This window comes from Jatropha curcas, chromosome 6, assembly GCF_041381405.1.
Source record: "Jatropha curcas cultivar XTBG-Jc1 chromosome 6, XTBG_Jcur_1.0, whole genome shotgun sequence".
NCBI classification, from domain to species: domain Eukaryota; kingdom Viridiplantae; phylum Streptophyta; class Magnoliopsida; order Malpighiales; family Euphorbiaceae; genus Jatropha; species Jatropha curcas.
The window spans coordinates 8,558,840-8,669,179 of NC_143156.1; the positions used below are offsets into that span (position 1 = coordinate 8,558,840).

General features: G+C 31.6%; 7 protein-coding genes, 1 long non-coding RNA gene, 1 other non-coding gene and 1 pseudogene across 22 annotated transcripts; 3 read left to right on the forward strand and 7 right to left on the reverse strand.

The window, feature by feature from the left end:
- Nucleotides 1-1,579: 1,579 nt before the first annotated feature.
- On the forward strand, nucleotides 1,580-3,213 carry LOC105646289 (uncharacterized protein At4g06744). The gene has a single exon (XR_016321344.1). It is a non-coding gene; the product is annotated as an uncharacterized protein At4g06744 (transcript).
- An 890-nt stretch (nucleotides 3,214-4,103) lies between these two features.
- LOC149495500 (uncharacterized) lies at nucleotides 4,104-6,268 on the reverse strand. Its single transcript, XR_016321345.1, has 3 exons — nucleotides 5,794-6,268; nucleotides 5,069-5,134; nucleotides 4,104-4,356 (listed from the first exon to the last, which is right to left on the reverse strand). It is a non-coding gene; the product is annotated as an uncharacterized LOC149495500 (long non-coding RNA).
- Nucleotides 6,269-14,960: 8,692 nt separating this feature from the next.
- LOC149495501 (diacylglycerol kinase 1-like) lies at nucleotides 14,961-41,038 on the forward strand. 8 transcript variants are annotated; one of them, XM_089723077.1, is made up of 14 exons: nucleotides 14,965-16,219; nucleotides 16,614-16,788; nucleotides 16,893-17,015; nucleotides 18,348-18,476; nucleotides 20,122-20,207; nucleotides 21,416-21,521; nucleotides 22,048-22,096; nucleotides 22,550-22,593; nucleotides 24,645-24,694; nucleotides 26,560-26,628; nucleotides 27,631-27,705; nucleotides 38,387-38,474; nucleotides 38,592-38,708; nucleotides 40,428-41,038. In XM_089723077.1, the coding sequence occupies exons 1-14, from the start codon at nucleotides 15,126-15,128 to the stop codon at nucleotides 40,746-40,748; spliced, it is 2,526 nt and encodes an 841-aa protein (XP_089579203.1). In that variant the 5' UTR covers nucleotides 14,965-15,125; the 3' UTR covers nucleotides 40,749-41,038. The 8 variants fall into 8 exon arrangements, 7 of the variants coding, with proteins under 7 accessions (XP_089579208.1, XP_089579209.1, XP_089579206.1 ...); XR_016321343.1 differs by lacking the exons at nucleotides 38,592-38,708; nucleotides 40,428-41,038 and adding an exon at nucleotides 29,951-30,038 and having other exon boundaries at nucleotides 14,961-16,219; nucleotides 38,387-38,471; XM_089723080.1 differs by lacking the exon at nucleotides 18,348-18,476 and having other exon boundaries at nucleotides 14,963-16,219.
- Nucleotides 30,046-34,749, forward strand: LOC149495502 (uncharacterized; the record flags this gene model as incomplete). The annotated part of the gene is made up of 1 exon (XM_089722557.1): nucleotides 30,046-34,749. A coding segment is annotated over exon 1 (1,269 nt), but the record flags the coding sequence as incomplete, so codon positions are not given.
- Nucleotides 41,039-41,090: 52 nt separating the features above from the next.
- Nucleotides 41,091-45,756, reverse strand: LOC110008605 (disease resistance protein RPV1). 3 transcript variants are annotated; one of them, XM_089723076.1, is made up of 5 exons: nucleotides 45,123-45,756; nucleotides 43,408-44,500; nucleotides 42,991-43,299; nucleotides 41,525-41,618; nucleotides 41,091-41,419 (listed from the first exon to the last, which is right to left on the reverse strand). In XM_089723076.1, exons 1-5 carry the CDS (start codon nucleotides 45,590-45,592, stop codon nucleotides 41,292-41,294), a joined length of 2,094 nt encoding a protein of 697 aa, XP_089579202.1. In that variant the 5' UTR covers nucleotides 45,593-45,756; the 3' UTR covers nucleotides 41,091-41,291. The 3 variants fall into 3 exon arrangements, with proteins under 3 accessions (XP_089579202.1, XP_089579201.1, XP_089579200.1); XM_089723075.1 differs by lacking the exon at nucleotides 41,091-41,419 and adding an exon at nucleotides 41,896-42,874 and having other exon boundaries at nucleotides 45,123-45,754; XM_089723074.1 differs by lacking the exons at nucleotides 41,091-41,419; nucleotides 41,525-41,618 and adding an exon at nucleotides 41,854-42,874 and having other exon boundaries at nucleotides 45,123-45,754.
- Nucleotides 45,757-57,381: 11,625 nt separating this feature from the next.
- Nucleotides 57,382-58,582, reverse strand: LOC105646269 (protein IRX15-LIKE). Its single transcript, XM_012232092.4, has one exon. The coding sequence runs from the start codon at nucleotides 58,501-58,503 to the stop codon at nucleotides 57,547-57,549; it is 957 nt and encodes a 318-aa protein (XP_012087482.1). The 5' UTR covers nucleotides 58,504-58,582; the 3' UTR covers nucleotides 57,382-57,546.
- An 11,464-nt stretch (nucleotides 58,583-70,046) lies between these two features.
- Nucleotides 70,047-76,952, reverse strand: EMB3006 (embryo defective 3006). 5 transcript variants are annotated; one of them, XM_020684161.3, is made up of 9 exons: nucleotides 76,804-76,935; nucleotides 76,479-76,587; nucleotides 76,072-76,140; nucleotides 75,197-75,226; nucleotides 73,214-73,246; nucleotides 72,249-72,319; nucleotides 71,763-71,844; nucleotides 70,899-70,988; nucleotides 70,047-70,239 (listed from the first exon to the last, which is right to left on the reverse strand). In XM_020684161.3, the coding sequence occupies exons 2-9, from the start codon at nucleotides 76,566-76,568 to the stop codon at nucleotides 70,213-70,215; spliced, it is 492 nt and encodes a 163-aa protein (XP_020539820.1). In that variant the 5' UTR covers nucleotides 76,569-76,587; nucleotides 76,804-76,935; the 3' UTR covers nucleotides 70,047-70,212. The 5 variants fall into 5 exon arrangements, with proteins under 5 accessions (XP_020539820.1, XP_089579584.1, XP_012087483.1 ...); XM_089723458.1 differs by lacking the exon at nucleotides 70,047-70,239 and adding an exon at nucleotides 70,263-70,602 and having other exon boundaries at nucleotides 76,844-76,952; XM_012232093.4 differs by lacking the exon at nucleotides 70,047-70,239 and adding an exon at nucleotides 70,263-70,602.
- Nucleotides 76,953-80,792: 3,840 nt separating this feature from the next.
- Nucleotides 80,793-82,246, reverse strand: LOC105646294 (scopoletin glucosyltransferase-like; annotated as a pseudogene).
- Nucleotides 82,247-86,051: 3,805 nt separating this feature from the next.
- LOC149495503 (uncharacterized) lies at nucleotides 86,052-86,929 on the reverse strand. The gene is made up of 2 exons (XM_089722434.1): nucleotides 86,419-86,929; nucleotides 86,052-86,310 (listed from the first exon to the last, which is right to left on the reverse strand). Exons 1-2 carry the CDS (start codon nucleotides 86,882-86,884, stop codon nucleotides 86,282-86,284), a joined length of 495 nt encoding a protein of 164 aa, XP_089578560.1. The 5' UTR covers nucleotides 86,885-86,929; the 3' UTR covers nucleotides 86,052-86,281.
- A 14,486-nt stretch (nucleotides 86,930-101,415) lies between these two features.
- On the reverse strand, nucleotides 101,416-103,211 carry LOC149495504 (putative UDP-glucosyl transferase 73B6). Its single transcript, XM_089722183.1, has one exon. It carries the CDS (start codon nucleotides 103,000-103,002, stop codon nucleotides 101,551-101,553), a length of 1,452 nt encoding a protein of 483 aa, XP_089578309.1. The 5' UTR covers nucleotides 103,003-103,211; the 3' UTR covers nucleotides 101,416-101,550.
- Between the last annotated feature and the right edge of the window lie 7,129 nt (nucleotides 103,212-110,340).

Consider the following 110,340-nt stretch of genomic DNA (forward strand, 5'->3'; position numbering starts at 1 on the left):
AAATATCTTTTAAGTCAATTGGACAAACATTTTAGGACATCTAAAAATGGAAACATGGACAAATATTTTGGAACGGATGGAATATCATTTATGTTAGTCTTATTATTGAAAAGAATTTAAATAATTCTTTTCATTTGCCAAAAAGTTACAAACTCTATTAACTATGGTACTGAATTTTATATTTAACATATATAAACGAAATTCTGTTCTTTTTTTAAATTATTTATAATATTTGATTTTAATATTATTAACAATTTTACATTTTTAAAAACAAAAACAAACCAAAAAGTCATAATAATAGTTCGGTGTGGTGTATGGAAGTGCCAAAGTGGGGATCGAGGAGGAAGGAGATGGGGTTTTAGTTATATATGCCTATAGAAAAAATGATCACCATGGAAATTCCACAATGACAAGTCACTATAGCATCCAAAGAGACGCCTTCCCACTGCTTATTGGAGCACTAATTTCCCTTTAATGTTTTGATCATTGCGAACACTCTTTAACTATGGCAATATGGCTGAATTGGAGAACATAGTGATTCGCTTTAGGAACCGTTTGATCTATAAATAAGAACCAAACCCATTACAACATTATATATATTTCTCTGAGTTCATGGTGTTCATTATCAATTCAACAATTCACTTCATTTCCTTTATGAAGTTTTTCGTGCAGAAAAAATTAGTGGATCCTTTCAAGATATTTACATCTTTCTACAAGACACATTATACTTTGCGCCAAAGCATAAAAATTATATATATTTTGAAGGATATTTGTGAAAGATCAAATAGATCGAACGCACATGATTGGCAAAATTTTAAACTATTTCTTTAAATTTTTGGCAATAAAAATAAATTGTTACATTATGGCTATTGAAAAAATTCTGATTTACATTTGCAGGCCCTCTGAAAGAGAGGCAAAAATTTTTCATATTGCTATTCTATATTAATTTAGCAGTAATTTTTTTTAAAAAAAAAAAACTCGGGAATGAGCGCTTTTTTCCCTTTATGGCTCTATCTAGTACAAATCTGGATAGTTGGGCAGTGGAATTTGAACACGGAATAATTAAAAAGTATCAATTTTTTCTGAAAGCAAATTGAATTTCAGTGTCATATTTTTCTCTTCAAAATTAATTTTCCCAGACATTGAGAAAATAAGTGAGACAACTTAATATTAGAAAACACATCCATATTCTAAAGTTGTGTTCCAAAGCAGCTTTTAAGCAGTTTTAGCATTTCGACCAGCTGTGTTTTACAGTATTCCATAATATAGTGTTTGCACTAATTTTTAGAGGTTAATGTAATGTTTTATAAAAGTTTAACCTATGTATCATTTAATTTTTAGCAGTTCATGAAAAACTATTCAAACAATTAAATGATATTAAAATAATTAACAATTACTAAAAAACTAATTTTGCAAACATACCCTACATATCAACGCCAAGTCAACAAATGACCTACCAAAAGGTGTGAGACTGATCACAACCAATATGTCCAATCCACTAACATATGTAACACATATGCCAAATTTAAAAACATATAAAACAAAGTTCTTAGCTTGAAAATGAAGCTTTCTTTCACCTACCATACACACGAAACTACTATATATAAAACACCTCTAACTTCTTTGGTCTTCATCTTCTTCAATCTCTTTATATATATAGATGTCAGAATGACAATCATTTCTTTATACACCAAAACCCTAATCCACATCTGTATACTTACCCTTCTATTTTTGCTTTGTGCAATTTGCCAAGATTCTCCAAGTCCATCACCATTACCTTCAACTCCTTTAATACCAAAAATTCTAAATTTCTCAGATCAAAGACTTGCTGTAGTATACCCTATTATCCAAACATTCAAAAAAGCTATCACTTCAGATCCTCTTAATATCACTCAAACATGGGTAGGCCCAGATATATGTAACTACAAAGGCTTCTACTGTGATCACCCACCTGATAATATCTCTGCTACTGCGCTTGCTGCCATTGATTTTAATGGATTCCGGCTATCTGCCCCTAGTCTTGATGGATTCATTGATCAACTTCCTGATCTTGCAATTTTCCATGCAAATTCCAACAATTTTTCTGGTACCATATCGCCAAAACTAGCAGATTTACCATTTCTTTATGAACTTGACTTGAGCAACAATTTTTTCTTTGGAAATTTTCCTATGGCAATTCTTAGCATCACCGGTTTGTCATTTTTAGACATAAGATTCAATTTCTTTACTGGGTCAGTTCCTCCTCAAATTTTCACTCAACGACTTGACGTGTTGTTCCTTAACAATAACAATTTCATGCTAAAACTACCTGAAACTCTAGGCGCAACTCCAGTTCTTTACCTCACCTTAGCTAATAACAAATTCACAGGGCCAATCCCAAGAAGCATTTTGAACGTTTCGTCAACGTTAACCGAAGTTTTACTCTTAAACAACCTGTTGACAGGTTGCATTCCATATGAATTAGGGTTCTTGAAAGAGCTAGTTCTATTTGATGCTAGTAATAACTTGTTGACAGGTCCTTTACCTTGCTCTTTAGGTTGCTTAACCAAGATTGAACAGTTGAACCTCACCGGAAATTTGTTGTACGGCCAAGTGCCGGAGGTGGTGTGTGCATTAGAGAATTTGGCAAATTTGTCACTTTCAAATAATTATTTTACGAAGTTAGGGCCATTGTGTTGGAAGCTAGTGAAAAGTGGAGTTCTTGATATTAGACAAAATTGCATTCTTGGTCTTCCTAATCAGAGGTCATTTCATGAGTGTTTTATCTTCTTCTTGCACCCTAGGTATTGTCCATACCACCCTACTTTGTTGAATTTCATTCCTTGCAAAGTTCATCAGCCAATTCATCCATATATGGGTCCAAAGAGAAATTTTACTAGTTATAAAGCTCTTTTGAGACACAGATTGTGAAGAATACACACATATATATATTGGAAATTTTCAGGTGGAAGTTTGTGATTTTTTTTTGTTTTTTTTTACTCAGGTGAAATGTTTAAAAGAATGAGGGGTTCTTACACTACTGACCGAACCATATTTTGGTAAATTATATGGTAATATATGCTGGTCTTTGTAATTGTATACATATACGAATTACTATAAGTGGTTGAGTGGAGGTTTTATGTGGATATATATGAGTTATATTAAACGGGAATTTCCCCATATGTATAAAGAAAAATCACAATTACAAATTATTCAAATATTTGATTTGAATTTTGATACTATCTTATATGTTGTACCAATTTCTACCTGCAATTAGACCCGGCCATATTACGGTTTTCGAAACTGAAACCGTCAGTTTCGAACTGGTGGGAACTGAAACTGGTCCGAATCAGAATCAGAACCGGTGCCCTACAATTCGATTCTAGTTTCACTATTTTTGGAACCGTGAACCGACGGTTCCTAGAATTGGGCGAAACCGTTAGGAACCGATGGTTTGTCCAGCCGGTTAGAACCAACGATTCAAAACTGATAGTTCCAAGCAGATTTTGAATTTAATGATAAACGGCTAGAACCGGCGGTTCTACCAGTTCAAACTAGCGGTTCCAGTCGGTTCCAGCAGATTTTTTTTTTCCAATAGTTTTGTGAAATCCCCAAATTACCCTTCATAACAACTATAAACGGCTACATAACGGCTAGTTTCAAAGGTAATTGTAGAAAATTGATTTTTTGAATTTATTATAAATACCTCATTCCATATACAATCCCCTCACACAAAATAATCTCTACTCTCTCTATTCTATATTATTCTCTACTCTACAATTTCTCTAATTTTCATTCATAAATTATTGTCCAAAATATTGGAAAATAATTTTTTCAAAGTCCAATCTCCAATTATTTGTCCAAATTATTGAGAATTAATTTCTTCAAATTCCAATCTCTAATTATTCTCTCTAATTTGTTTTATTCAATTTTTCAAGTTACATATTTGTCACGACCCGTTTCCGTGGGCCGGACCGGCACTAGGGCCCAGGTAAGCTTAAGGCCCCCGAGGCCCGTAGTAAGCCTAAATTATTCAATCTGTCTCAATTTCATCAAAACAGTAAGCCTCTATACAAACATATGGCCCAATCTCGATTAACACATAATATATAACCTGGGGCCTATTCACAATAAATTATAATCACATTATGGGCTTACTGGTTCACCTACAGCTAATTACATAATATTTAATTAGCAATGTAGTGCTAACAATAAGTCCAATATTAATACACAACCCTATAACTGCGGAGTTCAATAATAATCTGATAATAGAGTAATTTATACATTCAAAATTAAATAACAGAAATATAAAGTTTACATTTATAACTCTGCGGAGAAGATTGCAGAGCTTCAGTCAAATCAGCTGCTTCCTAGTACCTGGGAGGTTTGTTGGGGGGGTGAGTTTTGCAACTCAGTGAATAATAATAAATAATACACACCACATACAGTCAAGCAAAATGTACCCTAGTATACTAAATGAACACACAACAGTCAATCATATGACATTACATCAGCACCCACAAACAATATCACCTTCAAGTAATCACATCACGTGGAAATTAGTCAGTGGAGTCACCTAAACCCCCGACGAGCCGTCCTCTCAAACAGCCCATCCTCTCAAACATGTGCACCCAGGGAGCCAATCCCCCATATCTGGCCGACCGGTCTAATCCTCACTTGACCAGTCCTCTCAATATTTTATTTTACATTCTCTCTTTTCTTTTCCATATCATCAACATCATTTCATCAATTCATCAGGTGCACACGGGGGCGCCGATCTCCCATTTACCCGGCCGACGGTCCAATTTCATCAGTTCATCAGGATCCATATTTATCGACCGTCCTCACAAACCCAGGGTGACCCACTTCATCCCAACTCCACACAAACAGAGCACAGTATATACACAGCACAAATAATCAAACAATTCATTTATCATAATACATCAATTTCATCCAAATGCACAATTATGCATAAGTATAATTATAATGATCATAACATAATATATATGAGAAAATACAATATGTAAATATATATAAATGTAATGTTATGCAAATGCAGTGTTGACATGCATTATTTATTATTACTCACAGTAGTGGAGAACGAATCCCTAACTTTGATTTTGGTCGGAAGGAGCACTAGACGGACCCGGGCGATCTATGAAATTTAAGAATGACACAAAACAAAAGTAACTATATCAGATAACATATTTCTTTACTACTCTAAGAATTTTATTTTTGTATTCTTAATTTTTCTACGTCATCTAATCTCGATATTAAGTTCTTTTCTGTAATAAACTTTTATTTTTCTACCGAACTCTATTTTATTTTCTACCGAAATTTCGGCAGCATCTCCCCTAAAAATTTAACTATCCACCTGTTAAAATATCAATAATATATCAATAATTCCAAACCACACAGCCCATCCATCGGGCAATCAATCAATTTAATTTCCTCATCCTCCATCCGAATAACAATATCAACATTACCTTCAATTCTCATTCCATTCATAATATTATTATCAAAATTCCTCAATAAATTATTTCATACTGAATTTAATTTAACTCACTATTGTTGTTATTAATCAATAATTACTTCATATTAATTAATCAATAACTATTTTGAATTAATTTTAACTAACTAAATAACTACAATTACTAACTAAATATTTTATTAATCAATAAATTAAACCTATTTAAATTAATTTCACTACATAATATGAATTAACTACGCAAAATAACTAAAATTAAATGAACTAAATTAACTACAATAATAAAATTAATTCAAGTAACTAAAATTATTAAAATTAATTTTTACCCCAAAATATAATTTTTGTCGAATTTTGCTAGATCGGGAGTTTTTATGCGTGCCAGATTGAAAAGCAGTGACTGCTGGTGGTCGGATCCAACTAACAGTGGCGAAGAGAGGCAGAGAGAGGCGGAGGAGCGGCTGGCAGCGAGGCTTGAAGCTGGTGCTGCTGCTGTAGGCGCGACAGACCTGGCAGAGGGCCTGACTGTGTGATCTGGTGGCGCTGCGTGAGCTAGGACGAGGTGGGACGAGCGACAGAGCTGCTCCGGTGACGAGCAGCAGTGAGAACGGCGGTGGCGCTCGACTGGAGCTGCTGGACAGTGATGCGATCGCAGGTGCAGGGAAGAAAAAGGAAGAGAAAGAAAGAAAAAAGGAAAGAAAGAAGAAGAAGAAGAAGAAGAAGAAGAAGAGAGCAGAGGTGGCGGCGCGGTGGTGGCAGTGACAGTGGTGGACTGGAGGTGGCGCAGAAAATGGCGAGGAGAGGGTGAAGTTTGCGCTGGATATAGAGGGGAGAGGCTTCTAGAAGTGGTTTGGGCTGATTCGGTTCGATTTGGCCCAAATCTTGATTTTTGTTTGATTTTTCGATTTTTAATTGGTTTTTGATTCGGTTTATCACTGTACAAATTATTAATTCACATTTGAATATTTAGATACATTTTCCACACTGTCAGTTTATTAAATTTAAATGAAAAATCTTTGAAAATAAAAAATCGGGTTATTTCAATATTATTTTCCTATAATGGCAAGTAGAGGAAACTCAAGTTCCGCTAAGGGCAAGGAAAAGATTAGAGAAACACAATATTTATCTATCCCTACAAACGACATATTCGATTTTACTCTCAATCAATATAATTTTGAGGGATATCCAAATGAAAATATGGAAATTCCAACTCAAGAATCTAAATTTAATGATAAGAATTTACAACAAGATAAAGAGCAAGGTACATAAATTTTTCGAAGAGCAAGAGAAAGTAACAACTTTTTCGCCATTCATTTCACGAAAAAATTTAAAGTCGACAAAATGTTCGATGTAATTTGCAATTATCGTGGAACTCTTATAAATATAAACAAGTGGGCGGTTATGGATCATTTTAGAAGCATTTAAAGGCAAAATATCCAACAAAAATAGTAGTTGATCGATCTCAAACTTAAATTTCTGAATACGTATCTTCTAACATTTTTTTTTATTTCAATATTCCCAAAAACAACAAAAAGAATAATTAGCTAAAATGATTTCTATGGAACATTTACCTTTTAGTTTTTGTGAAAAAGTAGATTTTAATCAATATTGTCAAAAAGTTTTAAATCATTCTGTGAAAAGAGTGCCAAGAAATATTGTAAAATCAACTATTATTTCTTTATATAAAAAAGGAAAAAAAGAGTTAGAACTTTTATTTTCTGAAATAAAAATTCATGTTTCAATTTGTTGTGATATTTGGAGTGATCATTGGCAAATACATTCTTATATAGGCATTACATGTCATTGGATTGATGATGATTAGAAAATTCAAAAAAGAATTATTGCATTTCGTGTTTTCGATGATAAACATATTGCAAATAATATTTATAGAATGATTGTTTCAATTTTAGATGAATATAAATTCACCAAAAAAATTTTTTCAATTTTATTTGATAATGCTTCTGCCAACACTAAATCAATTATTGAACTTAAATCAATTTGTAAACCAAAAATTAGTGGAAAATTTTTCATATTAAATGTGCATGTCATGTTTTAAATTTATATGTACAAGATGATTTAAAAGTTCTTGAATGTTTTATTTCTCCAATTAGAAAAGTTATTTCATATTTATGGTAACATCCCCAAATGATGAAAAGTTGGGTTAAATTTTGTAAAGAAAATAAAAAAAAAAGATCAAAACATTTTTCAAGAGACATCCCAACTCGTTGGAATTCAACGTATGAATTATTAAATGAGTCTTTTTCATATAAAGAATTATTGTTCATTTTTACTACTAGCAATATTGAAGAAATTAATTTATATCCACAAATTGGGAGATTTGTGCAAAAATGTTGCATATTTTAAAAATTTTTAATGATGCTATATATAACTTTAGTGTGTTTATTATCCCACATCTCATTTGTTTTTACCTATATGCATTAATATTGTTAGTGCACTTCAACAATTTGAAAATGATGATTTATTACAAAATTGTGTTTTATCAATGAAAAAAATGGTTATCTTATTTCAAAAATAAACTACCCTTTTTCTTGTTTCTTGTGTATTTGATCCTAGATATAAATTTGAAATTTTATCTGAATATTTGACTCTTTATTATGAATATTAAATCTTGATATAGAAGATAGCTAGTGTTAATATAAATGTAGTATTGCATGGAGTTAGAAAAAATATTATAGAATTATATAATGAATTTTTTGAATATTCTAGTTCATCTACTTCTTCTAATTCTTCTCAATTTAATTCCCGATCATTCCCAACTGAAAAGATAAGTGTTGGTGTTGCTGAACGTATATTACTACAAAGATAAAAAAGACCTAGGGGATTCGGTTCTTTTCTTGAACTTGATAATTATCTTACTACTTCTTTTAAGTTTGGTGATAATTTTGCAGATAATAATTTTCCAGTTCTAGATTGGTGGAGTCGTTACCCCAATACATTCTCAACCCTTTCACTAATTGCAAAACAAAATTTAACAGCTCCGGTCTCCACTGTTACGGTTGAACAAACTTTTAGTCAAGGAGGAAACGTACTTGATGAAACACGCTATAGTATGACACCCGATTCATTAGAAGACAATCATGCGTGAATGATTATAGTAAGGTCGAACTAAGAGCACAAGAGAATATCAAATAAAATGAAGATTTATATAATCTTTACGATGGGTCCTCAAAGGGAACATCATCCGGTGGTGGAAATAGAGACTAAAATAAAATGGGTAAAATCGGTACAAGATAAGTAGGAATTACATGAGCTTTGATTCCTCTAAACCCAAAGAGGATACGTGGGCAACTTAATTTTTGAAAAAAAAAGTACAAGTCCTTTTAAAAAAAAAAAAGTTTCAACTTTTTTAAACAAAAAATAAATTAACTTGAAGACTTTTTTTAAAAAAAGATAAATTAAGTTCAAGTCTTTTTTAAAAATAAATTAAGTTCAAGCTTTTTTTAATTTTTTAAAGGTATTTTTTTTAGAAATTATTTCACAAATTTTTAAATTTTAAATTTTGAAGAAAAATGTTCTCTACTTTTTTATTTTACAATTATGCGATTCGCTAGAAAATCGTTCAGAAAACTAGCCGGAATCGTCAATTTTGGAATCGTTAAGGAACCGAAACCAGAACCGTAATTGTTCGGTTCCACCGTAATTGGAACCGTCAATTTTAGGTTCGGTTTTGGAACCGATACCAGCGGTTCCGGAACCGTGGCCACCTCTACCTGCAATGAAGTTATCTTACTCAGTTCCACTTGTACAAATTACATTGTATTGAATATTAACATTAGTTTTTTCAAATATATTTTTTGCGTTTCTCATGCTATTAGATTAATCTTGTTTAAATATTGATAATAAAATAAAATATCTGATGTTAACCAGGTGGTGGTCTGATTGGTCTTCTCATTTATGTAAGGAGTGGAGGTATTGAGTTTGAGTCTTCTCAACTACAGTTTATTTCACCAGTTTGGTGAGCCAAGGGGAGGGCTACCCCCTTTTGATATATGTAAAAAATAAAATAATATATCTGGTTAAACTGATATATAAATATATCTAATAAAATCATATCTTATCCCATATCCCTGAAAATCCTTAACTAAATATTTTGGTGGGTAGTAATGGAGAGAATCTCTCCACTAACCATACGAGAAGCAAAGGACAATTCTTCTCACATTTTTACATACTTTCATCTCAAAAGGTTCTCATTAAACAAACCAGAGAATATAAATTTTTTTTTTTTTATTAAATGGTGCGGTGAGCGTGGAACACACCTCACGATTCTTTCAAACCTGAAATAAAACCCCTTCTTTATCATGTCTAACAATTCAATTATAAACCCAAGCTTACAGGAAGTGGTAGGAGAGCAAGAGATGCCCAATAATCAAGTGTCAATGCCACCTTCTCTAGTGATCGATCCTCAAGTGGCAACCGCCCTAACTCAAGCTTATGAGCAGTCCACCATTGTACTTGAGCGCCTGCTAGCCAAACCTCAACAAGAGGACAAGCTTCCAATCCCGAATGGCAAAAGTAGGCATGTTAATGGCGATCAGGAGCACCCAAGTCTCTCTAATAGATCTGGGAGAGAAAAGAACCATCAGCCTTTCCAGGATGAACCTCCAACCCAGCTACCAGAGGGTGAGTTTGAAGCTTACCAGAGCTCTTATATGCATGACAGTAGGGAGTTTGCTCCACCTGTAGCAAACAACGCCGATCTTTGCAATACTGTCAAGGAAATTTTCAGAGAATGTAAAGAGCATGGAGAGACCAAAAATTTCAAACTCAGAGATGATTCACCCCTGTCTCCGGACATTTTGAGCTCGACTTTCCTATCGAAGTTCAAGATGCCAATTTTCCAAACTAATGACGGCAGTACCGATCCTTGTAGTCACCTAACAGCATTCAGAGCAGTTATGTACTTGCAGACCAATTTGAAAGACTTCATGTGCAAAGTATTCCTTGTCATGCTCAAAGGCAATGCCCAAGAGTGGTATCATACACTAAAAACTGGCTCTATCCAATCTTTTGCTTAGCTATCAACACTATTTAAAGCTCGATTCATCATCAGCATCCCTTTTAAGAAAATTTCCTCTAGCCTCATTGATCTGAAGTGAGAAGAAGGAGAGTCATTAAGACAATATGTAGCAAAATTTGAAGGATTAGCAATGCAAGTGGAGAACTTAAATGACAAAGTCACCATCAGCGCCATGGCAAAGAACTGTAAGTATAATAAACTTTTTGAAAGTATAAGCGTTGAACATCCTCTATCTTTTGCAGAACTAATGGCAAGAGCTCATAAGTACACAAAACTTGATGACGCCTACCTCCACGATAAAAAAGCTCACCCCGACATGATAGACATAGTGGAAGGAGATACTCATCTTCAACAAGGGGAAGGTCACCCATCAGACACCCAAAAACAAGCTACCCACTCAAAGCCCTTTATCACCGAGAAATCAAGTTCACTAAAGAAAGGGAGTTCACCCCCCTCAATAAATCATGCGCCGAGATACTAGCATGAATATTGGAGCAAGGTAATAAAGTACAAATAAGCTTCCTCAAAAGATTGAAAGAGGATACCACCGGATATAGAGACAGGAGCTGATACTGTGAGTTCCATAGAGACAGTGGGCATGACACTGAAGCTTGCTGGCAATTCAAAAGAGAGTTGGAACGTCTTGCACAGAAAGACAAACTAAAGGAGTATCAGGGGAGATCGGAAGGGTCTACCAATCTAGGATGTAGAAATGACTATATATGTTAGGTTTTTCTTGAGGTTTTTCATAAAAGAAAAATCCTTTGCCTTACTTTGATCATCAAACTTAAATAGTCCTGGCGAGCTCCAAAAGCTCATTGACATATGGACTTAAGCAATCCTGGCCGAGCTCCAAAAGCTCTTTAACATACGGACTTAAGCAGTCCTGATGAGCTCTAAAAGCTTATTGACACATGGACTTAAGCAGTCTTGACTGAGCTCCAAAAGCTCATTGACATACGGACTTAAGTAGTCCTTGCCGAGCTTTAAAAAGCTCCTAAACATACAAGCTTAAGCAGTCCTAATCGAGCTTCAAAAGCAGCTCCCTGATGTAAGGACTTAAGCAGTCTTGATCGAGCTTCAAAATAAGCTCCCTGACTTATGGACTTAAGCAGTCCTTGTCGAGCTTCAAAAGAAACTCTCTAATGTAAGGACTTAAGCAGTCTTGGTCGAGCTTCAAAACAAGCTTCATGACGTAAGGACTTAAGCAGTCCTGCCAAGTTTCAAAACGAGCTCCCTGACTTACGGACTTAAGCAGTCCTGGCCGATCTTCAAAACAAGCTCCCTAACTTACGGACTCAAGTAGTCTTGGACGAGCTTCAAAATAAGCTCCCTGACTTACGGACTCAAGTAGTCCTGGCGAGCTTCAAAACAAGCTGCCTGACATAAGGACTTAAGTAGTCTTGGCCGAGCTTCAAAACAAGCTTCCTATCTTGTAGACTTAAGCAATCTTGGCCAAGCTCCAAAAAGCTCATTGACAGACAGACTTAAACAAATACACACGCATAAACAGTTTGCAATAGACAGACACATTTGGACATAAATGACCAAACTCTTTTGGGAGGACTCTTGATAATAAAATTAAATATCTGATTAAATTGATATATAAATATATTTAATAAAATCATATCTTATCCAACATCCCTGAAAATCCTTAACTAAACATTATGGCGTGGAGAGAATCTCTCCATTAACCCACCTCTCTTTCCTCTATATAAAGAACTACATACGAGAAGCAAAGGACAATTCTTCTCACATTTTTACATATTTTCATCTCAAAAACCTCTCATTCAAGAAACCAGAGAATATAAATTCTTTTTTGTTATGAAATATATAATTATCCTAAATTATTTTTGTTATAGTTATAGTTAGCATCTTTAGGGGATAGACTTACCTAAATTAGGTCCATGGCTCTATGATCAAACCAATGAAAATATGAATTTTTGTTAAAACGGGATAATTCTAATAATACATGAGGAAACAAAGAATAAAGTAAAAATAATTTTTTTTTAAAAAAATCTTAATTTCATTACTTTGGTTCATATGTGGGGTGATAGACTCGGCATAGATAAATATTTTCCTTAATTCTATTATGCATATGTGAGTGATTTATTAAGTAAGATAAAAAACTTTTCTACAATTGGTGTATGAGCTATTTTATACACCAAATTAATTAAATTTTTTTTTTTGTTCAAATGAAGATATTTTGTCGGAAAAAAAAGACAAAACAATAATTATTTTTTTAAAGAACCCCTTTCTATTGGCTTGATATATGGATGGTATCATATAGCGGATGTAGACAAGTTTTATCCATTAATTAAACCATTTAGAGCACGTAAATTTATCATATTTTATTTATATCAATGGCAAAGCTTACTTACAAATAGAGATTTATATAGTTCAATTCGTTTTATAAATTTTATCCAAATCAAATTTATAATGATTTTCTATAAAATATTTTAAATCGAATCAAATCATGAAAGATAATCATATCAAACGAATATATAAATTTGATTCGGTTTAGTTCGGCAGTTTAAAAGAAGAACAATTAACAAATATAAGAACTAAAAATTTCAAACATATTTAAAAAGAAGAACAATTAAACTTCAAAAATAAAAAATAAATTTCAAACATACTATTATTACCAACAATACTAAAAAGTCGAAACTAAGCAATTGTAGCTTGAGCCACCAGAGAAGTCCATAAATTCAAATACAGACTTTTAAACGCTCCAAAATACCTTTTCGATTCACTACAACAAAAATAACGAAATAAATCGAATTTAGCGACCAAATGCTTGGTTGCTATTAGCGACCGACCAACTATTGATTGCGATCGAAAAAATTGATAATAAAATTTAATTAAGTGAAAAAAGTTGTGATGAATTAAAGACCAATTATACTGATTTAGTTACCGAGACCAAAAATAATCCTTCACTAAAATGCCGGTCAATATTAGGACCCCTTTTAGTGATCGATTTGGAATCTGATTAGCGACTGACCTGAAAAAGTTAAAATTTATATCTCCTAATGTTTTTTTTTAAATCTCATTTATTGAATCCACTAATTTGTACTTCTTAAAAAAATTCATAATAAATAAAAGATCCAAAATTAGAAATAAATAGTCTAAATTTTCTTGAAAGTGCAAATTTAAAACGTATCTAATTTTAAAAATTCTTATTTTATAACTAATAATCAATTATTTATTTATTTAATAAAATAATAAAAAATATAATTTAATCAGTACGTTTTTATATTTTGTGTGATTTATGAATGATTTAACATTATTATAACAGTTAAATTATTTTAACTTATATTTTGGTCTGTTTATTATTATGTTGAATATATAGTATTTGATTTGGATGATGAATGGCATAAAAATTAATAGTTATACATTAATAATAGATGATGAAAATAATTATATATTCATAATTATATTATTAATTTTTCATTATAAAATGATTATGATTGTATTTTGTTAATTATTTTATAAATAATTATAAAAAAGTTTAATATTTTCTGATCCTTAAATTATGACCAAATTAACATTTAGATCTTTTAATCTTTGAATAATTATTTTGAAAGACCTAAATAATGATGCCATTACACTATGAGGCTCTTCCCTCTAAATTCTTATCTTTTTTTTCCATTTATATGGCCTGAAAAACGAATAATTACTCAAATGTGAGAGATCTAAATATTAATTTGGTCATAATTTAGAGACCTGAAAAATATTTAATCCACCACTTAATATTCACCTTTCAGCCTATATAAATGAAAAAAAGGTAGGAACTTAGATGGAAGGGCCTCAAGTGTAAGGACATCGTTGATTAGGTCATTCAAAATAATTATTCAAATATCGAGGGATTTAAATATTAATTTAATCATAATTTAGAAATCAAAAAATATTTAACCCTTATAAAATTAAAAATAAAAATTAAATCGAATCGAGTTGCTCTAGTCCAATCGCAATCCATTCATCAAGCCAATTCAGGTTTAAAAAACACGGGTTTATAGGTAAGCACCTAGACCTGCACATTTTTTTGGATAGATTTTATTGGATTATTTGATACTTTTTTTTTCACACTTAAATTTTAGCGAAAAGTATTATTTAGTCTCTTTAATTTTGTCAAATTAACTATTTCATTCTTTTAATTTTTAAACATAAATTAAAAGATCCCTTAATTTAGTTCCGTCCAATCAGACGATCCCATCATCCAAAATGAGTCTTTTTTTTTTTTTTTATCATTAATCTCATGTGAAAAGTTAATTCAAAGGGCGAATAAGAAAATTAATACCCACGATACCTTTATTGACTAATGCACGGGAGGAGGATAAGAAAGACGATGGAGTAGTTAGTTTGATAAATAGTACTTTCATAAAATTAAATTGGTTCTCTTAAATATATGATCGGAGAAGATAATTTGATATAATTAAAGGACTAAATAGTACTTTTCCCCCAAAGTTAAAGCAGCGGCGTTGGAAGGACAGTAGAGTCATCGCGCTTGCTAACAGCTTTCAAATTTTAGCAGTCAATTCTCGTCAACCGCACCTCACTCTGTTTCCAATTACAGGAAAAAAAAAAAAAAAAAATCAACAAACAGTCGGCTAGAGCAACTGATAAATGGCATCGGACCTGGCGGAGTTCCTGTGGAACAAGTTCTTGAAAGCTTTGGAAGAAGCAGAGCCTGAATTACATTTAGGAATCGTCTCTCATTTTAAAGATATCAAAAGAGACATGAAAATTCAAAGTTTTCAGTGCAATACTTACCGGTCCACTATGCTTTGCCGATTGCTTTACGATCTCAATGACGCAATTTCTGAGTGCAGAGTCTTCGCGCAACAAAGGAGGTTAATAAGTAGGAATTCAGTTCGTTTCAATCCGCTTACGGAGTTCTATTTTGTGCAGACGATGAAGAGACGGACGGCCAGACTCAAAATCCGACTTATAGAACTGGCTCATTTGGCAGAAATAATACGAGAAGGAGAAGAGCAAGTCTCTGAGTCCTTTCCGATTACGTTTCCAGGAGGCGAAGCGTCTGATGTTATCGGTTTCCATATTTACAAGGCCAAGTACGAGGAGAAACTACTGCAAAATAATGGTGGATTGAAGGCAATTGGGATAGTTGGGATGGGCGGCTCAGGAAAGACGACGCTTGCCCTAGAGATTTGCAATGCTGAAAGAGTGAGAATGGAGTTCTCAACAAGAATTTGTGTGCGGTTATCGGATATTACTAGGAGTAATGAACCAGAAATTGGGCGTAAGGTCGTGAAGCTTGTTCTGGAAGCGTTAGGCTATGATATTTCTCGGTTGAGAGATACTAATATGGATGGTCTTTTGTCAATTCTTTCTTCTCTTTTATTTCACGGGAGGTATTTGATTGTGTTCGATGATGTGTGGATTATTCATGAGTTTTGGGATTCTTTTTTAAAGGCATTGCCGGTGCAACCTGGTGGAGCTGTCATTGTAACAAGCAGATTGAAGGAAGTGGCTAAAAAGATTGTGGGTGAGGAAAACTTGTTTGACATTCCAGCACTTGATAATGAAGATTGTTGGCAGATCTTTGTGAATATGGTTCATCAGGAGAGATTAATTTCAGTGGATCATCATATTTTGGCAAAGATTAAGGAAGAAATTAAGGACCAATTTCATGGTCTCCCTTTAGCTGCTAAGACACTTGCGAAGATCATTCCCAAAAGAATCTTGGAGATTTTTGAGTACTTTTCTTTGCTTATTCCCTTTTACTTTATTTTATTCTGTTAATATTGTCGTTATTGGTTTTATCTTGAGTTTGTTGGACTTACTTAGATTGCAGTTTATTTTCTGATCAAGTAGTTGTTTTTATTCAGATGTTTTATGGTTCTCTCTCTCTGTTTTTTCCCCTTGCTGAGCTATTTTATGTTGTATTTGTATTATATGTCAAACTAACTACAGAACTCAGCTCAGTACATTTGGTCTTTGTGGGAACTTATTTGATCCCATCCATTATTTAAATGAGAAAGGAAAATGGAATGATATTTTACTTTGAAAAATGTAGTTTGAAAAAATGATGTAGTGATGTTTAAATAACATAGTTGACTGTCATATATAATGTAAAACAAAAATTTTTAGGCCCAACTTACTGAAGGAGTACTGCATCCCTGTTTACATGCTCCGAGAGGATTCAAATGTCATAATTGATACTCATATGCCTGAGTGTCCTGTCTTGGTGTTCATTTATACAAAAGAGAAACAACTTGAAAAGGAACTGTTTGACACATTTCGAAGTCTGCTGAATAGAAATCAGGTGATTTGAGTTTTTCCTTAAAAAATGTTGCTGCAAATGGAAGCTCTTTTTTGTTATATGCCAGAAATGATTTAAGTTTTGTAAATACACCCTCCTTGTTACAGGTTTTCAATTTGCTGGAAGTGAATCCTGGTGAAGAGCTAAGTAAGGTCTATTCCAATTTAGAAAGGCTCAAACTTAGCGGTCTTCCTCTTGCCAATGAAATTCAGAATAGACTAAGAACAATAGTGAGTTCAAGAGTTCTTTGTATTTTTCTCTATGAATTCTCTTTCACAAATAGTTTGTTTGTAGCTCTTTGTGAACGTAGAATTTTCGGAATGTATTTTGCATTGTGAAATGAGAACATTATAATTAGGCCTCAGGGTGCTTTTGGATATACAGAGAATGAACTTTTAAAAATAATGTTGGTAAGCTTTTAGATTGTTTATTTGGCATGAAAAATTTTGATTCTATGTCATATTAACTAAATATAACTTAGAAAGTAAACACTTATGATATTTTATTTAGTATTGTATGATATATTCTTTTGAATTATTTATAAGTTCAATGTATGTTAAGCAATAGGTTCTTATCGATTTATATGGTGCATTATGTAGGCAATATATATTGTGACCTTGTTTGGTTTTTGCAAGCTGACCTTTTTGGGAAGTCATTTTATTTTGGGGGAATTGTTTGTTTGATGATTAAGATTCTGAGTTCTTGGGAAGTGTTGAAATCTCGGGCCCATGAGTGCTGAAAACAAAAGTTAAGCCATTGCAATTGGGTTTCAATATAGCTCACCTCCACCAAAATGGCTTAGGCCATTTTGGTTTGGTGGCTTTAACATTATTAGCCCTTTTTTTTTTTTGTCTTTTACTTGCCTGATGTGGGATTCTTTTCCACACTCATATTCCAACACTCCCCCTCAAGTGCAACTGGGTTGGACCTTGTTAAGGCCCAGTTACCACTTGGCACTACATGGGGTGGTCCATCTAACTTGGGTCTGGCTCCTTTTTGGCTCAACCTTCAGGGTGTAGCTCTCCTTGACTAGCCCACGGGTCCACCTGAATCTGGCTCCATGGTTTCCTGTCACGGGTCTGGCTAGTCTCAGTCCATGCTTGAACGGGTTTCGGATTTGCGGCCATTGGGGCTCACCGCTCTGATACCATGTTGAGGTTTTAGAAATACAGAGAAACAATTCTTCTCCATAATCTCTAAAGTCATTTTATTTTGGGGGAATTGTTTGCTTTATAATTAAGACACTGACTTCTTGGGAAGTCATTGTTTTTCAGGGAATTGTTTGCTTGATGATTAATATTGACTTCCTCAAGCCAATCAATTTAAGTTTTGGACAGAATTGCAACAACAAAGTTTAAGAGTTTTAATCATTAGACCTATTTTTTAGTTTTAAAAAAAGTAAAATACAAATGATGAAATGAATGATGGAGATATGCACATTTGCTTGTATGATATGTCAATATGTATTTTTTTAAAAATGTTTACATATAATATGTTGATATATTTGCTTGGCTAACATTTGGCATATTTTGACTGGCACATTAATAGGCATGATTTCTTAGGTTGTAGGTGGAGATGTTGCAGTCAATATGCTTCTAGAAACTATCGGTGATCTCAGATTGGAAAGACCACCCTCAATTGCTCCAATGCCTTTGGGATCTGAAAATGACCTAGCATTTTCATTTGGTTGGGTATGCATTTCTGATTTATTAAATGATTTAACTATTAACAGTTAGATGATATTCATTTTGGGATTATAGCTGTTGGGTTTTGCTGCTGGCTTTATCAAATTAACTTTCTTTAGGCTATGCTGCGGCTGGAGTGGAGGTTGCTAGGATGATGAACATTCCTTGTCTTAACTTGTGTATGATTTTGCTGAGCTAGAGAGAGGCTTGATGAGGAACAGGTGTAACTGCATTTATAGTAAAGTAAACAAACATAGAAGGTCTTTGGAGATCGCTTGTAGAATGAATATATTCTTCTGGGAGCAAACACATTGAAAATTGAAATTACAATGCCATCCTTATCACTCAGTAAAGTAAAATATATTTTGGAGCAAAAGTGTAATTACATGTAGCCAAAAAAAAAAACAAGAACAAAAAATTGTTCCCCCATTTTGGGTTGATTGAGTGTTGGTGGTCCAAGGTTAAGTTTTCACTCTTCCCATCGTCCTCATTTCCTCAAGAAGGGAAAGAATGCTTCCCCTCTCCAATGATACTTTTTCTCTAGCTCCCAAATAGACGGTAAGGTGGAAGGATTTACAATCAAAGAAAGTTGATAAAAGTCAAAGGGAATTTGGTTTCTAAGTTTAGTCAAGAGAGAAAGTGATTAAGAGAAAGAGAGCAGAGGCTGGGGAGAGAGATAGACAATCGTGCATGATTTTTATCACTAATTGAAATAGTTTTGCATGTCTGCTATTATGGCAGTTAAAGCCCAATTTTATTTGCACCATCTTGGAACTTTCAATCATCAAAAAATAGAAAAGACACTTGATTGTAAATGATTTCTTTGACTAGAAGCAATCACACTAAAAAGTTGAGTGAAGTAGAACCAGAAAGAAAAAAGTCAAACAAGGAATAAATCCTTGGAGAAGAGAGAAATTAATTCTCAGTTGTAATAAGTTATACGATTGAGAATTAGTTTCTCTCTTCTCTAAGGGATTGTTCCTTGTTTGCTTTTGTTCTTTCTGGTTCTACATTATTGAGACACTCAAATAGTGGCAAAAACTTTTGACACTGAAAATGTCATTATCCCCTTGTTTGTGTGAGATAGGCTTTAGAAACCTTTGCCTTTAAATAAAGTGACAAAATGGAGAAAAAGGGACATGGAATGGAGGATGAGGACCTATGTAGGTATTTAACTTGTTTATATTGAGGTTTAAATGAGTTTGATAATTTTCATTTTGAATCAAGTTATTAATCTTTAATTTTATATTTATAATTTTCTAATAAACCTTGTAAACAAAATTTAAAATGTTTTTCGTACTTGGTTCTTAATTTCTCCATCTACCTTCTGGTTCTATGAAAGTTTGAATTCCTCGATAGCATACGCATTTTGATATTCCACAGAAGCATTTCCTTAACTTTGCCTGATACTCTTTAAATTGGACTAGTGCCACTTTTTGTTGTGAATGGAGGGAAAATCCATCTTGAAATAATTTAGTAAATGTTTTAAATTTACATGATTATATAATTGTACTAGTATTATATTAGGACAGTTTCTTCAATTCTTGTTTATGACAAGTGATATCAAAGTTTTTTCAAAGCATTATTGGTTAAGCAATGCAATTATTTACAAGGGAAGTGAGGTGAAACATGAAGTTAGCTAAATGTGCAGGGAAAGAAGGATTCTGGGTCAGATCGTCCTTCTGTGGTGTCTTTTCTGAAATCCGTAGAGCACGCCAGGAAAATGAAAATAGACAGGTAATTTTGAATGATATTGCTTCCTCTTTCTTTCTTTCTCTTTTCATCAATATGTATGTGCAGGTTATATTTAGTTCATCTATCAAATTTAAGCTGTATAACTTATATGAGATCTAGTAACTTTTTACATGATTCACTGTCATAAATAAATTGTTAGGTTCCTGTTTATTCATGTATATCTTGCTCACCAAATTGAAAATCCATGAGTTCAACAATTTTATTTGTAATTATGTTTGGGTGGTGAAGTACAAATTATTGGGGCAGAACTAGGTATTTTATTAAGTTCTGGCAAAAAAATAAAATTATTGTTGTAATTAATGCTTGACAATAGGCCTGTTATATTGTGAGAAACCCACTAACTAATAATATTCTTCCCTTTGTATGTCAATTAACTTTCAGTTTTGACATTTTTTTGAAGGAAAGAAAATTAGTGAATTTTTACAACTGATACCATATTTATGATCTAGTTCTTTAGCTTGTTTTATGCTATCAATTAATTGATAAAAAATTTTAAGAAATCCTAAGAGCATTGACACTTTTGAAGTCCTTAAAAAACAAATAGAAAGGAGTAGCATTAAAATATATTTTTCCTCCTTTTTTTTAGGGATTTATTTTAAAATATGTTTTTATTGAATTTACTCTTCAATTTACCTTGGCTGTATGCGTTTCAACTGTCATGAGCATTCCAGTTTTGTTTTTAGTTGATTCCTTGAGAAGGTCTTCTAAGCACTGTGATCTTCGTTCATAATGATGAGAATCATAATTGTTTGGATTGGTAGCTTACGTATAGTGGAGACGTTAGTCCATATATATCAGATTCCATATCTTTCATTCTGATGGGGATGCTTCCAGCTTCGAAATTCATTGCTCCTAATTGCTATGTAGGTTGGTACAAATCCTACTAATTGTTTGGCAATAATGGTATTCATATTTCTCAATCTCAATTCACATTTTATTATTAATTATCAATCTCTATATCTTTTTTCTTGTTCTTGGGCTACATAATATGACTCTGGTTTTGTCCAAAGTATGGGCTACATAATATGCAAGGAAAAAAATAAGTCTTCTTTTGAGCATATATTTAGCGAGTACTTTGGATATTCAATAAATTGTGTAAGCTGTCTAAGTTTTGTATATGTCACTATTGTTTTCTTTCTTTATTTTTGCTTTCCCACATTTTGTTTTTGATGTTCCCCTTTGAAGTACAGCTGGCATATTCTCATTAGAATGAGGGCTCCTGTGGAAGGTCCCTGTGACCCTGCACCAATTATGCTTCCAGGGTCATTGCACGCGTTTCAACACGAATGCAACATGGTAATTCAATTGTTATTTTCCTTTTCCTTTTGCACACTCGCTTTGTTTCTGGACCCTGGTTGGCTATTAAATAAAGAAAGTGTTTCTCCTAAACATATGAATATCTAACAAAAACCTGTCCTTTTTTATCCTGAGAACAGGTTAAGCTTTAAATTGGTAGAATGAAAATTTATCAAGTTTAAGTGTAAGGATTGTGTCTTTACCATGCTGATTGCCTTCCATATATTCCATTATTGATTAATCAAAGGCAAGCTTCCCCTGTTGAACCAGAAGTGTTATGTCTGATTTATATGTGGTAATTGTTCAGTAATATTATTTGCCAATTTTTCATTAAGCAAAGAGGACAAAATTTTATTAATTTTAAGAGCATAATATCTGAGTTAAAGAGCCAAAAATTGGAAAAACATCCCAACTACTTAAAAACTTTGTCTAGCATGATTTTTTTTCATAATGAATGCTGTATTTCCCAATATATGCACAGTGTGCTATATGTAAACTTACCAACAATATTTTGGCTGCCTCATAGGAAGGGTATCATACATTTCGTGGAGGATTCTGGACCTATTTCAGCATAGGTAAAAGTTCTTTCCCGGCTAAGCATTTAACTTTTATCCTTATGATACTGATAACTTATGGTGAATGTTTTGTTATCAGGAAAATGCAAAATATGCTTTCAGTTGCAAGATGACCTCTTTTTTCCCCAAATTAAATAATGCTCTAGAACCTCAGAGTTATTTTTTTTTTTCTATATTTAAGTCAGAATGGCTGATAAATAAACATTTGTAAATTTGCTAGGTATTCTGATATACAAATTCCGGTATGAGAATTACTTAGAATTTTATTAACAAGGCTTATGTGTCCTTTGACCTTGTCACAGAATTTTACAGAGTAAGGAAGTGCTGTCTTCCTTATTATTAAATGATTAGATCTTCCATCTTGAAGAATGCAGTAGATTTTAAATCTTCTGATACTTGATTTAAATCATTATGGCTTGGAATATAAAAACCACTTCCATTTGTTGTCTACAGGAATACATGCTCAACTCGAAGAATCGAAAAAATTAGTTTATCAGGTACAGGAGCGCATTGAGATTATATTTAATAATGCATGGGGATAAAATTTAGCTACAAGTTTTCTTTGGTAGTGAGGTAGGTCAACTTTGGGATTTACAAGTGTTTATAAATTCAGTTAATAGATAAAATTTTTTGTTCTGATTACCATCCTCCATTCAGATGTTATATGGAGACAAGTCTTGCTTTCTTAATTTTTTAAATATACACAGTTGTCTTTAGGTTTCTTGGCAAAGTTTGTGTATTTAGTGTCTAAAGCCATTTCACCTTGTGTAAGGTGAGGCATGGGCCCTAAGTTTTATCTTGTCATCCATAGCAAAGTCCAGCAGGATGTCCCTACTGTGAATTAACCATAGGTAGTTTATCTATGTTGCTCCAAACATTCATCATGCTGGTAATTGTCTCTTCATTTGTACTTTTAATCAAATTTACATATTAGTGAAACTCCTGTTCCCTACACCCACTCAGTACTATACTTGCTACTTGGTCATTTGATTTCTCTGAATCAGTAAATACTAACACAGATCTTTTGTTATTCTCCAGAATTATCTTGTCAATTGTGCAAATTGGTTTTAAGATACTCTAGTGTTACACCTTAATTTTTTCAATCTCTCACTTCCAAATCTTGGTAGCAGGGTTATGGTCACTAAATTGTACCAGAGTAAATATGGACTAGATTCTACTATAGTAAAAACAAAAAATTAATTTGTTACAGTTAAGCCACTTAAAGTTTAATTTTGCTCCAATAAAGTTTAATCAAGTTAATTTGATGCTCAGGCGATTGGGAATGCAGATGTGGTATACTAATAACTTGAATATTTTTTAGCTTATATTGAATTATTTGAGACCCACACGATCGAATTAGTTGACTAGGAGGGATAAATTGAGGTAATTAGGAGAGAAATTTAAATAAAGTTTGGTGTATGGGTCCCAAACGGTCTAGTTTGAGCTTAAAAAAATTGGTTTAATTTGACATGGCAGCATTGATTCGCTTGATTGCACAAAACTATTTTGATTGAACTTGATTGAAGCAAAAATTAAATCTTGAGTGTCTTAATTGTAGTAAATCAATCTTTTGTACCATGATGGAATCTAATTATTATTACAATTTACCCCGGATAATAGAATCAGTAAGTTTACATTTGTGTAGTTTCTACAACTTTGGATGTCACACTTGTTTATGGGAACTAAGGTGTTAGTTCTCCAGTCATTTGGCATCTTTGTTTTCATTTCTTAGTGAATACTTTCCCTAACCATGTAGCACTGAGCTTCACCATACATGGCAATATCTGATTGAAATAATGTTACAGGTGCATGGTTTTCCTGCTTTGATATTTCTTATGCCCTCCTTTATTACCTCTGGGGTCCTGATTTGATGTGTATAATTGATCTTCCTTATTCAAGAGATTATCAAAAATAACTTTTGTTGTTTCCTTCAGACTGTCATCCCTCACCTGGGCATTGCAGTCTTGGCAAATCTTGCACTTAATTTGATATCCTTTTCTGTCTAGTAAGCTAAGGTTTTTAAACATCTTTTTTAAGGATATAGCAATAAAGAATGAAGGTTAATGAATAGAAATAGCATTTGAGGGAAAAAAAATTTGCAATAATCATCTAAACAGCAATGGTGTTACAACTTGATAAAAGAATGTCTTTTTGTGGTGGACATGTTAATGAAGGTAATGTATTGACCAAGGAGGAGTGACATATCTAATGCATCATGATGTTACTTGCTAATTGTTTCCGTTTACATGATTTCTTGCCTAGGTTTTTAGAGTCTTAATGGGCTTGAGTTTGTAAGTTAATCTTGCTTTTGCATATCTTGAATTATTTTCTGAAGGTAAATTACTAATACCCTCCTAAGGTTTTACCCTAATATACCTTTTACTCCCTGAGATTTACTCTAATATACACCATTTTGAATTTGAAACAATAAGGATGAAAGTGTATATTAGGGGAAACCTTAGGGGTAATAGTAATTTACCCTTTTCTGAAAGAGTAAATGCTGCTTATGGCCTTTGTAATCGTTTTTGTTTTTTTTTTTTTCTTCTAGAACCAGAGTGCTTCTGCAAGGCCTGGTTGTATGCGAGGATTGTTTTCAAAGTGAGTGTATACATATTCTCATTTATTGAGAAGATATCATCTTTATTGCTATCCTAATAGTTCTAAATTGCTAAAAACTTCAAGTTCAAGATTCTAATTTGATGAAAAGAAATTATTGCTTGGAGCATAAGATATCCTCCTCCTAATGTAAAGAAAACACAAAAAACAAGAAACATCACCCACCAAAAGACAATGGCCTCAATACTTGAATCATACTAAATGACACCAACAGAGAAAAATCCACCATAATCTTGAACACACCATCTAAGAATTTTGTGAATCACATTCTCCCGCTGAGGTTTTCCACTGTTTCAAACCAAGACATCATTTTCTCAAAATTAAAACCCTCACAGACTTTTTCATTAAATAATAAAATTAAGTTCCAGTTGATAAAATACAAAGAAAATTGATAATTTAACAAGATGTCCCTAGGACATATAATATTGTGGCTCAAAGCTAGCTTATACATTCAAATATACACAAATAAAAATATGATACACAAAGTGTTTTCACAATTTTTTTTGAATTGGTTTTACTCATGCACACACCCACGCTCTTTATTTTCTATAATATATGTATCATAAATTTGGCCTTTTGACAAGTATTTTTTCACCTTTAATTTACCCTAGTCGGTTTCATGCGTGGCATATTATATCTAATGATTATTTAATGCATGAATAAATTATATCTATATAACCTGTTGTCATATAAAATTGATGTTTGAGCAATATTAACATATCCTATACCTTTGGTTTTACTTACTATTGTTGAACTGTTCAAATAAATGTCAAAAGTAACTTCCCAAATTTTCCAATCATTTTAGATTCAAACTTGGCATGCATATTGTAGAAAAATCTACCTTAGTGTCCCTAAACTTGTCACATTATGTTTATTAAGTCTCTAAACATTGATTTCTCTATAGTCTACTTTAAGCCCTAAAACTTTTATCTTTTTTTTCACACTTGATGGAAAAAGTAAAATTCATGAGAATTCTTTAACCATACTTTGTAAATTACTTAAAGATTGCACTACAATTCAAAAAATTGCACTTCTTTTCAAAATATTGCATTTCTTGATAAATAGAACGTTTTAAAAAAAAAAAAAAAAAATTTAGGGGCACAAAAATGAGTTTTTACTTTTATATAACCTCAGTAAACTCCAACATTGAAAGTATTGTGCCATTTTTGAATGTTTCTAAATCATCATTAATAATTTTCTCATGGATTTCACTTTTCCAATAAAATATCCTAATATTAAAAAGAATTAACGGTCAAAATTTCCCCCAACATTTTCACATTTTTGCAATTACATTTTCTTTTTTCTGTGAGTGTGTTAATATAACATTTGAAAATTAGTTAAAAATTATTAAAATCTTAATTTGTAAGAGTAAAAAATACTTAGAATTATAGAAATATTTTACTTTAAACTTTATTTTTAAATATGAGAAAGAAATGCATAAAAATGATAAATTTTTGGTAGTTCCTGGTAAGAAGTGGTGGTGGGCATTGATTGACGGTGATCAACGGTGATCGATAATGGTGACTATAAGTGATTAGTGATTAATTAATGTATGCTTATAAGATTATAGTAAGTTTGTCGATATTTGAAAAATGTTTTCCCTTTTTGAAAAAGAAAAATTATTTTCCTTTAAAATACATTAGTTTTCCCTTTGACCAAAAAAATATTTTTTCATTGACTAATTTTCATGAACACCCCAAACATCAGAGAATTAGGAAAATGTTTTTTGGTTAAGTTATTTTTGAAAACAAATGGAGCAGCTATTGTTAATTCTGATATCTTACTGGGTTGTTTAGCTATGATAGATTGTCTGATTATTTGTTTTATGTTTATGTCATTTTTTTCAGATTTTCGAAGTCTTTTGATTCTTTGAATTTAAATTTTAGTACAAGATGGATTCAGCATTTTGTGAACAGGTTTGTTATAAATTTATAATCAACACGTATTGTTAAGCCATGCGTTCATCAGTAATCAAGCTTCCTTAACAGGTTAAGGTGGATCATATTTGTTCCTTCATTTCTATTATGGTCACACAACTAGGATCTCGTCACGGGCCTGTCAACGATAAAATCTAATTCAAAAGCAAAGCTTTTGTTTTAGCTTGATTCTTTCCTCGACCTATTGTTGCTCAAGATTGCGAGCTCATTGAAAGGGACCTCTAACCTTAGGCTCGTTAGAAAGGAGCTCTAACCTTAGACTCGTTAGCGAGAGTCTATATCTCAATTTAGTTGAAAATAATTCTGCTTGTTTTATTTTATGATTAAAGCCTCCAATTTATAGAGGGATACAAGTACTAATTAAAGAAATTCTACTAGAATGAGGTCTCCTATCATACATAAAATAGGAAATTACTAAATAGAAAGACTACTAACTCGTTGATCCCCTATCAAAAATAAAATAGGGAACTACTAAATAGGAAGACTAAACTGCAAATTGTTGTAATTGCATCTCTAACAATTTCCTTCCATTTTTGTAATTATTGGATGAAGCAAGAAACAAGGATCCATGTTGGATATGATTGTGCAACCAATATGGTTTTCAATGGAATATAATTCATAATGTAGTTGGGGATATTATGTCTTGGGAACTAATAAACAATATCATATATTTGAACAGTCCTCTTGTGTTGGTGCCGTCATATCAACAAGTACTTTCTTTTTCTTTTCGAAAAAATTTCCATTCTACCTACACTCTGTTTATATAATATAGATAGTAGTTTGAATATCTCAACTCTATACACACACACACACACACACATACATATATATGAGTTTGAGATAAACAACACTAAAATATAGAGGACTGAGCTTCATTGTTCCAAAGGTTACAAATTTGATGAAACTCTATGACAAACATTTTACTAGAAGCCTGTAGCAGTGTCTCTGAGTGAATTGTAACAATACGGCCTTATATTACAGGGGCATAGCTTCTTATGCAAAGATAAAGATCATGAAAGGGCAAGGTCTATGGGAAGATGTCTATCTCCCTTATAGGTAATTTAATTTTCATGGATTAGCCTTAGAAGCCACAATTGATTTGTGCAGCTAATCAAATTTTGTTTAATTCATTGAGTGTTGTTTATCTCTTGTTATATATTTATATGCTTTTATAGTATTTTTTTCACATTGCATCTCAACATTTGTTTAATTTCAGCACTGCAAAATTTTATGCATAATGCTTTTCAAATAAATTGTTGAAAAATAATTATAACAAACTAAAACAAAAAAATCAAATAAAATAACATATTTCTATAAATCATCCTTATCTAGGATGATGTCCATGGGGGCAAAGGTTATTAACAAATCACTGCTGATTGAGATTTCTTGAAATCTTGTAATTAAAGTAAATATTGTCTTTCCTAATTTAGGTTTATTCCTATTTAGATTACTTCCTATATTGGAATAATTTTTTGTATATATATATATATATTGTAGAGTAGAGATTGGATAATAACAACACAATATAGAGAAATAAAACTCTCTTTTCAAAAACTACATGGTATCAGAGCCTTGCCGTGATTTTTCGGCATGGGTTTTTGTCCGCAAACAGGTTTGAGTTCCAAGTAGTGCCGCTAGGAGAGGAAGTTGGTCATCACTGCCCACTTCAGAAGGAGCAACCGCCGATTAGCCTTTCGGTCAAATCCCATCGTCGTCCGATGACAAGTGTGTGCGCACGCGCCGCTAGAAGTTTCTGGCCTTTCTTCACGCGCTGCGCGTGCGGTGTTTTCTGGTGACCTTTGCCGATGATTCTTGGTCCGGTGGTCTTGTTTTGGTGCCACGACTCAGACTCACTGGTCAATTAGTCCCAGTTTTGACTTTGTGTTGGCTCCTTTTTTTTATTTCATCTCATGTATTGCTGCCTGTGTGATTTTCGGTTCCAGTTTTTGAATTAGCTATCAAATTTTTTAGAATGACAGTATGGCTGACGGAAAAAAGGTAGACGTAGTTTTTCACTCAGAGAATCCTTCACTCCAGATTAGTCCAGTGAAGTTAGATGATACAAATTATTTAGCTTGGTCTCGGTCCTGTTTGCTATTCATTGAGGCTGGAGGTTTGCGGGGGTATCTTGACAGTGGAGCACCAACACCAGTTTCGACATATCCGAGTTGTAACAAATAGAAATCAGGGAACTCCCTTATTATGTCTTGGTTAATCAATTTTGTGCAGCCAACCATTTCACAAGGATATTTACTTCTTGATACAATTAAGAAGATATGGGATGCTGCTTCACAGACTTACTTGCAAATTGGAAACTATGCTTAGAGGTATGAATTGCGACAGAAAGTTCATGAAACTAAGCAAGGAGATCTGACTATCGCTCAGTATTTTACTGAACTTAGTGGGTTATGACAGGAATTAGATTATTACCAAGACTTTAAAACAAAATGTACTAATGAGGCAATTCAAGTTCAGAAGTTGATTGAAGTAGAAAGTGTATGATTTTTTGGCTGGCCTAAATAACAAGTATGATCAGATTCGAGTCCAAGTCTTGGACGAGATCCTTTTCCATCCTTGCGACAAGCATACTCATTTGTACAGCAAGAGTAGACTAGGAGGAGTGCTATGGTTCACAGATCTACAATTGATAAAGCAGGGTTGATTGCTAATTCTGTAAGAGAACAGATACAGGCTGCAAAGAGCTGTTCTTTAGATGAAGATCAAATATTTTGTGACTATTGCGATGAGAACAGGCACACTAAGGAGTTCTGTTGGAAATTACATGGACGCGCAACTAAAGGGCATGGAGGGAAGCGGGTCAGTTCTTCTGGACCACAGGCGCACATATCTGATAGTGGAGCTTTATTTGAGGAACCATCTACTGCTGGTAGCTTTTCTAAAAGGAAATTCAATCCCAGAAACGATTGTTGTCAAGCTTGATTCTTCCTCAACTCAGACTGCAGCCTCTAACATTGTTGATTTAGGTGATGCTTTTCTTACCTTTCTTGCAAAAATCGCAAAACCCTCTTGGGTTATAGATTCAGGAGCAAATAAACATACAACAGGCTTTATAAAATATTTCCTCACATATTCTAAGTATCAAGGCACAGAAAAAATTCGCATTGCAGATGGCTCCTTCGTAACAATTGCTTGTACAAGTCCTATTGACTGTACTTCCAATACTAAACTCTCCTCTGTTCTTCATGTTCCTAGATTCCATATTAATCCGTTATCTGTTAGCTTAATTACAAAAGCGCTTAATTGCAAAGTAACTTTTTACCCTCCTCATTGTATATTTCAGGAACTGAACACGGGGAGAACGATTGGCAGTGGTAGCTTGCACGATGGACTATATCTGTTGGATGACATTTGTCGTTTTTCAAATCCGGGTACCAGTCAAGCTTTGTTAGGAACTTCTAGAAATCCTTCCCATGAAGTTATTCAATGGCATAGGAGATTAAGACATCTCTCTTTTTCTATTTTAGGACGTTTATTTCCCACTTTGTTTGCTAAGTTTGATTTTGATTCATCAGTATGTGATACTTGTGAACTTGCCAAACACACCATGCATTCTTATTCTCCAATTAATAATAAAAGTTTGATTCATTTTGCTACTATTTATTCCGATGTATGGGGTCCTACTAAAACTGTCTCTCTTTCTGTTATAGATGGTTTGTAACATTTATTGATTGTTGCACTAGATTGACTTGGGTTTATTTGATGAAAATAAAAAATGAAGTTTTTTCGTGTTTTCAGAACTTCCATAAAATGATTTGTACTCAATTTGATGCGCATGTTAAAATCCTAAGAACTGATAATGGTACTGAATAAATGAATGCAGATTTTCGTACCTATTTAGATTCTAATGGTGTTATACATCAAACTAGTTGTGTCAATACTAGTGCTCAAAATGGAGTAACTGAAAGGAAAAATAGGCATTTACTGGAAGTAGCTAGGTCTCTTATGTTCACTATGAATCTTCTCAAAACATATTGGGTGGATGCTATTTTGACTACTGCTTACCTTATCAATCGTATGCGTCTTCATACTTTAAATTTTAAAACTCCATTAGAGGTTCTTCATGGAAAAAATTCTTATATTGTACCTTCTAAAGTCTTTGGCTGTGTTTGTTTTGTTCATCAGAATTGTCTAAGCAAATTAGATTCTAGAGCCTTGAAGTATGTTTGTTGGTTACTCTACTACTCAAAAAGGATACAAGTGTTATTATCCTCCTTCTAGGAAATACATTAGGAGTATGGATGTTCGGGAATTTGAGTCTTATTTTCCTTCCCAGTCACCTCTTCAGGGTGAGAAATATTAGATGGAAGAGGTGATGGATGACATTCCTTTCTTGGGGGAGATTTCTGTAGACAGATAATAAGAGAGACCAACCACCCAAACCTGTAGGAAGATTGGATAGACCTGATTCGAAAACCTACATACAGCGGACTAATACAGATACAACCATGGAGCATGATACCTATGATCAACCATCCTCTCCAATTTCAAGCCCTGAAAATACAGAAGAACAAGAACTTGGTGAGCCTTCTTTAATCCCTGTTGATTCTGATCCTAATCTTGATTCTAGCCCTTTTGACAATGACCTTGATATTCCTATTGCTCTTAGAAAAGGAGTTAGAACATGCACTAAACATCCCATCTCCCATTTTATCTCCTATAACGCTCTGTCCCCTTTTTATAGAGCCTTCGTTTTGTCTGTTTCTATTGTTCCTATATCGCAGGATTGGTAAGATGCATTACAGGACTCAAGATGGAAGACTGCAATGGTTGAGGAGATGAGAGCTTTGGCAAAAAACGAGACATGAGATGTTGTAATTCTTTCATCAGGAAAGAAGCCAATTGGATGTAAATGGGTGTTCACAGTTTAACATAAGGCAGATGATTCAATTGAGAGGTACAAGGCTAGATTGGTAGCCAGAGGGTTTAGTCCGACCTATGGAGTCGATTACAAGGAAATGCCCCTTTAGCCAAGATGAACACAATCAGAATTTTGTTGTTTTGTGCAGCCAATCTTGACTGGGAGTTATATCAATTTGATGTTAAAAACGCTTTTCTAAATGGAGATTTGCAAGAAGAGGTGTATATGGAGATTCCTCATGGATTTGATGATGACAAGACTGGAGGAAAAGTTTGCAAGCGGAAGAAGTCATTACATGGGTTGAAGCAATCACCAAGAGCATGGTTTGAAAGGTTTAGTAAAGCTATGCTTTCTTTCGGGTACATTCAGAGTGATGCTGATCATACTTTGTTCATTAAACATCATGAAGGTAAGAGCCATTGCTTATTGTTTATGTTGATGATATAGTGATGACTGGAAGTAATGAAGAAGAAATGACTCACTTGAGAAGTTTGTTAGCTAGGGAGTTTAAGATTAAAAATTTGGGAAAGTTAAGATATTTCCTTGGGATAGAAGTTGTTAGATCAGAAAAAGGGATTTTTATTTTTTCAAAGAAAGTACATCCCTGATCTCTTTAAAGAAACTGGTTTGTTGGGATGTAAACCTGGAGAATCACCTATTGAAGCAAATCGTAAGCTTCAAGCTAGAGTGGGAAGTCCAGTTGATGTTGGCAGGTATCAGAGATTGGTTGGGAGGTTGATTTATCTTGCCATACTAGACCAGATATTGCCTATGCTATAAGTTTAGTGAGTCAGTACATGCATGACCCTTGGGAGTCTCACTTAGAAGCTGTGCATCAGATAAGATATTTAAATCAGCTCCAGGTAGAGGATTTTTATTTTCTAAACATGGCCATTTGACAATAACAAGCTATACAGATGCAGATTGGGCTGGTTCCCTTAATGACAGGAGATCAACTTCAAGTTATTGTGTTTGGAAATCTGGTCACATGGAGAAGCAAGAAGCAAATTGTAATTGCAAAGTCCACTGTAGAAGCTGAATATAGAGCTATGGTACAGAGAATCTGTGAATTCCGATGGTTAGGCAAATTAATGGAAGATTTAAAGTTGGTTGAAACAACAAATACATTCTTGTTTTGTGATAGTAAAGTAGCCATCAATATTATGAATAATCTAGTCTAGCATGATCGAACTAAGCACATAGAAATTGATCGTCACTTTATAAAAGAAAAGTTAATTGAATATTTCATAAGTGTCTCCTACATAGCTTCAAAAGAGCAATTAGCTTATGTTTTTACAAAGGGTTTGAATAGTGTTAAGGATTAGTTGTAAATAGAACTCTATTAGGAGTTGTAAATAGAACTCTATTAGGAGTTAGATTCTTAATAGGTTTATAGTATCTTGTATGTGTATATATATGTGTCCCTATTGATGAATCAAACACAGAAAAATATTTTCCCACATTAAATCTGCATGGTATCAGAGCCTTTGGCTCGTTAAACCTTTTTTTTTCCGTTTGCGTTGAAATTCCAGCGGCTGTCCAGCGGCTGTCGGTCTTGGTGACAGTTCTAGGGTCACCGTTTTGTCTCACCACCTACCTCAGAAGGTTCCCCAGCTGCCGATCGGCGTTCCCTCCAAATTCGGTCACCGGATTCGCTGCGCGTGGGCCCCACGCGCCGCTTTTGTGTTTCTGCTACAGTACCACGCGCCGGCGCGTGGCGGCGCGTCCGGCTATTTCCGGCGATCGGAAATAGTTCTCTGGCTTCGTTTCAACTTCAGCAATCTACTCAGGTGGTTGTTTTTCCGATCCGGCGAAGTTTTGGTAGGAGCGTTCTCAGTTTTTGTCAATTTGGCGTTTTCAGGTTACTGTTTGCTCCTGTTTGCTTTTGAAAGGCTATTTTTTTTTGGTATCTCTTTCTGGATTGCTGGTAGGGTGTTTAGTTTTTGTTAATAATGGATCCTCCAACTACAGATTCTAAAACTACTATTACTGAATTAATCCCAGCAATGAATAAGATCACAGAACATAAATTGAAAGGAACTAATTATTTAGATTGGAGTAAGACAATTCGAGTTTATTTGCGAAGCGTTGAAAAAGATGATCATTTAATTGATGATCCACCAACTGATGACACTAGGCAACGTTGGCTCAGGGAAGATGCTAAGTTATTCCTACTGATTCGCAATTCTATTGACAGTGAAGTGGTTGGATTAATCAATCATTGTGAGTTTGTTAAAGAATTAATGGAATATCTTGAATTCTTGTATTCGGGAAAAGGTAATCTTTCTCGTATGTATGAGGTCTGCAAAGGATTTTATCGGGCTAACCAGCGAGATATGACCCTGACAGCTTATTTCATGGAATTTAAAAAGATTTACGAGGAACTTAATGTTTTATTGCCTTTTAGTCCCGATGTTAAGGTTCAACAAACGCAGCGAGAACAAATGGCTGTGATGAGTTTTCTTGCAGGTCTTGCTCCAGTTTTTGAAACTACCAAATCACAAGTTCTTTCAGGCAGTGATGTTACCTCTCTTCAAGAGACTTTTGCTAGATTGCTCCGTACTGAAGGTTCTCATACACCTTCCCCTTCTGATAATAGTGCCCTTGTGAGTCATAATCAGGTAGCTAGACAGCCAGGAAACAGAGGAAGAGGAGGAAATAACCGTGGTAATGGACCAATCACTCGGGAGACAAGTATTCTTATCTGTCATTATTGTCATGAACCTGGTCACACTAAACGGTATTGCAAGAAACTAATAAATAAGCCACCAAGGGTAAATATGGCACATCAAGATTATGCAGTTACTTCTTCTGACAACAATGTAACAATTTCTGCTGCGGAGTATGCTGAGCTCTCTAGATACCGTTCCTCTAAGTCTACTAATTCCTCAATTGCTGCTGCTGCCAACTCAGATACTCCTTCTTCTTGTCTTATGTCTACCTCATCAGAGTGGGTCATTGATTCTGGTTGCACCGATCACATGACAGGTAACCCTAGTCTCTTATCCTCATTAAAAGAACCTAAACAATTTAATCGTCATGTTACTCTAGCTGATGGGTCCACATCTCCTGTCAAGTGTATTGGCTCTGCCAATCCCATTCCATCTCTTCCATTGTCTTCTGTTTTTTGTTTGCCTTGTTTTTCGTTTAATCTATTATCTGTTAGCAAAATTACTCGTATGCTGAATTGTTGTGTCAAATTTTATCCTACATATTGTGTGTTTCAGGATCTTTTGACGAAGCGGATTATTGGTAGAGGACGTGAGTCTGGTGGCCTTTATCTTCTGGATGAACACGTTTCATTATCTCTGGCTTGTGCTGGTGCTCTATCTCCTCTTGAGGTTCATTGTCGTTTGGGTCATCCATCATTGTCTACTTTAAAGAAGTTGTGTCCGCAATTTCAGTCTTTATCAAGTTTAGAATGTGAATCTTGTCAATTTGCCAAACATCATCGTTTACCTTTAGTTCCTCGAGTCAATAAACGGGTTTCATCCCCTTTTGAGTTAGTTCATTCTGATGTTTGGGGTTCATGTCCTGTTATTTCTAAAACTGGCTTTCGGTATTTTGTAACTTTTGTGGATGATTATTCTCGTGTTACTTGGTTATTTTTAATGAAAACTCGTTCTGAGATATTCTCTATTTTCTGTTCTTTTTGTGCTGAAATTAAAACTCAATTTAATACTTCTGTTCGCATATTGCACAATGATAATGCTAAAGAATACCTATCTAGTTCCTTCCAATCTTATATGTCACAAAATGGTATTCTCCATCAAACATCTTGTGTTGATACTCCTTCTCAAAATGGGGTTGCAGAAAGAAAGAATCGACATCTTCTTGAAGTTGCTAGGGCACTTTTATTCCAAATGAAAGTCCCTAAACATTTTTGGGCTGATGCTGTCTCTACTGCATGTTTTTTGATTAATCGCATGCCTTCTTCTGTGCTTAATGGTGCAATTCCTTATAATGTCTTGTTTCCTTCTAAACTTTTATTCCCCATTGAACCTCGTATTTTTGGTTGTACTTGTTTTGTTCGTGATGTTCGTCCACAGGTTTCCAAATTAGATCCAAAGTCCCTTCGTTGTGTTTTCCTTGGGTATTCTCGGCATCAAAAAGGGTATCGTTGTTTCTCTCCCGATCTTGACCGTTATCTTATTTCTGCAGATGTCACATTTTTTGAGAATACTCCATTTTTTCCTTCTTCTATATATAAGAGTGAGGGGGAGGATGATGACCTTTTAGTCTATGCTATCCAGCAAGTTCATAACTCTCCTGCTCCTGCTCGTATTCCTGACCTTGCTCCTGCTCCTACTCCAGTGTCTGCTGCTCCTATTCCCGCTCCTGCACCAGCATCTACACGCCCTCGTTTTGAACAGGTTTATTCCAGGAGACCAGGAACTCTTGACTCACTTCCTCCACCTGCCGTTTCAACAGAAGATCCGGTTCCCTCCACTCAACCTGAGCCTGTGCCATCCACTCCCCAGTCAGACCTTGACCTTCCCATTGCTCTTAGAAAAGGTAAACGCAAGTGTACCTACCCTATTTCCTCTTTTGTTAGTTATGATCATCTTTCTTCTTCATCTCGTTGTTTTGTAAGTAACTTAGACTCTGTCTCTATTCCTAAAACTGTTGTCCAAGCTTTGTCCCATCCTGGTTGGTGTGCAGCAATGAAAGAGGAGATGGCTGCCTTAGATACTAATGGTACTTGGGATCTTGTGCCTCTCAAGGCTCGATTAGTTGCAAAGGGTTATTCTCAGATCTATGGCCTTGATTATTCTGATACTTTTTCTCCTGTTGCCAAATTGTCTTCTGTTCGTTTATTTATTTCATTAGCAGCTACTTTTGACTGGCCTTTACATCAGCTGGACGTTAAGAATGCCTTTCTTCATGGGGATCTTCAGGAGGAAGTTTACATGGAGCAACCACCAGGCTTTGTTGCTCAGGGGGAGTCGGGTAAAGTGTGTAAACTTCGAAAATCTCTTTATGGCCTAAAACAGAGTCCTCGAGCTTGGTTTGGTAGATTTTGCAATGTGGTACATCAATTTGGCATGCAGAAGAGTACTTCTGATCATTCTGTATTTTTCAGAAGTACTAAGACTGGTTTGATTCTACTTGTGGTTTATGTTGATGACATTGTTATTACAGGGAGTGATTCAGCCGGCATTACATCACTCAAATCATTCCTCCAGACCCAGTTCCAGACAAAAGACTTAGGCTTGTTGAAGTATTTTTTGGGTATTGAAGTATCTAGGTGTAAGAGAGGCATCTTCTTATCTCAAAGGAAGTATGTCCTTGACTTACTGAAGGAAACCGGAAAGTTGGGTGCCAAGCCATGCAGTGCTCCAATGACTCCAAATATGCAACTTTCAATTGGTGGTGAGCTATTTGATGATCCTGAGATGTATAGAAGGTTAGTGGGCAAATTGAATTATCTTACCGTAACACGTCCAGATATTGCTTACTCTGTGAGCGTCTTGAGCCAGTTTATGTCTTCTCCTACTGTTATCCATTGGGAAGCTTTGGGACAGATTTTGTGCTACTTGAAAGGTAATCCAGGTCGTGGCCTGCTTTACAGCAATCATAGGCATTTGAACATTGAATGTTTTTCAGATGCGGATTGGGCAGGTTCGAAGGTTGATAGAAGATCAACTTCAGGATATTGTGTCTTTGTAGGTGGAAACTTGATATCATGGAGGAGCAAGAAACAAAATGTAGTCTCACGATCGAGTGCTGAATCAGAATATCGAGCTATGGCACAATTTGCTTGTGAATTAATTTGGATTCGTCAGTTGTTTGAGGAAATTGGCTTCAAGTCATCCTTGCCTGCAAAGTTATGGTGTGATAATCAAGCTGCTCTTCACATTGCATCAAATCCAGTATTCCATGAACGAACAAAACATATCGAGATTGATTGTCATTTCATTCGTGAAAAGATACAACAGGGTGTTATCTCTACAGGACACGTCAAAACAAGTGAACAGTTAGGGGATATCTTTACAAAAGCTCTAAACGGACCCCGGGTTGACTATCTTTGTAACAAGTTAGGCATGATTAATATCTATGCTCCAACTTGAGGGGGAGTGTTAAGGATTAGTTGTAAATAGAACTCTATTAGGAGTTAGATTCTTAATAGGTTTATAGTATCTTGTATGTGTATATATATGTGTCCCTATTGATGAATCAAACACAGAAAAATATTTTCCCACATTAAATCTACAAATAGTAAGTTGTTTCATCCCTTAGTTTGCAAGTTGGGCATGTGTAATATCTATGCACCAACTTTAGAGAGAGTATTGAAATCTTAATAATTAGAGTAAATATTGTCTTTCCTAGTTTAGGTTTATTCTTATTTGGATTACTTCCTATATTGGAACAATATTTTGTGTATATATATATATATATATAGTAAAGTAGAGATTGGACAATAACAACACAATATAGAGAAATAAAACTCTCTTTTCAAAAACTAAAAGATTATAAAAGTGAGATTTTTATTCTGGAAAAGTTCATTTTGACAAGTTTTCAGCTTCTCAGATTCTTATTTAGAATTTTGATTGCCTTTGGGTTTGAGATTTTTTGTTTCTTATTCAAAAAAGAGAGAGAACAGGATATATAGGGCTTTTTAAAGTTTTCATGGCCTTTGCTCACTGGTTCTAGGTCAATTTTGCTAGTTGATACCCTTGCTCAACCTCAAAAAAATTGAGATTTCGTTGCTCTTAGAAGGATTGTCTTTTCTGATATCAGAAGTCCACCAGCAATAATTAAAATAAAGAGCCTACACTTTGTTTTGGTTTTCAACTCTGCCAAATATGGCTTAAAACAGAAACTGATGTCTTTAACCCCTTCCTTTTCTGCAAACAGCATCACGTCAATTATATGCCTCAATTTGCCAAGCTTTTCTGGTGGAATGAATCCTTGGGGAATACCAAGTATAAGGAGAATGCGTGATGTCAGTTCTTATGCTTTCACTTTGTCCAATGATGATATAAGCAGTTACAATTTAATGCAGCTTGAGTTTGCTCAGGCAAATCATATCTGATAAGATGTCTTTTGGTATATGTTATAGAGAGACTTGACTCCATCATATGTAGATGATGGACTTCTTGAGATTGTTGGTTTTAGAGATGATTTACTTGGGCTTCTCCAGCTTGGTCCAAGCAGGCAAGGGACTCGTATTGCACAGGTAAAAACCTAAACCTTAAGAATCAACTTGAAAGTAATCCTAGTTATTTACTAATGTTATTGATATTAGAAATTCATTTAATTCAAACAGGAAAATAAGACATGGTTAATTTTAATATTATATAGTTCAATGCATAGCATCTAAAAATGCCAGTTACTAGCAGATTAGCTGTAGCTGGCAACTTAATTATGAGATATCAATTGAATTAAGGGGTCAAAATTACAACTTTTTGAGGAAAAAGCAGGAAAAATAATTCACAATACTTTCTGGACTTCCCGAGTAAATTGGTTGTCAAACCAACTGTAGAACAAACCAAGCACCTGTGTACAGTTTTTTAGACAGCAAAATGTTGTGAGACGCAGTAGAGTGAGGCATGTTGGGTTTTATTGTTCCCATCCTTGATTATTTTCGGGGCGGAGGGGGGTATTGTGGGGCGGGTATCTCCGTTTTAGTTTTTATTAATTTTATAAATTAGTAAAAAAATAAAATTTAATATAATGTCATCAAGTACTAGATGAAAAATATATTTTTTTATAATATTAGCTAATGTTTTAGGAAAAAAACAAAAAATAGTATACCTTACCATCACAAAGATCAAGAATATACTGATATGTGAAAGTGATAATAGTCAAGGTGGGATTGGCTGGGTATTCCTTGATAGGGTGAGGTAAAATAGCCAGTTCCAAGTGTGTCTAGTTGAAGGCTGACAAGCGAGACTTTAACGTTGATGTGCCTTTATATGATGAAGATGAGGGATAGAAGTTCATCTAATAGAAGCAAGTGTATTTCAAAAGATGGGGAGAAAATCGCAGCCTATATACCTTCTTGTAGTATAGTGTAGTTGGAATTTTAGCTAAATCTCATTTTGGAGGGGAGAGGACCACTTAGTTAACCTTATTCTTCTTATAGGCAAAATGTTTGTCAATATTAACTTAACATTCAATCATATCCTATTTTATCTCTGAACTTGTATCAATCCCTTGCCTAATGATTAATCTGAAGCATTAGTTGTTTACATACATGTCAATACAATAATATATTTTCTTTAACAGGTTGTGTTGATCTATAACTTTCAATTTTTTTTTTTCCCAATTTTTTTTTTTTTTTTTTTTGGCTATCCAGTATTTTGTAAAGAAAAGAAAACAAGAGCAGCCATGCTTCGTTTGCAACAATTAATTAAGAATGAGTCTCATAAAAAATTAAGGATTCATGATTTTGGTGTTTGGTACTTGGATTATGAATTAGTCTATTAAAAAGAAATAAATTGAAGTTGAGAATGAGAATGTCTCAGCTTTTCAGCTGTAATTGGAACAAAAATATAACTGAGGATATCATTGAAAGTTCAGGTTAAATCTGATGCAAGTACTAGAACTTTGGTTTCACAAGTTGTTAAGCCTTTGATTATGGTAGTTACTTTCTTATTTTATCTCTATATATATACTTATGTAGGCCTATAACATGATTATTTTTTGTTGCATAATAATTTATTCAGTGTTAGAAGCTAATTTATTTTTGTTTTGGAACTTTGGATTCTGCCTCAATTTTCAATGGTGTAGCTTGCCAGGGCCTTCGTTACTAATCCTTGCTTTTGTGGTTGCAAGTGAATCAAATTATTTCTCAGTCGATGTTTGCAACTAGATATGAATGTAACATAGCACCATAACAAGAATTGTGAATATACATTATTTTTTGTAATTTCCTACTTTCATTTCATGCTAGGCACATCGAATCCGGTTTGAGTTTCACAAGGGTGCTTGGGATCATACATTCATGAAGATGGATGGAGAATCCTGGAAGCAACCCCTACCTGTAGATGATGATACAATAGTTATAGAGATCTCTCACCATGGCCAGATCAACGTCCTTGCCACTCATGACTGCGTGTCTAGAAGTGTTTTTGATCCCCCGTTTCCAATCGTTTTTTCGGATGAAGATGACAGTAGTGAAGAAGACTTTTTAGAAGTCGAAGTGCGAAGGAAATTCGGTGCAGCTCCCACATTCAGAATTCCAGATTCTGTTGATATTTCTCATCTTAGCTGAGCACTATAGTGTAGGTGTTGCAAATTCCATGCACTTCTAATGGATGAGTTCTCAGTCGTTTTGGTCCTTTTGATTTCTAATTCTATATAAATTGTTGATCAATTTAGGAAATTGTCCCTTATGGTGAGTAAGTGTGCATTTTTTGCATTATTTAGTGGGACTTGTCAGTCCACTCTGCAGAACTTGATCTGATCCTTCAGGCTATTTGGTTCAATGTGGAAATAAGTGTGGAATGAAATATGTGGAATACGATTTTTATTTTCTTTTATCATATTTTTATATTTGAATAACACTAATCTTTCTTAAATAGTCTATACACTTAGAATTTGTCCCTTGTATTTTTTTCCAGATATCTAATCATATCTAAAATTAACTTTTAAGACTCCAATTTTTCATTTGTGGCCAATTTAGTCCAATTTAAACATCGAAGAGTTTATTTCTTTTTTTTTTTTTTTTTTTTTTTTTTTTTTTTTTGAGAGAGAGAAGACTGTTAGAATCTACATAAGCAAAATAGCATCCATCACAAAACAGGGTAAGAAAAATTCATACATCATTTAGTTCCTCAGACCACATAATTTTCTTTTTCTTCTTCAATTTCAATTTGTCTTTGTCAACATAATTTTCGTTGTCATTATCTTCCTTCTTGGGTTCATCTTTCTTCTTATATACCTCTGAAAAAAAAAATTCACATAAGAACATTATGTATCTCACAATACAGAGCAATTAGATGTGTCCTAATATAATATGAACAGCAATAAGGAGGAGAATGATCATACCAGACCAGGCTTGTTTGATCATGGGGTTGATGTTGTTCCCAGGTCCCTCGCCCTCATCTTTCTCTTCTTCAATATCAAAACTTGGTAACATATCCTACAGAATGATCGATGAAGTTCACTTCTAGAAAATAGAAATTCAACTCTTTTCTTCACATTCTTGGTTAAACTGTAAACAGAATTCAAAGCCTTGGAGAGAGAGAGAGATGGAAAGAGAGGGATAAAGAAAACATGGTCTTACATACTCAGTGTGTAATGAGATGCTGAATTGTTGACTTAACATCTGGCATGGCTTTTTTTTTATCCAATTTGAAGCAATTTGCAAATTTCAATTAGTTAAGAACTTGAGATTGTATTCTAAAGGATTAATTTACTTTAATTACACTTGACGTCAAAATTTCTGCAGAGTTGACGGTACAACAACTGCTCTTCTGTAGGTTGATCTCTCTTGCTGTTATCCTCTGTATTTTGCTTTCCTCTTATGGCTTGCCAGATTTTATCATATTTATATAAGCCACATGGTATAGTCTCTAGCAATTTGCAAGAACAAACATCTAGATGAAGTAAAGATTGTGGAAGATCAGGTAGGGAACGAAGACTCTCGCATGAGTGTAAGTACATACGCTGCAGCTGGCAAAGTTTATCAATTCCGCTTGGAAGCCTCTCAAGGTTCTTGCAATCACTGAGGTCCAACACTGTAAGACAAGTTAAATGTTCAATAGATGAGGGTATCTCTTCAATAGCTGTTCCTTTCAGATAAAGGGATTCCAAATATTTCAAATTATAGATGCTATTTGGAAGCCTCTTGAGATTTTTGCATTTATTCATATCAATTTCCACTAGATTCATGGGCTCCAAGATTTCTGGGAAGCTCTCAAGTTTCGAGCAATTTGAAAGATAAAGATACTTCAGTGATTTCCATTTACAGATGCTGCTTGGTAGACTCAAGAGCTTTTCGCAATTAACCATACTCAACTCATCACAGCCCGAAGAAATTTCAGTTGCTGCAATATCTGGAAACTTGACTAAATTTGACATTCCTTCAAGCCTTAGCACTTTAAGAAATTTCCAAGAAAGAATTTCTGGACATCTTTTGACCTTGAGGCAATATGATAGATCAACACATCTAATAACTTTTGAGCCAATGCTACTCGGAATGCTCCTCACATTAACACAACAGGACAGAGCAAGGAATTCAAGTTTTTTAAGGTGTTGAGTGGATGAGTGAAGCTCCACTAAACTTGTACAACCTTGAAGATTTATTCTCTCAATGTTTATGGCTTTTGATAGATCTGGAATTTTAATCAGATATTCAGACCAAGAAAGGTCGATTTGTTTCAAATTTACAAGATACTGCCATGAAAAAACAGAAACAAAAACACATAGCCAAAGGATCAACATCTTTAACGTCATGGTTCATATATATATAGAAAGAAAAAACTAGAAAAAAGATATGTGAGCATAGATACCTGCACTCCAGTCCAAAGCTTTTTAACCCTGCTCTCAGGCATCTCCAGCACAACAAGATTTTCAGCACCGAAATATGCTGGCAAAGTTTTCACCGGGCAACCATACCAGTGGAGATACCTTAATGCGGTAGGAAGAAATCGAAGGCCGCCATCATAAGGTTGCATTTTACCTCCTCCATGTGCAATATCCTTACTCTCATAGAATTTGAGATATCTAAGATTATGCATCCCTGCAAAGGCGTCACGTCGTAAGCATATTTCCCTTGCTTTAGATAAGTCCAAACAAATGCCTTCAATTGCTTCCGTTCCCTAATACACACAAGCATAGAGAATTAATTCCGTCATGTTATGCAACATGAAAACAAAAATGCTGTTCACTTTGTATTGAAAATTTCACTAAAAATGGTTAGTTTGCACCTTATTTTCCAACAATATGTGGCGAATATCTTCTGGATTCCATAGTCTGCTACGGTTTTCAGGTCTAATAGATTCGTCATTGACAATTTTCCGACCCATTTCTTGTAGTAAATCATGCACCTCCAACCTTTTATCCCAAGAAACAGTAATGAGACACCTATCGATAAGAGTCTTTATAGTTAAATACACCGATGAAAAATAACCGTCCAAAATGGTGATTATATCATCTAGATTTTTCCCTGTGAAAAAACAAGCAACATCCAAAAATATTCTTTGCTCTTCAGAATCTAGTACATCATAACTAACTCTCAGAACATTATGAATTTCAGGTTTGGGGATATTTTCTAATCTTTTCAATGCGCTACACCAATATTCTTCACTTCTATCAAACAATAAAGATCCCAAAACTTTGAGAGCCAATGGATTTCCTTTAGTGTAAGCTATCACCCTTTTCGATTTCTCCATATGATCACTTGAGGGATAGGCTTGCTTGAAAGCATTCAAACTAAAGAGTCTAAGAGCTTCATGCTCATTCAATTCCATCATTGGATATATCACATCAACAACATTCTTGAGGACTTGCCTATTCCTACTCGTCACAAGAATAACGCTTCTTGAACCAAACAAACTATATTCTGTAGCTAGTAGCTGATTCAGTTGTGCTGAACTATCCACATCATCAACAACAAGGAGAACCTTAGTGCGGCGAATTCGATCCTGAATATAATCAGTCAGACATAAATCAAGATTACGCATTTTTAGATCTTTCTCATTTAAGATAAACGTAAAAAGAGAATCCCTCAATTGAAATAGACTATTTTTCCCTTGTTTTCTAAAATCTGAAAGGAAGTAGGAACGTTCAAATTGGTAGGAGATTCGATCATATGTAGCTCTGGCAAGAGTGGTCTTACCAGAACCACCCATTCCCCATATGCCAACAGTTCTAGCAGCAGATGATTCCATGGATATTAAAGCTTCAATATGTTTAATTCGTGAGTCGATTCCAATCAAACCTGAGGAGTAACTAGGGAATATTCTATTCAATTTCTTCAAAATATCCTTGAGAACTTCATGTATAAGTGTAGATTCTGGCCTAAAACAATATGGACAACAAAGATGTGGTTAATTGAGCATAAGTTGCAACCAAGGAGAGAAAGTGTCAAGAAAATATTTGTAAACTGATCAACAATAATAAGATAAAAAACAAAGTAATCCAACACATAGGCACATAATATGTAAATTCTTGTTAGAAAATATTTTGAAAGTTTTGAAATCCTGAACTTTTATATATACCACAGGTGAACACTTGATACACCTCTTCTTTTTAGGTCACAATATAAAGCCTGGCTATGTATAATATTCTCTCTTCCATCCAGAACAGTCACAACTATAGATTCTATTCTGTTCATTTTTTTTTATTTCTTATTTCCAGCATTATAATTAATGTTTATCTAGCTTGCATATTTGGTAATGTGCCGCTAATTTATAGATATATTGATGTATGGTCTTGCTAATTTGAGCAAATGGTTTAAAGCTGTAAATGTCAATCTATATATATAGATATATTGATGGATGGTCTTGCTAATTTTTACTCAGTTGGGGCATATATGCATAGATTCCCAAGATGCTTAGAATTAAGTAGGAAAGCTTTTCTTACATTCCAGATAAGATTAGCAATAAAAATGTTCTCAAAATAAAACGATAATGAATTTTACCTGATGGCCATCGAATCCCAACCAGACAGACCAGCTACTTCCTTCAAAGCCGCTCTCCACCTCTGCACCTTGTCTTTGTTCACCATTAGAGATTTTTCATATCTAGCAAATGCATCGTGAAAGCTACCAGTCTGATTTCGAACATCCGATGGTCTAATTCGGTAAAAAACAGGGATAACTATCTGTCCATTTTTTTTCATGCATTTGATGATCTCTGCAAGTTCCTCCAAGCACCATTTCGAGGAAGCATAATTTTCAGAGAGAATGGGAACAGAGATTTTGGATTCTTCAATTGCTTTCAAAAGTGAAGATGAAATCTCTTTTCCTCTTACAAGATTGTTATCGATGAAGGTTTGGATTTTCTTATCACACAAAGCAGCATAGAGGTGGCTAGTAAAGCTATCTCGCGTGTCTTCACCTCTAAAACTAAGAAAGACATCATATCTTTCTTGGACAGAACACTCCATCATGAAAAAGGAAATTACTATGTAGAGTCTTTAGCTTGAATTGCATAGACCCAAAGGTGTATCTAAATTCTAAATACCTTTTATGGTTCTACCTCATCCATTCAACTTCTAGGCATTTCCCACCAAGCTTCCCGTGACTTTCTTAGCATGTTTCCAGTCAAGCTTTTCTTTTCCTTCTATACATTAAATAAAGTTAAAGTGACAATGGTGCGTCGAAATATAGTGTTTTCAAAACTGGACCCCAGACCGACCAATCCGATCAATTCAATTGTGAACCGATAGTTGGTCCGGTCTAATTTTATATTTAAAGCCTAAAGATTTAAAAACCGAAAAATTAAAAACCAGACTGATACAATAAAATCTGTTTTTTTTTTAACCTATTACTTCATCTTTTTTTTTCCGTTTTTATCCAAGGTGTCCGACCCATTATCATTACAATTACATACAAATATGTAAATTTACATGAAGACTTTTAAAATTAATTTATAATAATGGAGTTTTCTAGAATAACTTAAAATCAATAACAGATATACAATAATCTCTTTTGAAAAAAAAAATCAGTTATGGATTTAATATATATGATGGATTTTTATAATAATTCTTTAACTATCATTTTAATTAATAAATAAATTTTAATTTGTTCAAAAGTATTAATAATACAACTAATATTAATTAATTAATATCTATGAAAAGTAAGGCGTTCTAATTTTTTTAATCATTTTATTTTATTTCTATATTTTTTTAGTCTAAATAAAATAATATTAATTACTATAAAAATGGTAATAACAAAATTTTAATGTTAAATCAATGTAATATAAATGCCTAGTCAAGTATTAAAAAAATTTAATAGTTTCATTTTTCAATATTAAAATAAAATATTTTAAAAGAAAGATAATATTAAAATTTAAATTAGAGATGATAATTTATTAAAAATTAAAGTAAATCTGACTTTGAAAACAAATGATAATAAATTATTTATTTCAGATTTTAGAGAAGAATAAAGAAATGGAATATTTCATATGAGAGATGAACTTTTCCTGAAAATCTTAAGGGAAGAATGAAATCCAAAAGCATCCTGAAGAAATTATATATGGCAATCGGAAACAGTGATTGCTTATGCAAAGGGCAATCCGTTGAAGCAGTGAGAAATGATATAAAAGGGTTGTGTCATTGTTTATATATATATATATATATAACTTTGTTACAGGTTTTATGTAAAGAAAGCGTTACAAAGCTAATCACGTGTAAATTTACTGTTTTTCTTACATTCTGTATGAATATAAAAAGTGACAAATATCAGATTTTAATCATTTTAAAAGAAAGGATGGTCGCCCTTTTAAGTCCATATTGTTTAATTATAATTTTTTCTTTTTGAGTTTTAGCTCCCATTGCTATTAAAAATTTAAAAAAGAAGAAGAAAGAAAGAATTTTTCTATGCTTTTCTTCTAATTTTCCAATTTGACCCTTACATGCTTTTTATTGGAGGAAATATTCTGGCTTTCCATCTTTTTTTTGTTATTCTTTGAAATGGCTTTCCAAATTTTGACAAAGGAAAGTAGAAGGAACACACGCAAGAAAGGCCATTGGAAGCTTGGTGTGTAATGCCCAAAGAAGTTGAATACCAATGTTTTTAGAATTAAGTCGACATCGAACTGACTTGATGAGTGGCTTGTGGTTGTACGAATCAACTCTGTTCAACAGTATTTTTACTTTTTAATTTTTTATATTTATGTGTAAAGAATTAACAAAAATATACTCATAAACAATTAACATAATAATAAACATATCAAAATATAAGTTATAATAATTTAAATGTTATAATACTGTTTACAAATTCATAAATCACACAAAAAAAATTTGTACTAATTAAATGATATTTTTATTATTTTATTAAATAAATACTTATTAGTTATAAAATAATAATTTTAAAAAATTGGGTACACCATATTAACGTTGACTTTTGGAGAAAATATAAACTATTAATTTATAATTTTTGGATATTTATTTATTACCAAATTTTTTAAGAAAAAATTTCAAGTTATGAGTTTTAAACAAGATTTGAACAACTTTTTCAAAGTACAAATATACTTTAACCACTTTATCCATTTAGTTTATAATGAAAAATTTTGAACTTGTATTTAAAATTTAAGCTGTCCGGTTTGCAGTAGAAAATCGAACTATTTCATATCATACCACAACCGGCTCATGAGTTGATCTATCCGACTTGCCGGTTCAATCAAATTGTCAAAACAATGCTGAATACGCGAGAGGATTCAAATATCCATCATGACTTGCAGCTTTATAAGTTGAGGGTTTTTTCTGAGTATTGGTAAAAGGCTTTAATATGCCTTAGTGTGCTTATGATTTACTAAACAGAAAAAAAAAAAAAAAAATTTAGTTGTCCCTTCGATTCATTTATTTGGATAAAATTTCTAATTGGTGAGTCTCATTTATTTACTACATTCAATAGCAGTCATACGCTCTCGTTAGCATGGTTTTTTCCTTTTATTCCTTTTTTTTTTTGTATTGTTTGAATTATTAACCTAATGGAACAAGATTTCGGCCATCTCTCCATTGCCGATGAGGAGGATGAGGTTATGAGAGTGGCTAGAGCTGGTCAGGAACCAGTCTCGACGTACTCGTTCTGCTTGGTAGGGATGTTTTTGACTTACAGTTCAGTTAACTACCACTCCATGAGTTTGATTTTTTTGGATCTATGGCATCCGTTAGGTGGGGCTAATATATCAGAGCTAGGGGTAAAGAGGTTTCTGTTTAGGTTTTATAATATGGTTGATATGGAGAGGGTAGTTGATGGTGCCCCATAGACCCATAGACCTTTAATAAACACTTACTAGTCATAAAACCTGTAGAAGATGTTGAGGATCCTTTGCGAATTCCCTTGCTTTATGCAGATTTTTGGGTGCAGGTACATGATCTGCCGCTGGGTTTTATGATGGAAGGTGTTGCTCGCTCGTTGGGTAACTTCATTTCATAGAGTATGATATTAAGAACCTGTCCATAATTCCCAATCAATATATGAGGGTCAGAGTTCGACTAGATATACGTTTGCCATTGAAAAGGAGAAAGAAGATTATTGACTCAAGTGTGTAATATGTTCTATGCACGGTTCTAGTACGAAAGATTGTTGGTATTTTGCTATCTGTGTGGAAAGTTGGGTCACACCGATTCCTTCTATGAGATTTGATTGGTACGAGGGAAATGGGAGTTGAAGCTAGAGTGGGATGACCATATCCGGGTTCCCGGTCATCGAAGCGCACAACCGGTCAGCCCATGGTTGCGTGTGAACAAAGAAGTTGACTGGGCGTCAAATATGGCATAAAAAGCGGGATTTGGTGTAGGGTATCAAACGTCTTTAATGTCCCAAAGGTTTGGGGATTCCTTATTTGGTACAACACCAAATCCTACCAATTCTACTCATGACGTGGGTATAATGGAGATAGAAGGAGCTATAGTTAGCTTGGTTAATTCAGATGGGCTAGGAGAGGAAGTGGGCTTGGTAGATTGGAAGAATTAAAAAAGAGGCCTAGAAAAACAAAAAGAAATTTAGTTGCTGGTGTTTCTTTAAACAAGGATTCGCCTGCCAACTTTTTTGCGATGGAAGTATCGACAGTTTCACCCTTAAAGGTCGATCCCTGTGAGCGGGAGGCTCGACAATCACGAAACTCTTTAGTTGAAACTCTTTAGTCGGGTCCACAATATGCATCCAAATAAAACCCCAAGTCCTGATGGCTAAAATCTGTCATTCTATCAAAAGTACTGGCATATTTTGGACAATGATATTGCAGAGGGATGCATATTTTGGCTTAGTCGAGGTATTTTCCCTCCTTTAACTGATACTATTATTGTCTTAATTCCAAAAAAGAATAATCTTGAAACGGTGAAGGACTATCACCCTATTGCCTTATGCATTGTATTATACAAAATTTTGTCTAAGGTCTTAGCCAATAGATTTAAAAAAATCCTTCCCAAAATAATTTCTGACAATCAATCAACTTTTGTCCCTGATCATGGATAATATTTTGGTTGCATTTGAAACAGTCCATAATATGAAACGGTCTTCCAAGGGAAGTTCTGGTTCTCGTGCTCTTAAGACATACATTAGTAAGGCCTATGATAGACTGAATTGAGATTATCTTAAGGATATGCTCTTTAAAATGGGTTTTCATGATAAATGGGTTAGCTGGCTTAGCATGTGTGTTATAGATGTTAGGTATGCGGTTAATATGAACGGACAACTTACAGACTCTATTTTTCCTGGGCGAGTACAGCAATGTAATCCCTTGTCACCGTTTTTATTCTTATTGTGGCAGGGGGTCTTTCTATCCTTTTCTAGGATGTTTAGCGGGGTCTAATCCATGGGTGTAGGGCAGCTATAAAATGTCCTAAGGTCTCACTCCTTTTATTTGCGGGTGATTCCTCATTCTTTCTTTACGCCCATATTGGAGACGCGTCTAGACTTAAAGGGGATTTTAAATGAGTATGAATTGACATCGGGTCAATCCATGAATTTTCAGAAATTATGTATTCTTTTTAGCTCGATATTGATGTTGCATTGAAAAATAATATTTCTAATATGTTGGCTGTCTTTAATTCTCTTAAAGTAATTATCTGGTCTAGCCTTCGTTAATTGGGCACAATAAGCGTCAAAGTTTTGCATCAAAAATACACCTTAGATGACGGAGATGAAAACGCAGACCCTCAGGTTTATCGAAGTTTCGTAGGGAGACTACTCTATCTTATTGACAGTCGTTTTGATATTCTACAAGCTACCAGTCTCCTGTCACGTTTTATGCAAAGTCCAAGCAAGACTCGTTAAGGTCCTCCAAAAAGGGTGTTGAGATACGTAAAACGAACATGCTCCTATGGGCTTTTCGACTCTAACTCTAACAATATTGAGTAATGTGGATTTTATGATAAGCGATTGGGCAGGTTTGATGGATGATTGCAAAAGCACTTCAGGGTATCTCTTCATGCTTGGATCAAATGTCATTTCGTGGTGTTCAAAGAAGCAATCGCCAATTTCTCTTTCTTCATCTGAGGCTGAATACATAACTAACACTACAACAGACTGCCAAGCAATTTGGCTAAGCAGAATTTTGAAAGATATGAAGCAAGAGCAAAGGAAGGCAACAATGATTTACTGTGATAATTAGTCCACCATTGCCATGGCGAAAAATTCCATTCATCATAACCGAACGAGGCATATCAACATTTGACATCATTTTATTCGATAGGTGGTTGCTGAAGGAAGTATTGAACTGAAGTATTGCAACTCCAACAAGCAAATTGCTGATGTATTCACAAAGCCACTCACTCTTGAGAAATTTGCTCACTTTAGAGATAGGTTGAGTGTAGTAGATTTTTCCATTAAGAGGGAGTATGTTAGCGACTAATGTAAAAATCATTTACTGTTCTTTTGGGTCAGATTGTTTCACATGTTTTTTAGCTAGTCAAATGTTGTTAGTTAGTGTTCTATTTTGTTGCTATTAAGTTGTTGGATGTGAGTTGTGTTTGCTGGGATTTAGGAGGTGGTCATGTTGATTTGGATTGTATTTAAAGGAGTTAAAGATGAATAAAATATGTGCCCCTTTCCCTGCAAATTTATGTGCCTACCAGTTTGCCAAAACTCTCAGATATTTTTTCTTTGTTCTTAACTGTTTCCAGCTCTGTTTATTTATTTATTTTTTTCAATATTCTCCCTTCAATCTTCTTCAATTTGCATCTTCATTTTATCCATGCTGAACCCACAAATAATTAAAAAACAAGCAAACGTCTTCATCAATCAAAGATATGTCTGATTTTTTCATGATTACGACGTAACTGAGCAAACTGAAGACTTGAAAATGAAAGATGTTTTCTGTCCCATTTCCACAAGGGACAATCGCAAATTTAGATCATATATAATTTGGCAATTTAAGGTTTTGATTTTTTTATTTCTTTGTGTGGCCAAATCTCAGGGATTTGAATTTTTTTTTTTTCCCTTAATCAATATATGCCTCTTTATCTGGAAACTACCAAATCCTGTAATTGCTCAATATGGAGTGTTCTTCATCCTCCCCTTCTTCTTTTTCTTCTTCTTCCACTACATTTAAACAAAAATATCATGTTTTCCTTAGCTTCAGGCAGGTGGTTGTACCTGTGTTTTACCGGATTAATCCATCAAATGTTCGCAATCAGACTGGTAGTTTTAAAGATGCATTTGCTAGACACTAACAACCTTAAGCAATGAGCAAAGAAAAGTTGCAGACTTGGAGAGCTGCCTTGAAAGAAGTAGCAAATCTGTCTGGCTGGGATTCACTATTCATAAGGTAAAACATAAACTCAGTTCAAAAAAGGAGATGGGGCTGTAAAAGACTAAAGTTGATGATGATTTTCTTTTGATTGAGCTTTTCTTTATCTATATATATTGAAAATATTTGATAACTGTGCATTTCCTTTTTGAGAAATTTAGTGAGCTCAGCTCATAAAAACCTCCGCTGAATTAAAGAAAAAAACAAAAAATCTTTCACAAAAGGAAATAGAACTATCTTTCATAATAAATGAAAAAGGAAATTTAGTCTATATATATGGACCGAGGGAGTAATTAAAACTTTTTTTTTTTTTTGTTGAATGAGAGTATTTGAAACCATATTCACTGGGAAAAAAAAAAGATAAAATAGGTTTAATTTTTAAAAACTCTTTTAATTAATTGGTTTGTGTATAAATGGGCTCATACACTGAGTGCAGATAAGTCTTATCCATGTGGGATTGTGGGATACTGGTGAAAAATCTAAAATAAAAAAAGTAGTATGTTCTTATTCATGTTAAGAGCAAAGTATAATGTTCATTGATATAATTTACTCGTGAAAATGGTTTCTTTCTTAATCTTTTTCTTAAAAGATGCTAATTAACTATATATAATACCAAATTAGCCCTTGCTCTCTTGATATGAACAGCCATTTTTTCTAATTTTTTTCATGACAGCATCTTGTCAAGTTGAAAGAGATTGATCTTTCTTGGTCCAAAAAGTTGAGAAGAATACCAGATCTTTCAAAGGCCATAAATACTGTGAAAATCAATCTTTTAGGCTGCAGAAGCTTAGTAGAGCTTCACTCATCAGTTCAACATCTTGACAAAATTTAATTCCTCTCCCTTCACTATTGTGCCCATCTTTGTGGGAAACAGTAAATTAAAATATTAAATTGTTATTAAATTTAGAGTTTCTACGGATGAAGTGTTTTTATGTTTTCCTTCTTTCAACTAATTCTACAAGAGTGATATCACATTTGCTATCTATTTTTTAAGCAGTGCTATCAGAGCATCTAAAACTAATAAGTAGTATGAGAGCATGTAACGCTAACAATCTTAGAAGCCTCCTGCAAAATATTGATTCAGAAGTTATTGGATTTCTTGATCTATCATATGACCAGAAGGTCAATACATTCCAGAGATTTCTCAATGAAAATTTCTTAAAGCTGTAATGGTTGAAGGTATATCAAAGCTAATTAAATTTCCGGTGATTTCATCACTGGAGTTTGATTCTGGATTTAAGCAGTTGGAATTGGATAACTGCATAAACCTCTCGAGTTTGCCCTGTAACATATGTAAATTGGAAATTCTTCAATATTTTTATCTATCAAATTTCTTAAAACTCAAAAGTTTTCCAGAAATATCAGAGCCTATGCCTCTTCTGAAGATTGTTCTAGATAATAGATAAACTCAATAGACTTCCAAACAGCTAATTCTATAATATAAAATGCCAACCTTTTTTGTGTGCCACTATTCTCAAGCAATTATCATTGGCATAACTGAGCTCATGTAAGGATACTTTAGACTTTTCATCTAGCATCATTTCCAAAATTTTCATTAGTAGTAAAATTCTCTATATTAAAAAACCGCCCTAATTGAAAAGTTTCTATATGTGCTACGTGGCTAGTAAACTTAAATCGTAATTCTATAATCTATAATTAATTGTGTTACATAATATTTGAGCCGAGATCTTATTATTTGAGAGAAAAGTGAGGCACTCTACCACCACCACCACTCCAGAACCACTCTACCTCCACCATCACATCATTATTAATAGAAAAAAAATATTTGAACCAAAAGCTATTCACCATATTAAGCTATTAAACACCATTTACATTTATATATTTATTTGAACTAAAAAATTTAAAAGAAGTAAGCCAGAAAAAAATATTACGTAACAAAATAAAAATTAAAATCATTAAAAATTAATTTTTTTTCATATATTTTCATTGAATAAATTAAATTACAATATAAATATTATGAGTATTTTGATATTTTAGTATTTTTTTTCATTTTATTCTTCTCATTTCTATAATAAAATAAAAGAATAAATATAATTTTTATTCTGTGTTATATATTAAACACTAATATATAATTTTTATTATGTGGTAGTGGAGTGATAGTGGTTGTAGTGGTGATGATGGAGTGATGGTAGTTGTGGTGATGGTGGAGGTGGTAGTAAAGCAGTGATGATAGAGCAGCGGTGATGGTGGTGGTTGAGCAGTAGTGATAGAGCAGAGGTGGTGGTAGTAGTAGCGCAGTGGTGGAACGGTGATGATGGTTGTGGTGGTGAGACAGTAGTATTATATAGCCTTAAATGATAGAGTTTTGATTGAAGTGGTTTGATGTAATTGGTACTATATGTGGTTAATGTAATGGACAATATATGTGTTTTTTGATAATTTAAGTAATGAAGATTACATGTATAATTTCAATTACATTACAATATTAGAAAAAGTCTAACCAAATAACGTAATCAATAATGTAATGTAATTTCGATTCCATTATATGGTTAATTACAACATACCAATTACAACATATCAAACATGTCCTAAAAGCTAGCATGTATAAAATTAAGATTTTTAAAACCTATGATAAGAAAAAAAATTAGCTAGCTATGTTTGACAAAAAAAAATTAAAAGAAAATCTTGTAAGAAAACGTGCACATAATCATACAACAAACTTGACATAAGCTTTATTTGTAGTAAGATATATTCAAAGAGTTTAATTCATATATATAGAGCTTCCGCATAACAAAGAATATAGTACAATTTGGAGATTTCTGGTGTTCCATGCAACCAGTGAAAAATTCAAGGATTTATCTTTTGGAGAAAAAAATCACTCAGCGCATTTCTCTCTGTATTGAGAAATAAAATTCATTAATAATAAAAGCAAATATTATAAATACTCAATTAGATCAGATATATAACTTGCTATCATAACTAATAGAGAGTTCGTTGATCTTTTAAAAAATAAAAGAATTATTTATATTCTTTTGAATAATAAAACTAAAATTAAAAGAAATAATATTGGATTTTTTTGCTTGAAGATAACCTTCATCGATATAAATCTTCATAGTAGCAACTGGTCCTTTAACTGATTTGGACGATAAAATAACTTCTTTGGATTCTCAATGATTGGATTTAATGATTGCTTTTCTAAAAAATTGTTACATATAATGTATACGGATGAGTTCACGCTATTATGCATTAATAGCATCATATCAATAGAGGAACGGACCGCGTTACCAGACTCTATTAATCGAAGATAAATATTAGTGAAACAAAATCTAAAAATTCTCCAACCAAATAAAATCAAATATCACACCTTTTAATAATAAATATTCACAAAGAAAGAACTAAACCCTCACAAAAGAAGGAACAAAAGAACTCCAAATATGGAGACAAAGCAACAATAACAAAAAAAAAATAAAGAAAAAACAGATCTGTTAGAAGAAAATATATCTGAATTTATTAAAGATGAATAAAAGATTATGAGCAAGAAGAAAAAATGAAATGTAGGAGGTTATTGCTAATTAACAACTGTAGTCCCAAATAAAAAATAGGATTAGATAGACCAGAGAAACAAGAGGAAGAGAGAAACCTATTGAATGCGTATAGAAGAAAAATATTTTAACAGAACAATTCTCTCTCACATCTCTCTCTGTATTGTTAGTTTAATTCATACTAGTAATAGAAGTATGCATGTAAAAAGTTAAAAATAAAAGGAAGAAAAAGTGGCCAACATGTTTGATAACAGAAGATTTACTGTAAATTTTCTCTAAGAATTAACACTCCGTTTTGAAAGAAGAGAAATCAAAATAATGAAGGAAAATAATAATGAATTGTTAATTTTCTTTCCATTGTTATTTTACACTTTTGTATTTGGATAATGAAGGAAAATAATAAATGAAAGAAAATAAATTTATTTTTTTTTATTTGGAAAAGGCAAAATTTTAGAGGAAAAAATTATTAATATTGATATCTAACCGTTTTAACCTTATTTATCATTTTAGAGGACTTTGATGATCATATAACTTCAATATTTAGTTAAAAGTAGTTTGGATTTTTGGGTAATTACATAAAAATTGGAGAAACTTAACGATCCACCATTATTTTCTCTCCCAAATGGAGAGATTCTATTTATGTGAGATAAAAAAGGACAATAAATTAATTTTTCCTTCCTTCATTGTTTTTCATTCTTTTCCAAATAAGGTAAAATTGCTTTCCACAATTATTTTACTCAGCTATTTTGATTCCTTCAAATAAAATACCTCCATCCAAATAGAGTGTAAATCTTTTTTTCTTTTTTTTCTTTTTTCTTTCTGACAGGATATGAAAATAAATCAAAATGAGTTAGAATAAAAATAGCACAATAGAATTAAGATATAACTATATGGAATTTCAATGATTTTGTATTCTATTATAAATTTTTATGTTATTATGCGTGTTTATTATTATGCATTAATTTCTTCAGGTATCATGTATTATAATTTTATTTTAATATTAATTTTTTTAATTTGAAGGAATATGTTATCAATGTACTTTTATGTCTTTATGTAGATTTATCCATTGATGTAAATTTATCCTCTTATTGATTTTTGTAATTTTTAATTTTATTAAATTATTGGGATCAAATAGTTAATAAATAAAAAATAGATTAATTAATTTCGATAAAATACATGAACTATAATAAAAAAAATAGTAATATATTATCGAAAAAGTAAAAAAATTGACGCAATGTGTGAGTTAAAAGATCGGGAAAAACTATGGCCCCGTTTGTAAATTACAAAGGCAAAATGCAAAGGCAATTTTGTAAATTACAGTATACAAGAATAAAAACGTAATTTTACAAAAAAAAAAAAAAAAAAAAAAAAAAAAAAAAAAAAATCAACAGAAATATAACAATTTGATAAAGACGAAATGAAAATAGAGATTCTAACCGACACAAACTGCAGTTTCCCGGTCTCACTTTATGCCGTAACCTACGCTTTTGTCACGTGTATCACGTGATCGCACAAAATAAACATTCACACCTCGCTGCAAGGTGGAGTTATGGCCTCCGTCTTTTATTTCGCTGGCGTATTATCTGCTATCACCAATCCCACAGTATTCTATGAACCTTCTTTTTCCCTCGCTTCTAAGCCAATGTCCCGGAGCGTTACTATTCTCGAACCAAAACAGCGCGTCTGGTCGCCCAGATTCGAAATTTGCTTTTTGAAATTCGATTTAGAGAATTGTTAAAGTTACATGCTGGCGCATCTCCCACCTCACCCTTCACCACCAACTCGAATTATCTCACCGACACATGTTCCTCCTAATCCTACCTGTCCTTTTCAATGTTCCATGCAGCAATTATCTTCGGGTAATTTTTAGATTGGTTAATGACTTTGCTTAAGTCAAATTAAGGGGCCAATTATGAATATTCAAGTAATTATTCAAAACTTTTCCCACCTTTTCTTGGCAACCAAACAAGATTAGACATCACAGTAATAAATTTTGAATAATTCACATTTGATTTATCATCATTGCCTCGATCACAACTTTTGAGGATATTTAAACCTATAAAAATTACATTTCTGTATACTTAAAGAAAAAGAAAAATAAACGGAAAATGTAATGATACAAGCAATCTAAAACAAACCCAGTTCAATCTTCTTCTTCATCATCGTTTCCAGATGATAACGCCGACAATGGCGAAAACGACGTCGTATTTGTATTTTCACAGAACTCAAAGCTATTATCATTAGCTTCCATTCTTTCCACAACAAAATGCCCTAAAGAGTCCACAGTTTCTACCAAATTCTCTTCACATAAAAACTCATCACTGAAAACTCTTTCAACTTCTCTATTAATCTCATGCACAAAAACGTGCGTCTTTGTGTCGCCTCCTTTTTTACTTCTTGCCAAAACGGAAGCTGTAAAAATCGGCGACATTCTCCCCGGCGCCGCCGCAAAATACCCACGTGGCCCATCGACTAAAATCACATCCCAAGAAACTTCATAGATATGATTCGGCATGTCGTTTATGCCTAGTTTGCAATCGGAGAAAAGTAAATTCTGTACAGGCTTACACTCGTCTTTAACTTGAGATTTTGTCACTGAAAGAAGCTCCGCCATTTCGCTTACTTTTGTAGTGTACTGTATATCATAAGCTTCGATTTCTGGATGGTTCTTTTCAAAATTTGAAACGTAGTATTCACTTTCATCGAGAAAGATTGTACGGCCATGGAAGTTGAGAGATTTCCATAAAAGGGTTTCGTGGGTTAGGCCAAAAACGAGGAAGTTACAGGGAGAGCAGCGTTGGAGAGCTGCGGCGATGGCCGAGAGCTCGGCAAAGGTCAAGTGAGGGTTCGTGGAGTTAGAAGTGGAAGTATAGTGGAGTAAGGCCGTTGTGACGGAAAGTGGAAGGGAGGAGGTGGAAGTGGCGGAGGTGGAGCCGGCGTTGGTGACTGTGGAGAAAGTGGAGAAGAAAAGAGTGAAAGTGAAAGCTAAAGTAAAGAAAGTTACTACAAACAAAAACCAAAGTCGGTGGGATGGAGATGAAGGGGATTTGTGGATTGAAGGGTGGAGGAGAATGAGCTTTGTGTTGGTGGCGTTCTTCATTTTTGTTAAACCTATGAAAATTAAATAATTGAAGTTCTGACTGCTGAAATGAGTCTCTCTTCTTCAATTTGGCTGTGATATTTGTTACGGATAGAATTATCATTTAGTCCTTGAACTTGATCAAAATTATTATATCATCCTGACTGTTTAGTAAAACCATTAATTCATCCATATTATTTACTATTATTAAATTATTTAACTGTTCTATTTAAAAAAAAAAACAGTGTCTTTCTTTTTATTTAATATCATGTAAAATTTGGTAATAATTTGAAAATAATTTTAAAAATAATAGAGACAAATTAATAACTTTAGTAAAACTTTTTAAGGATTAAATAGTAATTCTCTCCTTTGTTGTACCCTAAGTTCTACAAAAAGAGAGAGAGGAATCTGCGGAGGAGATTGAGAGGGGGCTACATGTCTTATTGAGAATCCCAAGAGGAGAGAGCGAAAAGGACAGGTGTGAGGCTGTGGAGAGCGGAGGTTGGTTTGAAGAAAATGGGTGGGAGTTTCATTTTTGGAGCTACAAATACTTAAACAGTTGAGAACTTTCCTTGTTTGTCATCAATTTATATGTAGTAATAGTATTAGTAACTTCAATTTCATTGCCTTATTAATAGATTTGATTTGTTATGATTTTTCTTTTATATTGACTTTCTTTTATTAATAGATTTTTTTGAGAAATTCATTTATTAATGGATTTAATATAGATAGGAACCAATCTCAATTAGAATTTTTTAGCGGAATACATAAATTCATTTTTAAATTTTATTACTTTAATTTTGGTACATTTAATTTTTAATTTGACTCATTAAACACTTCAGTTTATAGAATTATACATATTAAACCTTTTAACCAATAAAACTATTTTATGAAATACTTTGATTTGAAAAATTAGATCAATTAAATACCTTCTAAATAATTGAACAAAGTGAAAATTAGTTTTTCAAAAGTTATACCAACTACACATCAAAATCAATATTTTATTTATAAAAATTATTGTTATTAGTATAGAAATGTATATAATATTACTAAAATTTATAAATTCGAATACATGATAGATCATTCATAAAGTTCAAGAAGCCATAAAGATAAAGTTGCAAACCTTGGAGTGAATTTATGTAGTATAAATGTCAATCAATATATATAAAGCAGGCAAATTTTCCTTAGTGTTGCCATATAGGATATCAATTTAACTACACATGTAATGCCTTAATTATTTATTTTTATATTTATTTAAAAATAAATTAATTTATGATTGTTTATTGATTGAATTAAACCGTCTTAAATGTAATTGATTAATACAACGTTAAAAATTAATAACATATTAAGTAACAATTAATATAAATTTTAAAGACACATAATTTATGAATTTAATTATATGGGCAGTTATTATTTTATATTGAAAATTAAAAATTATTGTTTTATTAAATTAAATTATGTTAAATAATATTGATTAATTATAATTTTAGAGAATTAATAACATGAGTTGATGATTTATACAACTTTTAGTTATTTAAAATAAATAATTTATTTATGAATTTTATAGCAGATCAATTATTTTTTATATTAATTTTAAAATAAATAAAATTAATGAATTTTATTTCAATTTTTATTTATTTCTATAAATTTCAACATTTTTAATTCATACTCCTGAACATATGTTTATCTAATAATTTTTATTCTAATAATTAAAACCACGGCTATATATTTTTTTTCAACCATTGATATATTTTAATAATATTCTTTCAATTCTTTACTTTATTTTTTTTAACCGTGCATAGCAGGGATGTTGCTAGTAAATACAGGATGTTTAGGTGCATTTAAAGTTTTAAACATTTGATTGTATCTAAGATTATTAGTGTCCGTTTTGAATTAAAATTAATTTTAATTTTAAAGGCTAGAATATTCATCGAAGTTGGATTCTCTAGTTAAAAATTGAAATTAAGGGTTTGGTTTACTGATAACAATTGATAATGTTAATAGCAGTTAACTGATTACCATTCATATTTGATAAAAAAATTAAAATAGCGATTGCTATTAAAAATATAAAATGATCATTAAAAGTATAATCGTTATTATACATTATATGTATAATGTGTTTTTTTCATAAAATTTTGGTAGTAGTTGCTAATGAAATAAGTAGCTGATTGAAACTCTTATCAAACAATTACAATCTGGTGCAAAATAGTTATCGGTTGCATGAATTAGCTGAACTAAATGCTCTTTAAAAATCAATGTCAAGCGATTGATTGTATGGAAATAAATAGAGCATAAAACGTTACTTCGTTATTTATAATTTTTTTTTATATAGAAATACTATGGTAAATTATTATATTTTATAATACTGCAGTCTCAGCAGATTTCACACTCAAACTCATCCATCAATACACTGTAAGGTCCATTAAAGACAATATATTGAGGGTGGGGAGTAAATAGTAATTACAAGATGCAGAAAGTGATAGAATATGAAATGTTTTAGTCGCAAAACGCCAGCTTGCCACTAAATTAGGTGATGGTTTGTTAATTTACAACTCTGGAAGTTTAGGAAACACCAGAGATTTTGAAGGAAATAGAAATATAGGTAGAGATAAGAAAGAAAAAGATGCATTCAAAATTGAGTTTTTCTATAAATTACTACGTGATGTCTGTACTATTTTTTAATCTTAATACTTATTTTTCAATTATTTTTTTATTTTATACTCTCTCGTCTCAAAAAGATAATCCATCTTTCTTTTTGATTTGTTCCAAAATATAATATATTTTTCTTTTTTCATTGTAGTTAATCCTTAAATTATCTACTATACTCTTATTAAATTTTATCTTATTTTCAATAATCCTCATTCATTCTTACTTATTATTCTAATATAATAATTATTCATATATTTTTTAAAATGAGCATAATAAAAAAATTATATAAATAAAATTATTCTTTAACTATCTAATTATTATTTTTTAATATGTGTCGAAATAGAAAATTGACTATTTTTTTTTTCTTTTGGACAGAGGGAGTATAACAAACAAAATTTTACTTTCAACAAACTATCTTTTCTCCCAAACAAAGTGTAAGAAAATGGTGGGGACAGCGTCATGGATGAGACTAGAAAAAATGAGAGTGAATCAGTAAACTAAACTAACTTGAAAAAAAAAAGAAAAATAAATAAAATAGAAGAAAGAGAAAGAAAATACAGCGTAAACGAAAAATCAGTACGGCATTTAAGGGTCAGCAAACTGGTATTCGGTTCAAATAGAACCAAACCAAGATCAAAATGTAAAATTAAAATTTTTGGATAACAAATGAAACTGAATCGATTCGAACTGAACCATTCATTTCAGACAGTTTTGATCAGTTATTATTCATAATGTTGGTTCGTTTTAAGTCTTCTATAAAACCGACTCGAAATAAATAATAAATTTAGTTCTAAACTAAATTTCTCTTGAATAACCGAGCCGATTGCAATGGGTGGACCGAGTGGTTTTGCACTCTCCTAAGGGCATTTACTTAGAGCCTCCAGCGCACATGTTTGCCCGAATTTGAAATTCCAAAATATAAAAGAAAGATATGACAGAAAATCCATGAATTTAATGACCGAAAATTGAAATGAATTTGGCAATAAATGAGCTTGGTAGAGGAAGGGGAACATGATTGCCTAGAATTAATTATTGCCAGAACAGCAAAGATCTTAATGGCTTCTGTTGTGGATGCACAAAGAAATCATGATATCTGTTATGTCTGTTAGGTAAATTATGTCTGTTGCAACAAACTAGATGTGCTTTGAGTTAATTGTTTTGAAATATATTATACTAGCAACATGCCCTATTAGGCATAGGTGTAATATATATAACTAGTCTTGCGTTTCGCTCACCCGTATTTATACATTATTTGAAAAATTACTATTATTTTCGAAATTTAAAAATGGTTGAAAGTCTGAAGAAATAATTATAATTAAATCCTATATTTTACTTAGAAATTAGTTGATTATTTGAGATTTTAAAAAAAATATAATATAAATATTTAAAAATAATTACATATTACATGGTAATAAAATAAACATATAGATAGAAGGGACATATTAATTTATTAGAGGTATGTGTTGGAATATCCTCCCAAGTCCCACATCATGATGGGACCGCGCAAGGCAAGCTCCAAACTTGGACTCGGATACCATATGATAGGACCGTGTATATCCTCATCCAACCTTGGATTAATATGATATTGTCCGCCTTGGGCCAAGCCATCACGAATTTATTTTTGGACACCTCCCAAAAGGCCTCATACTAATGGATTGTGTTTGAACCATTATATTTTGATTCATCTTCTTATTTTTATTCGATGTGGGACTTAGGAGGATATACCAACAGTATGATATGGTACAGTAATAATATATAGAAAATGTTTAAAATGAAAGTACTAATCAATCAATTATTAGAGGTATCGTCTTTGTCTTTGATGATGGTAGAATTTTTGAACATGATCTCCTCTCTCCTTACGTAATATCAGTTCAATCAATCTTCTCGATTAAAAATCCATCACATTACCAACTCTGCGAATTGATTTGGACGAAAGGTTAATGCGTGAAAGAGATGAAAATGGAGATCTCGTTGTTGATGTAAGATATGAATTTAATAAACTAAAGAAATATAGATATACATGATTAATAAATAAATATAGGTGTAGATAGATACACTTGAGTTTAAAATGTTTAATCATTATCGCTATATATTAAGTTATTTTAAATGGTTCAATCAAATTTGAGAAAAATAAAATAGAATCTAGGTACAATAGATATGATTGAATATTAAAATATTCAATCATTAGCGATGGATATCAAGTTTTAGATTTAAATAATATTTTAAATGGTCCAGTCGAATTTTAAAAAAAAAATTTTCTCTAAAAAAAATTAAAAAATTAACAGGAGAAAACGCATTTAACATTTTCCTTGTCTTAGCCTTTACATGTATATATTATATATATAATTTTAAACGTTTTTAATCATAAATTTATTTTATCTATTCATATCTATCATTTTTTTTTCAAACCACAAGTGTTCGTATTCGTTATACATACTATTGATTTAATTTTTTTATTTATATTAATTTATCTATAATAATATTATAACCTAGTTTTTAATTTACTAGTTTTCTCTTTTTTTTTTTTTTGGTTGTTTATTTTTACACGTTGCAAGTAAATATGATTTAATTTATAAGTTATTAATTTTATATTATAAATTATAATATTATGAACAATTTATATTATTAAAAATATTCAAAAAAAGAAAAAGAATATTTTATAGATAATAAAGTAAAAAAATCAATAATTTATAAATTGTTTAGAAAAAAAAAATATTTGTAATAATAAAACATGACTATAATTTGACAACTAAATTTTTATAAAGATAAAATTATTCAACCAATTTAAATTTTCTTTTAAGAATTTAAATTTAATTAACTTAATTATGTCGTATACAATATATTACCTTAAACTTTCTATATTAATAAAATATGAAAAAATCAGTAATTAATATATTAATTATATTAATATATTAGTATTATAATAATTCATATATTAATAATTATTTTAAAGCATCATTTATAATTTTAGTTTTTTTTTTTTAATTTTGCTAAAGTCTATGAGGATATAATTTATTTTATAGTTTTTTTTAATTCTTATATATTATACATCATAGATATTATAAAATATTAGTTACTTAATGTCTTTATATTTAAATATTAATATAGTTAATTATTAATATTAAATATATTTATCTTTTTTTAATGTTAATAATAGCATTCCTAATTGTGATAATCTAATAGGATTTCTAATTGAAATTTCTAATTAATTTAAAGTAACGATGAGTTATAATTATAATTTCTAATTAAGATAATTTTTGTAATAATCATACATTAAACAGCTTATATAAATTACAGTTATGATATGATATTGCAAGATTTAATTTTGTCTTAATTTGTTTTTTTTCCATGGGATTATTACAATGGAATAGAATAATAAATGTTTTTTTTTATTCTAGTAAACAAATCTATTATAAAACCTAAGGAGTTCAAATCACAAAGTGGGCATATTATAAAAAAATAACCAAAATTCGAAAATAATCTAATCATTTGCCCAATTCTATGAAGCATGTTTCTTGTGTCTAAAAACAATCAAAGAAATCAAAGCAAAGCAACGATAAAAAACTACTACTAAAAAAAAAATATAATACTATATAAAGTATTGATTATGAGAAAAGAAACACAAACAATAAGTTAAAAATAAAATATAAAAAAAAGATAAAAAATTTAGGGTCATAAAAAGATAAAGGTGAAATGGGACGTGACGATCCATTTTCTTTAATCAGAGGTCTTGAGTTTGAGCCTTGAATATGAAACACCTTTAAAATTTAGTAGAGAGCGTTTTACCCTCTTTTTTAGACTTACCCCTAATGTGAATGCAGATTAGTCGAACTAGTAGGCATTGAATGAGGTTTGGTTATAATTTTTTTTTCTTTCTTTTTTGCAAAATTTGGATGTGATAAACTTCAATATGGTAATAATAAATTATTGACTAATAAGAATTGCACATAACTTTCTAAGATTAGAAGAGTATGAGCCATCTATGCCTAGATTTTCATTCTCTTTCTAACCTTTATGCAGTTCAACCATGATCTCCGTTGAACATGATATAATGAATGCTTTTAAGAAAACATGCCCCTCCATTGCTATAAATACCAGTAAAATCACACGATTATTATAAAGAAAATAAATTGAAAAATCATAAATCTTTGTTAGGAGTAGAACGAAAGGACTTTAACTTTTAATAACAATTGATAAATCCTCCACACCCTTAACATAGTCTTAGCTAAACCATTAAAACTACCTCAGAATATTGCGTCTTATAACAATTTCACCCCAACTCAAACTTAACCCCTCGTACACTTGAATTACAAATTTTTTATTATAATTATACCATAATTTGAAATTGGTCAGAATTAGTAAACAAAATATAGTAAATGTGGATCTCATATCTCATACATGAGTCAACTTAACCTAATGGATGAGTTAGCTAAATTATATAAAATATCTCAAACTTTGGCAGTTGTAATAATTGCACTCCAAAACAACTTTAATTTCTTAAATATCCCAATTTTAACTTTTTATCACAACTGCATCTCGAATTCAAATTATTACAAATATATTATTGCACTCTAAATTCAATTAGGGGTCACATTCAATTATAATTTTATCCGAAATTCAAAGTTTATCTTTAATAGGAAAACCCTAGACTACCACATAAGAAGTAATCAATAGGAGATAAGTTCGGAATAACATAAAACACTTTGCAATTACTTCATAGAAGAGGTTTATGAAACACATTGGTTTACTTAACCAACCCTTTGGATTAAATTAACCTGATGCGCATATGTGGGACTTGCAATTTCTATTTTTTATTTAGTAAATTTGCCATAATTTATATTTGGGGTGTTTGCAAGTTTAAGGTTGTTTTTGGAGTGCACCATGCTTTCTATTAGTGTTTGCACATCAAAATGAGATGAAATTTTAAATTTAGGGTTTAACTATGATCATATATTTGTATAATTTGCTTTATTTGAACTCATCTCTTCTTTATTACTTCCTCTCTAATAATCTAAGGTTTGCTCTATTAAAATAAGATAATTCTAAATTTGAATTTAGAATGAAATTGTAATTGAATGTGCCTCTAGTTTGAATTTAGGATGCAATTATGACAATAAATTGCGATAATTGGAATTCAACGTGCAATTGTGATAAAAAGTTAAAATTGAGTATCCGAGGGATTTTGTTTTTGGATGCAATTGTTACAAAATGCATTTTATATAGTTTAGCCAACTCATTCCCTAGGTTAAGTTAACTCTAGTATGAGCTATGGGTTCACATTTAATAATTTCATTCACTAATTTTGTCCAATTTCGAATTAGTGTATAATTGTGACAAAAAAATTGCAATTGGGGTGCTTAAGAATTAAGTTAAATTTGGAGTGCAAGACGTGAAATTTGGATATTTGTAATGGTTTAGCCAGTCATACGTCTTATTACACAAATTTATAGGAGTTTGCTTTTTTTTTTTTTTTTTCCAATTTAATTTATATTATATGATAAAGCTATGCGAGGTAAAAATTTTATAAATGACATGAAAAATTATTCTCATGGTGTTTAATTACAAGGAACTAAAAATGTATTAAGATTATTTGGTAATTGAGATATTTGAATAATTTGAATAAATGTATTTTTTACATATTTGACCTATATTTTTACATATTTTATATTTTTTACAAAATAATAAAATTGACATTATATTATATAAGATAAAGCCAAACATATAAATTTAACTTATCATTCAATTATTAGCATAATATGATTGTAAATGATATAAACGTATATTATTCATATACAATACAAATTAATTTAATGCTGAACATTATAAATTAATTATATAAAAGTTAAAAATAGTTCATAATAACTTAAAAAATTCATTACAAAATATAAAATTAAAGTATATCATCTATAATTCACTATATAATAAAATATAAACAAATTATATCCACTCCTTCTTGAAGTATACGACTCAACATAATAAAATATAAAGTTAGACTATATCCAATATAAAGTCCATTTTACATAGTAGAATATAATTTGTGATTTCAAATTTTAGATAGGGATATTTTTATTTCTGGTCAAAAAAAATAGACGTCGTATTGAATAAGCTAAGAAAACTTAACTTTTTGAATAAGCTAATTTTTTGCCTCTATATTTAGATAAGCTATTTATCTAAAATAATAAAATAAAGAAACTTATTTTGTTTTTATTTGAATCAATAAGATACGCGCGTCTCGGTTCAAAAAAATACATTCTAAAAGGAAATAATTAGTCTGAATATATAAATTCACCTCTCAACTTAATTACTTTAATTTTGTGGCACTTTCAATTTTTATTTTGACATATTAAACACTTCAACTGATAAAATTACAAATATTAAACACTGGAACTTGCAAAATTTTCTATTTAACACTTTTGTAAAAGTAGATCAATTAAACACCTAGTACATAGTTAAAAAATGTGAAATTATTATTCCAAAAGTTAAACTAACTACACATCAAATTAATACTATTCATATAAAAATTAAATATCCTAAAAATTACTGCTATCAGTATGTAAAAGTATGTAATATTATCAAAATTTGCAAGTTTAAACGCATGATAGGTCATTCAACTATAAAGTTGAAGGGTGAATTTATGTTTTTAGCCAAACTAATTATAATCAATCAATTTAAAGATTTGTTAAAAATAATAATTAATGATATTATATTCTTATCATATTTAATTTGTACCTTATATAATATAACATAACTAATCATAATTAAAATACCGTTATTTTTTCAACAAATAAAATTGAAATCCTTAAAATATTATATTTTTATCATATTTAATATATACCTTATTTATTATCCATAAAATAGTATTGTCATATTATGATATATTATATGTATATATTACCATATAATATTTATATATATTACCATATTTACTACATATGTATTGTACCTTATTTAATACTATATTATATGGTTTCCATTTCAAAACCACCAATTCCATTTATAGGAAAAGTAGAATCGAATAGTATTAGCATATTTTATACCTTATATAATACTCCGTCCGATTCTTTTATATAGATAAAATTTTCATTTTAGGTATCCCATTTAAATAGACAAAATTACTTAATTCGGAGAATGGCCAAAAGTGTAAAACCAGATTACCTTTTATTTGCTTCATTAACAGAACAAAATTTTTACAAAAATAAGAAAGTAACAGACAAAGTTCAAATATTATAAATATGATTGAATTACCGATGCACAACTATATTATCTCTCTCTCCATTTTCAACCAAATTGCATGTAGTTTTCAAGTTTTATGCTTTGTTTATTGTTGCACCATTTGCATTTAAATCTTCTAACTATAACACACTTTTGTTATTTAACTACATATTCCTTGGGATCATATTTAAGTAAGATAAACAAAATGAATGCATATTGTAATGTATATTCCATTAGTCAAGAATAGAAAAACCTTACGTGTCTTGTTTGATATATATGAGCACATTCTATCACAAACTACTCGTGTAAAACAAGTTAGACAAAAAAAAAAAAAAAGAAAGTAAAATGTGCACATTTTTACGAAATTGCACCATACTTTCCTTATGAAATATGCACATTTTTAATGTGAGAGCAAAATTTTTTCCTTTGATTAGGCTATTAAGTTGACTTTAATTAACAGAAAATTAGGTGTGATTTTATTGTAATCCGTGGTTTCATTATGCTTGCATGTTATTGAATGTGTTTATGAAAATAAGTTGACATGAAATATTTGACTTTCTTTACAAACACTAAATTAATGTATCGATGGGGCAAAATAGGAAAAATTTGACAAAAAAATTCAATTAAACTAATTTCTAAATTCATGTACAAAGTTAATTATGTCTATATAAAAGAATCGCTAGGAGTACATAATATAATTTATTATTTTATGGAATATAATTTAAATTTAAATGAGAAATTAATATGAGTAATCAAAATTAAAATATTTTTATTTTTTAACCAATTAAATTAAAATTTTTAATGATATTTTTATCAAATTATAAATTTATAACGTGCTTTTTTGACAATTCCAATATTTTGCACCCATCCCATATATATATATATGGATTATAGATATTTTATAGATATAAATCTGTATATCAGTGTATCTATCTCTATGTTTACTTTTCCTTTTTTGTCTTTTTTTTCTTGAAAATTCTTTTTTAATATAATTTAATTTTCTTTTAATTTAAATATTGTTGAAACTGAAATTAATATCATTAAGAACATTAATAATATTTTTCAGTTTTTTAATAATTCATGAAATCAATAATACCGTTAATATTTTTTTTTTTTGAAGTAATAAAACATTTAAGTTTCTTTTTCTTAATAATTAGTGAAATCACTTATATTATTAATATTATTTTAAAGTAATAAATAAAATAATATATTATTGACATTTTATTCAATTTCTTTTTTCTTATAAAACATTAATATTAATATTTTTCAAATAATAAAAAATAATAACAAATTACCTATATGCACTTTGTAATATATACTTGTTTACCTCAAAATTTTAAATTTTTTATCTGTAATTTTATTAGTGTTTAATACAATTTGAAATATATTAGTTAACCGGAGGAAAAAAATTATGATCTTGTGCATGCTCTTTATAGCTCTCAATTGCATATATTCTTTGCTTGAATTATTATTTCCAATATGCAGACTAAAAGTATTTAGTTAAATTAACAAAATTAATTGCAGAAAACGAAATTAAAAAAGTATTCAAATTTAAATTATATATATATATATATATATATATATATATATATGAAAAATCAATAATGCATAATCGCTATATAAATAAGAATTAACAATCTTTTTCTCACAAGAATTAACAATCATAGATTCAGTATTTTCAAATAAACAATTTTATGTGGCAGTATGGAAAAAAACCTGAATTCTTTATTTATAGACATTGATTACTTTAATCATCATAAAACCCAAGAAGCTTAATTAGTTGCATGTTCTGTAAGTAATCAAACCTAAAGACAGGACAAACTTTTCAACCGCCAGAAGATACATCTTGGAATATGAGAGCTTTGAAAGCTACAACACTGAGTGAACAAGTAACATCTTTTCTACAGAACAAGAGGCCATTTCAGCAACTCAAGGAATCAGCAGATGATACCATACATCAAAATTCAATTACAGCCATAAAAAAAAGAAGCAGATAGTGATAAATTTCTCTAATTTTAATGTAAGAGTATTTGTCAAGAGTTTAACAGCAGGCATTAGATATGCCTAAATCATAGCTCTTAATAGGTCCCTAATGCACTTCTAGGCTAGCTTCTCTGAAATAAAAATTTGTTCACAGCGTTGTACACATAATTTTGCTTCCAATTTTTTTATCAAAAAACTGGAAATATGTTACTCCACTGGTGGTGTATCTAAAATCCCATTACTGGATTTCCAGCAATTTAAAACCCCACTTCTCAACTGCAAAATTTTCATGTCAGAAATGCATCAGTTAAGAACATCAAAGCAAGGGCTGAACGCCAGCTTTCAGATGCAATTTTCTTTGGTTAGTGATGTTCCAGCAAACTTAGTTGGCATCAGAAAAATTACCTTTGCTTTGTTAATATCTTTCTTATGCAACTAAAAAAAAGCCTTTTTTTTTTCCAGTTCAGCTATTTGCTTTGGCCCTAACAGTAAGTGTTGTCTTAAGCTCATCAGCTTCTTTCTATTCATGATTATTTGTTTCAGTTAGGAATATGAGGTGAAAGAAACCGCACCTTCTCAACATCTATTGCACCAGAGACATTTTGTCTCCCTTTCTTTAGTAGTTCAATACGATCTCGCAGGAGTCGATTCTGCTTTTCAGCCTAATAAAACAAAGACGGAGAAACACATAGACCAATCAGGACATGCAAGGCCTTTATACATATTGTCCATCAACGTGGAGAAACACATAGACCCTAAACTCAGAAGTAGGATATTTTAAAAAATGCCATACACAAGTTGTTCCCAAGCAATGGAAAAAAATTTAAAATATGCCAAAGTCAAATGGACCTTTCTCTTCATTAGGCTCAAGCAGAAAACTGAAAAAACCAAAATGAACCAGCCGGTTCAGAATCAGTTTTAATAGAAAAAACCAAAATTTTTGCAGGTCCATTTGTTTTTCATTATGCAAAACCAAAAAAATATAAAAACTAAAAATCAAACCAAATTAAGGCAAAAAATAAGCCAAAACCAAAAAAAATAATAATAATAACAAGCCAAACCAAAGCAATTTGTTTGGTTTGGTTAACTTATGGAACCAATCAGTTCAGTTTGGTTTACAACTTAGAAAACTTCGGTTTTTAGATTTCAACCAATCCAGTTCATTCATAACCAAACCAATCATTGACACCCCTACCCACAAACCAATCAACAAAAGTTACCAATTTCACTACCTCAACCATATATTATCAATCAGTTGAAGCATGCAAATGATACAAATCACTGAGGTCCTATTTTGTGAAATGTGATATAATGAAATGTAAATACCATTACAACTTATCAAATGGAGCCAGAAAGTATATGTAAGCCAACATTGACTTCTCATTACTGATTCCCATTTATTTCATGCAGAGATTTTAACACAAATTAAGACTAACCTTTTCCAATGTGTCCGTCAAGAAGCGGATCTCATTTTCCTTCGCAATTGACAGCTCGCGTGCCACATCCATTATGTTGGTCCTGCAAAGAAACCACCACAAGAAAAAGAAAACTTCATAAATTTAACAACTCATAACATAATTAGAAATCAAAACAGACTGAAGTCAGGATACATTGTTGGTTTTGTAATACAATAATCCTTATATATGATTATGATTCCAACACTTTCTGTTTTCCTTTTATGATGTTATTCCCGAGTGGAAGACTATCATATAAGCAGTTTATCAACAAAACTGGCAAATCTTCCCCATTGTAAGATTTTTCATAGCATTAAGATAAAGATTCATAATTGAAGATTTTTCAGTTAACAAGTTAGATTTAAAACAATGGATATACATCAAGCAACTGATTGAGATCTAAAAAATGATGCAACTATATATGATTTATAAATATTAGATGTCATCAAGAAAGTACATGATGCCTACTTTTTTGAAAACAATGGGTTCAAACTTTGCTCTTCCACAAGTTGGTCCACAGTATCAAGAGTTGTCCTCACCTGCAAAACATATGTAACTTGATGCAAGAATCTCAAAAAAAAAAAAAAAAAAAAAAAAAGAAAGCTATCCCAAGTCATAACAGGTCGGAAATAAATATTCAAACTTGAAAGTTGGATTATTATCTTATTTCTAAGAAAAGAAAAACAATTTCGGACCACCAAAAGGAGAAAGACAGAGAAAGTCCCAAATTTAATTTCATAAGTGCAGTAGTTCACTGGGGAAAAAGCTCTTCAATTTCACTATTGCAACAACCTCCAGAAAAAGAAACACATATGCTCCATGTAACAGGAACAAACTTCTTCCACAGTTGTTCTCTTCAGCTTATGCTTTCATTTATACATAATAATGCCTCTTATTGACATAGCTAATGAATTATTTATCCAAACTCAATTGCTCCTCTTATTTAATTATTCACATTCACATCAAGGAGAAAACCCCTCATTTTTGGAACTTTTCTCAAAAAAACCTGCAACTAAGTAATGATTCATATGGAACCAGAAAGTTCTCTGTCGCACAAAATTCGGAAAAACGGCCTTACCCTGTTTTACTACCTAAAAAGAGAGTACAGAACCTAGAAATAGCTCCTGGTTCATTCACTAACAAATAGCGAACAGCGCCTACAGGTATGTGCCCTTGAAGTCACATGATGAACCCACTAGAAAGCATGAAAAAACACAAGCTCTCACAATAAATTCATACATTCCATGCTAAACTCTGTAAAGAACTCAGTCAGCTTAAGAATTAATATGAAATTCTCCAGCTAACAGAGGAAAACTTAAATCGAATCTTGGAATTGTGAGGCCTTGTGTGAAATTTCATAAACATATAAAAAGTAATATAAGCCAAATTGCGAGCAATGATAAAATAAAAAAATAAAATAAAAAATATTGTACCTGTGTTTCATGGCACAATGACTCAAACTCATCCTGTAAAGAGACAACATTATAAACCTTTTAATTGTTGCAAAACCAACTACAGAAAAGGGATTTCATTTGCCTCAACAGAAAGTTATAAGCAATTATAAGCATTAAAGTTACTGAACATCATAGGAGGAACTGCATCACATTGTAGTGTTATATTCATGGTTACAGGTGCAAAGGTCAGGCAGATCACTTTGAAGGAAAATTTTTCAATGAATAGAATGATGCAGACAAAAAGAAGCTCAAGCACGATCAAGTTTAAAGATTTGCAGTCTATATTTATGTAGGGTGTAATTAGGACATATTGAGTACTTTCTAGTCTTGGTCTTACTAGCACATTTTTATTTAAATAACTTAGAGTTGGGTCCAGTATCTCAAGCTTCAAGTATTTTTGTAATTCAAGTTTTGCTAGATAGGGTGGTTGGATATAAAGTCATTATTATTATTGTTATCATTATTATTTACTTATTCTAAGTGCTTGTTGGGGTAGGAAAACATTAATCTTTTTTAGTTTTTTAAGTGTGTTGAATCCTTGAAAGAGTAATAGGACAAATTCTAAAAATCCCAACATTTTAAAGCTTTAGCATTTAGGATTACTTGTGATTCTATAAATACTAATGCATCTAATATTAATCAAACAATATTCCATTGGACAAAACTCTTGTAAATTCTTCGGATTGTGTATGCAGTTCAACCCTAGGTGTGATGCCAATGGGATACCAGTTGATGCCTAAGGAAGTTTATGGGGTGAAATCCAAATCCTTATTCTATGGTTCATGGGTATTGTTTAAAGTACCTGACTTTCAATGCAAAGAGTGCTAGAGTCTTATCTTTTTTGTTCACTTTTGCTTCTGTATCCTACCCCCTGGAAACCCTAATTGTCAACCAGAACTATTACTCAATGACCAATGTAGCTTTCAAATAAATGCAGAACAGAAATCAATAATCAGTTGAGTCTCAATGGATCTGGGTTGCACATTTCATAACTGACCAATAGTTATGCTCAGTTTTTGGTTTATACTCAATTTCAAACCATCAGTACTCAAATGCACCCCCTGAGACCTAAAAGTTATAAAGTACTAGACCAATAACTAATTTTAAACACAAACACGACAGTTAATGTATGATAGACCCTTTAAAGTACAGGTAGCTACAGTATAATATCTCTAAAAATTTAAAGATTCTCGACTCTTTGAATTTTTCTTGAATTCCTTGTCGGCAAATCCCCATTTTCCTTTCCCTCTATCTCCCCATTCCAACTTAGCTTGTCATGTCCACTTTTATGGTTCCAACACATTCTATCTTTGAATGCCCACTCAACGTGCAAGAAAATGTAACTCCAAGCCATGTTTCGTTTACAAGATGGCCAATATATTAAGTACAAGCCCTATCAGCAAACTCATTTTCCGCCGCTGTTTTTTTCACTTATTCACAAATTTGATGGTCATCTAAATAAAGTCCAGGCATTTACTAACAAATCAACCCTAAACCTTAAACTGTAGTTTTTAAACCTTAGTTTCTGTAAGCAAACTCATGAAGAAGACTAGAACATCCTACCATCTTTCCCTAGCAAGAGAAGCAACATCCTTGACTACATTATTCTGCTTTGGTAGAAACACAAACAAAAAACAAATTTTCTCAAGTATCCAAATGATCTATGTATATAATTATTTGGCTAAGTATACATTACTTCTAAAACTGATAATTGTCCGCTTAAATGGTAAAGGAAAATCTATTCCAAATTAAATGATAATAGCTACAACCACCAAGCCCTGAAAAGAAATAATAGAAAACAATACTGATGCAGTTTGATGAAAGGAGAGCATTATACAGAGTTCCATGTCAAATCCAACAGAACTGAACAACACTTATGTCTTTATGAATCTGAAACTTTTACAATAAAACATGAGAAATAATTATTTGACAGATAAGCAAATCGCAAAAAGAGATGCATACCTCTATCATTTTATGCAGAGAAGTAATAACCTGAAAATTTTGCATCATCAGAGTATTAATCCAAATTTTAAAGAAAGTATATGTAATGAAATTATCAAAATAGATATACCACAAAAAATTTTCAGACAAAGTTAGACAGCCTCGGTTTGGATATTACCCAGTGTCACTAGAGATTAATGATATTGGTCAGGAAAAAAAAAAGAAATGTTCTCCTAATTCCCAAATAAATATGTTATTTGACATATTTCATATATCTGGATAGTCGAAGTTCTTCTTTATGAATTTGAATATTCTGTCACTGTACCATAGATCAAAGCAAAATTATGTAATGTCCTTCTAAGTTGATGTGCTACTAAATTTTCTAATACTTAAAAAAAGGGAAAAGAAGATTTGCAATCATTCCTATTTGATTTCTAAAAATATTCAACGAATATACAGGCATACGTATGAAGCATTCCTCCGCAATCTTTTCCTATCTATAACGTTTTTACTTTTGGACATAAACAGACAGAGAGTATGATAAAGTCTATTTGGATGATACAAATGATTGGCTTCATTCAAGCAAACTTCTCACAAAGGAAAGCACCACCTCTTATTGCAATGAGATGACTTTGAGATTCTTGAAATTTTCACATCAAATTAGGTGGTTAATTGGAACAGCATTCTTTTTTTCCATATTTTTCATTACTATGTATACATTATATGTACAAGAAACTTACCAACAATTCTATCCCCAACAAAATGCAGTGACTGAGGAAAAACCTATCTATTTAAAAAAGAAAAATATTTCCAATAAAATTTAAAGATTGCAATTTCAAATGTATTCACAATATTATACTTTCTAATGCACAACATACAGTGAAGTCATTAAATACCTGAATAAATAGGTAGTGGAGATTTTCCTGCTCTTTGCTGCTGAAGTTTGAAAATGCTTTGACAAACTCCTGTATGATTATATCAAAAACTAAAATTATTTCCACATACACAATTCTTGAAGCATTGGAAAGGTAAGAAAGAAATGTAGAAAAAGCAGTGCTTCATATATCACCATTTAACTTAATATCCCAGTATTCCATTTTCAAGCATTATTAGGAACTAAACTATTTAAGTATCAATAAGGAAAGATATGCATTAGAAGCGAAGGAAGATTCTTTTGTGCCACTATAAACACCAACTTAAAAATAATCAACACCAACAGCAATGCCAAATTTAGATAACCAATTTCAAATTCTTCTACCAAAATGAACACTGAAACGACAAAAGAATATTATGTCGTGTTTACCTCTTTAGGGCATGAAGTGAGAAGGGAGCGAATAGCAAGCTTAAAAGACTGAGAGAAATCAGAATGCCTCGAGCTTACTGGAGGATCCATCTTGTCCACGTCTTCCAATCTGCAGACAACAAAAAACCCTTGAAAAGAAGAAATTCGTGACAGAAGAGAATCGATTGCTTCCTTCTCTCTTAAAAACTTCTCTTTTTCCCTTATAACTCTTCAAAATTCCCAATTTCTTGCGTTTTCTCCTTTCAAAAACTTAAAAACTTTGATGGAATCAAACAGAAATGAGATTTGTATATGGAAATCACAAGGAACGGTTGAATTAACATACAGAAGAGAGAAGAAAAGAGTTCACTGTGCAGAATCAGTACGTTTTTGTTTTTTGAATTTTTCGTAGTCGTTTTTCCCACAAAAAGAAAGGCTCCCCAAAATTAATTTAAACTGTTCACTTGCTGGCGTGTATAGGCCGGCAGGTTCATTAAACGGTCGGTTCCGATTTATGAAACAGATAATTTAAAATTTTTAAAATGTTAAACTTTAATTGATTCTTAAATCATTAATTTTGGTCTGATTTTAATTTCGGCCTGTTTTAGTGCAGTTTCATTGAATCGATGATTTTTATCACGGTTTTCGAGATATTTTTTTTATTAAAAAAAAGGTTTTAATATAATATTTTTCTTTCGACAATATTAATATGAGTTTAAAAAATATTTGTAAATATTATTTTAAATAAATTTTAAAATGCACATACTCATATAAAAATAAAATTAATTAATTTTGAAAATAATCAAATAAATTATCACTTTATTTTGTTTAAATATTATTAATTAAATAAATTATAAGAAAATTTTGAAAAATGCTTCAAAAGAATGTAATTCTAAACTTAGTAAACAATTTAAAAGGGTAAAAAAAAAAGTTAAAAACAACATAAGTTTAGACTAAATATTTTTATATTTTTTTACTATTTTACTTTTTAAATTTTTAACTTTTAAAGTAAAATGTACTTTCAAAAAAAATCTTAAGTAAAGTATATTATGTAGTAAAATATTATTGAGACTTCTAGAGATGTATAAAATAGGCTAAGTGATTATCATTTTAAAAATAAAAATAGAAAATTTTCAGTTCGAACCGGACCAGAACTTCGGTTAATCGCCGGTTCAAGACCGATTAGGATTCAGATTTTAACATTCACATGAACCTTAATCGACCCTTGAACCGCCGGCTCCATTTCAAACTTTGAACCACGATTCTGATCCGATTTTGATTCATCTACAGTACAGTTCGATTTTGATTTCAAGTGAACCAGTGGCCATGCCTAAGCATGTGAAGCCAGTTTTTAAAAATAAATAGACTTAATATTAAAGCAAGGTTTTACTTAAATGATTTTTAAATTTAACTTCTTTTTTTTTTTTTTTAGTTTCAAGCATTTTGATCGGAGTAAAATAGACGTGTTAGTATTAGATTTTGATCGGAGTAAAATAGTCGTGGTAGTATTTCTCAAATCTCTTAAATTGGATCTATAACAAGCTTTATAGATTTAATTAATGAGTTCATTCATTTTTTAACAAACTTTCGGTGAGCTTTAGTAATCAATCTTCCCCAAAGTACTAACTAAACATTTGAATCTCGGATTATTGTTCAAGGAGCAAGAAATTTGGGTGCTCTTGAACATTTTTCACCAAATCTTGTAATTTCTTCACAATCAAGTGATTTCTGAGGTGATAATATGCAAGGGAGATGTTTTATTTATATTGATTCCTAGGTTGTATTTTTTTGCTTTACGATGGACTGTTTGTAAGGCTATGTTAGTCTATAGGCTTGATATTTTTATCGAGTGGATTAAAAGGTAAGCTAATGTAAATGTACATTGTCTTTACTGTCATGTTTGTTTTTAAACTTGGGATACTATCTATATTTGTATTTTAGATTATTTTTGTTCGAGATAATGGATATTTCATTATTTCTCTTTCCAAAAAAAAAAAAACTTTTGCGTGTATAAATAAAATATGATATAAGTACCAACTAATTTAGAAAAAAAATTCAAAACCTGTTTCAGTGTGCCTACATAAGATAAAAAAAAAAAAAAAAAAAAAAAATTAAGCTGCAAGATAGAAAAAAAAATGGAACTCTTTCTCTAATTTGCAGGTTTGGCTCGTTTAATGCTAGTGGCTAAAAGAGTTTATATATAGGTAATACTGTAATTAATAAATGAAGATGTGGTTTATTTATTCATTGATGTGATAGAAATATGTAGAGATATAAAGTTAGAGAAAAGAAACTTAAAAATTGATGGACCAAAGAAATTATGCAAATAAAAATGAGAGAATGTAAAATGAAACTGCAAATAGGTAATTAGAAGAATAAGCAAAGGTAACTTGATATAATTCTTTAAAATAGGAAAAAATTTTTATTTATTTATTCATTTATCAATAGATAAAAATATAAAGGGATAAATAGTTGTATTAAACTCGATTTCTAACCTTCGGAGTTTTGCGGCTCTCTCTTTCTCCAAAGCCTAAAATTCTTAAAAGCTCTGTTTTCTTCTTTCGCGAGTGGCCACCGATGAGCTCTCACCTGTAGTCACTCCTTTATTTTTTTTTGTTTTTATGTTTGTTTTTTTCAAATAATCCTCAGATTTGTATACAGATATAAGTTATTGTTGCTCATATATTGAGATTTATTGTTGCCCATATTTTTGAATTTTGTTCTCAAATCTAATTCTGAGTTATTGTTATCACTATTATAGTGATTTTGTCTAGTATATATATATATTTTATTTGGATAGTTATGTAGAAAGAAGTGAAAATATCATCTCCAATAGAAGGAAAAAATTTGAAAGTAGTCAAATCGACTTATAGAAAAAACTATAGAGTCGAACAGTGGTAATAAATAGCCACCAAGTGGAGCGAGCGATCACTATACTCTATCAACTCGATCAAATACTTCAAATCAAAATTATGTTTTTTTTATTCTTTGTATAAGTGGTTTATTATTATATTTTTCTATATAGAAATATATTAATCTGTATTCCATATTTGTATATAGTTCCTCTTAATGAAATTTCTAGTTAGATTTCTTCTTAAAAAAATATATATATAAAGGATATATAATAGTAGAAAATAGGAGTTTGGAGTTAGGAGACTAAAAAAATTATATAAATATAAATGAGAGATTTAAAAAGAAAAATATAAATGAAATTGCAAATAGACAGAAATAAGAAAATAAAAAAAGAGCAAACATAATCCTTTTAAAAAATAATAATAATTTTAGATAATTCTAAAATTTTGCTATATGCGTCACAAATTTCAATTATTATATATAGACTAATCATGTACGTACCTATGCATTGTGCAGACATATAATATTATTAGTATATTATTAATATTATTAATTATTGAAATTAAAATATTTTACGACTTTTAAAAAAATTCTAATGGTGTTATTAATTCTATTAACTATTGAAAAAAAAAACTGAAATAACATATCATTAATATCATTGATGATAATTAATAGTCCATGAGGTACAAATTTATGAGTATGGCTATGGATGGTGGATTAAAATAACAATTGGAAGTGGAGTGATAAGTTTGAACGCAGAAGTACGTACCTGCAGACATTCCGATATTCAAGTTAGCAGGAGAATAATGAATGTTTATATTGGGATCAATTGAATGGTATACCTTTGAGTAGAATGTGATGTTCTTTATATAAGTATAGAGAACTCCTTATAGCTAATGTTGAATTTCTATAACCTTTTAGTAATAGATGCTCCTTCGTAAGTATCAAATTTGCCAAATTGCAAGTGCAGATTTGTAGGATTTAATTGTGTTATGAACAAATGGTACTTCAGCATGAGCTGCAGCAATCTTTAAACTGAATTAATGTTTTTTAGCTCTAGGCTATTTCTACAAATACTTGATTATTTTGCCATAATAATACTAAGCTAAATTGTTTTTTTAATACTAAACTGAACTCATAAGCTGATCTGCAGAACTAGTATCGTATTCTATCTATCTTTTAAATCTTTAGGTTCGTATAAGGTTATAAGTTGTTTTCTTTTAATAAACATGCTAAGATGGACAACAAGGTATATATATCACTAAGGTGCTCTTTTCAATTTCACTAAGGTGTACAAGGTAATGTCACTGAGCACACAAGAAATGAAGCACAACATAAAACTGATCAAGTATATCTAATTAGCAATGCACAGCATGGAACGTTGCATGGAAAGCAAGAACAATAACAGAAGCAACTCACAACATCACAAATTTAAGGCCTGTTTCTTTTCCCCCTTCTTAGTGAAAAGGAATTGGTGCAAACCTAGCAGTTAAAAGACTTCAATTCTGGAATTAAATCACTAAGGTCATTGTAAGAAGAGCCCCCATCTTCAACAGCTTTTCTTGCCATTTCTCCAATCTTTTTTGCTCTGTTTCTAATTTCCTCTGCTTTCTCACCAACCATAATTTCCTTCACCGCCTTCTCTAGCTTCTCACACATGATATAATCACCCACTAATCTAACCCATTTTTGTGCACCAACACCAACTCCAATCTTCAAAATACTAGTAATTAATTTCTCATTAAAAAACTGATCAGCAAATATAGGCCACGTTACCATTGGCAGCCCAGCACTAATACCTTCTAAAGCAGAATTCCATCCACAATGAGTTACAATCCCACCAACTGCTTCGTGATCAAGAATCAAAACTTGAGGTGCAAATCCTCTTATAATCAATCCTTTTCCTTCAATTCTTTTCTCATAACCATCAGGCAACCATTTCTCTTCACCTTCTTCTTCGTTCTTTTCTTTCCTTACGACCCATATAAAATCTTGCCCTGAATTTTCAAGCCCTATAGCTATCTCTTGTAGCTGAGATTGAGAAAATTTTGTAACTGTACCAAAACATACATAAATAACTGAATTGGGTTTCTTTAAATCAAGCCATTTGATGCAATCATGTTCACTAACGCCTGATATATCTCCTCTTCGTGCTTTTTCTTCAAGATTCCTATTACAGAGCGAGACAGGCCCTATATGCCAAGCTTTCTTTCCTAAGACATTCCTGTAATAATCAGCATAAGCAGGTTCAAGCTCATAAAAACTATTAACTATTATCCCAAGGCTCCTTTTCTCAACTTCTCTTGCATAGCTCAACGATCTCGTAAAAAAGTTAGGTTGCTCTTCCGACAAGGTATCCGGTATCTGAGATTTAGTGAACTTGACTGGATCTGGCAAACCAGGCAAGACAAACGCCTCAGTATCAGAAAATACTTTCTTGTGCGGTTGATTTATTACAATGCTTTCCACGCAACACATGGAAATAAAGCTAGTACCATAAAATATTAGCCTTGGAATTGCATACTTGGAAGCTAAATCAGTAGTCCATGGAAAGAACAAGTATGCAACTATTGCATGAGGATGTAATTCTTTTATGGCTTTCTCTAAAGGTTCTTGAAGCAAAGCCAAAGCATCAAAGAATTTGGAGTGAAGTTCTTCATTATTAACAGAATCAAGATTTTCTAATCCTTTTGGTAATCCAACTTTTTCAGAAGGGAAGTTGGATTATTTTCAGGTTTATTAATTGGGTGGCGGCTAAATCTGTGGCTTTTGAAATCCATTTGATAAAGTGAGGTGCGTTTATTGGAGTGGTTACAATGGTGGCTTTGACACCTCTTGCTGCAAAGAGTCTGGCAATGTCTAAACACTGGAAGCATATGACCTGGTGCCATTAGAGGGAAAAGAAAGATGTGAAGTTGATTAGATTCAGAGCCCATCTTTTCAAAGTTGGGGTTTTAATTAGAGAAAATAATTAGAACTTTAGAATTATTTGTTATAAATTAATCTCAAATAATTCCACAATAACCTAGATCATGCACACCACTAGATTCAACAAAATAGATTGAATAAGAAAAGGTTGCGTACCTGACATCGTTGTTCGTCGATCTTGATGTGTAGAATTAGGTTTGCAGCCTTCCAGAGAATTGAAGAATCGATTTTGCGGAAGCAGTACGAAAGGAACGTAAAACTGAATCGTATTCAACTCCTCTGGGGACCACGACCTTTATATACCTGTAGGGTTAGTACAATTCCTATTTCGGTCCTTTAACGAAAAATAGGAATTATATAATGGTCTCTACACTTAATATCTATAATTAGTTGATACCTCAATAGTCAATTATTCACAATCAAGACCACATTTCAAATTGACTTTACAATTGGACTGCTGTACATATTTAATTTTACATATTAAGCCCACAATAGAAAATTAAATCCAACAATCTCCCACTTGGGCGAACATATGTTAAATAAAATACATACACCAAAATGAGCTCAACAAACGCAGTCATACAAGGTATCCAAAAACAATCTCGTCCATTAGTTATATTGATAAAGAGCTGAAGAAACATTCGCCATAGATCTCATGACTAAGTTCATCATCAACTACATTACCAATACCCCTAAATGACATAGATTCATTATAGAAGTGTAGCATGAAAACTACATGTAATGTGATCATCATGTCTGTTTCCAACTGGTCACCAACAAAAGTGAGATCAAGCAAAACAATAATAGTAATACAGAGTGTAACCATCAACCAAAATGAGTACTCAACAAAATTTCATAATAAAACATATCCAAAACAAAATAGAGCATTCAAAAACATAATGTATACATAAAGAGCAAACTCCCACTAAAACTAGACAGTCTCAAACAAAACGATACCCATATGAGCGGTGTGCTCATGGAAAACTTTCGGTATCACTGCCTTTGTAAGCGGATCTGCAATCATAGAGTTTGTTCCAATATGCTCTAAGGATATCTGTCCACTCTGTACCCTCTCCTTCACAGCCAAGAACTTAATCTCAATGTGTTTTGATCGAGAAGAGCTCCTGTTGTTGTTGGAGAATAAAACGGCTGACCTGCTGTCACAATACAACTTCAGTGGTCTTTCTATTCCACCTACTACACGCAGCCCAGTGACAAGGTTTCTCAGCCAAATAGCTTGATTGGATGCCTCATAAGATGCTACAAATTCAGCTTCCATGGTGGAGGTTGCTACTAGAGTTTGTTTCACACTCTTCCAAGAAATAGCACTGCCAGCCAATAGAAAAACGTAGCCAGATGTGGATTTTCTACTGTCTTGGCATCCAGCGAAATCAGAATCAGTATACCCAATGATCTCAAGCTGATCTGATCTCCTATATGTGAGCATATGTCCCTTAGTCCTCTGAAGATATCTCATGACTCTTTTGGCTGCTTTCCAATGATCCATTCCTGGATTGCTGAGATATCTACCTAACATGCCAACTATAAAAGAAATGTCTGGACGAGTACAAACTTGAACATACATAAGACTTCCTACAGCTGACGCATAAAGAACCTTTTGCATTTCCTGAATTTCAAGTTCACTCTTTGGACATTGTTGATTACTAAATTTATCACCTTTTGCAATAGGGGTATCCAATGGTCTAGAATTCTGCATACCAAATCTCTTGAGCACTTTATCAATATAGCTCTTTTGTGATAATCCAAGAATACCTCGAGAACGGTCTCGATGTATCTGAATCCCTAAAACAAAAGAAGCTTCACCTAAATCTTTCATCTCAAAATGCTTTGAAAGAAAAACTTTGGTTTCATGCAACAAGACTTTACAATTAGTAGCAAGAAGTATGTCATCCACATATAAGACCAAAAAGATAAACCTACTCCCACTGAACTTATGGTACACACAATTTTCAACAGTATTTGCCTCAAAGCCAAACGAGACAATTACTTGGTTGAATTTAAAGTACCATTGACGAGAAGCTTGCTTGAGTCCATAAATGGATTTCTTTAATTTGCATACCAGATGTTTTGGATCTCCAATTATAAAACTTTCTGGTTGCACCATATATATTGTTTCATCAATGTCGCCATTGAGAAACGCAGTCTTAACATCCATTTGATGAAGCTCAAGATCAAGATTTGCAACTAAGGCCATGATTGTCCTAAAAGAATCCTTCGAAGAAACTAGAGAGAAGGTTTCTTTATAGTCAATCCCTTCCTTTTGAGTAAAGCCTTTTGCTACAAGACGTGCTTTATATCTTTCCACATTACCTTGAGAATCCCTTTTGGTTTTAAATATCCATTTGCAACCAATGGGTTTCTTTCCTTCAGGTAATTGAACAAGATCCCAAACTTGATTGTCTTGCATAGACTTATACTCTTCGTTCATTGCCTCAATCCACTTATGAGAGTCAGAACTCTGCATGGCATGATAGAAACTAACTGGATCATCATCTATCATGTCTACAGTATCCTTATGTTCCTGAAGAAACACTATATAATCATCTGGAATAGCACTTCTTCTCTCCCTAGTAGATCTCCTCAAAGGCATTTGAACAGACTCTAATTCTTGAGGTTGTTGAATTTGTTCTTGAGGAAGAATAACATTGTCTTGAATTGGATCTTGAATAGTGACAGGAGCAACTGGAGTCTGTACGCTATCAGAAACAACAAAAGGAATGAGAACCGAATCATCCTTACTTGGTTCCTCTTCAAAGACAATGTTTCTTTCTTTATTTCTCCCTCCAAAATCAACATCCTCAAAAAATGTTGCAATTCTCGTTTCAAAAAAAGTTCTGGAAGTAGGATTATAAAACTTGTAACCCCTAGACCGCTCAGAATATCCAACAAAGTAGCTGCTGATAGTTTTGGAGTCCAGTTTTGTTTCATTCGGCTTGTAAGGCCTTGCTTCAGCTGGACATCCCCAAACATGAAGATGCTTTAGACTATGCTTACGTCCAGTCCAAAGTTCATAAGGTGTTTTAGCAACTGCTTTAGATGGAATCCTATTGAGAAGATAAGCTGCTGTCTTTAACGCTTCACCCCACAGAGACTCTGGTAAAGTAGAATGACTAATCATACTCCTTACCATATCCATAAGAGTCCTATTACGTCTCTCAGATACACCATTCATGCTGGGAGTACCAGGCATTGTATATTGAGGGACAATTCCACATTCCTGTAGGAAAAGCGCAAAAGGTCCTGGACGTTGTTCGCCTGAACCGTCATATTTACCATAATATTCACCACCACGGTCAGATCGAACAGATTTAATCTTCTTTCCTAGTTGATTTTCAACTTCGGCTTTATAAGATTTAAACACGTCCAAAGACTCAGATTTTTCATGAATGAGATATAAGTAACCATAACGAGAATAGTCATCAATGAATGATATAAAATATCTTTGGCCATTTCTAGTTGCAATATGGAATGGACCGCAAATATCTGTATGAATCAGTTCTAAAACATTGGATGACCGAATGGCACCTAGTCTCTTTTGTTTAGTCTGTTTTCCTTTAATACACTCAATACAAGAATCCAAACCTGTGTAATCAAGTGTATCTAAGATACCATCAGAAACAAGACGCTCAATTCTCGATTTGGATAAATGACCCAAACGTCTATGCCAAAGTACAGCTGAGTTATCAATATTCAACTTTCTTTTGGTACCTCTTGTAGTAACATGCAGGGATTCATGATAACTAGTATCAATGTCTAACATATATAGATTATCACATTCATTCAAGCAACCAGTACCCAAAACTTTTGAATTCATAGATAAAGTGAATACACTGTCTCCAAAAGAACAATGAAAACCAGATTTGTCCAAAAAGGAAACAGAAATCAAATTCCTTCTAAAAGAGGGAATAACAAAAGTATCTATAAGATCCAAAAAATAGCCAGTACTTAAACATAATCTAAAATGTCCAATTGCCTCTACTTCAACCAGATCGCCATTTCCCACATAGACGTATCTTTCACCGTCAGTTGGCTTTCTGTAGTTGAGGCAGCCCTGCAATGAAACACTTATATGAGCGGTAGCACCAGAATCCATCCAATAAGTGTTTTTTAGGAGCTGAAGTTAAATTAACTTCACAACAGACTAAAACAAGGTACTTACCCCTCTTTGCAAGCCAAATAGCAAATTTAGGACAGTCCTTTCTCAAGTGATCCGTCTTTCCACAAAAGAAGCATTTTGGCACATAAGGCTTCTTTTGTACTGGATCTACAGCAGTAGCAGCAGCAGGTTTCTCAATAGCCTTTTCAACAGGCTTTGCAGAAGGCCTCTTTCTTTTCTTGTTCTTACCCTTCCCAGCTGAAGAAACAAAATGTGCACTCTCTCTTTTGTTAGAATTCATCTTTTCCTCCTCATCAACACAATGAGAAATGAGCTCGTTAAGAGTCCATTTATTCGGCTGACAATTATAGGAAGTCCTAATTTGTCCATACTGAGAAGGAAGAGAATTCATAACCAAATGGACTAAAAGGTCATCTGGTAAAGCCATACCCAGCGCCTTCAGTCTCTTTGCAATCTGAGACATGCTAAGAATATGCTCCCGAACACCACCATTGCCAGCAAACTTCATGGAGGTTAATTTTCCTAAAAGTGTTCCCACTTCGGCTTTGTCATTCTTGACATAAGCCCTCTCCAGCTCAGCAAGATAGTTTTGAGCATTGTTCTTTTCAGCTGAGACAGAGTCTCGAACATGTTCTGGGACTCCTTTCTGCATGATCATTAGACCTAAGCGATTAGAACGCTCCCACTTCTCATACTGAACCCTTTGAACATCAGTGCTCGTATCAGTAAGAGGAGCAGGTTCGTCCATCCTGAATGCAAGATCCAAATCCATACAGCCCAGAAAGATCATAATATCTGATTTCCAAGACTCAAAATTTGATCCCTCAAGTTTAGGGACACAATCAGGATTAAATGACATGTTAGCTGACATCAGAGAAAATAAACAAATAGATAAGTATAAGCTCACAATCCACAAATGAAACAATTCACATAAGTAGAGATCAAAAAATGGAAATAAGATACAGACACAACATTAATATTCTCATCTTTGGATGTAAAACATTAACTTGTAATTAGTATCTCAATGCAGCAATCAAATATTGATAACATAGTCCTGACAAATAATAAATCTTCCTTTGGGCCGATATATCATTGTCATGGAAAATAATCAAACAATTATCACATATTTATTGCCAAACATGTATTCAAAACTCAGCCAGATAGCAACCTTCCTTTGGGCCGATTAACTATCCGCAACGAATTCTAATACACCTGTCTAATATTCTAAAATAAATCAATTCAAGCAATAGAGGTCACTTTGGTGACTTATTGATCAAATCAATTTATTTTAACAAATATCAAACACAATAGGGACTTAATCACTCCAAAATTTAATCTCAAGTCGACAAATTAAATCATTTAATTGTAATTAAAACAAAACAATTGCAATTAAATGAATTGATTGTCTAAATATTTAATAATCTAAAATTATTTAGTCCAAAAAAAAAATATTATAATCTAGTCTTTAAGTCACTAAATTAGAGACTAAGTTATAAAATTGGACTAAATAAATTTGAATAAATAAAGTTTGGGGTCTAAACGAAAGAAAACAGAAATTTAAGGGCCTAATACGAAAAACAGAAGATTAGGGGCCTAATCTGAAGTTATAGGAAATTTAGGGACCTAATCTGAAGTTACAGAAAATTTAGGGACCTAATCTGAAGTTACAGAAAATTAAGGGACCAATATGAAATTACAGAAAATTAAGGGACTAATATGAAATTTTTCAGGGACCTAACCGTAATTTTCCATCCCTAACCTTAAAACCAAAACTATCAGAGACGGAAAAAAAAAACACAGCCGCAGACTCTCTCCAAAGAAACCAGAAAAATAGGCCAAAACAAATCTTTGTTCAACAATGGAGATTTCATTATACTCAAGCCAAAATTTCGATCAAAATTCACAAACCTATACTGTTTTTTTTTTTTTTTTTTTTTATTATTAAACAAAACCCTCTATCCGTAAACAGTAGGGAAAAAAAAAACATTACGAAAATCAATCTAAAATCTAGCAATTATGCACAAGGCTCTGATACCACTTGTTATAAATTAATCTCAAATAATTCCACAATAACCTAGATCATGCACACCACTAGATTCAACAAAATAGATTGAATAAGAAAAGGTTGCGTACCTGACATCGTTGTTCGTCGATCTTGATGTGTAGAATTAGGTTTGCAGCCTTCCAGAGAATTGAAGAATCGATTTTGCGGAAGCAGTACGAAAGGAACGTAAAACTGAATCGTATTCAACTCCTCTGGGGACCACGACCTTTATATACCTGTAGGGTTAGTACAATTCCTATTTTGGTCCTTTAACGAAAAATAGGAATTATATAATGGTCTCTACACTTAATATCTATAATTAGTTGATACCTCAATAGTCAATTATTCACAATCAAGACCACATTTCAAATTGACTTTACAATTGGACTGCTGTACATATTTAATTTTACATATTAAGCCCACAATAGAAAATTAAATCCAACATTATTTTCAGGTGAAGCTTTGAGAAAAGCTTGAAGGCAGAAGAAGAAGAAGAAGAAGAAGAAGAAGCCATGGATGGGTTGGTTTTATAGTGATGAGAGTAATTGTACTAGTGTTTTCTTCGTTGAGCTTAGCTTAGTAAGTAGACTGTAGAGCATGCTTTTCCAATTTGGTTGACCGATAATTATAACTAATACGGAACAATTTGTGCTATCTATAATTATAAATAAGAAGGAGATGGACTCCACTATCGGTTATCGATTACCCCTAATAGATTATTATTTTTATCGGTATAAATAATAACAAATTATCCAATAATTGTTTCCAGAAAAGCAAAAATAAGTATTTACCCCGACACAAAATCATAATCTCACTTTTTACTTTGGATGTCTCAAAATGATAGTCCAATTTATAATTTTGGAAATATATTTCTTTTTATATTCCTACATTAACTTTATATTCCCTCACTCTCTCTCTTATTTTATTTGCATGATTTGACAAAACACTTATATTAAAAATTTAGTCAATAAAAATTATTTTGTCATTCTTTACCTTTAATAACTCATTAAGATATTAATAAAAACTCTTCATTTAATGAATAATTATAAAGGCTATTATAGAAAAAATAATTATATATATATATATATATATATATAAATTTAGAAACCTTGCAAACAGTTTGGGACATCCAAAAAAAGAATAACAAGCAAATAAAATGATACGAAGAAAGTATAATAATTCGTATAAATAATTAATATTAATTAAATGCTTTTTTTTAGTTGAATTTACTAGACAGTGGAAAAAAGTCTTCAACATTATTAATTTTGAAATCTTGATACTTCCTCCGTTTTTTTTTTATAGGAACAACTAATTTTTCACCAAGATTAAGAAAATAGTTTAACCAACTTTTTTTGTTTTGCTTTTCCTAATTTATTCCTAATATATCATTTATCCCTCCTCTAATCAATGCATGTCTTAAATTATATTTCAATATTCAATGAGGTTTTAAATACTTTGTTGGAATGAAGAAAATACAAACAGTTCCAAAAATGAAATTTATGCTCTGACCTGTGGAGAAAATTTCATTTTTGTCTTTTATTTGGAAAAGTTATATGAAAATATGAAAATTTGTGTTCATTTAACATTCTAATTGCCTTTGATTATTGAAAACGTACTTTAAATATTGTTCAATTTTTTAAATATTCAGCGAAGTCCGTAAGAATTCCTTTTAATGTGGTCAACTTGAAAATTTTGTAACCTTTTTCTATTTAAACTCCATTTTAATCGGTGCTAATATAACCTATATGAGCATATTCAATGGAAATTATTGTAAAAAATCTATTCTCCCAAATTTATTTACATTAAATACTAATCCATATTTTTGTTTGTCACTATCTTGAGAATCTCTCATCTTAAAAGCTTCACAAAGGACTAAAACCATAGTAAGGTAGACTTTTCACATTGACATAATTCCCACAGTTACCAAATTAGATAAAATTTTTTATATAAAAAAATCCAAAATGGAACCCTAAACCCTCAACTTTTCCTATATAAAAAGAATGGAGGGAGTATTATTTATCCTATATTGAAAGTTTCAACAAGTAATTAATATACAATTTTAGAATCCTTAAGAGTATATATAGAAAAATAAGGAAAAATTATAGTTAAATTGTTCTTAAATGCGGGAAAATATTTGAATTATAATTTTAGAACAAAAAGAGTATTATAGGAAAGAAATATACATCATGGACTCTGGTTGTAATCGGTGTTTATTAAAAATAATTGCTACATCTGTTCCATAATACTTGTCACATTTGAGAAAATAGCTTGTTCCAAAATACTTGTCACTTTTGTGGTTTCAAGGAGTAGTAAATATTTTTTTCATGTTTACCCTTTATATATGTTCAATAATTATTACTTCAACTTAATGGTTTTATTTTAGAGAATTAACATTAAATTAAGGATAATATAATTAATTTACTCGATAATTTATTGTAACTTAGACACATTTAATGGTTTTTTTAAAAAATGTGAAATTTCAAATATGACAAGTATAATGGAATAGATGTAATATAAAATTAGAATTTAGATTTTAGAATTTAAGGTGTAGGGTTCCAAATATTTATAGTTTTATTAAGACTAGACGTACATTGCATGTTAACTATATTCATTATTCGTATTTATTTTATTTTTTATATCATTGGTTACTTTTAATTATTACTTATACTCATTTTTATTTTTTAATATTAAATATTGATTTTAATTTTTATCTTATATTATTTAGATTTTTATAACGTTAAAACAAAATTTCATGTGACATTAATATGAATGTAATGGTTAATTAATAAAACATCAGTGTATTCAGTTTTATATTATCATTTATCTAAAATTTATTATAATTGTATGTGTACAATTCTACAATATCACCTAATATATATATATATATATATATATATATATATATATATATTTATTTATTTATTTATTTATTTTTAAAATTAAAATTTTTCAACTGTTTGTCATCTCACACATATATGTTCATTTTATTTAAAAATATACTTTAAAAAGTAAAAATTTTAAAATTTTGAAAGACTTAATTATGTATATTGTATTTAAAAATTTATTTTTTAAAAAACATGTCCAATCAAATTATACAAATGTAAACAAAAAATATTATAAAAGAATATATTCATTCAATTTTTTATGTCACTGGTCATTTTTAGTTGTTATTTCTACTCCTTTTTATTTTTTAATGTTAAATATTGATATAATTTTTATCTTATATTATTTAAATTTTTATAATGTTAAAACAAAATTTCATGTGAGATTAATACGATTATAACGATTAATTAATAAAAAAATAATATGTTTGTATATACACACATTTCAATTCAATTTATATCGTTATTTGTCTAAAATTTTACTATATCACTTAATAACTATATATGTACAATTTTATAATATCACCTAATACATTTCAATATATATATTGATATATAGATATAATAATAAAATATTAAATATATTTTTCAATTAAAAAATTTTCAACTGTTCGTCATCTAATACACACATTCATTTTATTTAAAAATAAATTATAAAAAGTAAAAATTTAAAAATTTTGAAAGACTTAATTATGTATATTCTATTTAAAAGTTTATTTTTTAAAAAATATATTCAATCAAATTATACAAACATAAAGAAAAAAAAATATTATAAAATTTTTCTTTTTTTCTTTTTTATCTCTCTCCTAAATATTTTAAATTATAATTAAATATAATTAAATATTTAAAAAATAAATTTGAAAAATAAAATATAATTCAAATGTCTCATTATCATATATATTTATTAAAAAATATATTTAAAAAAGATAAAACTTATAATTTTTTAAAAAATAATTTTAATAAATTATATCTGATCAACTAAAAGAAATATAATTTTCTAATTAGTAATTATTAAAGTTATTTTTGGATATTAAAATTGAAACACCCTGAATTTTTATTTTCGAAACTTTTGAATTTTTATTAAATCAAAAATCTTGATTTTCAACTATTTGGGCTATAAACACCAAACAATCTTAACTTGAGTCCAAAGTTTTGCGAGTTGGGCCCAAGCCCAAGTATATTGTCGGAATTTTCGATTTGAGAACAGTTAAATCGGGTCAAACCATTAATTTGGACCAAACTGGTTCGAATCGAACCGGAATGGCCCAGAAATTTCTAGACCCGCCTCTCTTCTTTTTTCTTTTCTTCTCCTCTTCTTCTTCGGAGCGTCGACCTCACCCTCGCCCTCTCCTCCTCTCGTTTTTGGATCACCGGAGACCGGTGCCACGCCTTGCCACTGCTGCTCCCTCGCCGTTCTCCCTCTCTGTCTCTCTTTTCCGTCTAGCGATAGTGTAGTAACGAGAGTGAGCTGTGTTTCTTTCCAAATGAGACAGCCCCTCCCCTTCGTTTCATTTTGCCAGCGACTCCACCACGATAAACATCAGCACCACCTCTCTCTTCGGTCTCTCTTTCTTTCTGTTCTGGGTTCATTTAGCAGAAAAGAGGAAGAGTGCGGGCTATGCTTTCCAATCGTCACAGCCCGTGCTTTCCATTTTTTCGGCGAGACCAGCCAAGTACTGGCCAGTTTAGACCTCTTGCTTCATTACCGGTCCTCCTCTGTCCACTGTCTTTCCCATTTTCCGGATTAGTTGGGGCGCAGCAGCAAAATAGCGAGAGAGACTTCTGATTGTGACTGTTCATCCGGAAACTCGAGTCCTCCGACGTGTTTTGCAATTTAGTAAGTAATTTTCAGCTTCATTCTTGGTGCTATATGATTTCTTGCGACTAGATTAATGAATTTTAGCTTGGATGGTAGTTGTGATGGAGTTAGGGATTTTAGATACTGTTTACGCGAGATTATTAAAACATATTCTCAAAATTTATGCTGCCATTGATGATATAAATTGAATTTCTATGAAGTATAATATAAGAATGTAACACTTGTAGATTTTGACTTGAGATTGAACATGAATTTCAGTTTGTAAAGAGCTTTGGGATTCATAAACGCTGTGCTGAAAATAATTCGGGAAATTTTGATATTAATCTCTAATTGAAATATGAGCTGAGGTTTATGTTTATTTTGAAATGGCAGCAAGCTTATGATAAGTCAATAGGAATTAAGAAAACTTCTTAATCATGCAAAGAGTAGTTGATTTAGTATGAGTTTCAAAGAATTTGCTTGGGATTTGACAATTATGTTTTTGCATAAAGTAAATATGTGGTTATTACCTTTAAGCAAGAATGAAGAAATGAAAGCTTGATAAAGAGTACCATAATAGTTAGACACTACGAAACTATCGAATGAAAGTAATTGAAATTAACTTAACGATATAAGTTTTATTCGATTATATATGTATTAAAGCCTTCATTTGTTTGATAATTAGCTATAGCAGCTAGTTGTAATTATATGAAGTCAATAATGATTGTCATTATCATTGGAACATAATTGTTGTGAATTAATGGTTGAGTGTTGACACTGTTGTTTTCGAAGGAGGATGAGGTTTTAAATTGATTGATTGCCCGACGGATGGGCTGTGTGTATTGATTGATAATTATATGATAATATTGTGATATTTAAACAGGTGGATAGTCCAATTTTTAGGGGAGGAGCTGCCGAAATTTCCATAAAACTTAGACTAGTTTTAATTAATAATATAATTAATAAGTTTATCTAGATTAATTCTATAATTTAATACATAATAAACAGAGTGCTCTAATTATTTTTATCATCATTATTCATTTAATTATTCAATTACTTATTTATTTTCATTATTATTGTTTATTATTATTATTTATTTTATCGTTGTCGTTTATTGTTAATATTATTTATTTATTTATTTATTTATTTGCATTTGAGTATGATTGTCTAATTGTGCATTGCATTTCGATGTTCAATTGATCAATATGTCTGCATTTAATTGCAATACTTGATTAATTGTGTTGTGATAATGCTATGCTTTGTTTGTGTGGAATTGGGATGAAGTGGACCACCATGGGTTTGTGAGGACGGTCTGTAATATGGATCCGGATATGATATGATATGGAATTTGACCGTCGGCAGGGAAAATGGGAGATCGGCGCCCCCGTGTGCACCTGATGATATGGATTATATGAAAAACCACAGAATGGCTTCTTGTTGTTGCGCACCTGATAATCTAGATTTGATTGTAGCCCGCAGGGTGGCCTCCTGTTGTGAGCACTTGATGATCTAGATTGGATGGAGACCACTGAGTTGCCTCCTGTTGGTATGGAAAAGAAAAAGAGAATGGAAAAATAATGAGAGGACTGGTCAGTGAGGATTAGACCAGTTGGCCGTATGGGGGATCGGCTCCCTGGTGCACATGTATGAGAGGGCGAGCCATGTGTGAGGACGGCTCGTTGGGGTTTCAGGTGGCGCCACTGACTAATTTCCACGTGATGTGATTACATGAAGATGTTAATGATTGTGGGTGCTGGTGATATGCCATTTGTGTGACTGACTGCGTAAGCATATAACTAGTCGGATGACTAGATTGATATATTTATTCATTTGTGTGAATGCGTGTGTTGTGCAATAGGTATTACTTCTTAAAAGGCTCACATATCTTGTTTAATTTTTCAGGAAGTAAGTTTCTCTCTAATTCAATTTAGGCTATGTTTCTTCGACGTAAGGCATAAAGAAATTTTCCCTAGTTCCATAAGAATTTTACCATGTAACTGTATGTATAAAAAGCTATGTATATCAAACAATTAGTGACTCCGCAGTTGTAGGATTTATATATATTTAGTCGTGTATTAACATAGACAAAATAATTCTGTAAGCCCATATTAGAATGTGATGTATTGTAAATTGGGCCCGAACTATAGAATGTTGTAGAAGATAAACTTGGGCTGAGAAATAATAAAATATTGAGGTTTATTTTTCATAATCATATGAGCTGAATGTCGAAATTTATACCGAGATAATATATTCTAGTGTTTCAGGCTTACTACGGGCCTCGAGGGCCTTAAGCTTACCTGGGTCCTAGTGCCGGTCCGGCCCATGGAAACGGGTCGTGAAAAAAATTTTATTAAGAGCACTATCGGAAATTCCCATTATTTCCTGTATTTCCAAATTTATATGTACTATAGATTTTGTTTTTTTGAGATTATATATATAGTATAGATTAAGAGTTTAAATTTTAAAGTTTTAATATTTATTTTATATTATTTTAAAGAATAGGGTACAGGATTTAAGTAAAATCTAGAATTGAATACAATTATATATATATATATATATATAAATTTGAATACATGTTGATTGTAGTTTAATGCATGAAAATTATTACAATAATATTGAAATCAACATAGAGTAGCTCACACAATTATTTATGAATTAGATGAGAAAAAAAAAATAAAAAATAGATCTTGACCGTTTATCTCCAGGGCCTTCAAATAGAATTTTTGACCTTCATTGTATTCTCTATTCTCTTGTGAATGAATGAGTGAGATAGATGACAAATGATGGTAGTTTCTGCAGCTTTTATTGTTAGTATGCATATAGAAGAGGAAAGCTAGATTTTGGGTAGTCTATTATTCAAACAACTTAATATATACATAAAGTTCAACAATTCAAACAATTTAATATGGATAATCCATAGAATATTAACAATTAGAATGTTTAAGTTGTCCAATCACAACACAGAAAATTAAAAAAGATTTTTAAAAAAAGAAAAATTTAATGATGAACAAAGAAAATGTATTAAATTTTAATTTTGTTTCAGCTTTCATATATATATATATATATATATATATATATATATTTATTTATTTATTTATTTATTTATTTATTTATGAAAGTGATCCTTTTATTTATATCTCAAATATGAAACCTCCGTGGCCTCCAATAGTACAATATACCTTTAATCAAATGAGGCAAAGAATTAAAAGAGGTAAAAGAAAGAGAAAAATGATGTAGCCTTTGATGAGTGGCCAAAAGTTGTACAACTTGATTTCCTTCTCGATATATGTGATGAATGGAAGAGGAGTGGAGATGCAATAGGTCAGCAACACGTAGCAATATCGAAGGACCTGCTCTAGTCCATTGTGCTCGATTAACATGAGCAACTAGATCCTGACAATTCATTTCCACCTGGATGGGATAAAAACCTTTATCAATGCTCCAGGAGAGTCCCCAAATCAAAGCCTCAAGCTCTGCATCATAAGCTGTCCAGGCAGCAGTCGTAAAACAAGCGGTAGCAACAAAATTACTATGGCTGTTTCGGACGATAGCACCCCCCACTACTAAAAATTTGTTGAAAGACGCAGCAATATTTAGTTTATAGCAATCGTGCCTAGGCCGAATCCAAGTAATAATCATTGGCTTTAATTTTTGTTTGCCAAAAGAAGCCGAAATGAAGTGGCAATCAGTTTTTGCCGACCAAGTTGTTGCAAATCTTTTACCAGAATTGGCAATGCTCCAGTTTAATATCAGCCTCCTGATATCTTGTATAAGGAGGTCTGGAAAGCAAGCTTCATTATCCCAGTTACACTTACAATACATTTTCCACATAGACCATACAATTACCTGTGGTACCAAGCGCCTAAGCTTACCCATTGCCGAATCTGGTCTGCTATAAAGCCACCAAAAAATCAATGCTTGCCGTAGAGAATTTTGTGGCTCAAGAGTATCTAGGAAAAAAGAGCCAAAATAATTCCAAATTTTGGCAATAATGGGGCAGAAATAAAAAAGGTGGTCAGCAGTTGTCTCCGACTTAAAGCAAAATGGGCAACGAGATGGACCATTTATCCCGAATAATTGAAGACGTCTCGGTAAAGGTAAAGCTCCCCTGAGGAGTTTCCATGTAAAAATGGAAAGCTTAAGCGGGAAAGATGAGTCCCAAATAGCGTTGCTTGTTAGGCAAGAAGCTTTGCTCTCTCTAACACAATCGTAGGCTGAAGCAAGAGTAAATTTGTCATTCCTTTCTCCTCGCCACACCACATTATTATCTGCAAAATCAACAAGGGACAAGCAAGAGAGTGAACTTGACAAATCCGTTTCCAAGTGCAAGAGTCGATGAGTTGATATCGCATTTCTACCTACCGATGATATTTCTGGAACATATAGTTAGCCCACAATGAGTTCCTCTGCATATAAGTCCACCAGATTTTGACTGAGTAGGCCTGCTGTAAAGAGTTAAGAGATCTTAACCCCAGCCCTCCTTTAGTCGGAAAACACATATCACGATAACTGACCCAGTGATATTTCGAATGATCCACATCACTACCCCAGAAAAAAGTAGCCATTTTTCGCTCCATTAAGCTCAATATTTTTTTGGGCAACGCCATGGCTCGCATTATGTGCAAAGGAATGGAATTTAGAACATGCTTGATCAATAGTAAACGGCCACCTGGAGAGAGGATCTTTTTTATCCAACCCGTGAGCTTTGACTCGACTTTTTGCAAAATGCCACTGCAATAGGGAGCCCTATTAATACCTTGATAGATTGGCGCACCAAGATATGTAAAAGGCAAAGGCCTCCTTTTAATGCCCAAAGCATCCTGAAGACGAGATACATTATCTTGAGAGACATTCTGAGAACAATAGAAAAAGCTTTTGTCGAAATTGATCAGCTGCCCAGAAGCTTCCTAATAAGAAAGCAAAAATTTTTTGAGATTTGAAATGCTTCTGACTTCCCCTTTAAGAAAAATCAACAAGTCATCTGCAAAAGAAAGATGAGAAACTATAGTGCAATGTCTCGCTATTTTATAAGGGGAAATTGTTCCCACAGCCATTAAATGATTGAGACCCCGAGCAAAGCTTTCAGAAGCTAAAATGAATAGATACGGTGACAACGGATCTCCCTGTTTAACTCCTCTTGTCGATTGAAAGAAACCGTAAGGAACCCTATTAACAAGCGCAGAAAGTCAGTTAGAAGCAAGATTGCTCATAATAATATTAATCACATGAGTAGAGAAACCGAATCTTATCAGAACTGCTTCTAAAAACTTCCAATCCAGCCTGTCAAAGGCTTTGGCCATACCCAACTTGATGGCTAGATTGTGACCCCTCGATGCTTTGTCAAGCTCATGAATCATCTTATTAGCAAGCATAATCTGAGTATGAATTGAGCGGCCCTTCATGAAACCTACTTGCTCCCTAGAAATCAAAGAGTCCAGTAAAGCAGAGACCCTATTTGCCAAGATGCGAGTACATATTTTGCTGATAAAATTTGTAAGGCATATAGGTCTATACTGATTAAAGGAAGAAGGGTTTTCCACATTCGGAATAAGAATAATCTAAGCACTTCCAAAGGCTTTCGGAATGGGCAAACCCAAGAAAAACTCCTTCACTGCACTGCACACATCCCACTTTATTATCTCCCAACACTCTCTGTAGAATCTGCCATCAAAACCATTAGGACCAGGAGCACTATTAGGATCAAACTGCCAAATAGCCTGTTTAATCTCGTCATCAGCTGGGGATCTTTCGAGGTTTTTGTTATTCTCCTCTGTAACCAAGGATGGTAAGTAAGCCAAAAGTGGTTGGTAATTCTGTTGAGAATCACTGCGCTTAAAGAGAGACAAAAAATAAGCGACAGCTTCTGCACCCATATCAGCTTGATTAGAAATCCATGTCCCGTCTTCAGTCTTGATAGTAGAAATACGATGAATCCTCCTGGCCAACTTCACATAATTATAGAAAAATTTTGTATTTGAGTCACCATCAGCGAGCCATTTAATATGAGCTTTTTGTTTCCAGAAGGTCTCTCAAGTTTAAGCTTTCTTATCAAGTCACATTGTTTATCCTGCCAGACTTTCCTGTTGTCCGGTGAAGGGACTGAGTCAAAAGTAGCTTCGTCTAATTCCACTTCCTTTTCAGCTTCCTGAATTGCATAAAAAATATTGCCAAAAGTATTTTTGTTCCATTCCCGAATTGCCTTTTTCAAAGCAAACAACTTAAGATAAACTCCTCGCATACCCCCTCCATGGAAATTCAAATTCCAGGTAGCATGAACCATAGAAAGGAAAGTATGATGAGTGAGCCACATATGTTGGAATTTAAAAGCTTTTGGTAAGTTGAAATCAGCCTTATTACATATAAACAGAAGAGGAGAATGATCTGAAGTAGCTCTATTCAAGTGTCTGATATTCAGATCATCAAAACAGTCTAAAAAAGCATTATTCATCAAAAACCGATCTAATCTCTCCCACACTCTACCATTACTGCGAATACCATTTCAGGTAAATTTGGAACCATGAAATGGAACATCAATAAGGCCATAATCGTTAGAAGTATCAACAAAGTCTTGCATGCTAAGCAAATTAAGAGTTGAGTTACCTTTATAATCTGTCAAAGATTTGATTGCATTGAAGTCACACCCAACCACCCAAGGGCCAACAAAGTCTTTATAAATTTTTGAAATATCTAAAACTTAAACTAGGCTAAGGTCTTTTTCTGTCAGCCGCGCGCTTTGTGCTAATTTTTTTTTTTTTTTATTTTAAAAAAACTTTAATTCAATGAAAATTAAAAATAAATAAATGAATAAATTTGAAAAATTAAGAATTAAAAATTAAGATTAAATCACGTTATAAAAATAATAGTTATCATTAATAAATATTAATTTTTAAAAGCAAGTTTAGTCTATTAAACAGATGATATATAAGTATATGTAGTTAATTTGTTAGGAAAAGCAAAATTATAAATTTTAGATATAGATAATAATATAATATTAATTAGGTGAGATTAAATTAGATAATATTTCAAAAATTCAAAATAATTTATGACTCCACTTTAAATTATAGTATTTACACTATATATATATATATATATATATATATATATATATATATATATATATATATATATACTCTTGGAGTATAAATGTCTTGGATCCATCTACACGAATTAAAAGAAAAAAAAAGAAAATAGGACAATGAAACATAAATTAATTTAAATAAAAAAATATGATAATAAAATAAATAGAGATATGGATAAGAAACAATTTTTAAAATTTTCAAATATTTTATTAAAAATTTTCAAAAGCGTGAGTATCTTTAAAATAATTTTAGAACTTCTAAAGACTAAAAATAGATTATATTAGTTGATTAAATTACATTTAATGTCAAAATGTATTGTTATTAAATATTAATTAATTATAAATTAAAAGGATATTTAATTAACATAAAAAACAAACATGTTCATGCAGATTTTCGATGCACAGCCTATTCACATGATCAAAATTCAGCTCATTGCCTTTACTAACGTAATCTTAAACGAATATCCAACATAACATCAAATTCACCTCTACTTTCTTTCCAAACAAATAATAGATTACATATTTACAAAGAACATTGAGTGATTGAAAAGGAATTATGTGCAATCTTGATTGAAATTCAGTGATTTAATTTCACCTGAAACCATCTCAAAGGCAAAAAGTCTACTACTAAAAAATGTGTGAATGATTTAAAATTTAAAATCTATATATAGTTATAGATAAGAAAAATATTCAAAAATTTCAAACTACATAATTATGTATTTATCTATTAAATAGAAATTTTAAGGTCCTATAAAATTATAGTAAAATAAAATATAATTTAAAGAAAATTCAAAATTTTATAAAGAAAGAAAAATAGGAAAGCTGAAAATAGAGAGAGTCTTGAATTTTTTTTTTTCTTCAGGATTATTTATTTATATATATATATATATATATATATATATATATATATATATATATATATATATATATATATATATATATTGTTTTAAATTTTTAGCTTCTATGATGGACCAATTACTTCCTTCAACGAGACATACGGTGGGCTTAGGCTTTTTCTACCTTGTCAAATTATATGAGGCCCAATTCCTAAAGAGAAAGGCTTAGGCTTTTGATTTTTTAACTTGTCCAATAATAGCTGTTTTTTAAAAATATCTGATTTCTTCTGCTCTAAAACCTTGATTAATGATTATTGTAAAATAGTGTCTCGGAAGATCAAATGTGATTATTTCCTTTTGATTTGGATTTGCTCTTTTTTCAAAATAAAACCTAGGTGCTATTTTCAAAACAAACAAAACAAAACATAAAATAAATCTAACTGATAATACAAAGCACGAAAAGTTACATGGAAAGAAACACAACTTAAGGCCTGTATTATTTTTTTCCTTTTTAGTGACAACAACTTGGCGCAAACCTAAGACTGAAAAGACTTCAATTCTTGAATTAATGTACTAAGATCATTGTAAGATGAGCCCACATCTTCCACTGCTTTTCTTGCCATTTCTCCAATCTTTTTAGCTCTGCTTCTAATTTCCTCTGCTTTCTCACCCACCATAATTTCCTTCACCGCCTTCTCTATCTTTTCACTTTTAATATAATCACCCACTAGTCTAACCCATTTTCGTGCACCAACACCAACTCCAATCTTCAAAATATCAGTAATTAACTTCTCATTAAAAAACTGATCAGCAAATATAGGCCATGTTACCATTGGCAACCCAGCACTAATACCTTCTAAAGCAGAATTCCATCCACAATGAGTTACAAACCCACCAACTGCTTCGTGATCAAGAATCAAAACTTGAGGTGCAAATCCTCTTATAATCAATCCTTTTCCTTCAATTCTTTTCTCATAACCATCAGGCAACCATTTCTCTTCATCTTCTTCTTCGTTCTTTTCTTTCCTTACGACCCATATAAAATCTTGCCCTGAATTTTCAAGCCCTATAGCTATCTCTTGCAGCTGAGATTGAGAAAATTTTGTAACAGTACCAAAACATACATAAATAACTGAATTGGGTATCTTTAAATCAAGCCATTTGATGCACTCATGTTGACTAACGCCTGATACATCTCCTCTTTGTGCTTTTTCTTCAAGATTCCTATTACAGAGCGAGACAGGCCCTATATGCCAAGCTTTCTTTCCTAAGACATTCCTGTAATAATCAGCATAAGCAGGTTCCAGTTCATAAAAACTATTAACTAACATTCCATAGCTTCTTTTCTCTACTTCTCTTGCGTAGCTTAACAAGTTTGTAACAACATTAGGCGGACCTTCCGGAAAGCCATCTGGTATCTGAGTTTTAGTGAATTTGATTGGATCTGGCAAGCCAGGCAAGACAAACTCCTCAGTATCAGAAGATACTTTCTTGTGCGGTTGATTTATTGCAATACTTGCCATGCAACACATGGAAATAAAGCTAGTTCCATGAAATATAAGCCTTGGAATTGCATACTTCAAGGCTAAATCAGTTGTCCATGGAAAGAACAAGTCCGCAACTATTGCTTGCGGATGTAGTTCTTTTATGGCTTCCTCTAAAGGTTCTTGAAGCAAAGACAAGGCATCAAAGAATCTGGAATGAGTTTCTTGATTGCTTACCAGATCAAGATTTTCTAGTCCTTCTGGTAATCCAGCTTTTTCAGAAGGGAAGTTGATTGCTTTGAGGTTTATTAATTGGGTGGTGGCTAAATCTGGGATTTTCTGAATTGATTTGGTGAAGCGAGGTGCGTTTACAGGAGTGGTTATAATGGTGGTTTTCACACCTCTTGCAGCAAAGAGTCTGGCTATGTCTAACATTGGAAGCATATGACCTGGTGCCAGTAGAGGGAAGAGAAAGATGTGAAGTTGATTAGATTCAGAGTCCATGTTTTCAAAGTTTGGATTTTAATTAGAAAGCATAAAACGAATTTTAAAATTGTTTGCAGGTGAAACTTTGAGAAAAGATTGAATTGAAGAAGAAGAAGAAGAAGTAGAAGCAATAAATGGGCAGGTCTTATACTGATGAGAGGAGTTGCGTTGGTGTTTTCTCCTTTTGAACTTTGTGAGTCAACTATAAAGCAAGCTTTTCCAATCTTTTTCCGAGTTGGTTTGACAGATAGTTATGACCATAGGTTTAGCACTGTTCTATGCATATGGAGTCACTTATCAAATGATAAATAATTAATTTAATGTAAATAAATGTTTTCATAATCAATCAATTTCAAAGTTCACAATAAAGTAAAAGTATTTGTAGAACTTAATTAAAATAATTAATTTCAAGTTCAATTATAACTTTTCATTTATTTAATAAATAAGATAAATTTATTGCTTAAGATGTAATTACAATAAAATCACTGAAAACCTTAAAAATATTGAAAATTCTAATGTTCAATTTGATTTTGTTTAATGGACAAAAAAACTTTATAATATTGTTTCTAAAATTATTTTATCTCCTTAACCATAAGTCGAAAAAAAAAAAATTAAATCTGTTTATTAACTCTATAAATAAAAATGTAATGTAAAGAAAAATCATTAGTGATTGGCATGAAGAACGCTGATGTTAAAATGAAAAAATTTGCGAAGAGAAATATATATTTCTGTGAGGTTGAGAATTACATTACAATTACATTAATTAAAAAAAAAAAAGGAATAAAACAAGCTCAGGTGAGAAAAAAAAAATATTTCAGAATCTTTGTGATTATTTGTTGCTGACATAGCATCTTACGTCAGTAATTTTGACTATTTTTATTTACTTTCTATAGGCTAGTTGTGTTTTTTTAACGGAGAAGGTAAAGTTGTTGTAAGAATTGCTCTCTTTTTCTTTTTAGTTTTCTACCTCTAATTTTAATTTGGAGTTGCTGCTGTTTATGGCATTGGCCATTACCTCCTGTTTTTTATTCTTTCTTTCTATTTCTTTTGTTTAATAAATTCAAATCTATTTTTTCTATAATAGATTTGTATTTTTTTTGTTTGTTTTTATTATTAGTTGGTTTGTTTCCATATTTGAGTTTTTTTTTCCTTTTTATGAGGGTGGTGCCTTATCCGTGACTTGTCAGTTGTGAGGGTTTAAAAATTTGGGGTCATTGATAATGTTCTATCGTGTACATTTAACTTAAGAAAAATAAATATTGAATTTCAATTTTGTTATTAACTATATATATATAATAGATTTTTATAAAAATGAACCTTTCTTCATCTTTATTATGAATATGTTTCCAACATTCTCCAATGAAATGAAACCCTATTCTTAAGTTTGGTTGGTCTGAATATATTTTATAATTAATTCAGTTTAAATCTTTTTATTAATCACCATTATATTTGTTCATGCAAAGTTTTTAAATTGAATGAAACCAACACTTTTAACTAATTAAATTTCAATTAAAAAAAATAGTTTTTTTCTTTTCATAAATTAAAACTTCACATTTATTATCATGTATTTACTTCTTGGAGACAGAAATTCAAATGTTTTATGAGCCTTTTGGATCTTCCAATTAACAACAGGCAATAGGGCAACAGTTGACTTTCTTGCGTTTCGTTTTGGTCAACCTTGTGACGTGTAAAAGTAAATAAATGATTGGTTTCGTGATTTGAGTGGCTCCATATAACTTGCCTTCTTTTTTTTTTTTTTTTTTTTTTTTTTCGCCACGTTATTCGATATTCGTAGTTTGATCGGATAACACAAAAGAAGTTGGTTTTAGTTTTCAATAAATAAAAATTTAGACTTTTATTTTTATTTTTATTTAATTAATTTCAATACTTCATTGTTGTCTTTCTTATCAAGCTAAAGAATAGTACTGTAACAAAGGTAAGCAGATTTATGAACTTCATGAAGTATGCCGAAACTTAATTTATATCCATTTAAATAAAAATAAAACAATATATAAAAACTTTTTTTCCCTTTGATTATATGCGGTTTTACATACTCGAGCAATGGTAGTATTTTGATAAAACACTTTGAATAGTGTCAATTTCAGTATTCAAATCTCTAATTTATAGTACGATGTTTGTTTAAAACGCGGTTGATTTGGTCGATCCAAATTATAAGTTAAGTTTTTGCTAGAAAAATTTAGAAAAAGTCAATTTTTGCCATGCAAGTTTAAGTTATTAAATCGGCACTTTTTTTTTAATTTTTCTTTTTGAAAATGTAATTTATTAATAATAATATCAATAATTACAAATAAAAATATAGACCAGACATAAAATTTTACCGTTAATAGTTAATAGAGTTGGTTAATCTTTTAACGAAAGAAAGAAATTAATATCCTTTTAAATAATGAAAGTAAAATTAAAAAATATATAATATTATATCTTTTTGTTTGGAGATAATTTTGACAAAAGATATAAATTTTCGTAATAACAATTAGTCTATTAATTGATCAGGATATTTTTAGATTTTTTATAACTGAATTGCTTTTCTCATAATTTGCAATATATGATGAATATAGATGAATTTTCGCCGCTTTACGTTAATAGTATCAATAGAAGAATATGCCGCACTACCAGGCTCTATCGATCGAAGATCCACACATATAAATCAAGATCTAAAGTCTCCAATCAAATAAAATCAATATCATAGTTTTATTATAATAAACCCTCACAGAGAAGGGAGAAAAAAACTCCAAATATGGAGACAACTGACAATAACAAAATAAAAAGGATAAATCTAATATAGTGAAAATAAATCTGAATTTATTAAAGTAAAAGAAAATTAAAAGCAAAAGGAGGTGAAGCGAAGTAAAAAGTAAGAGGCATGGGGCTACCTTTAATAAAAAGTGGTAACTTTAAACTAAAACTAAGATTAAAAAATTGGAGATGCATTGTTTTTTATTAATCCTTCTAGAATATATATTTTTTAATAAATATTTTAGATTACCCAACCGCATTAACTTATACCAACTACAACTAAAATGACCCCAGTATTAAAGTAAAACAAATCCTATCGAAGTATTCTGACCTATTCAATATATATACTTACAAAGAATTAGTGAATGTAAGCTTTGCCTTTCTCAAAGAAAAAAAAAATATATGTCAGTTTTGAGAGTTAGGTTTGAAATCAATCCCTTAATTACCTAATTATTAATTAATTAATCAATCCTTTTAGAGACACTAAACTCAAACTGATTGACTTACGGACCAAATTATGAAAATGATTCAATTAGTTGCTAAAGCTTGTCTTGTTTGCAAATGGGTAGTTCAGTTGGATGCTCAAAATAGTATGACAGCTGCTGCTTCTTCGTGAAAAACCTTGCTTTAATAATTTAATTTAAACAAATAAATCAAACTTTTCTATATAATATTATTTTTTTATTAAATAATGGAGTAGTTAAGTTATCTAATGATATAATGTGCACACTAAGGCATAACCTAGTGGTAATTATATATACGACATAGCAATAAATTTAGGTTCGAATTCTCGTCCCTTTTACTCAAAAAAACTAATGATATAATGTCAGTTTATCAAAATTTATTAAATTATAACTAAACATTCTTATACCTCATTTAATCATAAAAAATTAATAAATTAATAACCATTTCAGTTATATGAGAATTACAAAAGTTTATTACTTGAAAATTTATAAAGGAGCATATAATTTCACATTTCATCATTTAATACATAAGCAAATTATTTAAATTAAAACAATACAAATATACATCACCATAATTTTTATCTATTCAAATTGATTAAAAAAAAAGTTATACAATCAACTGATCTTTTTAGAATTTTACTTTTGGTTTTGAGTTGGGTTTCATTATTTATAACTGATTACCTTTGGGCCTTGGTTTATTAAATAAAGAGTGGGCTTGGACTGTGCTCTAGTGAGTGCAGTGGTGGCAAGTTTTAAATACCCAACGACAACATATATATAGACTTGGCCATATTACAGTTCCGGGAATCGGAACCGTCGGTTCGAACCGGCCTGAAACCGTAACTGGAACCGAAACTAAAAAAATCTGGTTCGGTTTCGGTTCCAGCAAATAAGGAACCAGAATCGGCGGTTCCAGGGAACCGGTCGGAACCGGACTGGAACCGCCGGTTCTTCGTCCGGTTAGAACCGCCGGTTCGAACCGGCGGTTCTAGCCGTTGTAACTGTCAAAAACTGCAGTTTTTTTTTTTTGTTTTAAATGTGTTGTGAAATGTCTTAATTACCCCTCCTAACAGCCATAAACGGCTATATAACGGTTAGTTTCAAGGGTATTTTTGGAAAAATGAATTTTTGGATTTATTATAAATACCTCATTTTATTTACAAATTCATTACAAAAAAATCTCAACTCTCTCTACTTACTCTCTCTACAATATACTACACTCTCTACTTACTCTCTCTATAATATACTACACTCTACTCTATATTATTCATTTATTCTTCTCTACTCTACAATCTCTCTTATTAAGTAATTATTCTTTCTAATTTTTTTATTCAATTTTCCAAATTATATTTTATTATCATATAATGGCAAGTGGAGGAAACTCAAATTCGGGTAAGGGCAAGGGAAAAATTGGAGAATCATCTATCCCTACAAACGACATCTATGATATGATTCCCGACCAATTTAATTTTGAGGGTTTTCCAAATGAAAATTTGGATATTCCAACTCAAGAATCTGAATTTAATGAGCAATTTCAAGAAGATGAAGAGCAAGAGCAAGAGCAACGAGCAAAAATTATTACAAGAACAAGACAAAATTCCGACATATTCTCCATTCATTTCACAAAAAAATTCAAAGGTGAGAAAATGTACGATGTAATTTGCAATTATTGTGGAAAATCTTATAAATTTAAACAAGCGGGCGGCTATGGATCATTTTGGAAGCATTTGGAGACAAAACATCCAACAAAAATAGGAGTTGATCGGTCTCAACAACAAATTTTCGGGTACGCTTCTAACCTTTCTTTATTTAAATATTCTGAAAAAAATACAAAAAGAAGAATTAACAAAAATGATTTCTATGGAACATTTATCTTTTAGTTTTGGTGAAAAAGTAGGTTTTAATAATTATTGTCAAAAAGCTTTAAATCCTTCTGCTAAAAGAGTACCAAGAAATACTGTAAAACGAATTATTATTTCTTTATATAATAAAGGAAAAAAAGAGTTAGAGCTTTTATTTTCTCAATTGAAAATTCGTGTTTCAATTTGTTGTGATGTTTGGAGTGATCATTGGCAAATGCATTCTTATATGAGTATTACACGTCATTGGATTGATGATGATTGGAAAATTTAAAAAAGAATTATTGGTTTTCGTGTTTTTGATGATAAACATACTGCAAATAATATTTATAGAGTAATTGTTTCAATTTTAGATGAATATAAGTTGACACAAAAAATTTTTTCAATTTCATTTGATAATGTTTCTGCAAATACTAGATCAATTATTGAACTTAAAAAAATTTGTGAACCAAATATTGGTGGTAAATTTTTTCATATAAGATGTGCATGCCATGTTTTAAATTTATGTGTATAAGATGGTTTAAAAATTCTTGATTCTTTTATTTCTCCAATTAAAAAAGCTATTTCATATTTATGGACACATCCCTAAGTGATGAAAAGTTGGGTTAAATTTTGTAAAGAAAATAATAAAAGACCAAAACGTTTTCCAAGGGATGTCCCAACTCGTTGGAATTCAACATATGAATTACTAAACGAATCTTTTTCTTATAAAGAATTATTATGCTTTTTTTGTTACTAATAATATTGAGGATATTAATTTATATCCACAAAATTGGGAGATTTGTGCAAAAATTTTAGATATTTTAAAAATTTTTAATGATGCTACCTATAAATTTAGTGGGGTTTATTATCCCACATCTAATTTATTTTTACCTATGTGTATTAATATTGTTACTGCACTCCAAGAATTTCAAAATGATGATTTATTAAAAGATTGTATTTTTTCAATGAAAAAAAAAGGTTATCTTATTTTAAAAATATACCACCTCTTTATCTTGTTGCTATTGTATTTGATCCTAGATGTAGAATGGATGTATTATGTGATTATTTGACTATTTATTATGATGTATTAAATCTTGATGTAGAAGATAATGTTAATATAAATGTAGTAATGCATGAAGTTAAACAAAATATTATGCAATTATATAATGAATTTGTTCAAGTTTCTAGTTCATCTACTTCTACTTCTACTTCTTCTCAATCTAATATTCCACAATTTTCAACACAAAGGGTAAGTGGTGTTGGTGTTGCTCAACAAGTTTTACTACAAAGATAAAAAAGAACAAGGGAATCCAGTTATATTTCTGAGTTTGATAATTATCTAACAACTTCTTTTGAGTTTGATGATGATTATACAGATACTGATTTTCCAATTTTAGATTGGTGGAGTCGTCACGCAAATACTTTTCCAATTCTTTCTTTACTTGCAAAAAATTTTAGCAGCTCCGGTCTCCACTGTTGCGGTTGAACAAGCTTTTAGTCAAGGAGGAAACATACTTGATGAAACACGATCTCGTATGACACCCGATTCACTAGAAGCACAAGCATGCATGGATGATTGGACCAAGGGCGAACTAAGAGCCTAAGAAAATCCAAAAGAAAATGAAGATTTATTTGATTTATACGATGGGTCCTCAACGGGAACATCAACCGGTGGTGCAAACAGCGATTAAGGTAAAAGGGGTGAAATTGATATAAGGTAAGTAAGAACTACGTGGGCTTTGATTCCTCTAAACTCCAAGAGGATACATAGGCAACTTAATTTTTTTTTAAACAAAAAAAAAAAAATTAAGTTCAAGCCCATTTTTTTTTAAATTATGTTCAAACTTAAAAAAAAAAAAAAATTCAGTTCAAATTTTTTTTTAAAAAATAATTATGTTCAGCACTCAACAATTCAAGTCTTTAAAAAAATAAATTTAATTGAAGTATTTTTTAATTTTTTAGGTGTATTTTTTAATTTTTTATGTTCAAATAATTTTTTTTTAAACCGGTCTTCAAAATTTAAAATTTTTTAGGTGTATTTTTTAATTTTTTATGTTCAAATAATTTTTTTTAACCGGTCTTCAAATTTTAAAATTTTTTAAGTGTATTTTTTAATTTTTTATGTTCAAATAATTTTTTTTTAAACCGGCATTCAAAATTTAAAATTTAAAATTATGCGATTCGCCGGAAAACCAATTGGAACCGTCGGTTTTGTAATCGGATCGGAACCGGAATCGAAATCGGAACCGGAACCGGACGGTTCCAAACCGGAACCGGAACCGGACCATTTCGGTTCG

What these genes read in the sequence shown, in the direction of transcription:
- LOC149495501 (XM_089723077.1), top strand. Translation starts at nt 15,126, where the DNA reads ATGGCATCGGACCTGGCGGAGTTCCTGTGGAACAAGTTCTTGAAAGCT. An exon ending in GTCTGCTGAATAGAAATCAG is followed by an intron (nt 16,789 to 16,892) that starts GTGATTTGAGTT and finishes TCCTTGTTACAG; the next exon opens with GTTTTCAATTTGCTGGAAGT. An exon ending in AAGGGACTCGTATTGCACAG is followed by an intron (nt 38,709 to 40,427) that starts GTAAAAACCTAA and finishes ATTTCATGCTAG; the next exon opens with GCACATCGAATCCGGTTTGA.
- LOC110008605 (XM_089723075.1), bottom strand. Translation starts at nt 45,592, where the DNA reads ATGATGGAGTGTTCTGTCCAAGAAAGATATGATGTCTTTCTTAGTTTT. An exon ending in ACATATTGTTGGAAAATAAG is followed by an intron (nt 43,300 to 43,407) that starts GTGCAAACTAAC and finishes TGTGTGTATTAG; the next exon opens with GGAACGGAAGCAATTGAAGG. An exon ending in AGCTTTGGACTGGAGTGCAG is followed by an intron (nt 42,875 to 42,990) that starts GTATCTATGCTC and finishes TTTTCATGGCAG; the next exon opens with TATCTTGTAAATTTGAAACA.
- LOC105646269 (XM_012232092.4), bottom strand. Translation starts at nt 58,503, where the DNA reads ATGAAGAACGCCACCAACACAAAGCTCATTCTCCTCCACCCTTCAATC.
- EMB3006 (XM_089723458.1), bottom strand. Translation starts at nt 76,568, where the DNA reads ATGGATCCTCCAGTAAGCTCGAGGCATTCTGATTTCTCTCAGTCTTTT. An exon ending in CTCTGCATAAAATGATAGAG is followed by an intron (nt 73,247 to 75,196) that starts GTATGCATCTCT and finishes GTCTCTTTACAG; the next exon opens with GATGAGTTTGAGTCATTGTG. An exon ending in GTGCAATAGATGTTGAGAAG is followed by an intron (nt 70,603 to 70,898) that starts GTGCGGTTTCTT and finishes AAAATTTTGCAG; the next exon opens with TTGAGAAGTGGGGTTTTAAA.
- LOC149495503 (XM_089722434.1), bottom strand. Translation starts at nt 86,884, where the DNA reads ATGAAGTTTGCTGGCAATGGTGGTGTTCGGGAGCATATTCTTAGCATG. An exon ending in TATTTGGCTTGCAAAGAGGG is followed by an intron (nt 86,311 to 86,418) that starts GTAAGTACCTTG and finishes GTTTCATTGCAG; the next exon opens with GGCTGCCTCAACTACAGAAA.
- LOC149495504 (XM_089722183.1), bottom strand. Translation starts at nt 103,002, where the DNA reads ATGGACTCTGAATCTAATCAACTTCACATCTTTCTCTTCCCTCTACTG.